This window comes from Cervus canadensis, chromosome 20 (genome assembly GCF_019320065.1).
Source record: "Cervus canadensis isolate Bull #8, Minnesota chromosome 20, ASM1932006v1, whole genome shotgun sequence".
Classification (NCBI taxonomy): Eukaryota; Metazoa; Chordata; class Mammalia; order Artiodactyla; family Cervidae; genus Cervus; species Cervus canadensis.
This window is the reverse complement of record NC_057405.1, coordinates 4,145,881-4,290,059: the sequence shown is the minus strand read 5'-3', so window position 1 is coordinate 4,290,059 and position 144,179 is coordinate 4,145,881. Positions and strand designations below refer to the sequence as shown.

At 40.8% G+C, this 144,179-nt stretch overlaps 1 protein-coding gene across 4 annotated transcripts; it reads left to right on the top strand.

Moving 5' to 3' along the window:
* Window positions 1-28,847: 28,847 nt before the first annotated feature.
* On the top strand, window positions 28,848-89,077 carry MAP3K7 (mitogen-activated protein kinase kinase kinase 7). Of its 4 annotated transcripts, XM_043439024.1 has the most exons (18): window positions 28,848-28,978; window positions 42,675-42,785; window positions 45,538-45,603; window positions 46,105-46,150; window positions 47,229-47,367; window positions 51,017-51,141; window positions 54,983-55,111; window positions 56,777-56,907; window positions 58,514-58,595; window positions 61,062-61,192; window positions 61,856-61,985; window positions 64,547-64,627; window positions 67,341-67,493; window positions 72,264-72,328; window positions 79,988-80,093; window positions 84,482-84,543; window positions 85,225-85,340; window positions 87,368-89,077. In XM_043439024.1, exons 1-18 carry the CDS (start codon window positions 28,859-28,861, stop codon window positions 87,546-87,548), a joined length of 1,974 nt encoding a protein of 657 aa, XP_043294959.1. In that variant the 5' UTR covers window positions 28,848-28,858; the 3' UTR covers window positions 87,549-89,077. The 4 variants fall into 4 exon arrangements, with proteins under 4 accessions (XP_043294959.1, XP_043294960.1, XP_043294961.1 ...); XM_043439025.1 differs by lacking the exon at window positions 67,341-67,493; XM_043439026.1 differs by lacking the exons at window positions 64,547-64,627; window positions 67,341-67,493.
* The last annotated feature ends 55,102 nt before the right edge of the window (window positions 89,078-144,179 follow it).

Here is a 144,179-nt window from a genome sequence, read left to right as displayed (position 1 = left end):
AGCTGAGGGAGGTGGGGTATGAAAATTTTTACTGAAGGGGAGCCTAAGCAGACCTGTGCTTTAGGATGAACACAAAACACACAAAAAATCCTCTAACAGCAGGGTGAAGGGTGGACTATTAATACAAGGAGACCAGACTGAATGTACCACTCTGGAAGCTACTTTAGTAATTCAGACAAGAGATGGTGTCATTTCAAAATTGGACCATGGCAAAGAGGATACAGACGAGAGGAAGGATTCAAGAGCATTATGAAAGCAGAATATAAAATGAAGTAGAGTCAATTCAGAAAAGCAAAGAATCACAAACTTTGATACAGGGAAAAGGAAAGTCTAACCTGAACCCAAGGCTGGTGCTAAGGGATGCATCAGACATGGGAAAATAATACACTGAAGGAAGGGAGGGTGGGCCAAGGAGAGTCACTTTGCATCCTTTCCGATCTATCCTTAGAGTTGCCTTTCCTATGATCTCTGAACATCTTAATCCACATAAATAAAGGCAGACTCCAAATCTTGAGGATGTGAGCACAGGGGCATCAAAATAATCAGTAATCAAACATTAATCAAAGCCATATTTGAGTTACCCTGTCATTTTATTAAAATATCTGTCGATTTGAGTCTATTACATAAAGGGGGAAGAATGCATTCCTGGGGAAGACTTAACTCGCCAGTGCCAGGCCTTGTTTCATTATGTATTCAATTAGAAGTTTTCATGGTGTTGTTTTCCTTTCAGTCCCAAGAATAAAAAGTGAAAAATGAGAAATGTGAACTTCTCAGAAGATCCTGTGACTTTGAAGCCACATATCTGAGTAAATGATCTCTTGCTTTTGCATTTAGAAGCCCTAGGGAGCAACATTATCAGACTGATTATGAATGCGTATATTTTCATAAGAATATGCAATCTTAGCCAGCTCAGCACAGGACACTGAAGTGACTAAGTATCAAATTAAAGATTATTCTTTTTTGTGCAGAATTCACTCCAGCAAGAAATTGAACAAGGGGATTTAAAATCCAAAAACAGTGGGACCACCTCCTGAGACATTATTAATTATTAGTGGGCCCCAGTTTTCCAGTTTCTTATCTCCCTATACACCCAATGCTCCCATTGCTTTAAATTATTATCATTATTTGTTAAATGCTTTCAATGTGCTCGGTACCCTGGCAGGCACAGAAAAAAGTTACCGTACCTGCCCAGGGGCTTTCTACCTAAATTGCACAGATATAAATTAAGTTTGAAAATGGGTTGTAGTTGTCAGTTACAGTCTTTCTAAGGCTTAGAAGCAATAGAACAAGACTAACAGTATGTAAGTCTGAACACCTCCTTTCTCTGCCGACTTGAGTCTTCTTTATATTCCACAGCCTGGTCTACTAACCCAGAAAACAGTATCACAGAAACATGCCAAAGGTCAGTAACGAGAGGCCATCAAGCACTCAGAGAAGATTATCAACACTTAGAAACAATCCCGCATGTCTGACTCCTCACCCTGCTCCCTGCTGTCCTGGGAGGGGGGCCTGTGGTTCAGAAGCAATAGCAAGTCACGAGTGTTGAGTGGAGGGAAAAGCCTCCGAGCTGACTTCTTCCCTTCGACTTCCCACCTAGTCAAAGCTGTAATGTCACCAGCAGTGCCCACACACTTATTCTAATCCTTACTCTACTCTCAGAAGCCCATTCTTCCCAGACACCCACCCCAACTCGTGTGACAAATATCTAGAAGAGTTGAGTCGGAAATTTAGTCTGACTAAGGTCCTTTTGTGTGTGTGTGTGTGTGTGTGTGTGTGTGTGTGTGTATTTGTGTTCTAATAAAAATGTAAGAGTATAAATGAAAAGAAAATGGGAGTACCCTTTCACCTCTATATGTGCCCTCCACTCCCATGACTAACAAAAACAATCCTTTTAAAAAAATCAAAAAATGCTTTGTTTTCCTCAAGGTCTGATGGGAGACAGGGCAAAAGCAATGAATAAGGGCTCTATTTCCCCAGCAGATGAAGAAAACCCAGACAAAAACCACTTGAGACAGCTATGGAAGAGAAAAGCAGGGAGACCCGCCCTTGAGTCAGAGAAGACAATAACTGCAGGGGAGAGGAGGGAAGAGGAGGGTATCGGAAGTGGCCTGAGCCTCCAGAGCATGACGGCGGTTTACTCTACCAGAACCCCAGAAGGCTCCCCACATTGTAACCCCACTGCCACGGCAGCCACCACCAAACCAACAAGCACCCCCAGATCCGAGCCCAGCTTCCAGCAGTGGCCTTGGGGTCCACCACCAGTGGTTCTTCATCGGGGCATCCCCCGCTCCACCCGTCCAGCAGAGAGGAAACGAGGAGCTCTTCCAGACCTCGCAGAGGGAACCAGGAGGTACACCCAGATGTTCAATCACTGAAAGTTATTTTCTGACCCAATATTGTTACACATAATGAATGATCTAACTTTGGACGTATATAGTTTTCCTTTGAAACACACGTTCCTTGAAGACAAAGCTCCTATCTGAGCATGAATACAATGAAAAGTGCCCAAGAATACATTTCCAAGGGAGAAGTACTCCTATACGTCATTCTTGTCTACTGGCTTGACGCTCTGCCTTGAGCCCCACAGAGCCAGCGCCTCAGTCACCCGCGTGCATGCCTGCAAAGTCGCTTCAGTTGTGTCTGAACCTTTGCAACCCTAAGGACTGTAGCCCACCAGGCTCTTCTGTGCATGGGGTTCTCCAGGCAGGAACACTGGGATGGGTTGCCATGCCCTCCTCCAGGGGGTCCTCCTGACCCAGGGATGAAGCCCTGTCTCCAGCATCTGCCTGCATTGGCAGGAGGCTTCTTTACCTCTAGCACACCCTCACTGCAACCCAGCAGAGCACCAACTGTGACCACCTCTACAGCTCACAAAGTCTGACTCTGTCACCTCCGGCCTTCCCTTCTGCTTCCTATCTGTACCCATCCAGTCCTGCATCTCCTCCGCCAAGCAGGTTTACCCGCACACTCACTGCTGATGTCAAGATTATGTCGTGAGTGCCTACTGTATACAAAACACCACACTGAGTACACAGCATTGTGAGGTCTGGAGTCCTGGGAGTTTCAGCACTCTGCTCACGTCTGCTCCAACCCACCGATTTATAAAGTGTCAGCTAGGTCTTAGTCCACTGATGCAACAGGAACCCAGGTTCTTACTCCTTACTCTCCTGGCATTTGTCTGGAGATTCTTGACTGCATGCAGAGTTCTTTTTTCTTACTGATCCTTTGCCATCTTATTGTTTGGACCACCAAAAAAAAATCCTGACCTATTTTCTCCGAATGAATCTCAGTTGTTCATTCAAATAAATGAAATTGCCTTCAATAAGAAGCTCAGTGAAAATGTGTATTACAGGGATAATATGAAAGTAACTTTAAAATGTTTATGTTCAGAGATAACTCTGAAGACATGAAGGAAGCAAAAGGAAATAAAAATTGTAATAAAAGTAAAAGAAAATAAAAGTAACTAAAATCCTGAGAGTAAGAGGTACAACTGTGCCACATTTACTTGAAAACATAGATTTTCAAAAAAAAAAAAAAAAAATTGAGGCAGAGGTAATTTTTCACCTGACAAAAAGATTTACAGTATCACTTTGCAATATGAAAAAAAGTATGATTCAATTAGTAAAAACAGGATAAACATAATTCTTTTCTGGTATATAAGGATCTGTAGTATTTGTACACTAATCACTCAATATAAGTTTGTTAAATAACGGATGGGATGCCCATTTCTCAATTTTCAGCTCCCATTGCATCTTAAAAACCTTGCCAAATCTCTAAGAGCATAAGAATAACCAGGTGGGAAGTGTATTTTAAGAACAGGTTAAATGATTTAAGATTGGATCAATCCACTGCTTTCTCTTAGCCGCCCAGACAAAGGCTAATATATGATTGTCAGATCTGGAATCCATGAATGTCACAAGCACAGAGCTGGAAAATCCGTATCAATGTGCGGGTAGGAGGTTGGTGGATACGGAAGACAAGGGAGAGAGGCAGAGAGAATACATTTAAAGAAAACACTTTATAGTCATAGTTTCTAAATGTTGGTTAATGGAGTGCTTTAATCTTAATGTATTTTTTCCTAGTTTTCATACTGCCTAAATTCTTTCTATCCAAATTACTACTTAGATGTTATTCTTTCTTGCCAGTAAAGTCCCTTTTTTCCATCCATCTCTTCTATAGATCTTTATAAGGTTTTCTCATCCTTGCCTCTTCTCCCTTTATTAGTCTATGTAATGTACTCTTTTTTCAACCATTCTTTTTTGTTTTTTTATCTTAAATCTGACTTGAAAACAAACCCTCCCCCCAAAAAAATCTGGTTTGTATACAATCAGGTATACAATGGTAGAAGCTAATATAGGATGCTAAAAGCAAGTATATGAATAATCATCACCCTACTTTTATTTTAAAATATATATATATTTAAAAATCAGCTTTTTGTTTTACTCAGAGATGCTAAAAGCAAGTATATGAATAATCATCACCCTACTATATATTTTAAAAATATATATATTTTTAAAAATCAGCTTTTGGTTTTACTCAGAGAGGATTCTGTCTTGCATTCTTTTTATTGTTATAACCATCTTCACTGAGTTTAAGGTAAAAATGTGAGTCGGTACTTCCAACAAGAGCCCAAATCCTAAGCTAGGAGCCCAGAGAATTCAGGGTCTGTGAAAACTTGTGAGGTGCCTCCACTTTTGATGAGAATAGATATGGGTCTGGATGAAGTCACCGATGTGCCTCTGAAGAAACAAATGTCAGCGCGACCTATTAAAGTCAACCCCGAGCTAGGTAGCAACAATGAGCTGGGGATTAGCATTGACAGCTCGCTTAATGTGATTCTTTTGGACAGGGATTAATTTAATGTGTTGCTGTCAAATGAAACAAAAAACGAGATGGATTTACTAATGACTCTATTCTATACCACACACTTTTCCACCCCTGATCTATGTCAGAATGAATCTGACAGCAAAAGAAAATAATTTTTAAAATGAAAAGGAAGAAGACATCGCCTTCTGGAGAAGAAACTCAAGAAGGGAGTTTTTTAACTGGGCTCCCAGGAAGGAGGATGGGCGCAGGGAGCCGGGCCAAATTAAGTGAGACAACCGAGAGGTCAGGCCACCACCCCAGCCAAAACGGGTAACGCCAGGGCGGGACCTGGTGTCCGGCCCCAAGCTATGGCACAGATTTACAAGATGCCCTCATTTCTCCAAGGCCTCACCTACCTTCCGTGTGAAAGGAAAAGGTTGTATTACGAGGCTTCTAAGTATCGACTTTAAATTAATTGCTAATCTCTGAAAAGGGTGGGGTGGGGAGGGGGGCCAAACCTGCCTGCCAGAGCATTAGCCTTGTTGCAAAGACAACTTACAGTGAGGCTGTGACAGAGAGGGGGCGAGTCAAAGAGCGAAGGTTGATCTTCAGCGAAACGGTTTGCCAAGTCAAATGCTAAAGCCTCCTTAAAATAATTTGGATTCTTCTTTGTTCTCTCTAACAAAGAAACTTTAATTCGCAGTTCTCTGCGAGGAAAGACAATGCAGACAAGCCATTTTTAGGTGAAAGGTGTCTCGTCAATTAATAATCATTGAATAATCACTAAGGATTGGCAGGAGCTTTTCATCGAAAACGGTGCTCAGAACACGAAAATGTACCGATTTACAATGCAGACCTTTTGCATGTTATTCTTCTTTGTGGTTGTTTCGCTTTTACCTCCTATGAAGTACATACGTCCCTAGTCTTGTTTCTGTGTATATTCTTGTTAAGTTACCGCTAGGTTGGTAAATACCCGCGATTTCTTAGGGTCTGAGTCAGGTCTCGTTGACAGGGACGCTCCACGGCGGAGCTTGCTCCCGGGCTCTGGGAACCGTCGTCCCCGCCAGGTTCCTGAGTCCTGAAGTGAGCGGTTAACTCAGCAGGAACCCCGGGCATCCTCAGCCCGCAGCCCTCTGTGTTGCGCGTCCCGCCAGGGGGCACCCCGCCACGGCGTGGCCAGGGGACCTTGAATGCGAAGCGGGAAGAGCCTTTGCGCAACGGGGAGCCTAGGGATGGGGCGCTTCTGCCCTCGCCGGAGCCCAGGGCCGCTCGGTTCTCGTTTCTACGCCCAGTCTCGGGCTGGGAAAGACCTCGGGCCGCGCCCCCTAAGAAGCGCTCCTGTTTAGGGAGGTAATGATCGCTTCCGCCCCGCCGCCTCCACGGCGCGCTCCAGCCCCGGGCCGCGCCTCCACCCGCCCTGCTCGTCCTTGTTCCCCAGCGGCTGGCGCGATCCCGCCAAAGCCCAGATCCCGGTTGAGGAGCGATGAGAATCCTGACTCTGACATTTAGCTCGGTGACCTTGGGCAGTTTCCCAACCTTTTAAGGTCGATGTTTTCCCACCTATTAAGCGGAACCGAAGATGCTGTTTCCGCGGGCTCCCCGTGGGATGAAATGAAAGGCTGGATGCCCAGCCTCGAGCTCCTAGCGCCCTGCCCCGTCTTCGTTTATTCCGCTTCTTTTTTGCGTTCTGCCTTTTTTTCTTTGCCTTTTGCTATCATTTTTGCCTCGTGTGTTTTCCCTTGGTTTTGTCTCCCCAATTTCCCGAAGAATTCGTTTTCTTCTCTTCTTTGAATTCTCCCTTTCCTCCCAAGCTCATTATTGTAGCCAACGAATTCATCAAAGATTTGTTTCCACTTTCTATTGGACCCTAGACTCCCCAAGATAATAAATGCCCATAATCTCCATTCGCCCTCTCCGTGGGTCACCCAAATAATCGGGCAGTTAAGGAAGAACTCTGATTATTGTGTAAATACGGTCTCAAGACACAAGTCCCTTCGCCCTACTTCCAACCATTAAATTTCTGATCTCTGGGACCCCTAAAACCACCAACGTGCCTTGTCAGAATGTCCTCGACGCCGCCAGGCCCAGAAATCTATGCACGAGTTCATCAAACGTCCCCAAGCGCCCGCGAACTGAGAAGCTGAAACCGGAGCCCCGTCTTGAATTACCAGTCTTGGTTTCTTACTAAGAGAAAAAGCAAATTCATATATGATGGCCCATACTTACACAAAAACATATTTTTTAATCTTCAAATAAGCTCAAAGGTACAGCTTAAAAAAAGCACAAGATACACTCGTGCTTTTTAAGCATGTTCTGTGACTTTTACCTATGAAACCGCGATTTAGATCAAGTTCTTGTTTATTGGGAGTGGTTAGAGAAAACCGGACTGCCTAAAACTTGAATTGCCTAAAAATGAGCTGCCTTTATATTCATTTATTGAAACATTTTAAAGATATCTGAAAATATATTATTTCTTTGTAACAAAATTCAACTCTTTAGAGTATAAGCATCATAAACTATAACCAAAGTTTGTATTTACAAAAGAATCAAAAAGCTAAGGACAAATAGAGAATTTTTTAATTACTTGTCAGTTACCTCAAACCTAAAAGTATCAAGTTTCTTTTGAAATTATTTCTCATTTTTATTAGACTCTAATTGAAGATCACCTGTAAAATGTTGGGTGGGGGAAGAAAGACAAGTGGAGAAATACCAGTTCTATGCTTAGATTTTTGAAAGAGTAAAAGAACCACAGTACCACCTTGTGGGGAAGACAGATTTTTTTTTTTTCATCTTCTCCATTATGGTTGTTTTATTTCCTTCCACTGTATAGTCACACACACATTTTTAAAATAAAAATAGCCATTAACAAAAACTTGGGTCTATGTGAATAAAATGTGATAATAAACTTTCACTATTATTTTAAACACTAGCATGCTTATATCAAGATAACATAACATTTACATTAAATATATGTATAATATTAAGAAATTATGCTTCTAGTAGTATAAATAATTTCAGAAATCAAATGTTAGGCATGCAATGGTAAATATAAAATTATGTATACATTCTAAAAGAAGAATAATTCTTTTAAAAATTGGTTTACATTTCACTATAAAATACTATTCATGGGTTTTTAACATGTAGTTAGCTCTTTGTTCAGTTGTTTGGACCTGGAAAAGCCACATTCTCAGATAAATACAAAGTAATGTTTTATTTTTTTTAAGTTTTTTGTCTCATTACATTTAAGATTGGCAGAACAGTCAGATATTTTTAGAACCTGTATCAGTTGGTTTAACAAAGCTGTTTTAGTCACTTTGAGAATATAAAAAGGGCATAGATCATAAAACTTGGAATTTAAGATTATAAGACTCCAAAGCCGAGAAATGCAAAATAAAAACTGTTTCTCTTCTACAGTACATCTGGAAATATCTTACATGACACAAATGTTCCCTGCTCTAAACGTGTTTTCTGTAAAGCAAGAGAGAATTCTGGGGTTACCTGTAGGCATTCTTTATTCTCTATGCTTTAGAATCACAGAGCTGGTATATCCCTCTGACCTTCAGGAAGGACTAAATCAAAAGCATCCTGGGAAGAGACCAGTGTATTTCAAACTGTGTTCAGCAGAGCCCTAGGGGCTGTCAAAAGATTGTAAGGGGAGGGGAACACTGAGAGAAGCCCCTCACTCTCAGCTTCTACCAGCTGACTCTGCTTTCATCGCTTTCACATTCAGGAATTCTGCCTAGGATTGAGGTTAAACAACAGGCTCCACGTCTCTAGAAATGTTAGAAAACCACTAATCTAATCTATTTTGTCTAAGTCTAGTAAAGAATTGCTGTGAGAAATGTTCTGATGCTTCTTGCACATTTGTTAAAAAATGCACCTTAAGAGCAGCCCACTGTGATTACACATACCATATTTTCTTTCTTTAGAAAAATAGTTCATTACAAAATACATACAGAATTGACTTTAAAAAAATTAAAATTGAAATATATTAAATTAAAAATCTCTATAGCTCAATCCTAAACCACTCACTTCCCAGGAGTAACACAGCTATCATTTTGGTGTGCACACACATCCAATTTTTCCCTGTGGGCACAGGTACAAGCGTGAGTGGGCTAACACACACCCATACTGAGGGTTTCAAGAACACAAGATCATATCACCTGCATTTTGTCCCTCAATAATATATCTGTGTCAGTAGCCACAGAACCACCCTCATTCACTCTTCAAAGAATGGATGTATACAGGTTATCTAATCTCTATTGTCGAATGTTCGGATTTTTGCTCTTACATTGTGTATCCGCACTTGCTCTTCCTTCTATCTCAAATGCATTTCCTACTCTCCACCTGGCCAACATCTAGACCCCAGAGTAACAACACTACCAACCTGGAAGAAGCCACAATTTCAAAATTTTAAAACATAATTTCTCAATACAACGTAATTCTTTACCCCAACATTTTAAACACAATAAAATGGGGCTTTTTTTTAAACCTATTAATTCACAAGAAAAAAAATCTATATCCCTTTTAGATTTTCCCAATTCCTGAAGAATGGGATTTATGCTTTTTGGAGAGCAATTTGGTTGTATCTATCAATATTTAAAATGCACATATCCTTCAATCCAGCACCAGAGTAGCTTTCTAAAGGCATATTCACACAAATTCACTAATTCATTCAATACAATTACTGAACCTATCTAAGTGTTAGTCATTTTACTAGGTTCTTCTGGAAGTATGGTTAAAAGAAGAAAAACTCAGAGAGATTACAGTGTACTGGGAGAAATCCCCATTGGATAAATAATCGCATAGTATGTTTATCATTTATAAATTGTGATAAATAGTAGCAGGAATATTACATTATAGTAAACTACTTTAACATTTGAATTTTCTTCTTAAAGAGCTACAAAAATGTTATAAAATCTCTATTACACTTACCTTTTTTGACCCAATCTTTGATGGTGTATTTCTAAGCATCCCAATATGTTCTTTCTTTTTGAAAAAATACACCTCAACCTACAGACAAGCAACTGAAGTCTAATGAGCCTCTGATATTGACAAATCACTGCTTTCAACTCATTTAATAATTTTAATCTTTATCCCAAATTTATTATTAAGATACATAGGCCTTTGTTTCTTATCAGCTCTTTCATTTTTCTATTGTGAATTCATTTTTCAAATAAGAATAAAATAGAATATTCAAATAGTAAATAAATACTGCTGCTTGGATAAGGTCAAGAAAATAGGTGAAATTAAATTTTTGGCTGACAGTCAGTGCCAACCCCATACTATTTCAAAACCATTGCAGATAAGGTGGCTTAGAAGAGTCCAAATTCAGTGCACAGAAGGTAGATCTGGGTGTGTCAATGTTTAAGGTATGAAAGTCTGCACTTCGTGAAAAGGAATGTATGAAAGCTAAACGCCAACATACAAAATAAAGTGCTTCCCATTGCACTGGAGGAGTAATGGCTAGAAAGGAGGTATGGCCCGTAGCTGTGGTTTGGTTCTGAAGGATGTCATTTGTGATCATAGTAACAGCTACCAAGATGAAGCTGAGCCCGTGAATCCACAGGAAATTCAGACATGTGTGAGTATATCTAGAGGACAAATGAGATTTGGCCATCAAGGTTCTCTTTCTGAAAGAGACCAAGAATGCTTCTGGAAAATAATCCACCTTTAGGTTAGCACAGACTTTAGGAGTATCAGTTTGACCCAAGTAAATGTGGTAAGTTAGTGTCAACAGAAAAAGGGATGATTTGGGTCATGTTAGGAAACTTATGTGACACATGTGGGGACTGCTTGAAAGCACTGGTAAGAATTTAAGAGGCCAGAATGACCTCGGAATTGACTGGGGAGAATGGAGAGGAGGTGATAAACAGAGAAATACTGCATTGTTTCTGCAAGTGTGACCTTTGACCCTATTTTTATTTATATTTATTTTTTTCTTTTTTTTTGACCCTATTTTCATTCTGCATCTCCTCACCCCGAGGAAAGATGAGTTAAATCACATAACACTAAGGCCTAACTGGAGAAAATCATTACAAAGCTGACGCTGTGTCGAGTTCTCTTTCCTTTTTCCCTCGTTTCGGTTGATTTCAAATTTTGGAAGCAGAGTTCTTTTCTATTTGAATCACGAGAACAGGAAACAGCTGAAGAAAGATTATTTGAGGGCTCATTAATGATATTAACTGGTACGAATCAACATTTTGAAGCTATTATTTTAAAAAACAAAACAGAACAGCCCTGGCCTCTATGGGTTGGGCAGACATCAACTGGGAAAGGGCTTGATGGGACTTACTGGGATGCGGTAATGGTTCATATCGTGATAGGGTTTAGATTATATAGATGTATTCATTTATCAAAACTCAACAAATGTACACTAAAGACGTATGCATTTATCACATGTAACATTCACCTCAAGAGAAAGAAATGTAAAAAATACTGAGCTCATTAATGATATGAATGCTGAAGTATTTACAAGAAAACGTACCAAAGTCTGCAATTTACTTTCATCAATGAATATATCAAAAATTAAGATATGCAAATGGATGGATAAAGTACTAAATGCATGGACAGAGATGTGATAAAACAATAAAAGTAAAATGTTGATAAAACCTAGGTGGTAAATTACAGGTATTCACAATAAAATTATTTCAAGTTTGCTGTATGTTTGAAACTTTTCATAATAAAATGTTGGAGGGAAAAGTTACTTCCTTGCATCCAAGAAGGCTTAAAGTCTAAAAGGGGCCAGAGTAGAGTAAGATACTATCTATCTATACTGCATTTAAAAACCAACAGAGAACCTGAGTGAGATAGGAACAGGCAAGATCAGTCTGTCAGCTCATATTTTCCCTGCCTCTGACTCCCCAAGCACCCCCCTCCCCCAGCACCTCAGGCTATATTGATTCTCCAACCTTTTGCTGGTGATCCAGACATTCTATGCATTAGGCAGTCAGTATGAAAATGGAAACAGCTGCCCATTATATAACACTCCCCGCCCCAAACCGTACATACATCTTACTCCAAACAACGAGCTTAGAAGCTGACACGCTTGCCCGTATTCCCAGCCTCAACACTGGCTTCCATGTTGCTGCCCGAGCCTCTCCTGCCCAGCCAGGCTTACGATTCAGTGCCCCCGTGACGACCCATGGGCTTCTGGGATTACCCTACCCCTTTCGATTTCAACTCTGGGAAGCTCTAGTAGTAAGGGCGGGGTTGCTGTTTTGGTCTCTGTTATCTCATCAGCTTTCTGGGATCACTCTCCCAGTTTGGCTCCTGAGGCCCAGCCTATCACATAAATAGATGATGACTGCTGCACCAGTGACCCCGAGAATAGTCAGCTAAAGGCAAGGGCGACAAAGGGCCTTCGCTGGGGAGGCATGAGGCTCAGAGAAGGGGTGAGACAGTAGGAGCTGCATCGCAAAAACCTCGGTCAGGCCAGTTATGCAACAAATTCATTTAAGTCCCTACTATGTGCTAGGCAATATGCCAGGCGCTGAGTAATTTGGTGGTGAACAAAACAAATACAGCCTCTGACCTCACAAAGCTTACACTAGGGGGACAAAATGTAAATAAAGGCTAAAAATCAAATACCTATACACATATTCTTTAGAGACTACTACCCATACTACGCAAAGTAGGGCTCTCTGATGGACTATTCAGGAGACCTACTTTAGACTAAGCGGGGAGAAAACACTCTCTGAGGAAATGTCATTTACGTTGTGACCACATGAAATACCAGAAAGCAGACAGTCAAGGTAGAAAGGAGAAGATGTGAAAGGCTGTGAGACAGAGCGACCTTAGAGGAAAGGGAAGAAGGCCCGTGTAAACTAGAGCAGCATGAGGAAGGGGTAAGCTCTTGGACAAGGTTTCAGACAGTGAGCATGGACCAAATCCGAGCAGTCCCGATAAACGTGCCAAGGCTTTAGATTTTACTGAAGTACAAAGGGACACCCTGGGTTCAAGCCAGAGATTCAAAGGAAGTCTTCCTGAGTGCCACCTACCCCAGAAATCGCTCCAGTTCTGCGGACCAATATTCCGGGATCATACAAGAATGTCAGCTCCAAGAGGTCAGGGATTTTTATCTGTGTTGCTCACTGCGCTATTCCATGCCTAAAATAGCAGGAACTTGGGAAACATGTGTTGAATCAACAGGGTGTCTCTAAGAACAACAGGCCTTCCTTCTGACTGTAGATTTTGTTTCAATGGCTCTGCTCTCTTTAAGCAACTATCATTTCAACATCATAGCCACTCTTTACTGCTTCACATCAAAGAAAAGCCTAACTCTCGAGCACAGACTCCAAGAGCCAAAATGTTCTTAAAACAGAAGTCTGTTTATTTGGTGTTTTGATCACAAAAGACTTGTTGAGGGAGGGAGAAGAATGGTTTCATATGGTCCATATAGCAAATATTAGGAAACTTACCATGGAAAGTGAGGGGGGGAAAAAAAGCAAACTGTGAAGGAGTGGCGGGAAAGCGGTGGTGGGACAGTTGGAATGTAATGGTTCACAAAAGCAACGGTTCAGGGTAGACCCCCAGGTACCGCTGAACCCAAATGCTCCGGCATTGTTCTCAGGAGTCTCTTTCCACCCACACTCCAATTTCTGTTCACAGGCTTTGTTCTTAAACAAACTTGTCCCACAAAGATACCTACTAGGAGCTTCAGGTATACTGACTAAAAGTCTAGCAACACAAGCGGAAAGAGAATGCCTCTTTCCCATGGTTTTAGCCAAAGTCTATTGGCTCTTACTGGTCTGACTTGGTTTACACACCTTTCTTGAACCAATCACCATGGCTATAGGGATATACAACTCTTCATGGCCATACCAAGACGGTGTTCTTACCACTGGAAGGGGGAATGAGCAATCAACCTCACCTTAAACCCAAGTACAGAAAGTGGTCATTCTCCAAAGAAAAACAAAGATGCTAATGCCAGAAGTTTAGGGAAGTGACTGTTTGGGGGACAAATAAAAGACAACTAAAGAGTGTTAATAATTATTTCTATGTACAAAGAAAATTAAAGGCAGAGAATGGCTAGAAATTGCTTTTTTTTTTTTAAGGAATGCACAGATTATATTACAAACCTTCAAATAACACACTCTACACATAAACTCTCTGTAATGTTTTCTCAAGTTTTGGCTGAGTGCAAGTTTCAGATGAACAATCCAATCAATGCATGCACATAAAAAAAAACCAAACAGACCTTTTAATTTATATATGTTTACCCAGACATGTGACAGGAAGGCAATAACCATTTACAAGAATTTTATGCACGTCAGACAAGGATTTAACTTGATTTATTTTTAAGTTAAGCTGAAAACTGCCACAATGTGGAAAGCTAAATGTGACAATTATTTCAAACTGATAATACACTACTCATTATAGTATTACTTGTGTTTTGGACCACTTATTTACTTAATCAAAAATGTATACAATTTTGAGCTTTTTTATACTTAATCAACAACTTCAAAAATCTTAAGTACAAAAGGTGGCTGAACTTGGAGTTCCTGGGTGGTCATGTGGTTGGGATTCTGGACTTTCACTGCCATGGCCCAGGTTCAATCCCTGGTCCAGGAACTGAGATCCCATAAGCCATGTAGTGCAGGGAAAAAAAAAAAAAAAAGGCTAAACCAAATACGAGAATACTGAAAAATGAAAACCTCAATGAGATTAATGAAATAATAATATATTCCTTAGAACAAACAAAATTCTACAATAATGAAAAGTCACTCCTGAGAGTTCTTGAAAGGGAATGAGAAACTGAAAAGGGAAAAGGAAAGAATAAGGAGATGGACGAGATGCAGAATCAGTAAGCTGTGACCGACACAGAAACGCACTACAGAGGAAACGTATTACAACTCTGAGCCTTGCAGTGTAAGCACTAGGAGAAAAATTAAACACACTGAGCAAAACCAATAATCTTCTGTTAAAGACTATCAAAATGTGCAAGAACCACACACGTTTGCAATAACAGCATATAAATATACCTGGAAAAACAACATAAGCTTCACTTTAAGCTTTTGTGAGGACAGAGAGGTAAGACGAAGTAATCATTCATCTTATTCACTGCTGTATCTTTAAATGGGCTTCCCTTGTGGCTCAGCTGGTAAAGAATGCACCTACAATGCGGGGGACCTGGGTTCGATCCCTGGGTTGGGAAGATCCCTTGGAGAAGGGAAAGGCTACTCACTCCAGTATTCTGGCCTGGAGAATTCCGTGTACTGTATAATCCATGGGCCTGCAAAGAGTCAGACACAGTGAGTAACTTTCACTTTCACTTTCATCTGGCACATAGTGGATGCTCAACAAACTGTGCTCAGCTGAAGAAGGACACACATAATCACGCTATCTGGTCATTTCCGTTATTTCAAGTGAGCAGTCTGGTGGGCCATTTTGTGACCTCAAAATGAAACCAGTTACTCCAATACAGCATTATGTGAATGTGAATCTATAACCAAACAAACCCAGAAAGACTCGACCAGTCATATGCTGGGGTGTGTAAGTTTCAGGTTGGAAAAAGATACAAAAATTCTATCCATTATTTGTGTCTTGTAGACTTGCACTGCCACAACCCAGATTCTACCTGGATTGGTTGCAGAACAAGCTCTTAGCTTGGCTTCCCCCAGAAGCAAATCCTGAGACAAAAACTGAACGCACATAGCTTTAGAACAGTGACTCTGACAAGGAAATACGAAAATGACACAGAAAAGGAAAGGCAGCCTACAGAGGGTGTGTGATTAAGCCAACTAACCCAGTGGACATCACAGGGAAACTTTAGAATTATTCCAGCAAAGGGGTGGAGAGCCTGGGAATTTATACCTCTACATCACAGTTCCACTGGGTTAAGGGCCATCACCCGAGGGACATTAGTTCTTATTCATTTTCAGCCTACCCAAGCATGTGCACAAAGGGGGTTTTGGCAACCCAAGGCTAGTCCAACAAAGATGTAGTTGCTGGCCCCTGGAAGTCAGGCTGGCACGCATGGGAGAGTAACAGAATCTGAGGGGATATGGGTGGAGCACTCAGAGAGTCTGCTACACCAGGCAAGTAAGGGCAATAGGTATATAAATGGGAAGAGGTCCTAGAATAAAGAGAGGATATGAAAGTGAAATATAATTGTAATTTCTTAGTATTAGGTTAAATAGCCTTTAAAGGCACTAGAGTACAGTGGCTACCACTATCTGTGTTCAATAAACCACTGTTGTTGATGAGGGAGTGAATCAATGATTTAGGACTGAACTATTTAGAAACAGATGTACCAGAATTCCAGTCATAGCAGCTCACCTACACTGAGCTTTGAGTATTTATTTTTTAAATTTCACTTTTGACAACCTAGCTAAGAGGGGACAGCTTTCCTGTAGAACTTTTTATTCTATACAAGTCACACACTCTGTTTTAGTCATCAAGTATCAAAAATAAAAACAACAGATTAAACCCTAACCATTTACCCTATATGAACATGATTATACTATCAAAAATCTAAAGTCAAAAAGCATCTTGAAAGAAATAAAGTCATTTAACTTCTTGTTCTCTATATATCCTAAACCTTATAAATCCTGAGCTTACATTCTCAAGCTCTAATGACTTTTAAAGGCGAATTTTTTAATCCAGATTTTACATCTTAGTTCTACAGCTAAAATTTGTTGCTTTCAGAAATCATTTGTATGTATGCCAGTTCAATAAGCTTCAATCAGAGGTGAATTATCAATTCTGATTATACCCTTTTTTAATAAATTAAGCTAGAGACACAGAAAATAATGTATTCTTTGTTTCCCAAAGGGAATCAATCTGAGATTTATTAAAGTTGATAATGAGTCCCTTAGAAAAAGGTAGAAATCAATTCTGAGCAGGAAAGTTAAGGTAAGCAATATTACATGAAACGGAAACCAAAGATGGCTCCACTTTTGTTAGTTTAATACCCACCATATGTCAATTCAAATATGCTATTGTTTTTCTTCTAATGAAGATGGCTTATATTGATTAATAAATTCTTGAATTGCCTGCATACATGAGGAGGTGTAAAACTTGTTCTCATTTAGATTGATCAAGAATTGCTTAATTTGATCTCAGAATAAAATTCCCCTTCAGGCAGTGAGTTGCTTCCAGTTTGGATTAGGATAATGACATAATTAAGCAATTGCCATTTATCAAGGATTCTGTAAGTAATTACTAGAAAACTTATAGAAAATTTAGAGATTTAAAACCTTAACATAAACTGAATGACAATATTTGCTATTTTTCATCCTCCCCAAAATTATCAATTTCTATTTAAAGGCATATAGTATAACAATAATACATTTGATACATTTATTATAATATGACCACATTCCTAAACATCCTTGAAGATTCATTCCTAAGGACTAAGTGACCTTTCATTCTTTAAAATATTTCACTCTGCTTAAATTTCAACTTCAATTTCCTCTCCCTGAAACCACAGAATCTCACCACACCAGCCTCAAGTTTAAGCATGTGAATACGTGCTAAGTCACTTCAGTTGTGTCCAACTCTTTGCAGCCCTATGGACTGTAGCCTACCAAGCTCTTCTGTCCATGGGATTCTCCAGGCAAGAATACGGGAGTGGGTTGTCATGCCCTCCTCCAGGGGATCCTCTCGACCCAGGGATCGAACCCACATCTCCTACACTGCCGGCAGATTCTGAGCCACCAGGGAAGCCCAGGTTTAAGCCAGCCTTAACTGACTAGCAAATGATCAGATAAGAAAAGAGAATACTATTAGGAAAATCATAGGGATGTAATCCTAAGGTATAATTATCTATCAAATAAATGAGTAGCAAAGGCCCCATATTATTTTTCAGGGAAGGTCCATATTCTCCAAACAAATAAGATTATAATTAATCATCTGTCTTAAGGAAACCCAATATACTACAAAGTAATTTAATCATCTGATAGCTCAACAGAAGCCTAGAACTAGTAATCTAGCTCCACACTTTCAGGCAAAGAGGCTTTCGTGACTTTACAAGGAACCTCTGAAGTGAAGTCACTCAGTTGTGTCTGACTCTTTGCAATCCCATGGATTGTAGCCTACTAGGTTCCTCTGCCCATGGGATTTTCCAGGCAAGAATACTGGAGTGGGTTGCCATTTCCTTCTCCAGGAGATCTTCCCAATCCAGGGATTGAACCCGGGTCTCCAGCATTGTAGGCAGACGCTTTATCGTCTGGGCCACCAGGGAAGTCAACCTCTAGAATCCATTAAAAAAGATGTTTTCTTAGGGTTACAAGCTAGTTGTTGTCTTTTCAAGCAGTGCTCTGGTTGATAAAATAAGACACTAGTAAGTTCATTACAACTGTAGCAACCTCTTTAAATACACCACCCCTCAAGCCTCCTTTTGTTAATCTACTGTATTATAATTGTCCCTGCTTAACTCTACTCCTTTCCTCCAGCCCTATCCTTAAAAGGACTAGCATACCGTATTGGCTTTTTAGTTCACAAGGCCACTAGTGGTTTTGGAAAGGAGGAATCAAAAACCTAATTGTTCTTAAAGTGAACCACTAAAACTGAGTTACTGAATTTACAAAACCAGAGATTACACCCAAGATCAAGATCTCTTCTCACCAAGGTGACTTGCTGTTCCAAGCACCCTACTGGAAAGTCTTGAACTTTAGTTAAAAGAAATGTATTACAAAACAAGAACAGAATCACTAACATCAACTTTATTTTTTAAAACAACAGGAAAATGGGCCCAAGATTAAAATGTTATCAATAATATTCAGTTCTTCAAAAATGCATTATTAAATTTATTTCTTAAAATATATGCTGCTGCCTGTATGTGACCTTAATGGTTCTCAACTCCACAACTGGGCTGTGAAATAGAAACTCAGGCTGCCTCAGGCACAGCTGATACCTGCTGGATCAGGATCTCCAGAAGTAAAACTCATTGACTAATCTGCAGGCTGCGGCTAACTTTTATGGACACATCATGCCATGTGTCTTTATGCCTTTATACAGCATTTCACTCATATTAACATCTTTGGACACCACATAGTTTCTAGGCACTGTACTATATACTTTCACATACCTCTTGGAATACATTAAGATTTAGAGATGGAATGATATTTTAATATGTAACATTGATATGATTCACATCCCTATTAACAGAAACAAAATATTTTAATATTGATAGGACTACAGCATATTCATTTAGCTCAATATTGACAGCATGGCTAATCAAGCTTCAAATATTAAAGACTTACCAGATTACTTCTTTATTTAACAATTCAAGCTAACACTTCTAACATGGGTTTAATAATCCATGCAAAAATATCTGTACTTCAGGTAGAGATTCCATTAAGGAATAGTTGTTAAAATTCCACTTCTTGAATGTCTTCTAATACTTCTAATATTTCTTCAAATATCTGAGCACTAAATACTGATTTCCCAAACCTATCAAATGTGATAGAACAAGTAAATATTGAACATCAAACTACTTGATTTAACACAATCACATTTAGGGGGGGATTTTCTGTCTACACTATTTCCCTTAACTTTCTGAATGCCTCTGGGCATAGCTGAAAGACCGTTACTTTTCCCGTACCATATGTTAAAGCTTAAGTGTGTTACATAACTGATTAACAATTTTCAGAAGATTAATTAGCATCCCAACAGAAATTTAACAGAACTTTTCATTAATACCTTAATCTTGATAGTATCAATTTCCCCCTCAGAACACTCTGAATTCCCAGAGATGGCTTCCAAATACGGAGCCTCTATTTACTTAATGGAGCTTTGAGCCCCTGAGATGAGCTCTGTGGGGTGCTGGGGAACTAGAGGAAAATGTTAAAGGGGCAGCTTACAAATAGGAATGCAGAGTAGGCCTGCTCAGCCTAGCAGGTTTCAAGTACTATCTATCCCTTACCCTGATTGCAACTTCAGCAGAGAAGAGTGGTTTGTTTGCTGAAATAATGAATAGTAGATGACATCCATTTTAGTGGAAAGTTTTAATTTGTGATTCCCTGAGGCTGTGTGAAATGAAACACCCTTATTCATTCCCATAAATGAAGCCAAATTGTTTCCGGAATTTCTTCTGAAAAAGGCCATCTAGGAACACTGATCTGACATATTGGTCTGTGACAGAAAACATTTAATGAACGCCCTTTTGTAGTGAAAAGCACTATTTCTATGAAGATCATTTTTATTTCTGAAGTATGTTGTTATCTGATTAAATTTCTGCTTTTAAAAACTGATGCTGAGGGACAAGAGAATGTTTAAGCTTGCCTCAGACATTCAGAAAATAAAAATGTCTATCCTGTCTGATTTTGCATCTGTTTTAGCTAAAATACAAGTTACATCTGAAAGCAATCATCAGTTCCACAATAACACCTTATTACTAAATTTCAATAAACACACAATTCAAATGGATTAAATGGCAGTGAATATTGGGGAGGAAGAAGAACTAAAGTTTACCCTTGCAAAATACACAAGGTGAATTATCTAAACATTAGTCATTTTAACACTGAAGAGAGGTACAAACTGACCGACAGAACAAAGCACCTTCAAAATTCTCAAATACTTAAGGAATCTCTGTGATAAATAATTAGATATGCTACTTGTATGCCAATTTAGCTATCTATTAAATCTTCCCTCAGTGGTATTATAGGAAATATTTGGTTAATCTATTTCTTATACCTGAAATAAACAGCGTTTACTTAGAAATGTGGATACTCATTTAAGTTGAGAAGATTATTAAGTGTCTACATTTCAGGTGCTGTCTAAACCTGAGACAACAGTGGTGAAGACAATGCTTAGGACCAACCCCTGTCCCAGTGGAACTGACATCCCATGGGGTGGGGAGAGAGTGGGAGGACAGAAAATAAACAAGGCAATAAAAGTAAATAAGATAATGTCAAATAGGTAAAGGGAGAGAAATCAAACTGAGTAATGGGTAAAAAGTGAAGTGGTAGGAAGCTGAAGTGGAGGTAACTGAGCCAAGATCTAAGTGATAAGATAAAGACATCAGTGGGAAATTAGAGAAACTGCAAATCGGAGCTGGAAACTGCAAATCTACCTACCTGTAGACCTGTATCCATGCAATTAAAAGATGCCTTCCCCTTCGAAGAAAAATTATGACAAACCTAGACAGCATATTAAAAAGCAGAGACATCACTTTGCCTACAAAGGTCCCTACAGTCAAAGCTATGATTTTTCCAGTACTGGATGTGAGAGTTGGATCATAAAGAAGGCTGAGCATTGAAGAACTGATGCTTTTGGACTATGGTGTTGGAGAAGAATCTGAACAGTGAAGTTCAACAGAAGGATATTAAGAAATGATACTTCAAACAATGTCCTATAAAACACAAAAAGAAACTGAAGGATGCAGTCAGAATTCTGGGGGATTTGGCTGAATATTCACTGGAAGGACTGATGCTGAAGCTGAAGTTCCAATACCCTGGCCATCTTACACAAAGAGCCAACTCCTTGGAAAAGACCCTGATGCTGGGAAATATTGATGGCAGAAAGGGACGACAGAGGATAAGACGGTTGGGTGGCATCACTAACTCAATGAAGATGAGTTTGAGCAGACTCCAGGAGATGATGAAGTACAGGGAAGCCTGGTATGCTGTAGTCCATGGGGTTGCAGAGAGTCGGACACGACCTAGCAACTGAACAACAAAAACAAAGTGTAGACCACTAGTACATGAGAAAAGAAATCTAACTCATGTAAAAGCAGGCCTTCTCCTAACATTTGTAGGGCCCAGAGCAAGAGACAAACAGAGGCTCACATACGTATGTCTATAACTTCTAACTCAAAATAACGGTAAAGGGAACAAATTCCATCTTGCACCAGAATGCAAGTTGTATGAGCTCCTGACCTATCCCCACTCCTCCTATGCTAGACCTAATTTTACACTGCAAGGAACCTTACACCACCCACATGTGGACAATCCAACCTACCCACTGGAGCCCATTCCCACACCTCCCTACACAGAGATTTGCCTTGGCTAACCTTCAAGAGGCAAGACCCAAATCCAACGGACACCCCGAGTTCTTCTCATGTTTAGCTTCTTGAAAAGTATTCAACACTGAAATATCCTTTTATACTGATTTCCACAACATCATAGTTTTTAGTTTTCCACAAATTTCTTTGGCAGTTCCTCTGCCTCTACCCCTACTTTAAAGATTTTATCCCATAAGGTTCTGTTTTAATTCCTCTTCTTTCTCATTTTATACATCTTCCCTAGGTAATCTTGTTTATTTCCATGACTGAAATTATCAATAGGCCAGTATCTGTTTCTCCAGCACTGCCTTTTTCCCCAAGATTAGTTGCCTACTTGATAATTACACTTGGAACTCTCTCAGGCATCTCGAGCTCAGGGTCTTGAACTGCTCTTTATTCTCCTCTCCCCCAATCTTGTTCCAGTCTTCCCTGCTTCTGAAAATAGGACCCTTCCCAACTGAGTTGCACAAGTGAGAAATCTGGGAATCATCCTTTATACCTTTTGCCCTTTCCTTTGTCTCCTTCCCCAACATCCCACCAATTCTGTTTCCTCAGTATCTCTCAAATCCATTTATCCAGAACCCCTGTGGCCACGATCTATACTGTTCAAATCACTAACACTTCTATTACTACTGCAACACCCTCCTAGCATCTCATGTCATGGTACAGGTTAAAGATGATAATATTGTAAAATATTCTGGGATAAACTGGAAAAGATTGTACAGAATCTATTTGGGCTTAATTTAACAAAAGAAAAAAAAAACTGCTTTTCCCTCATTGGGTTATTTTAAAAAAAAATAAAGCATTACAACATCAAAAGAATCCTTGTAAACATCAAACACATTTTTTCAAAATCTTAAAAGGAGTTTTTATAAGCTTTCCTTCATAAATGTAACTTTTTAATATAAGATTTTATATTGTACTTGAAATACCTACTAACAATCCTAATCAAGACTTTTTAAAAATGAACTCTTCAAATTCTTGATAGTCATTATCAAAGACAACATATATTCATGCAAGAAAATGAAACTGTTTAAATATTTTCACAAACATTTAAAAATCTACAACAGCTGAAAGAGTAATTTAAAACTCTCTAAACAATTCTTCCTCTTATTTAAATGGCAAATATAATGTTCAAACTCCTTGGGATAACATGAATGGATTTTGAAACCAGCTACATTGTTTCATATCAAGAATTTCAAAAACAATGATGGAAATTTTATCTGCAGGACACACGGGCACCATCAAAGCAGTTGCATCACCACTAACACAATTGATGGGGAATAAAAAGAACATCAGCTGCAAACAGAAATGCTAGCTTTGTATGATGTCAGAGAACATCTTGGAGCTGCACCTTTACTCCACTTTTGCAGGCCCACTCTGACCAGTCACGTTGTGGACACTTGGAACACAAACCCTCCCAGAAGCCCATGGACTGTGAAAGACCTAGAATGAAGACGTGGGGAGTACATGGAATAAGGAAACCCAAATATCAAAGAAATGCATGAATCTGGGGAGCCACTCTCCAGCACTTTCACAGAATTGCTAAGGGATTGGCTCTCTTCTGGGAGAAAACTGCAATTCAAAACTGCAGTTTTGAATACAGTGGAAAACTACTTCTGAACTTTCTATAAAGAATATTTGATTGGTGGGCTACTTTGGTCTGGGACACAGTAAAGACACATTTTCTAAGTATAGAGCACAACCTGAATAGACATATAAATAATGAATATTTGTTGGCTGCATTCCCAGCAACCATTCCCTGCTTTGCTCTCTTATAAGTCTCTAGATCTTTCTTCTGGTTAGCAGCTCCTCCTTCTCAAAGCTCACAACTCGGTGAGTCCTAGATCTAAGATAAAGACATTCATAACTTCAAACCCCATCTCCATTCTTCAGTCAAGGGTATAGTTGCCAAAGCTGAAAGTTCACTGTTCTTCAGAAGCAGCTATCAAAAGAGATGCTGTCATTGTACTAGACAATACAATATGTTACATGAAAAATCAAACTGCTAGAGCATGCATTCTTAATGGAGGTGATATCATCTCCCAGTGGGTGAAACTGGAGAGGAAAAAAAATTTACTCTCTTTACGTATAAAGCAAAAATATGCATACAGTACATAAACAGATTATACAGTATATATGTAGTAGTAAAAACTCTGGAGGCTATTAAAAGTTTTAAAAGGTTCCTTAAGGGATTAGTAATGGGAAAAAAAAGATTGAGAAACTCTGCTCTAGAATAATGGCAAGTATCACAAAAAGTAGATGACAATAATGGAAATTCAATTATTGATGTTACCATTAACTTTATGAATCAAATGACACTATAAGTCTTCAACTATAGCTTTCACTATAGCTTTCAACTTAACTAATAAATCCCCTTTATTGTTTAAGCAATGTCTTGATTTTTTTGTCACTCATAACAAAGTCACACTAACAGGTAAACTACAGAACTTGTTCTGTTACGTATTGACACTAAGGATGGGAGGTACAGAGTGCTCACACTGGGAGGGGCTTCAAGTCCAGTTCAACTGCTTGATATTCAGTTCAGTTCAGTCACACAGTCCTGTCCAACTCTTCGCAACCCCACGGACTGCAGCACGCCAGACCTCCCGGTCCATCACCAACTCCCGGAGTTTACTTAAACTCATGTCCATTGAGTCGGTGATGCCATCCAACCATCTCATCCTCTGTCATCCCCTTCTCCTCTCGCCTTCCATCTTTCCCACCATCAGGGTCTTTTCAAATGAGTCAGCTCTTCCCATCAGGTGGCCAAAGTATTGGAGTTTCAGCTTCAACATCAGTCCTTCCAATGAATGCTCAGGACTGATCTCCTTTAGGATGGACTGGTTGGATCTCCTTGCAGTCCAAGGGACTCTCAAGAGTCTTCTCCAACACCACAGTTCAAAAGCATCAATTCTCCGGCACTCAGCTTTCTTTATAGTCCAACTCTCACATCCATACATGACTACTGGAAAAACCATAGCCTTGACTAGACAGACCTTTGTTGGCAAAGGAATGTCTCTGCTTTTTAATATGCTGTCTAGGTTGGTCATAACTTTTCTCCCAAGGAGTAAGCGTCTTTTGATTTCCTGGCTGCGATCACCATCTGCAGTGATTTTGGAGCCCCAAAAAATAAAGTCTGTCACTATTTCCACTGTTTCCCCATCTATTTGCCATGAAGTGATGGGACCGAATGCCATGATCTTAGTTTTCTGAATGTTGAGTTTCAAGTCAACTTTTTCACCCTCCTCTTTCACTTTCATCAAAAGGCTCTTTAGTTCGTCTTCACCTTCTGCCATGCAGGTGGTGTCATCTGCATATCTGAGGTTATTGATATTTCTCCTGGCAATCTTGATTCCAGCTTGTGCTTCCTCCAGACCAGCATTTCTCATGATGTACTCTGCATATAAGTTAAATAAGCAGGATGAAAATATACAGCCTTGATATACCTCTTTCCCGATTTGGAACCAGTCTGTTGTTCCATGTCCAGTTCTAACTGTTACTTCCTGACCTGTATACAGATTTCTCAAGAGGCAAGTCAGGTGGTCTAGTATTCTCATCTCTTCAAGAATTTTCCAGTTTATTGTGATCCACAGTCAAAGGCTTTGACATAGTCAAAAAAGCAGAAATAGATGTTTTTCTGGAACTCTCTTGCTTTTTTGATGATCCAGCAGATGTTGGCAATTTGATCTCTGGTTCCTCTCTCTTTTCTAAAACCAGATTGAACATCTGGAAGTTCATGGTTCACATATTGCTGAAGCCTGGCTTGGAGAATTTTGAGCATTATTTTACTAGTGTGTGAGATGAGTGCAATTGTGCGGTAGTTTGAGCATTTTTTGGCATTGCCTTTCTTAGGAATTGGAATGAAAACTGACCTTTTCCAGTCCTGTGGCCACTGCTGAGTTTTCCAAATTTGCTGGCATATTGAGTGCAGCACTTTCATAGCATCATCTTTTAAGATTTGAAATAGCTCAACTGGAATTCCATCACCTCCACCAGCTTTGTTCATAGTGATGATTCCTAACGCCCTTTTGACTTCACATTCCTGGATGTCTGGCTCTAGGTGAGTGATCACACCATCGTGATTATCTGGATCTCTGGAAATTTGTGGAGACACTATAAACGAGTGACTGAAGTTCACATGAAATTGTGAGCTCTAAGCTTCCATCCTTAACTCAAGAAAGTTAAAGAAGTTAAAAGGAATACAAAGTCAAAATTCAGGTGAACTGAGACAAATTACACTCCCTCAATTCTCCACATTCAAACTATATCATTTATGATTCTTTGATTGCAAATAACAAAAATACAACTTGAATCAGCTTAAATGAAAAATGGGAATGTATCAGCTCATAAAATCAAATCACAGAATGGGAGAGGTACACTGGACCTTGAGGATGATAAGATCCAGAGTAATAAGCACAGCTGACAGCTGGACTTAAAAAAAAAAAAAAAAAGGAAAACTGCAAGCAAATAGGAAAAGGATTGGCTTTAGATTACTATCAACATCAGAAGTCCAAATCAGTGCATAAAATATAGAAGCCGAAGTATTAAGGTAGATGTTCAAGATCATGTGGGAGATTCACTTTGAAATGCATCCAAAAAAACAAGAAAGATGTACACATGAGAGGATGCATAGACAGATATATGATAAAACAAGTATAGTAACATTTTAATGATAGCATACTACCAGTAAGTATATAGTAGTTTACTGTAAAATTCTTTCAACTTTTCTGTATTTTGATATTTTTTTATAACAAAATTTTTGGGGGGAAAAAAAAAACAAGCAGAAGACCATCATGACTATGGTGACTAATCCCTTGTCTGCCGTATTCTAGTTCTAAACTAAAGGTACAGAAAACAGATCATGCACTCCATGAAAGTTAGGACTGGCAAAACTATTCATTCAGCCAAAACATAAAAGAATTATCTCTTGAATTCCCACTTGGTAGCATCCACTTCTTTAAGATCAAGGTGTTAAAGAAAAAGTAAATATGACCTGTGAGTGAAAGGACAAGGTTAAAAGGTGACCATCCTAGCTTGGGAATTTGAGTAAAGAAATGACAGGTAAAAATGGTTAGCCCATTAATTTAATATACTTTCATTTGGTGGTTGTTTTTTGTTCCGTTCCTCAGTCATGTCCGACTGGAGAAGGAAATGGCAACCCACTCCAGTACTCTTGCCTGGGAAATCCCATGGGTTGTAGCCTTCCAGACTTCTCTGCCCATGGCATTTCCCAGGCAAGAACACTGGAGTGGGTTGCCATTTCCTTCTCCATTCTTTCTAGTTATTAGTGCACTAATTAAGCATCATTTTATTGTAATACACATAGAAATAAAGCTCTGATTTCTCACTTGGACAACTGAGTAGATAATGAGATCCTTCATGGAGACAGAAAATGCACACAAAGAATATATACGTAGTGGGTGATAACTTCTGAATTTGTTTTTGGAATCTTAAAGTTCATGTGCTAAGTTACGTCTAAACAGAGATGTCCAATAGGTCCAGAATTCAGGAAAAATTTGAAAACTGGGGGAGACTGTGAGTTACCATCATAAAAGTGGTCAATACCCTGGGTAAGATCACCCAGAGATTTCTCTGTGAAAGAAATTCTTCTTTCCTCCATTCTCTTACCATTCAACAAATTATCATTGTTATTAAAACTACAAATAAAAAAGTGACATATGGTCTTCCAGGAGTTCATAACTTCTTAACTGCCAAATTCAACGACCTATTCGCAATCCCAATGTGTTAAACTTACTTCTGCACAGCATTTATTTGGTTAGCTATTTCTTACTTGAAAAACTCTCCTCCACTGATATTCCCATCACCATTCCCCTCACTTTCTCCTTTCTGAGTGTTCCCTTTTTGGTCTCCTACTGAGACAGAACTTGACCTTCATAACGTTTCATTCTTAAACCTTCATCTCTAACTCCAATTTTCCCAATTAGGCTTTAGATCAAACTGACTGATGTTTAACAGATAGTTTAAAATTAAAAATTGTGTTGATAGTACAACACAGGAAATACTTTTCACCTTGGAAATATACTGAGCTAGGTGCTTGTGAGAATCATAATTGATTTACTCCCGAGCCTGTTTACTCCTGTCCTGAAAATGGCAACAAAAATACTTAATTTGCAAGGCTACTGTTAATGATAAAATATGGATACATAAATGCAAAGTATCCAGCACAAAGCACTGCACTCCGACATGTACCATTAATACATCCTATAAGTTCAAATGAACGACAAATTATGCCAAATTATAAATATCTACCTTACCTAAAATTAACTTCTGTTCGTGAGCCTATATAGTGTTATTCAGGTTACATACGCTGGCTCGCTGTGTATTATTTTCTTCAGAATCTCTGACAGCATCAGGGACTGGCTCAAAGTAACAGTAGCAATCGCTTCCTTCCAAACACCAAAACACATTTTCCTAGGCTTTTTAGGAAATAGTGCAGTTTAGCTTCGGAGTGAAGCTGAATAGTAAGCTTCCTCACAAAAACGCAATCCAATACTACCCCGTCCATTGGCAGGTCTCTGAGAGAAAAGGGAGCGGGGTCAAAACACACTTCACCAAGGAAGGTTGAAACTGTAGCTTTTATCTTTCCCGCTGTTTCCTAGAGGACCAACCGTACAGAGATTCCACCGTGCTCTGCGCCACTTCCGTTCGCGCGTTTTAATTACGTCACACGTCAGCTCTCGCGGTATTATCACTTTGCTGAAGCCCTTTAATAAAGGTCTCGCGAAATTTGTCCCACAGGTCCAAACAAGCCTCTCACCCTCCCCCACCCCACCCCTCCCCCACCCCACCCCCAACCTGTCCTCCTTTCTCTCACCGAATTCTCCCCTCCCGTCCCGTGATCTCAAGGCCCTCCTCTTGTTTCCGATCTCTGGCCGGAACCGGAAGTTTGGTGGGCGGGGCCGGGCGGCGGAAAACGCAGCGGAGCCGGAGCCGGGACTCGGCTGTGGCCGCTGTCCCTGTCCCCGCCACGGATCGCCGTGGCTCCAGGTTGAAGGTCGGTCCGGAGGCGGGTGGGCGCGGGTCTCCCCCGGACTGTCCGGGCGGCAGCCTTCCCGGGCCCCCCGGGCTCCGCGAGGGATCATGTCTACAGCGTCCGCTGCTTCTTCCTCCTCCTCGTCTTCCGCGGGTGAGATGATCGAAGCCCCCTCCCAAGTCCTCAACTTTGAAGAGATAGACTACAAGGAGATCGAGGTGGAAGAGGTGAGCGAGGCCCGGCTCGGAGGCTCGGGCCCTGGCCTGTCCCGGTCTCTGCCTGGTCCTGACTCTAAAGGCGCCTCCCCGTTTCCTCTATTTCTCGGGACCCACCCTGGAGTCCCCACACCCCACCGAGACCGGGTGTAAAGTGGCTCTCCGCGTCCAGCTGCTCCGGGGTAGCTCTCTTTTTTCTCACTTTAGCACTCTTGAGTTTGAATTTAATACTCCCGTGCTTGGAGTTTGAGTCATCTCAAACGGAAAAGGATAAACTGGTGCGATCGTCTGGTCCACCAGTTCTAGAATCTGTAAGTAGTAAAATTTATCAAAGACCATGGCCGTTTTGGAGTTTTAGTTCTCCAGAATTTGGTGTTCTTAAGGGTCAATGATTGTTTTATGTTCGACTTCTGGCTCAGCATCTGGCACGCAGTGGGTGCTCAATGGATGCTTCGTAAATTAATACATCCACAAGTCTAATAGTTTTTCCTCAAGTACCGAATAGCTCTGTTTCGCCAGTTCCATAGAGCAGTAGTCATGTTATGTGTTATTTAATAGCCTTCAATTAGACTAATTTAGGTTAATTTCACCATTAGTAATGTAGACAGGTTTAGGATGAAAAAATGTTTCAGGTAGCATATTCTGAAGAAATAACGAGTGATTTCAGTGACAACTAGAATGTGAGGTCAGACCAGAAGTCGCTGTTACTAAACCTGAATACATCCTTTATTCTGCAATATTTAAATTATTTTGGAGCAAGGTAATGTGCCTTTAGCACATTGCTTCTTTTCAATGCACAGAGGTTGGTTGTATAGACCATAAAAATTAGAAAACTTAAAGCTATATATATTTTAAAGACACTTTAGAAAGTGTTAAAACTTTCGTTGTAAATGGTATTTATTATTTACCATTTGTTTATCATTTAAGAAATTTACTAAGCACCCTGCATTACATACACCCACGAGAATCCTGCATGTTCTATATTACAGATCTCAAAGAATTATCTCTACTTCAAAAATTTTTAATTACTTTTAGACAGTGGTAAGCTAAAAGTAGTGAGATAATTATCTTTCAAGAAATGGTTTTATTTTTTCCTATGCATGTTTTGGAATAATGGATTACTTTATTTTTACTTGCTTAAAATAATCTTAAAGATGGCTGAAAACAGCCTCATTTTACAAGATAATGTAAGTGGGAAGAGCAAAACCTTTGGAGTTAGATGAAGGTTCAGTGTATCAGCTGCGCCATTTGTTAGCTGTGTGATCTGGAGCAAGTTTCCTGACCAACCTTTTTGAGCTTTAGTTTCCTTAACTGTAAAATGATTATAATTTCGCCCTCATTTTATTTGTATGAGACTTTATTAGGCAGTACATGCAAAATACCCAACACAGTGCCTGACACACATTACCAGGAAACTGAGTTCCGGAGAGGAACTGTGACCTGCTTTAAGGTCATATGGCTAAAAGAAGGACCCGTATTTTGGCAGAGGGGGAGGTTTTGTGTGTGTCTGTGTGTGTTTTTTTCTATCGAGACTATGATAAATTCTTTTTTCAGAATTGGATAGTTGATCTCGCTTTCATGGCTAACATTCTTTCTTTTTTAAGAATAAAAATTCGGTGAGTCAGTATAAAAGAATTGCAGTTTTTAAATAAGCATTTACGTCTACTCTGTGGCGAATTGCTATGCTTGTAGACTACAAATTGTTATATAATAATAACTTGTACTTCGTGGTCTACCAAATGTTTTCAGAAACTTACATCATCTGATTTTTACAAGGTTAGTTTTTCCACACTGCTTTCTGAAGCATTTTACATTCTTGGTTATTCGTAAGGTGTCATTTATCCTTTTACTACTCTTCCCCCAAAGCTATTTAACCTCCTATTTGGGTTCTGTTTCCAAAGACCCTTCCTTTAGTTTAGATGATGTTTCAACTATTCTTTAGTAGATTTAGGACATTGCTGAGGAGTATATTTTTGTTCCTAGATGAAGTTTTCTTATGTTAGGCAGTCTTTTCATTTTGTTCTTTTCAGTTTTTATTACTCAGTTTATTTTCATGTTAAAGATTTGAACTTAGATTTTTCTAATGTTAAAACCATTACATAATTTTCATCATATTCTTTGTGTTCACATTAAAGCAGTGTTACTGTATAATCTAGGCAGCACCATGGGCGCTCATTATTTCTCAACTTAGATTCTGCTCTCAGCTTGAAATCATGAATAAGAGAAACGGAGAAAGATGACTAGGAACAAAAAGTATTTTACATTGCTTTCATTATTATATATGGTACCAGTATATTGCCTACAAATGAAGAAAATCATATTCTGTTTCTCAAATAACAGTGTAATTGAATCAGCATTATACTGATTCAGTTAGAAACTGTGTATAAAGAAAAATACTCTGACCATAGGCCAAATATGCACTCATTTCACAGATGTATATTTTTAAGGCATCGGCTGATTTTAATCCTTACATTTCTTATACCATGACTCAGTAGTAATCAGTGTGAAACTTTCTAAATTCAGTTTTGGTATCAAATTATGTCAGGTCTCAGCATTTGAAACCTATGTAGGTATTTTTTAAATTTTTTAAGTCATTATAGCTTTTATCATTCTGGATCTGACTGTTAGAATGAACTGTGAGTTATGTATCAGTACACTGGGGACTAGGTTGCAAGAAGTGATAGAGGCAATGTGGTGTGGTTAAAATAAAAGTGTACTGGGCTGGGTATTTAGAAAATGTAGATGCCATACTGATTCTGCCATCATGTATTTCAGTAACTTTGAGCAAATCACCTCATTTTTCTGAGCTTCTTGATTTCTCACGTAAAAAGAGAGATTGAACGAGATAATTTAAGGTTTCTTCCCGTTCTAAAATGAAATCACACTTACTGTTTCACACTTTTTCTGGCATTTATGCTCTGTTTCCACAGTCAGCTTTAAGAACAGTGATCATGATGAAATGTAGTTTGTGACTGACTAATCCTGATTAAATAGGGCAAATGATGCTCCCGTTTTACAGATATTGACAACCAGTCATAGAGTTTGATTTGCCAGAAGCCTCATATCTAAGTGCATGGTAGAGCAGGGAGCTGAGTTTGAGATTGCACACTCCTGAGTCATTTGCTCTCTCCTCTTGGATTTTTAAGGTCCCTTCGGTTCTTTCTGAAGTTACTTTGTAGCCAAACCTTATTGTAAGAATGGGAAACAAAATACCGATTTCATTTATAATAGCTGGTCTGGAGCACTTAATGAACATTCTTTTCTGTGCTAAGATTATAAAAGATGAGTGAAGGATCCTAGGGTTCTCTCCTTAAAAACTTTGACTTACCCTGAGACTAGATTTTCAGAACCACAAATTAAAACTATGAATGTAAGGTAAATTGCACGCTTAAGCCATAATTGGAAAGTAGAGTTTATCACAGAAGGCTCCATTTAGCAGGAAAAATTTTGCAACTAGATTTTGAATAAAGTAAGCATCATAGATTGGGAAAGATACTAAAATGAATTCTTTGTAGTTGTTCCTCTGCCTCAAATGCTCTTTTCCCTAGAATTTCATTGACCTGTTCTCACCACTCAAGTCCCATTCAAGTGGTGGTGGTGGTGTAGTCGCTAAGTCGTGTCCGGCTCTTGCGACCCCAGAGACTGTAGCCCGCCAGGCTCCTCTGTCCCTGGGATTCTCCAGGCAAGAATACTGGAGTGGGTTGCCATTTCCTTCTCAGTGTTACTTCCTTGAAAAAAGCTTTCCCTGAGCAACCTAGATCTTTGTCAGTTCTAATATCCTTCATGGCACTTAGCTGTCACTGAAAGTAGGTATCCCTCAGCGCAGTTTAACCTTATTCACACTTTTAACTCCAATGCCTAGCATCTAAAGGTTTTCTGTAAGTAGTTGCTGAATGAGTAAATGAAGTTACTGCAGCATAATCATGAGAATTCTAGTGTCCATCTGGTTCTGTTTATGTGAGCTGGTCCTTTTATGTGATTAAACCAGAGGTTAAGATAAATTAGTGATTTGGCTAACACAGCATTTACACGAAAAATAAAATCTGATTCTCTATGCAAATGTTGATTTCATTGCAATTAATTATACCTAGCAAATAGTTTGGTTTAACCAGGGGTAAAAGATTCTGCAGAGGGTCAGGTGCTATAACAATACAAGCCATGTATTAGTGCGCCTTTACTAAAATGCTAAAAAGACCCTGTTTGGCATGGTAGCTCTTTAAAGGGGAGATCCACAGTGTTGACATCAAGAATATCATATGTGCAATGCATATATAATAATTGCAGCATTTATATGTTCTTAGAGACATGCAGAGGTTCTGTTTTAAATTGAAATACAGAAAGAGCTTTGACAGTATTGTACATTTTGTGATTTTTTTATGTAAAATGTGTGGGCAACTGAGAATAGAGAAAACTTAACTTATAGTGGCCTGAATAAACTGTGTATAGATTTGTTATTATTATTAATATTAAGAATATTCAGAATTATTAATAAGCACTTCCATGTGAAACTTGATTGTTGGTTTCAGGAGAAACCTGTAATTGTTATCACAGTGAAGAGGTAGCCACAGTGATAATGTTTATTGTGTGCCTGTGTAACTTAAAAGATGACATGAGCATATTATTTGAAAGAAAGGCCTGTTTAGAGGGTCAGATAGCTGTCTTATGGCCGATTTCTAAAAGTCTGAATAATCAAAGCTTTACTTTGGTGTTATAAAGTCTGTCTTGTCAGCGGGTGGCAGTTCTACTCTGCCACGGTTAATTCATAGATACTGGAGTTCTGAAATAGTCGGAGGCTCCCGGTTCCAACTAAAGCTGTTCAGATCTGTGCTTGTTCTGCCATGTCCCAGATTTCTAGCCAGAGCGATGGCTGCATGGCCGGGGTCCGTTCACACAGACCACAGGTCAGGGCTAAAGCAAGCTGTCAGCCACAGTCCACTGGGCTGGGAATACCGGGAATGGACACAATTAAGGGTTATCTCATAGTAAACTAAGAGGCCAAGGGTGCACACCCTTTTCCATTTAGTTTTCGTTTAGATGGTTTTTTGCTTTTAAAAACCTGACTTGACAAGGGAATGGAGTGTTTGTATGTCTTAAAGAAATTAGTTTTTAAAGGAGTTGCTTTCTTTGAACACATACACCAAATTTTGATTTTGGTGTTTTTGCCTTTTAATATTAACTGCGTGGAAATATTTTTTTCTGTCATCTCATATTCTTCTGCTGTACTTTTTTCATATTCAGAAATTAAATTTAAATCTGCTTTACTACATGAGACTAAAATTGTGGATCCCAAACCATGAGAGCTAAACCACAGGGGGAGAAGTACATATAATAAGAGAATTAATCTGAAAACATTTTAATTTAGAAAACAGTCATATGTTCAGAAGGAAATATTTCTAATTTGTCTTCCCTTTTAAAACCAAACTTCTCATTGCATTCCTTTGTTTTTCTATTTTTATAGATGAGGGATTGTGAAAAATATCTAAAATATTTATTTCTGGGTTCACCATTTTGGATGGATGTGTGCATTGGGGGAGATATTGTAATTTGGACATGTTCCATTTTTTACACTCTTGGTGAAAACTGATCTTGGGGGAGAGCTGTCCATTCACAGTAATTGTTAATAATAATATGTCAGAGAAGCTTACTCAGATATGAGTACAATCCAAAAAGCATATTTGATTGTGAACTTGAGTTAGAAATTTGGTAGTAAGTAAAAAGTGACTTTCTTTCATTGTTTTGTAGTTTGAATATTAGGGTTTTTTTTTTATTATTTACCTCAGTTGCCATTGTGTCTCAGTTTGCCATCTGTGCCTCTTCTGATCTACCATGTGTCAAGAACAACAATGTGGTGTTCTCAAGAATTCTTCTTTTCCTTTCTTCCTGCTGAAGATATCATGTCAGTGGTCTGGAAGACTTCCATAGACAGTATCAGCAGTAAGAGAAGGGTCTTTGGTCGGTGTGATGGTTTCCAATGAGGTGTTTTGTCTCACTGTTAATGATGGTTCTAATATAACCTGATACAGTCATTCTCAAATATCAGAATCATCTGAAGGGTGTGTTAAAACACTGATTGCTGGACCTGACCCTCAGACTCAGTCATTCTGGGTGGGAACCTGAGAATTCCATTTTCACAAATTTCCAGGTGATGCAAGTGCCTCTGACCCAGAGATTACACTTAGAGAGCCACTGACTAAGCTCTTGCTGTTTTTATATTTGCTTGCTTTTTGCCGGTTTCTTCTTCCCATGTGTTGTAAACGTTGACGTGCTTCAAAGCTCGGTTCTGGGACCCCGGTGGTCACTTGTTATTTTTTGCTCACCACATCCAGGGGGTTGGTTTGAAGTACTAACTAAATGCTAATGACTCTCCCAGGTTCTTAATGCTCTGCCTGACCTCTTGACCCACGTTTCCACTTTCTTTCTTGGTATCTCTACTCGGATGTCTAAATAGGCATCTTAGGCTTTACATGAGTAAATCAGAACTCTGTGCTATTAAAAAAAAAGAAAGAAAATCTGCTTGCTTCATCCTTTCTTATCCTTTCTTAAACTGTTTCTGAATCTAGACGTTATGATTGACTCTTCCTGTCCTCCTGTCCTGCCTGCATACAAATCCTCAGCAAGCTCTTTTGACTTTACCTCTAAAACATATGGTTTATGAGATGGTTGGATGGCATCACCGACTCCGTGGACATAAGTTTGAACAGGTTCCAGGAGATAGTGAAGGACGGGAAAGCCTGGCGTGCTGCAGTCCATGGGGTTGCAAAGAGTTGGACACGACTTAGCTACAGAACAACAACTAAAGCATATTCCCCGGCTTCCCTGATGACTCAGCAGGTAAAGAGTCTGCCTGCAATTCAGGAGTGGCAGGAGACTCAGGTTAGATCCCTGGGTAGGAAAGATCCCCTGGAGTAGCAAATGGCAACCCACTCCAGTGTTCTTGCCTGGGAAATCTCTTGGACAGAGGATCCTGGTGGACTCCAGCCCGTGGAGTCACGGAGTCGGACGTGACTGGGCACATGAGCACAGAAACAAGCTAAAACGTATCCCAGTTCTGCTCATTTTTCTGTTCGACCGCCAGCCTTGTTCTCAAAGCACTTCTCTCTTGCTTGGGCTGCTTTTACAGCCTTCTGCCTGATCTCTCTCTATATATAAGCTAACTTCCTTACAATTCATTCTTCACATAGAGCCAGAATGATTTTTTTTTTAATGTAAAATCATATCACATTCCTCCTTAAATTCCTCTAATTGCTTCCCCATCACAGTTAGTTTGAGATTCAGACTCCTTTTCATTGAGCCAAGAACCCTCCAGGACCCAGACTTTGTCTCTCTGGCTTTATCCTGCATCACTCTTCCCTTTTCCCACTGTGTCCTGCTCACACCAAACCCTCCCAGTATTTCTCTAGGTCATCATTAAAATGTCACCTTTCTCATTAAGGCCTAGTTTAAAACTGGAGTGGGATGAGTGCAGGCATGTGTACACACACACAGTTATGTTTCTTTTCTTCTTAGTGCATTTATCATTTTCTTAAAACATTATGTCTTTTATATATATATATACACGTACACCTGTGTATACACACATCTTGCTTCCTCTTTGTCTCCCTGCACACAGAGAATATAAGTAGTTAGAACAAGGATTTTGGTTTAACTTGTTTGCTTCTGTATCTGGAATATGTAGGATAATGCCTAAACTACAGATGGGGTTCAAATGTTGTTGAATAGGGATTATAGGTTTTTTTCCCCCCTTTAGGGTCCTTATACTAGTAGTTTCTTCTTTGGTTCATTCCTTGTGTCATTCAAATATGAAATTAGTAACCTCCTCAGATGCCTTTTATACTCTCCAGCCATAAATTTCCACATAAGTTTGTCCCATTATTTAACTTTTTCTTTTTCTCCATGGCAGTTTTTTATAAGCTGTTATTTATCTCATTCATCTTTTTGTCTCACATGCTTGCATGCTCAGTCATGTCTGACTCTTTGCAACCCAAAGAGTAGGCTGTAGCCCGCCAGGCTCCTCTGTCCATGGGATTCTGCAGGCAAGAATACCAGAGTGGGTTGCCATTGCCTCCTCTAGGGGACCTTCCTGACCCAGGGATCAAACCTGCATCTCCTGCAGCCCCTTCATTGGCAGGCAGATTCTTTGCCACTGAGCCACATGGAAGCCCCATCTTTTTTGTCCGCTGGTTGTCTTTTCTTTCCTCTCCCTGCCCCCCCCCCCCCCCCCCCCCCGCTTAAATTGAAAGTACATTTCATGTGGATCTAGGCCTTTGTCTTGTTTACGGCTATATCTCTTGTATCCCAGATGGTAGCTGGATATAGTAGACATTCTAGAGATACTGGCTTAAGGAATAAACGCAGTTCATCGTTCTCTCGGCATTAGCCTCACTTCACCCCTTGAAAGCAGGAGACTGTACCCATTTCTCCCCACCTGCTAACTGGGTGCTCCTCCTTGGCTTTCATTGATCCTCTGAGATTCAGCTGAGCTCTGCATTTAGCTCCCTGTATTTTGAGCTGTCTGCCATCCAGCAGCCTCCTTCCTGCAGTCAGAAGACTTCAGTTATCCTGTTTTTCTCTTGGCAGGAGTTTTTCTGTATCATTGCCACGTTCTGTCAAGGCTGAAAGAATGTGGGGCCTCCCTCTGACTGTCTCCTTTACCACACTTAACTCATCTGCAGCTTCCCATGTTGGCAGAGCCTGTCCTGTGAGGCTGCTTTCTCCTGGAGATCTCAGTGAGAAGTTGAGGGGGAGGGGGCATGAAAATAAGTCTTCTCTACTCTCGAATCCCTAAGTCTGTCCTGAAAGCCGCCAACGTAGAGTCTCTTCGCTAGCCCTCTTCAGCTGGGAAGTGTGTGTGTGTGTGTGTATTGTTTTGTCTTGAATTTCTTCTCTACCTCACTTTCAACCCTTGAAGGCAGGGAACAATTCTTCATATATTTTTTTCTTTTACCCCTAATATTTATGCCATTTGAAAAGATGGGAAGTCACATTTTGATTCTGTGATATGGTGATTTACAAGAAATATGAAAAGAATCCACCTGCAATGCAGGAAACCCTGGTTTGATTCCTGGGTTGGGAAATTCCCCTGGAGAAGGGATAGGTTACCCACTGCAGTATTCTTGGCCTTTCCTGGTGGCTCAGACGGTAAAGAACCCATCTGCAATGCGGCAGCCCTGGGTTCAATCCCTGGGTTGGGAAGATCCCCTGGAGGAGGGTATGGGAACCCACTCCAGTATTCCTGCCTAGAGAATCCCCGTGGACAGAGGAGCCTGGCAGGCTGCAGGCCATGGAGTGGCAAAGAGTTGGACATGACTGAGCGACTAAACACACATGTACTTAGTCAATCAGATGACCAAAATATTTCTTAAATATATTTGGTCTTTGCAGTTTCTGGCTCACAGCTCCCAAGACCCTCTGAATTTTGTAAGTGATGAGAGATAAAGATGTCCTGAGGTTAGTTTTGGACCACGCCTAAGAACGGGGCTGCTAGCCAGGAGAACCGACAATATGTTTAGAGGGTTAGAGCTTTCAGCCCCGGCCCTCTGACCTCTGGGGAGGGGAGAAGGGCTGGAGGTTGAATCAATCAGCAGTGGCCAGCAGCTGAATCATTCACGTCCATTTAATGAAGCTCCACGTAAACCCGGAAGGACGGGTTTCAGAGAGCTCCCGGCTGAACACACTGAGATTGGGGGCGGGGGGCACAGAGAGGGTGTGAAGACTTTGCGGGGGAGAGGGCGGGTGCAGCACAGTCTCGAAGGACTGAGCCCTTAACCTGTGGGATCCGATGCTCTCTCCAGGTGGGTGGTGTCAGAATTGAGCTCAGTGGTAGGCTGTCCAGCTGGCATGAGGATTGCTTGGAAGTGTGGGTAAATCCCCCTCCATACACTGCAGTTTAGTAATCAGAATCATTACATACACAGAAATGTAATTCATTAAGCACTGATTCTATGCTTCTGACCTTTGAATTCACAACAGTTATTTTTTTCTATCAGGTATTTCAGTTTACCTGTACAACCTCAGGCATCTTGGACTTTATTTAATCATTTCAGATCTGTTGTTTCACCATACACATGAAAATGAAATATCATGTGGCCCTGATGCATGCAGAGGCTTCTTAATTAGTTCGTGGATTCTTATCTTACATGAAATGCCTGTTTTATATTTCAGAGTGTTTCCAAAAAATTGCTTTTGTAAACGAGAGGGAGAAATTTTATCATGTCGTTGCTGCTGTTAAGTCGCTTTAGTCATGTCTGACTCTGTGCAACCCCATAGACGGCACCCCACCAGGCTCCCCCATCCCTGGGATTCTCCAGGCAAGAACACTGGAGTGGAAAAAAAAAAAAAAAAAGAATACTGGAGTGGGTTGCCATTTCCTTCTCCAATGCATGAAAGTAAAAAGTGAAAGTGAAGTCGCTCAGTCATGTCCAGCTCTTCGCGACCCCATGGACTGCAGCCCAGCAGGCTCCTCCGTCCACGGGAGTCTCCGGGCAAGAGTCCTGGAGCGGGTGCCGTTGCCTTCTCCGTGTCACGCCCTCAGTGGCCGCGTTTGTCCTCGTGGGTTCAGGGTGCAGGTCAGGTCGGCCGTCCTCTCAGCACTAGGAGGCACTCGTGCGTCTCAGTCATCATCACACCTCACACAGTGTTTGCAACAGACGCGTGATACGCGAGTGTAGTGTTTGACATCCCCGTGTGGGCATTCTTCAGAATAGCGAAGTGAAACAGGAGACCTGCTGAGCGCCAGTTGCTCTGGTGTATCTGTAACTACATGAGAAGTGAATTACTGTCCACTAAGTCCTGTTGGACTCTTTTGTGACCCCATGGACTGTTGCCTGCCAGGCTCCTCTGTCCCTGGAGTTCTCCAGGCAAGAAGCCGTTCCCTTCTGAAGCCGCTCCTTCGGGAGTTCCGCTGGCCCAGGGACTGAACCCACGTCTCCTGCAGCAGGTGCAGACGCTTTACTGGCTGAGCCTCCAGTGTTCGGTTGCTCAGTCGTGGCCGACTCTCTGCGAGTCGGACCTGAGCCACCAGGGAAGCCATTTATGAACACATAGTTGGAAAATATATTAAATTACTTCCCAGTCGTTACTCATAGTACTGTTGACAGATAGACTGGTCTCTCCATCCTTTCTTTCTTCACCTGATATTGTCATAATGTTGAAATTCATTTTAGGGCCTGTGTGCTGTTCATTGTGATTAATTTGAAAGAAATAAGGAGTATAACTCCTCAAACTGATTCATACCCAGCTCCAAGCACTTATTATTCTTTTGTGGTATGTAAGAAAATGTCTGATTTTGACTTGTGAACCATATAGATAATATGCTGAAGAAAAAGTAAACATCTCCCCTTTACTGTTGAGAAAACAGAATCTCAAAGACATTACCTTGCCCAGTATTGGTAGCTAGCAGGCAGACAGAATCTATATTTAAACTCAAGTCTGTTGGGTTTCAGATCCTAGGTGTGCTCTTTCCATTATTCCAATGGTACGAGGTTTAGCCAATCGCTGTTCATGTTAAAGTAACTGGATGCAAAGTTCAAATAAGTGACATTGCCTCCTTTGCCTTATGAGAGGTACAGAGGAGGGCTAGATAAGATAGAGCCTTATCGTCAGGAGGCCCCTAAGCACCAAGGGCCAGGAATGGAAAAAGAAAAGTCACCAGAATCAAGACAACTCAGTTTCCTTTAGGCTGATGACATACAGGCTTCCCAGGTGCTCGGTGGTAAAGAATCCACCTGCCAAGCAGGAACGCAGGTTTGATCCCTGGGTCGAGAAGATCCCCTGGAGGAGGGCATGGCAACCCACTCCAGGCTTGCCAGGAAAATCCCATGAACAGAGGAGCCTGGTGGGTACCAGTCCACAGGGTCACAGACGAGTCAGACACGACTTAGGGCCTAAACAACAATGACATCAGAGGCTGAATATAAAGTGAATTGTTTATTATATCCTCTGTGTTTCAAATCCTGGCTTCTCTGACCCTGTGATCTTGGGCAGCTTGGCAACTGTGTGACCCAGTTTACTCACCTTTAAAATGGAGGAGGATTAAATATGTTAATGCACTAAAGCACGTCACCTAGTTGGAGAAGGAAATGGCAGCCCACTCCAGTGTTCCTGCCTGGAGAATCCCAGGGATGGGGGAGCCTGGTGGGCTGCCGTCTCTGGGGTCGCACAGAGCCGGACACGGCTGAAGTGACCTCGCAGCAGACATGAAGCAACATGAGAAATGTCCATGCTGCTCTGTGCAGTGTTTAAAGTGGAATTTGAGTTACAGCTGGAGCGGCCATCCATCTCAGCTTACAACTAACGATCCTGCTATTTATTAGCACCTATTTCTTACTCTGGAAAGAGTACCTGTTCATGTAAGTTTGCCTAAAGTGAAGACTTCCTCCAAGAGAAGATGTAACTTCTCCTTTCTGATACATGATAAAGATTTGCGTGCATGCATGCGAAGTCGATTCAGTTTTAGCTTACTGTTTGTGACCTCATGACCCACCTGGCTTCTCTGTCCATGGTTTTCTCCAGGCAAGAATACTGGGTGGGTTGCCATTTCCTTCTCAGCTCAGTGCTTACTACATAGAAAGTACATCATTGGTGAGAACTGTAGATTTTCGCTTAAGGAAGTACTTACTTAGATCCTTTGGAATTTGAAAGATTGGAGCAAATGGCACAAAACTAAGGCCATTTTCAGTGACAAAATAGACTGGTTTTGTTCCAACAAGTATCAAAAGCTGTTCTTTAGTTGTTTTAATATAATGACGAATTTCAAGCATCAGTAGAGTAGCATGAGAGAGGAATGAACTCGAGAGCTACTTGTCAGCTTCAACAATAATACAACACGTGGTCAGTTTTTATTTTGTGACTTAAAAAAGTAACTTTAATGAGATATATTTTACATATCTTAAAATTTAACCATTTAAAGTGTACAGTAATTTGTACAATTTACTAGGTTGTGCAAACATCACCAGAAATCTGTTTTCAAACATTTTGATCACCTTGGTAGGATTCCTCCTACCCATTTTACAGTTACTCCCAGTTTCCACTCTCAGCCCCAGACAACAACTGATCTACTTTTCATCCCTAAAGATTTGCCTTTTACAGACATTTCATAAAACTGGAGTCTTGTGTGGTCTCTTGTGTCTGTCATTGAGCCTGGTGTTTTAAGGTTCATCCACGTTGTAGCAGGATCAGCAGTTGGTTCCTTTTTCCTGAAGAATGACATTCCAGTGTACAGTGTGCCGTGTTTTATCTGTCCTTCGCAATGGCCAGTCTTTTAGCATCTGTTTTTATCCTTTCCCCTCTACTGCCTACCCCACTGAACTATTGAAAAGCTATTTTTAATTTCATAAATATAAAAGCTTAAAACATTGATTATGTTTCTGCTTTCTATTTTTTGTTTTTCCAAACTGTCTTCTCTGTATCCTCTTATTCATCTTCCCTGTCTTAATTTGTTTTCTGTCTCTAAGAGTCTTTTTTTTTTTTCGTTTTGGTTTTGAGAGTAAGAGGTGTCTAGACCATAAACTTTCAAAGATAGAGACAGTGCCTTTTATTGTGTCCTTGTTTTAACGAAAATTCATACTGGCTCTGTGGCAAATCCAGATCGTGATGGTTTCTAAACTCTTCTGTAACCTTTCAGGTTTGCTTCAGCATTAATGGTGGGCTGGATCTATTTGTTTCTGATTCTCATGGGGTTTTTTTTTTTGCTTGTTTGCTTTTAACTCAGGTTGTTGGAAGAGGAGCTTTTGGAGTAGTATGCAAAGCCAAGTGGAGAGCAAAAGATGTTGCCATTAAACAGATAGAAAGTGAATCTGAGAGGAAAGCTTTTATCGTAGAGGTAAGTTGAAATGTCATTTCTGTTGTGTAGTTCTTACCTGAGATACTCTGTGAATTTGATGTTTGTGAAAAACAAAGTGTCTCTCAGTTGTCATTTCTCTGGGTTCCTAAGCATCAGCAATTGAGTTGAACTACAGGGAATGCCATAGAAACATTTTTTCATTCATACTCTTAGTTCTGATGAAAAATTAGAAGAGAGATGTAGCTGCATAAATGAATTCATCCCTGAATTAAAATACAGTCTCTTCCCTGTAATTCAGATCTATTTCAAGGCATAGAATTTAAATTTTAAAATAGAAAAGAAATGGTAATCTCTCCCATTATCTAAAGTTAAGAAGGGAAATTTTATGCATTCATTTTTGACTGAACACTTTAAGAAATTTGAATGAGATTATTTTAAGGAAAAATTATGTCAAATTGGCTTGTCTCATTTAGCATAAAATTTATAGCTCTTCTCTTATAGATTTGATGATGGAGAATTCAATAATCATGAGATTTTTGTATTATCAGGTTCATTCTTTTATGCTCTTTTGTATATTAGATTACAGTATTCAAATAAATCAGTGATTTTGTGACTTTTTAAACTTCATTGGCCAACAGAAGTGATCTTTACTTTATAAACTTTTCTGAATTTATATCTGTGATTTTATTTAATTATAATGTCAAAATATGCTTCCTGATATTTTTAAATGCATAACATGAGGAAATGAGAAATCCGTTATAATAGGATAAAGGAGATTTTTGTAATTAATTGAATGAACTGAGAGATGCTGGTGAATGGTTTGATGTCATCATGAGGAAAAATGATCTGTAGTCCAACAGTCTGGCTTTACCTTGCCTTATTCACAGTTTTTGTTTATGGTCTAAATGAGGTTATTGATCAGATACAGTTGTATTGGCAGTTTCCTAAAACTAGATAAAATCATATGTATTAAAGTCTAGGAATCCAGTCAAAAAGATGATAATAGCTTGGAGAAAAAATTTTTCATCAAAGTTATAGATACACGTAACTTAAACTGTTGAATGGTTCTCCATGTATTTTTATTAAAAATCCCTTGTATCTTCTCCCATCAAGTTTTCTGCTTCTCAGAGGCAGCTGCTTTGAGCTCATCCTTAGTTTTGTTTGATGTCCCCCAATCCAGAGATTCACACCTTCTCTAAAGAAGGTATTTTTATATTTCTATCTCTGTGTTTATCTCTGCATTAACTATATATTTAGAGAAGATATTATTACACCTTCTCTAAAGAGTCAACCTCTGATCTTTGGGACAATGAAGAGGCATTCACTAGCTGTTTGAGGCAGGGAAGGAGGGAATCTGCGGCCCAATTTTAGGCGCTCTCTCTCACGCCCTCTGTCAGTAAGAGCTCATGTGAATAGACGCCTGGTACCGTTACCGCTTCCCAGACTTTTGGAGGTTTTATGAGTTAGATCTGGATGCTTCTCACCTTTTCTCATTTCCTTTTAGATCTGCAGTGTAAGTTATTGCTACTCATTTGGTTTCCAACTTCCAAAAATGTGTGCTGTTTTCTCATATCACCTTTTCTTCATCTTTCTGAGTTTGTCTTGAAAAAAAGTACCTTTCCTCTTTTGGTAGTATTTGATGGGGGAGCAAGAGTAAATGCTTGAACAATCTGCTATGTAAAGCTCAGTACTTCAGAATCTTAACAAGGTGAAATATAATAAATGGTGATATTAAGTCTCTTAGGACTAAAAATCTAGAAATGTTGGCTATAGAAAAGTACAGCTTTCTAGTAGCATGTGGCAAAAAGGGTTACCTTTGGGCTTCATATGAGCCAGCAGTATTATGTAGATAATAGAGAAGGAGAGGAAGAAGAAAGAGGAAGAAGCAGAAAAGGAGGAGAAGAAAGAGCAGGGAGCAGTTTAGGGGGATATGTTAATATTAATTTGAGATATAGAGCAAGAGAAATAAGTACAGCCAAACTACTCACGGATCTCACTATGAATCATTGGATTGGATTCAGTTGGATAAAACTGGAAGTACCGAGACCAGTTAGAAGGAGGCTGTAGTAATTACTTCATTGGTTCAGATTGGAACTGCTAAGGCAAAGGCAGTTGTAATGGGAACTGAGAAGAGGAAATTAACTCAGGAGATAGGAGGTGGACGGAAGAGAAGGCAAGAGTGCAGATTTTAAGTCAGACAGACCAAAATTCAAACTCTGGTTCTACTACTTCCTAGCTCTAGGGTATTTAGCAACTCATTTAACCTACTCTGAGCCTTATCTTCAGGGCACCTTATCTTTAAAATGAAAGTGCTCATACCTGCCTTGCAAAGTTGTGAGGGTTACGCAGTATCTGTCAGGGGCCCCCAGTGCCCAGCACAGAGCGCTCCTTCAGCCGCAGCTCTGAAGATGAAGGTGGTGATGATGTGGCTTCCCCTGGTTTGGATACCTGAGCCCGGTGCCCTCTCAGGGGTGGCATCCTAACATTTCTTGGCAGACTTAATTGCTCCTGATTTGTAGTCAAGCCTTGTTCATAACTCCTGTTGTAGCCCTTTGCATGTTGCTTTAATTATTTATGTATGTATCTCTCCCACGACTAAACTGAGGACTCCAGGGTGGGGCTTCTGTACCATTGTGGGCAGGTGCTTATGATCACAGTGCCTGCTACCTAGGAAACTGTGATTGTTGAATGATTAAGCTAATGTTTTGTACAACCTTAAGATTTGAATGATGCTGTAAGATCACATCCTCAAAAGTTAGCACTTTTCAGAAGAAACCTTTTTTTGTTACAGCTTCGACAGTTATCCCGTGTGAACCATCCTAACATCGTAAAGCTCTATGGAGCCTGCTTGAACCCAGTAAGTCTGTCATTCTTTCATTTTACTCTGTCTGTGAAGAAAAAACATGGCAGATACACGCAGCGGTGTAGTTGATGAAGCTGTTTTGATCTGTCATATTATTTCTAAAGAAAATAATCATCATACTGTGTGTGCTTCTAATCTATTAGCAACACAGTGTAAGGGAAGAGTTGTCTTGGGTGGTCTTATCCAGTAACCTCATCTTCTTTGGAGATTCACAATAACCTGTGATAGCCTCTGTTCATTTGCACTGGAAAAAAATCCCCAAACATCTGGGATTATGTTTTTATATACATCTTCACTCTTAGACAGTGGGCCCCTAGAAGACAAGGTCTTAGATCATAGATACCTTTTTTTTTCCTCTAGTGCTGTTCAGATACTGGGGACCAAAAGAATGGTTTTTAAATGCATTTATAAAATCAAAGCTTGATCTAAGTTGTCTCTCAAGTTCCCTAGGATGCTGTAGCTCTGTGGTTAATTATTCTGACATGTTTCCTTCAGGTGTGTCTTGTAATGGAATATGCTGAAGGGGGCTCCTTGTATAATGGTGAGTGTCATTAGACCTGTCTTTATCTATTAGAGTAAAATAATTGAAAAGCTTTTAATACAAACTGTAAGTTACTTAATGTTCTTCACAATTTATCCTCAGAGTCCCAAAAGGAGATAGTTAAGAAATCTGCCAAAGCTTAAAAATCTGCTAAAGACAAGAGGCTACAACATTAGTATGTGAAATTTAGACATCTAGTATAGTAATCTTTTAAATTGATGGTGTTCTTCATAACATTAAAAGCATTTACTTGCTTTTTAAATAGATTTTAAAGTATCTTCATACTTGGAACCTTTTCTTTTTGCCTTGTCTTAGCTTTCAGTCTCCTCATTTTAGAACTTTTTAACTACACATCCTTATTCTGCTTTATTTTGCCTGCCCCCCCCCAAAGTAAATTTGTGAAAATGTTCACTTTATGGAACATTTTAGTAACAATGAAAGGAGACTGTATTATTTAGTTCCCTTTACAGAACAGAGCTAATCCATTTAGTTACCTCTGTAGAACAGAGCTGTTTCACTCTAAGAAACACCAACCATATATATAGTCTCTTGTCACAGCATTTTTATAACATGTAGCATTTTATTTAGCTATGTCTACTGCTCATGTGTTTGTCATTGTTAATGGCTATCTAATGCTTCTGTGTTTTATTTTAAATTACTTCTAGTTTTTAGCTATTATAGAAAGCATAGTTGTAAACATTTCATGCACATTATTTTGTTTTCTTCTATACTGTTTCTTTGTATCTCTTTAAAAGTACAGTATGCTGTCAGTTGCTTATAATTTATATTATTGTGTGCACTGCATCTGTTGAGATTTTAAAAAGTGGTAATATATATTAATTGTATTTGAATGTATGTATAATAGACGTCCTATTAAGTGTTAGGTACTTACGTGGTAGTTATCCATTTGAAATCATTAGCTATTTTTATCCTTTTATTTAGAAGAGAAGGAAGAGCAGGCCCGACGGGAGCATGTGCAGGAGAACACCTGGTCGAGTGTTCTGACGGGGCCTGTGTCCACCTTGTGTCTTTTGTTATGTGCAATAAAGTTCTTTTTAGTTTCTGCCTCTCTTTGCAGTGCTACACGGCGCTGAACCCCTGCCATACTACACCGCTGCCCACGCGATGAGCTGGTCTTTGCAGTGCTCCCAAGGAGTGGCCTATCTTCACAGCATGCAGCCCAAAGCTCTGATCCACAGGGACCTGAAGCCCCCGAAGTAAGTTCGAATAATGTGGGCTCTCTCTCCGCGCTCCCTACCCACTCCCGAATTGAAGCTGGTCATTGCACATCAGTGTTTCTTTTCTCTTCCCTTTTAGCTTGCTGAAGAATGTTTATTTTTAACACACCTCCATCATTTAGCCATCTAAACTTGTATTTTAGAACGTTGTCTTCAGTGGCATTTTTATTTTTAATAACTTCTACCTTAGATTATCATACTTCTAGATATGCTTCTGTTAGTCTGCGTCCTGTTTTGTGCCCACAGTATATTTTGGTTTCCCTGAACGGTTTCGTGAGAGCAGAGACAAGCCTGTCTCATTCCCTGTTGTATCCCTAACGAGCACAATGTCCACACATAGTCAACATTCCACCAGACTACACAGGGTGGTTATTATTTGCATTTTCAGAGAAAGGCAAAGGGCATTGCTGGCACGTCCGAGTAGAAACTGAAAATATTCTGGATTTCTTTATATTGTGGATTCTGGGACTCTGAAAGAACTTCAAAATTCCCTAAGTAAATATGTTTAAAGGCTGTAACTTCAGAGATTTTTTCCCCCCCAGGGGTACTCAAGTTAAAGAAAACATATATATTTTTGTCCCCATTTCTCTCTAATTTTTCTCTTTTCTATCCACTTGTGACAAAAAATCCCCCTGTGCCCCTTCTCCTCTACTGCTGGCCATCACATGGGTTCTCAGATAAGAGGTTTCCCCTCGGAAATCAGTCACAAGTATTCCATTCTCTTGACAGTGATTTAAAGCATCAAAGTATCCCTTCCAGGTAGAACTTCTCACTCTCCTTTCTAATCTGACGCACTCTACATAGGTTTCAACTCTTGGGATCTCCATTATCTCTGGTGTACCTTATTTCCATCTCCAGGCTTACACTGATTTCTCTTTCCCTGGGTCCTTGGTCAAATAATGTTTAAGTCCCAGGTTCATGATACTTCTTTTTAACTTGACTCCCGAGATTGTTGTTGTAGCTACCTATCTTGGGTAGTAAAGAAGAAAGCAGTTTTTTTGGTCCCTGTTTTGGGAGATTGTGTTCTCCTTTCCCCACTCCCCAGATTAACACAGAGTTGAATTATCAGAGCAAATTTGTGAAAGTCATAGCTCTTATCCAGGAACAAACTGGCTGATTAAAAGGATGAGGCATGAAGGTGTTATGCCTTCATGATACAAGTATGAGGCATGAAGCATCCTTTTCCTGGAGGATCCAGAACCCATTAGATGCAAGACCCATCTGCACTGGGGCATGTTTGGCTTTGAAATGACAAATGATTTATTTAACAATATACTTTAAAGTAATCTCACAAAAGGCAGTTTTTTAGTTTTTAACATCTTTTGGATTCCATAGTTATACAGCTTAAACACCTACTTCTATTCTTCAACCACACCCTGTAAGTCCATAAATTTTAGGGTTATTTAACCAACCTATTTAGACAGACCAGATACGTCTTACCAAAGTCATCTGCAGCTAGGGACTCTGGTTTTGCTAATAAATACCATTAACATATTTACAAGAGATACGGTCTAGGTCATTCCTTCCTCTCAGGCATTCTTACAGTTGGACTCATGGTGTAGTATGGGAAATTGGGGCACCCAGTATAGAAATTGGGCTTTGTCATTAGAATTTATTTTTTAGAAGGTACTGGGGGAAAGGAAACCCTTTGGAATGGCTGTGCTTTCATATATAACTGCGTATACAGACACATGTGCCCTGTCTTAGTGTCCCTGGAAAACCTGAGGAGCCTGCAGCCAGGAGGAGTGTTTAGAAGGCGCAGAGAGAAGGCTCCTGACGACAGAGTCGGGCGTTTCATACAGTCTCCACCTGTGCTCGTGCCCCCACCGTAGTCACCTCCTTGCTGGTTCATTCAGAATCTTACGAGTAAAGGGGTATTCACTGTAAATAGGAATAGTGTAAAAGTGATTCGAAAAATTGCTGTGATATTTTGAATATCCCAGGATGAAACCAAGAAGTCAGTTACAGAATTCTTCTCTTGGGTAAAGAGTAGTAAGAACGTAGCAATGTTGAAACAAGGAAAAATTTTTTGTTTGTTGAAGTGTATATAAAGGTAATTTGCACTTAGCATTCTTTCCACTTAAATTATCACAGAGGTATTTGTGGCATTATGGAGACATGAATAGTAGTTTATCTGGCTTACTTTAGTCATGATGGACTAAAAAAAACTAATGTTCTAAATCTGTCCAATTAGAATTTTGGAACAGAATTATATGCAAAGAATTTATAACTTCATGTAAATATCTGTATATAATGATATGAAAAAGATACCCAGGTAAGGGAATAAAGCAACATTATGTGTAGTGTAACCTAGACATGCTTAAAGCCCCATATGCTGCTCTTGACAGTGCTCTCAGGGGTCGTATAGTAATGTGGCTTTGACTCTTAAACTCACATGAGAAGAGTCTTGGTCCTCCAGCAGTATGGCAAACTGGATAAACTGCAAAAATACCCAGCAGCAAACCCAGAGGTGCCACATCTTACAGCGAGCATCCTTTACGTGCGTAGGTGATCTTGGGAGAAGACAAGGGAGTCATTGAGCCAAAAGAGAGAGAGAACTGAGCCCTGAGTGGGTTCGGTGGTTCGTGGGTTTTGCTCCTGAAGTTCAAAGTGAACATTCCTGATTCATGTTCCAGACTCCGTCTGTCTTTTAGGTCAGAATCCTCTGCATTCAGTGACACATAGGGAAAGGAAAAGGAGTATACATGTATACACGTAGGAGATTTTTATGGATCAGGCTTGAAGGTGAAGTACGTCACATTCTACTGGCTAGAATAGTCATGATAACCATACCTAATTGCTCAGAAGGCTGAGAAATGTACCCAAAAAGGAAAGGAAATAGGGTCAGTGAACAGCTAAGCAGCCTTGCTACATTGGGCTGACTAAAGATTCACTTCTGTTCACAGTAAGGTTAATAGGAGCAAAAAAGGTTTGGAAACTTTTGGCACCATGATCCACAGTAAGAACTACTTCACAGTCTGTCGTGTGTACGTAATAATGTGTGTAGACCTGAAACTGAACTTTCCTGAAACAATATTTAGTCTTAGTAATTGTGATACACTTTGATATTTTCTATTTTTTTTTGTTTGTTTGTTTTGATGCTGTCATAATCTTCTGGGTTGTTTTGCAGTCTAGGTCCGCAGATATGTGATGTAGAATTTTTATGATTTAGATTTTATGACTAGGTTTCTACTTGCACCTTAAAAAACACTGGGGTAGGCAGATAAAGTCTAGGAGCCAACAGTTTATGAAGGTATTGCTGTCCATCCACTCCCATTTCAGAACACCATAATGTTCACTTACTAGATGTTTTTTAAAACCCCATTATTTTGGCCTAGAGAGAAGCATAGTCAAGAAAGATTATGGAGATAGAGTTGGAGACATTAAAATTTGAGTCTAGCAGTCACCCTAAGAACTGGCTTAAAGTCAACTTTTGCTGATATTCCTCTGCATTATTAAGCTATTACAGGTGACTGGTTCACATTTTACAGAAGTTGAATGGTGACATTTTGCTTATTAGCCTTTTCTATTTCCTCAAATGTCTTTTTTATTATAGAATCAAATACTGGTCTTATAACCTTTAATTCATTTCTTGGTTTATTTTTTGTCTTGTTTGTTTTTTAAACAGCTTGCTGCTGGTTGCAGGGGGGACAGTTTTAAAAATCTGTGATTTTGGTACAGCCTGTGACATTCAGACGCACATGACCAACAATAAGGGGAGTGCTGCTTGGATGGCACCTGAAGTTTTTGAAGGTAAAATAGCAAAAGCATGATGTGACATGATCTGCCTTATTACCCCATGTAAATCCAGTGTGTTTATGGCTTTCCCCTATTTACCTGATTTTATTTCTGCAAGGCGTTTACACAAGATACTTCCTAAAGTCTAAGGAAGTACTGCATAAATACAGCTTTAGATCTTGAATCTCATAGCAAGATTTCAGTTGTCTGTGAAGTTCAGGCATATGTACAGTTGACCCTCATGCTCAGATTCCACAACTGGAAAATTGCCTGCGTGTACCCTAAAATCAGTACTCATAATTCTTTTCATAAGTTATTCACAGGTATGCACAGAGCAAGAAAAGATTTTGCGTCGCCCAGCACACACGCTCCCGGCTGAGGTCAAAAGGGCGATGCTCTGCACTCCGTCAGTTCTCATCTGTATCACTTCTGTGACCTATTGAGGGCCTCATTTTTTCCCTTTTTTTGTACTTTGTGCTGATGATTTCACAGTTTAAAACAGCCTCTACGAGTAATATTGAAGTGCTTGCTAGTGTTCCTAAGTATCAGAAGGCTGTGATGTGTCTTACAGAGAAAATGTGCATGCTAGCTGGTCTGCATTCAGGCATGAGTTACAGTGCTTTTGGCCATGAGTTTAACATTAATGAATCAATGATTTATATTAAAAAAGATGTTTTAAACAGAAACACATGAAACAAGGTTAATATATTGATCAGTTGACAAAAATGTTTTGAAGAGGCTCACAGGAACCCAATCCTGTATTTCCTCTGGGAGGAAATGATTCACTGTTTACAAATTCACAGTTCAGTTCAGTTCAGTTCAGTTGCTCAGTCGTGTCCGACTCTTTGCGACCCCACGGACTGCAGCACACCAGGCCTACCTGTCCGTTGCCAACTCCTAGAGCTTACTCAACTCATGTCCATTGAGTCGATGATGGCATCCAACCATCTCATCCTCTGTCGTCCCCTTCTCCTCCTGCCTTCAATCTTTCCCAGCATCAGGGTCTTTGCAGATGAGTCAGTTCTTCGCATTTGGTGGCCAAAGTATTCGAGTTTCAGCTTCAGCATCAGTCCTTGCAGTGAATATTCAGGACTGGTCTCCTTCAGGGTGGGCTGGTTGGAGCTCCTCGCAGTCCACGGGGCTCTCTCAAGAGTCAAGAGGACGCTCTCAAGAGTCTTTTCCAACGCTACAGTTCAAAAGCATCAATTCTTCAGCGCTCAGCTTTCTGTATAGTCCAACTCTCACATCCATACATGACTACTGGAAAAACTATAGCTTTGACTAGACAGACCTTTGTTGGCAAAGTCATGTCTCTGCTTTTTAATAAGCTGTCTAGGTTGGTCATAACTTTTCTTCCAAGGAGCAAACGTCTTTTAATTTCATGGCTGCAGTCACTATCTGCAGTGATTTTGGAGCCCAGAAAAATAAAGTCTGACACTGTTTCCACTGTTTCCCCATTTATTTGCCATGAAGTGATGGGACCAGATGCCATGATCTTAGTTTTCTAAATGTTGAGCTTTAAGCCAACTTTTTCACTCTCCTCTTTCACTTTCATCAAGAGGCTCTTTAGTTCTTCTTTGCTTTCTGCCATGCAGGTGGTGTCATTTGCATATCTGAGGTTTTTGATTTTCTCCCAGCAATCTTGATTCCAGCTTGTGCTTCTTCCAGCCCAGCATTTCTCATGATGTCCTCTGCATGTAAATTAAATAAGCAGGGTGACAGTATTCAGCCTTGACGTACTCCTTTGCCTATTTGGAACCGGTCTGTTGTTCATGCCCAGTTCTAACTGTTGCTTCCTGACCTGCATACAGATTTCTCAGGAGGCAGGTCAGGTGGTCTGTTAGTCTCATCTCTTTAAGAATTTTCCAGAGTTTATCATGGTCCACACAGTCAAAAGTTTGGCATAGTCAATAAAGCAGAAGTAGATGTTTTTCTGGAACTCTCTTACTTTTTCGATGATCCAGTGGATGTTGGCAATTTGATCTCTGGTTTCTCTGCATTTTCTAAATCCAGCTTGAACATCTGGAAGTTCACAGTTCATGTACTGTTGAAGCCTGGCTTGGAGAATTTTTAGCATTATTTTACTAGTGTGTGAGATGAGTGCAGTTGTGCGGTAGTTTGAGCGTTCTTTGGCATTGCCTTTCCTGGGATTGGGATGAAAGCTGACCTTCTCCAGCCCCGCTCACTGCAGACTCTGTAGGAGAATGCAGGGAGGGACGGGGACCCAGTGCGCTTTCTGTTGGTGAAACGTCAGCATTCAGAGCTCCGGAACATGCCTTAGAAAGAATGCAGGTAACTTAAGCTCTAAGAGAGTGGTCCATAAGTTGCATATGAGGTTTCTGTATAAAAACATCAATTATCTTTTAAATAATTGAGAAAAGTTGAACTGAAGACGTGTGATTCATACATTAGAAGGTATGAAAGCCCATGAAATTCAGACACATTGAATAATTGGATCCCAATTTTCAGTTTTATTTTTGATGAATTTAAAGTTTTTTGTTCTTTGTTTTTAGCCACCAAGAGAAAGACATTTGCTCTGCAGCTGGTCCCTTGAGTGGAGCTATTTTGCCAGAAAGTTCAGTTAAAATGTTTGTGGACAAGCACATGTTAAATTATAAAAGGTTAAATCATGCCACTTGTTTTAAGTTCATATGTAGAATGCACATAATTGGCATTGTTTTGAAATTATGTATTTAATGTGACTTTCTTTGAGTTAAAATAGCACAGTTATTACTGTAGTGTGGAGAACAGAAAGATTTGTTTTTACAGAAGAACCCGGAAGTAAAAGATAGTGTTAATTGTTTAGAGCAAGAAAACGCAGACTATTAGGCTGTGTAGATTTCTTCATTTCTGAAAGGTGTCAGCACCTGTGGTTCAAGTCAGACTGTGGTGTCACCGTCCCGGTCATAGTGCCCACTGCGTGGGGCACACGCGTGGCGCGTCCGTAGATGCTGTCGTCATAACTGGTCATTCTCACAGTGGGCTGTTGATGGGTTTTAGGGTTTTGTTTGTTTGTTTATCAGCTGATTGACAGCTGACTTACAGTTATGTACATTCTGCTGCATAAATCTGCTTACTGTAAATTTGGTATTTGTAGTTTTCCTGCTTACAACTTACTTTTAAGTTTGCAAGTTAATAATTTATCTCACCAGATATTTTGGAAAAAAAAAATCTTCACACTAGATTAGAAATTTCTTCTGCTTTGATAGTGTTTTCCATCCAGAGAAAGTGAGAAGAAAATTTTATGATTAAGCAATTACAGAAAGGAATAAGAAATTACAGAAAGGAATGTACAAGTTGTTTTAATTCTCTGCCCCAGAGAAAATATGTTTAAAAAAAGATAAGGTCTACATTTCTTGACAAGAAGGTAGAAAATGACTAACTTTCTAAAGTGGGTTTGTGTTTTTTTTCCTCTTTATTGGATGATAATTGTTTCACAGCATGGTGGTCTCTGCTGTACATCCGTGCAGATCAGTCATAACTAGACGTGTGTGTGTGTCTGTGTCTGTGTGTGTGTGTGTGTGTGCCCCCCTTCCTTCTGAGCCTCCCTGCCCACCCCGACCCCAAGTCCAGGTCATCGCAGAGCGCCAGGCTGGGGTCCCTGTGTACACAGCAGCTTCCTGCTAGTTGTCTGTTTTATGCATGGTAGAGTACATTTCTGAGTGCGTTATTCATACTTACCTCATTCTAAAGTGTAGTTTTTGCAGAGACTTGGGGTCTTCAGAAAGTTTCTCAGCCATACCTGTGGCAGTCTCTTGTTTTTGTACATGATGCTTATTCTTAAAATTTATGAAAGCCGTTCCTTCTGTAAGTCATGTGGGGAAAAGTCTTGAAATTTTACTACCTTTTTTTCTAGGTAGCAATTACAGTGAAAAATGTGATGTCTTCAGCTGGGGTATTATCCTTTGGGAAGTGATAACACGTCGGAAACCCTTTGATGAAATTGGTGGCCCAGCGTTCCGTATCATGTGGGCTGTTCATAACGGTTTGTGACGTTTTTCTTCAGTATGTTTTGTATATTTCTTATTTGGAAATTGTTTCTCCCCCAAAGAAGACCATTTATCCCCAGTATTAAAGTGTACGATGTCTTGTAACCAGCCTCCAGCCCCCACTGCCCTGACAGCAAGGTCGAGCAGAACGGGGGCAGTCCTGGCTCTGGACAGAGGTGAGAAGGTCCGCTCACTGTGCCCACGCGGAAGAGGCCATCAGTGGACGGCCAGAGCCAGCTGCCCCGTCGCCTCTCCCCAGCAGACAGGGACACGTTGGACTGGGCGCTGTGGGGAAAAAAAAACTTTCTCTCATGGTTAAGATAATTAGGGAGCTATTGCTTTTTTTTGTTGAAGAAGCAGTGTCTCACTGAGGAGAGAAAGCAAAGCATTTTAAGTACGAGTTGTTACTTAAGCTATTCATAAAGGCAAAACGTGAAGTGCATCACATAGTCTAGCTTTTTAGCTTCTCATTCGTCCTTATGATGTGAGTGCTATTATTGCCCCATTTTACAGCTTTCCACATTAGGAAGCTGAGACCTAGAGCAGCTAGTAATTTGCCTAGGGTCACAGGTTTAGTAAGTGGTGCTGCTAAGGTTAGATCTGGGTGTTTCTGACTCAAATGTCCATGTTTTTAAGTTATATTCATTTATGGACACAAGGTCCTTGCATCCCTTCTGTTCCCTTCATACCTCTAATTACAGCGTTTCTAACCACTCCTGATACTAGAACACATCTCCTTCATTAATCAAGTTACTTTGCAGTTGCTTTGGGAAAATAAAGTTCTTGAAAGGGAATTGCCGAATCTTTTAACTTTTGCTCTCCCTCTCTGTTGTTAATTTGTATCTCTTGATTATAATTATTCTGATTAATGGCATTTTTGACACACTGTTCCACATGTGACAGAACAAGTGTCTGCCCCACTGTTTTGGTCATTCGTAGACATGTCAAGGAGGTGGCGGCGTGATCCTGAGTTTCCGGTCCCTTGTAGTACCTTTTTTGTTGTTATGGAGGATGCTGGAGCGCTGACCTGGGCAGTTTGTTTTCATTTTCTGTCACGTGACAGTAAAACTGAATGTCAGTGAAGTAAGAAATAAAAGAACTAACTGATTAACTGATAAATTTACAAAGATTTCATTATAATCGGGCCCTTCTTTTAAGTTAGGGGCCTTGCTTGTTAATTACACAAAAGTTGGCAGTTTTCGGCTTGTGAAATGACTGACTCACAGCTACCGTGAGGCCTGCCTCCCACAGAAGAACCGTTTAGAAGTCAGCGAGTGTAATACCATAGTTGATGACTTTTGATATGTGGAAGATGGTTTTTCAAACAGATTTGAAATTTTTATGATAAATCTGAAAATACAGGTCAGATATTACCTCGAGTCACCATTCACACATTAAGCTGTTGACTATTTGTTAAAAGAGTGTTTATAATAAATATTATTAACTCTCAATCATAATGCATGTGAAAATTTTAATTTGGCTTCTCAAAAGGTGTAGATTCCCCTTTATGAAAATGTAATGTTAACCTACAGGAAAACATAAATGTGCTTTTATTCCTCCTAAAAAAATCTTGGTTTAGAAAATAAATACCATGTTAGAAACCTACACTATTCTTTGAGTAAATACATTCTTTTCTCCCCTCCTCTGATTTTTAATTGTAGGTACTCGACCACCACTGATCAAAAATTTACCTAAGCCCATTGAGAGCCTGATGACTCGCTGTTGGTCTAAAGATCCTTCTCAGCGCCCTTCAATGGAGGAAATTGTGAAAATAATGACTCACTTGATGCGGGTATAATCCTTCTTTTGAGGGGCTTTGGGATTAAGGGGCTTTTATATATACTGAGTTTTAATGGGATTTTAAAGTAAGGGGATATCATTTTTGTTTGTTTGTTTCATACTTTTTTGTATTTTCCACTTTAGAATGGGTATTCATTACTCATATAATCAGAGGAGAAAGCATTATTTTAGAAAAAAAAATCTAGTTCTTGATAACGGAAAGATGGCTAGACTAGGTCTCTGAACGTGCTTTTTTCCTTCTCCTTAACTCAGTGGATGTATCTGTTACTGGGCCTGTTGCCTTATCTGTAACGTGAGAGAAGTTGAATTAGATGATCTCTAAAGCCTTTACAGAACTTGGGTATTTTATGACTCTAATTGTTGCTGAGTTATAAACTTTCTTTAGTTCAAATCTTTATCAAGTGGTCATTTATGTAGCACACTAGAGAAGCTACATTCCCAGACACTTTTATTTAAGTGATTTTTACCTTTTGGTTTTTCATTGTATATTTTCAGCTTTTCGCTTGCCATTAAAAAGTTAGACTTTTTTCTAGGATCTGTAGAATTTTAGAATTTAGAAGAATTATTTTAAATGATTATTAGAATTTCCCAGTCTATAAATCAAACACTTTTGTTAGAATTATTTGAATCATTCTAGGCCTCTGGTTTTTGATGCACTAAGAAATCTATCAAGTAGTACCTTGACTTGGAAATGTTTATGCACTTGCAAGAGTGCCTGAATTTCAGAACAATTTGCTAAGTAGAAGAATCTTTCAGTCTCTTTAAATATAGATTAAGTGATTTCCTAAATGGACACATAATTAATTTGTTCATTCTATTGAAAATAAGTTAAGCACAGCAACTTGAACTCATCTTCTTACAGCTTAATTTAATATTTGGAGAACAGCTATGCGTAGAATCCTGGGACCTAAAGATACATTCATAAGAAAACAACTCAGTGAAAATTAAAATTAAAAAGTAAAGAAAACAGCTTGGTCTCCATAATCAAGATACCTTAAAACTTTGGGTTATATAAGTTACTCAGATTTTGATTGTGCTTATAGGTGCTTTGTCTAATTTGAGAAGAAAACGTTTCTCTTTTTTATCCCTAAATTCTAATTTTTATCCAGCAGATATATCCAATATTTTATCTCTGATTCATAGAGCAACTTTTGTAATCTGTCCTTGATATTTAAAATACTGATTCTAACATTATTCTATGGCATACCATCTCAGTTGTCAGACTAAGTCATTTCAACACTTTAGAGATTTGCATCGCTGCTATGAGAACATGAATAATGTTTCATGTAGTTATGAGGAATGATACCGCTGTATTTCATATGTCCCTCTGGAGGAATATTGGCTGTTTTCTTCAGGATTATCTGGGCTCTGTGTAGGTGGATACACAGCATTGATAACAGTTGAAATTCAGAAGAGTTAGCACATTGTTGTCTCTGTCTACAAATTTCCACATATGCCTTAGTGAAAATAAAGCAGCATCTTTGCTGCATTCAGATCTCAGCAAGGAAGTAATTCAAACATACTTACTAAGTTAATTTTCACATGATTTAATTTGTACTAAAGAAAGTTTACATTGTTATTTACCTTTTTATATATAGTACTTCCCAGGAGCAGACGAGCCGTTACAATACCCTTGTCAATATTCAGATGAAGGACAGAGCAACTCCGCTGCCAGCACAGGTGAGTGGATAGATTGGAACGGTGATAGCCTAAGATTTTTGCGTCTCTGTTCCCATGAAACGATAATCAAGAAGCAATGAATGATGTCCCTTTTTGCATTTTAATTTATTCATTTAATATGATTGCAATTTGAATTTCCAGGTGTATCATTCTTCATGCAGGTACCCAGGTTAAAGAGTTAATTGAAAACCCACTTCCAAGTTTTGAAATTCTTACACAGTTATATCTAAAAAGACTGGATATTATATTTTTGTGAATGCCATTCTTTACTTGAAAAAGAATTCTTACACAGATACAGCTAGATCAAATAGTATCAAAAATTATTATAAATATGTATATATAAAACAGCATATTTTCTGTATCATGAGCACCCTACTTGTAGAAGAATCCATAAAGACATTCATTTAAGAAGCTGTGTTTTAGTTCAGAGTTCCTCAGTTCCATAGTTTGTGGTCATCAAAAGAAACAGTAGAAGTAATACTCTAATTTAGAAAAATTTTACTTCTCAAAATATATGGTATTATGAACATTTCATTATTCAGTTCAGTTCAGTCTCTCAGTCATGTATGACTCTTTGCGACCCCATGAACTGCAGCACGCCAGGCCTTCCTGTCCGTTTGCTTAAAGTTAAAAGGTGTGTATGTACACATAGGTGTGTATGTACACATATACTTAATGCATTCTTAAAATTTTATTTTTACTGGTCTATTTCCCCTACCTCCAAAAAAATTATATGTAAACTGGTTCCAGTTTTACTGAAAGTCTTTCTGAGATGGTCTGAATTCTAAAGTGAATTTCTCTAAAAACATTTGCTTGCCACTCCTTACCCTCAGCTGACCTTCTTGACCGTTTCCCTGTGATCAGAAGACAGATGCCAGATTCCCCCTCCACGCGCCCACCTGCCCGTGTCTGCCCGTCTGCTCTGCACCCGCTTCTGTTCCCACGCTGAACTGTCTGTGCTCACAGCCAGAGGCACGCCTGTCCCCTTGTGCATCAGATCCCGTCTGCTCTCCTAGCAGTTCTTCCTGTCTCTTGCATCATCAGTTTTAGCCTCTGTACTGGGATCATTCCCTGAGTATATATATAGTAGTCCCCCCCTTGTCCACAGTTTGTCCAGAAATACTGAATGAAAAGTTCCAGAATGAAATAATTCATAAGTTTTAGGTTGCAGCTGTCTTGAGCCGCACGATGAAGTCGTGCGTCCTCTGCATCATCCTTTTATCCAGTGCATCCTGTCCGTTTGTCACTTAGTAGCCCTCTTGGCTGTCACCTCACCTGTCGAGGTGTCATAGTGCTTGTGTTCATGGGACCCTAGTTTTATTTAATAGTGGCCCCAAAGCACACGTGTGATGATGCTGGCAATTCTGATATGCCAAAGAGAAGCTGGAAAGTGCTTCCTCTAACGGAAAAGGTGAAAATTCTCAACTTTAATTAGAAAAAAAAAAATCCTATGCTGGCTGAGGTTGCTAAGATCTGCATTAAGAACTTCTGTCCATGAAATCATGAAGACGGAAAAAGAAATTTGTGCCTGTTATGCTGTCATGCTTCAAACTGCAAAAGTTAACAGCCACAGTGCAGGATAACTGCTTAGTTAGAAAAAGGTATTAAATTTGTACAGTAAGGTATTTTGAGAGAGAGACCACATTCATGTAACTTTTATTACCGTATATTGTTATAATTGTTCCATTTTATTTTTGTTACTCTTGTTAATCTCTTACTGCGCCTAATTTATAAATTAAAGTGTATCCTAGGTATATGTGTATAAGAAAAAACACAGGATGTGAGGGCTCAGTACCACTGGAGGTCTTGGAATGTATCCCCTGTGGATGGGGCGGGGACTGCTGAAGTCTGTATTTGCATTTCTCTAGCTTCTCTCTTGCCATTCTCTTGTGCTCACTCTGTTCAAGCTTTTATTATACCACTACTCTAGAACTGCTCTTGTCAAGGTCACCATCTTCCCAACCTATAAACGTCAGAGTGCCCAGGGCGTGGTCATTTGACCTCTTTGTCTAAACTCATTTCCTTAGTAATCTCATCCAGTATACACGTATATCATGTGTTTGCCAATATTTTTGCTCCATCCCGAACTTGAACTCCATACTCACACATCCAGCTACTTGACTGATACCTGCCGTGAGCTCTAAATTACCATTTTCCTAAGAGCTCCCTTCAGACTCAGTCGTTCCACACTCTTTCCATCTTGATTAATAGCCATTTCTTTCTCTCAGGCTGAGAATCTTAAAGTCTTTCTTGACTATTAGAAAACTCTTTAGGCACTTTGGTTCCCTTTTTGTGCTATCCTGAAATATCATTTAAAATGGGTTTGTTTGGGTATCTTCATTAGCTTAAAAAGTCTTATCTCTTTTCATATCTTGCTAGTTTAGAAAAGAATTTAAGTTGCATTTTATTGAATGAAGCGTGTGTGTTATTCGCAGCCTATTGTCATAAATATTTTTGCTTTCCTAGGCTCCTTCATGGACATCGCGTCTACAAACACCAGTAATAAAAGCGACACTAACATGGAACAGGTTCCCGCCACAAACGATACAATTAAACGCTTAGAGTCAAAATTGCTGAAAAACCAGGCAAAACAACAGGTTTGTTTTGTTATTAAAAGTGAAACCTTTTGGTAACCTTACCGGTAGTCATGAAGTCCTAAGCATTATACTAGCAAGTATTGTTTGCCTTCTTCACTATACAAGTCCTGAATCTTGTTCCTAAAGCAGACAGATAGGCTCAAGAGTAGAGATGTGTAATGAGATTCCCCTGAAATTCTTTACAATTAATCGTTCTCCCATCTGATGATTGCTGCCTTTGGCATTTGTGCATATCTTCCTTATGATGATCCCTAACTTGAACAGTTGAGGGTTACAAGTGTAAAATGGAGATTTCTTGGCTATACTACCTGGTTAAAGGGGTTCTTCTAGATCCATCATTTCATGTTTCCAGATTTATTATATTTTTGCTGTTCCTGGTTTTGAAATATTTTAAGGAGTGATTTTATTCATCTTCCTTGAGGCATTTCGGATAACTAATAATTGGGACATTTAACTCCCAGCTCTAGTGATCACCTTTTCCTAAAGGCCAATGTCTGCAGATTATTCTTCATCACTCCTACAGCTCCCTCTCCCTGAAAATTTTCCATTTCTTTCAGAGCAGAACCCCTAAAAATCCAAGTTGGTATCTCCCTTCTTCTAGCTGCCCAGGATTTTTACATATAAAGAGTTTCAGTAATTCAAATTGACCTATGTTTTTAACAGAGTGAATCTGGGCGTTTGAGCTTGGGAGCTTCTCGTGGGAGCAGCGTGGAGAGCTTGCCCCCAACCTCTGAAGGCAAGAGGATGAGTGCCGATATGTCTGAAATAGAAGCCAGGATTGCTGCAACCACAGGTAAAAAGGAAGTAAAAGTCTGAAGAGGAACGAAAATGGTAGTTTCAGTTGTTTCAGTCATGGGAATGTCAGGGGCTTTTCTTGTGTGTTTCCTAAATTTTTTTAAAGCAGGAAGTTGATTTATAATATACTTCCTATGCTTCTAGCAGAAAGCATCTCAAATTCCGGATAAAGCAAGCATGATTTGTAAAATTATTTGCATTATAAAGTTTCATTTCTTATTACAGATTTTTATCAAATAAAATTCAGCTCAATATGAGCTAAAAGTCTAAATGAGAAATTGAAATTTAGCCAAAACCAGGATGTTTTGGCAGGATTCTCAGTGATTCTACTAGAGTTTTGTGCTGAACTCAAGTAATAGCAAATGTTTTGTTTTGAATTTAGCAGGAAGATGTGCTCCAGGTCAAAATATGATTTGGCCTTACTCTCTGCTGGTGCTCCCTTCAGTGGCACAAGTAGCTGACTTTGTGATTAATTCTTTTAATTGTAAAATAAAAGATCGTAGTAATTTGATCTGGATAAAGCTCGCATTTCTCTTCCATTTTGTCAGTACTTAAAATGATTAATTGTGGAAAGACTGGTCAGCACAAAATTAATAACATGTTTTGTTACCTTAGTGGACTTGTAACCTTCTTGTCTAACCAGGTTCATTTAGTAATGATGGGTTAAATTGTTTTCTTTCTGATTTCCCTAGGGGTGGAGAGGGACTGATTATAAATACATTTCTATCGTGGAAAATGTAGAAATATAAATTTTAAAAACCCACTCTTCCATAATTGTCCCGCTAAAAAATAAACACAACATTTTTGTGTATTTACCTCTAGTCTTTTAGACTACATATGTATATATAAGTGTATTCCCTAGTGTATTAGCATTTTTTTTTTTTAACTCAGCTAACCAGGTTTTGTGGGATTATGTTTTGTTTTAAGATCGTTTTGGTTTCTTTCTAAAAAGAATATTTTCATTTTGTGTGAAGTTCTTTTAAGAAAGAAGTTGTCCAGAGGACCATCCTAACTCTTCTTGTTTTCAACTAATCTTGGTCACTTATTTATCAGTTAGCATTAGAATCAGTTAGATCTTATAGAATTTCCAAAATAACAGTGTCTTTAACACAAACTTTTTTTTCACACACAAACAAATCTGGAGGTAGGCTCCTCGATCTTTGGTGGCTGGGTTTCTTCTGTCTGTCTGTGTTACAATCCCTATTGTGTGGCTTTCATCCTGAAGGTGACCTTGTGCTCCATAATGGCTCTTAGAGTTCCAGTCATCACATCCACAATCCCAGCATCAGGAAGCAGGAGTTAGGGCAAGGGCTACTTTTTCAAAAGGCTTTCACAGAAGTCCCTCCTAACAACTCTCACGTTTATGTCATTGGCCATAGTAATAGGGTCAGACGGCTCCCTGTGGATCCAAGGGAAAAGGGGATCTGCAGTCTTTCATCTGGGAACATTGCTGCCCTGAGTACAGTTGAGGTTCTGTTGCTAAGAAAAAAGGGAAAAGTAGAGATTAGCTGGTCTCTGCCACGCAGATGGAATCTTCAGAAACAAGCAAGTTGCGTGGAGGTCACTTGAGTCACAAGTGTTTCTGTGAGCAGTGGGAGTGTCACAGGACCATGTCTGATGAACAGTGTCCACAGAAATGCAGCCTAACACTTTGGGAGTCCTTTTCATTTCAGGAATATCATTCAAGTCAGAGCTGCCAAATAGTGATTGCTACCTAAAACAGGAAGTGTTCTGTAATGTAGTAATAATTTTATATCTGCTAGTGTCAATTTTTTAGTCAGGTACTGGTTTATAGTTAATCTTTACAGAAGTGATGTATCACCAGATTAAAGGTAACCACATATACTTAAATAACCCTAACCTTTCTCTGCCTAAATGTGAATAAAACAGATGGGCTGAACATTTGTTGGTGAATTGTCTTACTTTGACAGGTTCATATTTTCCAGCCTTTCAGAACTATTCCGGTTTAGCAGGAATAGACCCTAAACTTTGGAAACTACAGTAAATACTCAGTTTATCAGAAGTATGTTTAAATATTTATCATTATAAGAGTGTATACATTTCACACTTTGATTCAATAATTATCATATAATCCCTGAATTGTACTTTGTAGCACACTTCAAGAAACACCTCATTGAACACATATTCCTGTGTGTGTTTAACTAAAACAAATATGGCAGCTTATTTCTTTTTAATTCCTCTTTTCTTCCCACTTTGATCATAGACCCTCACTGCACCTCAGTGGTTGCATGTAGACTATTTCCACGAACGTGTTGGAAATCTAGCTTTCTCATCACCCTGCAGCCTTGTTTGTCTCTGTCCCTTTTTCTTTTTTCCTGCTAATTAAAGCCAGTATGTGAAACATCTTGTATTGATAGTTGTTTGCTCCTTCATCACGCCTTGTGTAAGCATGGACAAAGGGTTTGATAGTTCTGCATGCCATCCTGCATGAAGTGTTATTAACATAACTATTTGAAAAGTATTCTGTTTTTGTTCACCGTTTTCTGTGTTACTGTTTGTGGTTGTTTGCATGTATACTGTATGTGTGTATTTTTGCAGCCTTTTCCAAGCCTAAACGGGGCCACCGTAAAACCGCTTCATTTGGCAACATTCTGGATGTCCCTGAGACCGTCATAGCAGGTATCATGGACCACCTGGGATGGTCTAATAGCTGTAAAACCGGAATAATGATCCCTGGTACTTATAAAATGCTTCTTGCTCCAATTTGATAGAATGTGAAAATATATACCTTGCATGCAGTCCTTAGGGAGACAGATTAAAAACTGTATACATTTATCTGCACTGAAGCCAGCTTGGCCAGAAACCTCACATCTCCAAAACTGAAGAAGAACTAGAAGATAAAGTAATAAGCCTTTTCATGGAAGGAGGCATACCAGCCCAGAATTCTGCCAACTTCCTCTCACCTTTTAAATGAGCAGAATAGCTGAACCCAGACCTTTCTTGCACCTAGCAGAAAGAGAAAACAACCCTTTAAAAATACTTGTCCTTGGCTCCTTTCCTTTCTTCGTTAGAACTTGGGGGTCCCTCTTGGCATTGTGTCCCAGCCTCTTTCTGTTGGTAGCAAGTGAAATAGGAAGTTGAGAAAAGAGTAGCTGAATAACATTTTACCTTAACCTAGAAAACAGAAACAAAATAAAAACTCAATGAGATTTGCTGTTTTGCATGGTATGTTGCCAAATAATTCTGGTCACTTCTGATTCCTGTGTATTATTAGGAGGATCTTCTTGCAAATTACATGTTTTTATACCTAACTCCCACATGTCTTGTCTGGTTAAATCGCTGTTATTCTTACGGTGATTATCTCATAGATGAATCTAAATCCCCATGCCTAGTAGTTCTTGGCTCCTCCAGTAAGCTGGAACCTGAGGGTAGAGACTGTGTCTTTGTTATTTATTGTTGATGGCATCAGCCTTGTCTGGCTCAAGACCTCACATAGAGTATTTAATAAAATGTGCCAGTTATGGGAATGACCCATTATTGAGCTCCCAGCGGGTCAGAACTAGGATACATGTACAATCTGTAAATTACAGATGTGTATAAAATATTTTAAACAGTTCTTAGGGCCCATTCTATCTATACAAAACCATTTTATTTCTAGAGTACTTCTTTGTTATTCTGGTTGTTCAAGTGGTTTATTTTACATTTTCATTGTTGCCCTTCAGAGAATACAGTTAATTTATTCCTCGCATACTTTTATTGAGTCATGGGCTGCTTTCAAAATTAGTAAAGTACTTAGGATCATTTTACCTCTGCCCTGAAAGATACCAAGTTTAAGGGAATAGTACTCTAACTGAAGAAGCAGCAACGTTTAAACATTCATACTGCTGAGCTGTGATGATCTTAAATGTTTGAGAGTATCAGGAAAATTCAGCTGAGTGGCACACTAATCTTAATCTGGGTCTTATGGGTAACCAAACATTAAGAGCAGATACAGCCACACACAGCGCAATAGCCGGTGGTGCGTGTGGCAGTGAGTGGGGGAGGAGAGGAGGCGGTCTCCGGCTCTGAACCAGCGTGAACGCGTGCACCACCCACTCCCCGCCAGGGGACGCTTGGCGCTGTCTGGGAACGTTCTGACGGTCAGAGCTAATGGGGGCTACCGACGGGGCAGGCAGGAGCCGCGTGGCTGCTAACAGCCTGGAGAGTCTCCGGCAGCCTCCCGCAGCCGAGAATTACCATCCTGAAGGGTCGGCAGGGCCAGGACCGAAAAACCCGAGTTAGGTGTGCTGTGTGACCTGTAAGGTAGTTTAAGGCACATCAGCTTAATAGCCATTTTACAGATGAAAAGATTCGGTGATGGTGAATGGTTTTCCCAGAGTTACACAGCCAGGATCCCATCCTAGATCTTCTGACACCAGATGGCACCCATATTTTTTTGTTTTGTTTGAGTCACAGAAGTTAGAATAATTCTGTGCTGCTCCTGCTTAGGGTTCGTATTAAATTTAACTGAGCTCTTCATCCAGGAGATACTTTTGAATGACATTGGATCCTTCTGGGGTCGGGAAAGCTTAATTCTGCTGATAATTGCCAGAGTACCAATGCTTGTCAAGTGGAAACAGTATTCAGTAATACATTTCTTAAATATTCTTGTTGGGTTTTTCCCCAGATGTTCAGACATTAACCTAGTAGTTTCCATTTTTTTAATAAAGGATGCAACCACCGGAATTGAAATAATTAAAAGTCAAACATTAATTTATTCTTAGGTTATATTTTTAAATTAAGCATAAAAGATATAACCTGTGCTTTGGGAATATCTCAACTATCTTACATGGCCATTTTAATTGTAAAGAAGGATGAAATTTAATTCCCTAAATTTCTTAATACCTTTTAGAACTTTTTTACTTGAAGTTGATTCCCTACAAATTCTGTGGTTATATTATCAGATACTTCTTGATATATCCAAACCAGCATTAATTAGCATTGAATCCCAGTTGTAAGCATTTTTAAAATATAAGCTATATTTTTCATCTGTTATGGATAAGTATTTTCAATAATACCTTCCTTTGGCCAATTGCCGTATACTGAGTTTAATGTACCTCTTGGAATAAACTGCCTCTTTTTATTAGGAGTGCTCCTTTAAGCATCAAGTAAGTTTTTATATGTATTTATTAGCAGTGTACAAATGTATCATTTTTGAAGTGTTGCTTCTTGCATTTTTAAAAAATTTTACCAAGTTTTAAAAGTTTTTAAATAGGCACTGTTACTCTAAAAAAATTTTTAATACAATCTTTATAATGACTAAAATGCCTAACCTGGTCATGGGTGAACAAATTTAAATCTTGTTTTTTGCTTGCTCTTCAACACTGTTAAATATCCTGCCACCAACAATGAGGAAGAACAAGCAACCTGTGGCTAATGCCAGCATTCATCAATCTGACCGTCTCTCGGGTCATGCGAAAATGGACCTTTAATACCTCAGGACTTCTGTGGATCAGACTGCACAATTTTTTGTACCCTTGCTACCTTGGGCCTGGCTCTCAAAGAGGTATTGGCAAACTTTGTTAAGTTTGTTAAGTCTTCTTTCTACTTTCCCCTGCCCACAGAGTGGCTGTAAATCGATCTGGCTTCTTTTTAGCAAGCAGGACACATAATAAGAGCAATTGCCAGTACAGTATGACATTCTGCTACCTCTTCATTGGTAGAGAATGTCCTGCCAAATAACTGTGCAACCTAAGCAAAGTTAATGTAAACGCAGACATCTCTTGCCCATAATTGAAACTATCTGATCTATAGTTTTCTAATCCGTTTTATGTTACTTTTATTTGAAGAAAAGAGAGTGGGTGGCAGATTATTGGATTGCTTTAAATTTTTCTAAAGTTTTTTCCTTTAAGATTTTGATAAAAACATGGATTTTTGTTTATTTGGTCCTTTTACTTGAATTTTCTTGACTTTCCCACATTTTGCTTTTGTCATTATCCAAGCTTCCAAGGGTCTATTTTCCTTCCATCTTCATCTCAAATACTCAAATGGGATAGGGGTTATGAATTGGGAAACTAGAATACATTTGATAGTAACATTTGATCTGATGTTAGAAGAATGCCTAAATTTTACATTTCTTTTAAAATTCCACATGTCAAAGTTAAACAAGTAAAATGTCAAAAAGTTACACAACAAGATCAACAACCTTTTCCAGTTTCGTAGAGTAAGAGACTGAGTCAGCTTCCCTGATAGCTTAGTGGTAAGGAGCCCACCTGCCAAAGTAGGAGATGTGGATTCAATTCCTGGATTGGGAAGGGTCCCCTGGAGAAGGAAGTGGTAACTCACTCCAGTATCTTGCCTGGGAAATCCATGGACAGAGAGGGGCCTGGCGGGCTGCAGTCCATGGAGCTGCAGAAGCATCCAACTTAACTTAGCAACTAAACAACAAGAGACTGAACAGTTAAAAAGTATTTTGTTCATGGCTCTGGTGTCTGTCATCAAGGGAGATCAGCAGTCCTGCTCTGGAGTCCTTGTGTGAAGAGTTGTAGTACTTAAGGAAGTCATCTGTGATTAGAATATATTTTGAAATCCACCGGATGAAAGTACTGTCAAATACATGTACACATACCACCTGCAAAAGGTTTAATTGAAACATAAGTTTTCTGTACGTTCTCCCTTTCTGTTAAAAAATCCTCAGGTATAGTTTATACCAGATTGATTGCTATTATGAAATGAATTTCCAGCATATGATTTGCAAAAGTTAATTTTTCCAAATACTGATATTGAATAACTGTTGTAATTATATTATAAAAGATAACTTTTTAAAATGAGCTAAATTGTAAGGTTTTATAGAATATATTTAAACAGTTTTTGTTACTACTACTATAATATCATACTCACTGGTTCTGAATTTCTTTTTTAAGTTCAGACTAAATTATAATACTTGGCTTCATTTAAACACTTAAAATGTTTCTCCTCTATTCTACAGATAGGCATTGCCTTCATGTACTTCTGTTTGAGGACCTTGAACAGTGAGACTCTAGTGTACCTTTTGTTATTCAGCCCGGGATAAGATGGCATAACATTTTAAACTGATAGAACACTTTGAGCAAAAAGCATTCCATACTATCTTAAGGATTTGCTAGAGAAGGATGAATATGCAAGTGTTTTGTTGAGTCAGTCTTAATACACATAAAATATTTTTCTCCAAGTCTCTGAATTTAATTGACATTTGTTGTTTGTAATATTCTTGAAGCTGAAAAGAAACTTTAGGAGTCCTTAATGGTTTCAGCTGCATTTAGATCTCTTAACTGAGAAAAATTTAGACTATTCATTCACTTTAAAGTTCAGTCAGGTACACTGAGCTCTGTTGTATATTGGTTATTTACCAAAAGTGTGATAAGTAGTTAGGTAGAATGTGAAAAGTGCAAACGATCAACAGTGCAGCACCGCTGTGAGGAGACCGTGAGGTAGAAAGAAGCGAGCTTTTCTGGAACTCAAGTTCGTACCTGGCGCAGATAGTGTGATTAACACCTGCCTTTGTGTAGGGACGTGGAGGCCCAAGGAGAGCTCTTCTGAGATACACTACATCTGCTTCTGCCAAGTACAGACACTGCTCCTTCAATAAAATTCTGTATTTGTGACTAATTGAATAGCAAAGTGCATCTAACCTTACAGGAAATATTTCAGTAGTCTCTTTCCACCTTATTGTAGTCTACCAAGATCACTTTTTAAAATCTAAAAAGGATAAGTGTCCCATAATTTTTAATATTCAAAGCTTAACAAATATCAAAATTTCCAACATTTTGATTAAGAGATGTCTCCAAGAAAATGTATTGATTTTTACATGAATAGTGTCTTCAGAAAGTTGGAACCTAGAAAAATGTAAGTAGTTTAGGTAAGGAAACTGATAAGAAAAGCCACAGGAATGACTCTCTGGGACCTGAGCCAGCGGTCTCTGGAAGGACTCTGATGACTTTCAAATACCAGCTCAGGAAATCAGTTGTACTTAAAAAGAGCAGCTTTTTGGAGAGATGGATTTTGTTTCAGTGTTGTAAAAGCAATTACCCTATAAGCTGCTGTTCCAACCACCCTTTTAGAGGTGAGGAAGAAGGTGCACTTAGGGATATAGTATATTCCTTTTGTTGCTCTTAGAAAAGTTATTTTTAAAAATATTCTTTGTTCCCTATCAGAAGTCCTGAACGTTCCAAAATTCATTACAGATTAAAAAACTCAAGATATCATTTATAAATTCCATATTCTTTGATTAAGCATCTGTTGATATCATATTCTCCCTTATTTCTACTTCTTTTTTCCTTTATACTGCTGTGTTTAATACAGGTATGCACACATTAAAGAACCATAAAAAATGTAAAGTAAATGAGTTTCTAAATTAGTGTTTAGTTACCAAAAAATTCAGAGTCAGTCTAAATTTACTGAGCACACACTCAGTAATTTTCATTTGTGATGATAAGAGCTTGATGTTTTTTACATTCATATTTCTAAATTATGGCTTGAAACTTAATATTGGAGCAACAAGTATTTGTTGATTGCAATCCTTTTTTGCTTCCTCTGAACTGTATGCCAGATGGTTTCTGCCATGGTTATGCTAATGAAAATGCATTGCCTAGTATTGCTTGCTTTTGACTCATGCTGTAGCTTAAAGATTTCTCATCTTATGGCATCTGTTAACTGTCAGCTCTCCTTTCCCCTACTTATAACTTTTTATTCCTCTTTCCTCCCCTTCTCCCCTCCCCGCCCCTCCCCACCATCCCCCCCCCACCCCCCACTTAGAGCTTGTCTTTGTTGTTATTGCAATGGTGATGTAATGATTTTCAGACACATGTGCTGGGTGGTTCCCCAGATTCACAAATGTTGCTAATCTGAAAAGAGAATTCCAGACACTTTTACAAGCCTGTCTCATCCCAGCTAATTTTAGAATGATTGTGTTGAATGAAATGTGCCTGAAATTGCTCATTAGTCATGGTAGTGGGGATCCTTTTTGTCCTCAGGAAAATGGGGATAATTAAAAGTTTTCAGAGAAATAGCTTAGTGTGCCTGATTCCATAAATGTGCAGTTTGTTGTTACGTCAATTTGTAATTGAAAGTTGGAGCTTGGAATAAAATGAAATGTGAAGTAACTTTAAGATTATGCAAAGAATTCTAAAACATAGCTTTAAATACAAAAGAGTTATACTTTCTAGGATAACTATAAATTTGAGTTTTTATATTCACTGCACGTACTATTGCATTAAACATTATTCTTCTGTTTTAAAGTCCTTTTAGTGTATGTACAAAATAGTAAGGTCACCTTGATTAAGATGCTGGGATTTATTGCTGATTGGTTTAAAATAAGATAATGAAAGTTATGGAGATAAAAAATTTTAAGAATGAATTCTGTCGGCTGATCAGGCCACAACTATTAGAGACGTGGTCTGAGCGCTGCCCACTATTACATAATATAGTCTTCAGAGTCAAAAGAATTTTGACTATTGTGTCAGCTGTTACTCATAGTATTTTGGTGTTTCCTTTTAGACAGCTGATTGCTCATCTTAGAAATAACTGTGTAAACAGCCCTATTCCCAAATAGAAGTGCTGAGTGAAGCTATTGTTCACTTCACCGCCCACTCCCTCCCCATGTTGCTGAAGACTTAGATTTGTCTAGTTCTTTCATAAACTGATTTTTAATTCAGTTATGTTTGGCATGGAAGTTCCTGAAGCAGGGTTAACACACTAGCCCATTTCAACAAGCTGTATATTTGAGAATGAGAGTCATCCGTCTCCACTAGGAATTAAGAGTTGTTGTTCACAAATAATAAATTACTAGATTCTGACAAAGACTAATGGGATTAGGTAAGTGTGACTCAGTGCAATAAATTCAAGCCTAAGCATCCTTTTAAGCTCTGAAACGAACAAGGTACTGCTGTTGGTTAAAGCCAGTCATGGCTCGCAACTTGCTAGCTGTCTTGCTGAAGAAACTAACGTAAGGCCCTTGAAATAGATGCCGTCATCAGCCCCAGCCCCCAAGCGTTCATCTATTTAAACACATGACAGAAGATGGTGGAAGAGAATTCAGCAGCTCTTGTGTGGTAGGAGTGGTTATTGTATTAGGACACACTTCATTGTAAGCCAGCAGCTTTTGAGTTAAAATACTGTAGCTGTTTCTCTTTCTTTCCTTACATCTTTCTTTCTCTTTTTTTAACAATAAACACTTGTTTTTCTCACATTCTGTGTAGATCCAAGGAGCAACAAATTCCAACTTCCTACTGTAGCTGTTAAACCCTTCTTGTCTCTGAACAGATTTCAGTATTTTAATTTTTTGATTTTTTTTAAAAAGGCAACGGGCAGCCAAGACGTAGATCCATCCAAGACCTGACTGTTACTGGGACAGATCCTGGTCAGGTAAGACTTAATCTCCGGATTCTCTGTCTTTGAAGATTAGTGATGGGCACAAATCAAAAACTAACTGGAATATGTATCCTCTGCAAAATAAGTTTTATAAGTTGACCTAAAATAATAGTGGAGAAATTCATTATCATCAACTTAAATATGTAAGGGGGAAAACGTATAGATGCCATTATTAACTTGAATCTAAGAAGAGACTGGTTAATTCAATAGTGCTGTGTGTGTGTTAACTGGTTTTCATATGTGCTTTAATAAGGAAGTATTCGATTTTGTACTTGGAACAATTTGTCATTAACATTGTCCTCCAAAATGTATCGTTAGTCTTAACCTCCTCTTTACTGAAGAGATTAAGTATCCCCCCAGTAAAGATGTCACTTCTCTGGGGTCACAGCCACCCACACACCTTGTGACTGTAACTAATCTTTTAATTTGTCGCATCCGCTAGGTTTGCATTTTTGTGAAACATCCTGAACACAGTATTTAAGCAGATGGATGAACTCTAGCAGGCCGTCTATCCCAGTTGTTAAGGGTTTTATTCATCTTTGTATTTCTGGATGTTCTTCTAAACTCGCCTTACCTCTTTGAAGATGTCCCAGACAGTGCTGCAGTTTAAGCCGTTACTGAACGGGTGCAGAGTTTTAACCAACCAAGTATATAAAAGTAGCAGTCATTGCCTTGTTTATTATTTACATCAATACTTTAACATATGTAGTTTATATCATATTCATAAAATGAAGTGAGAACTATTTATAAGGTTTTGTTGTTGATTAGCTTTCAGTTGTGCCAAAATAAATTTTAGTACTGTAGCATGCATCTAAAGTGGTAAAAATACCACATAAAAAATTACAGGATTATATGTTATAACCAGTGTGATTTAATTTCTGGTAAAATGTGTTAGTACTTTTCATCTTAAAAGATGTTTTATTATTACTTCTTTTTTATAACATGCTTGAAATTTTAGAGATTCTTTGTAGTTGTTAATAAAAATTTGAAAGTCTTTTCTAGCCATCAACTAACTTAACTAACAAAAACTACTTGAGATATTTAAATAATAATAGTCTTTGATCTTCATTTATATCTGGAAATATTTCTCATAATGCCCACACACACCTTCAAATTCATATATGCACACCTATATGCATATGCACACATATATAAGCATATACACATATATAAGCATATACACATATATGCATAAAATATATATGTATAGACTCATTTAAAATAATATATATTATGATATTAAGTGGTCCTAAATCTTAATTTTATTAATTTAATAGCATCTTTTTCAATATATCTGCTTTTGTGCAATCTCAGAACTTTTGAATGAAATTTCCCACTCTCTCCCCCTCAAATACTTCAAGCATTAATCAGGGCATTTAGTAATAGATAGCTTGACATCTGGTATTTGCTTTGATTCCTTAAAAGTTTGATGAACTCAGCTTTTTTAATGCTGTTTACTATTGCCATTGACATTCCAGTTATGAAAAACTCTAGCCAAGTATTCTCCCTTTGATTAGGAATGAGAGGCTTGCTCTAAGGCAGCTCAGGAGCACCTGAGTACTTCTCCTCTGTGTTCTAGGATGAAGGCATCGCCGAATCTTAGGGCTGACCTCACTGCACCAAACCTTACTTATTTGCTCACAAATTCTGTGTGACCTGAGACTGATCATTACCATGTGCGTGTATACTGACATGCACATGAGACAGTGCGGCCCTGGGACTAAGGCACACTTGCGTGAATTGTCACTGACTACTCCAGAGGTTTAGAATAAGGGGGAGTTTGATACAGTGGTAAAATTTGTTGTGAAACAGGTTCTGTACAACCGTTGCCTAGCCAGTGTTAAAATTGTTCCACTCATTCAGAATTACTTACATATGACAACCTTAAAATGCCTAATATCCAGTTAGGGACGAGAATGACAAATAGTAATCCTAATATACTGTGAAAACGTTTTCCCCTGAAAATGTTATTTATGATAAATAACCATTAAATCTTTCTAATCACTCATGAAAATAACATTATTTGAAGAGGAAAAGTATACAAATCTGGATTTTCAAAATTGAAGGTATAGTTCTTTTTAAAGTCTGGCTAAGCAGTGATTAAACAGATGCATAGGGATTTTTTTGGTTTGTTTTGGCCATGGAAGGTGATAAAGAACATAAAAGTATTTGCCCAGCCAGTACAGTCGTCAGAGGAAAAGAGAGTTTCCTGATGAAGTTCAATATTATATCTCACAGAGGAAAGTGATGGAATAGGCGTTTCTACTTTTGACTCTTGATTCAATATTGACCTTAATAAAATCACATAAAGTTTTCATCTGTCAACTAAAATTGATGATTTTTGTACTGCCATTTCTATGGAGAAGGGGGAATGGTGAACATCGCAAGCTTCTTAATTAAAAGTGCTTGTGTCATGTTCATGTGAAAGATTGCATCCACACAGCATCCATCTCACTTTTAAATTAACTGAGGTTTTTATTAATTTAGGAAGCTCATTAAGCATATGTAATGGATCTGGCCTCCATTTGAGAAAAAAGCCACCCCTTATGTTGAGGAACTGATCTCATACTAAAGCCTTGGTGTTGTTAGAAGCTGGAAATAAACAGTGTCTATCTCAGAACACCAATAGACAAAATGACTCAGACCATGAAAAATGAGACAAACAGGGCCGTTTTACAATGTGGTCTAAGCACAGATGGAAAGCAAGGTCGCTGTGCCCGCGCAGAAAACCAAACGCTGCCCTCTTGCGGCGGATGTGAGTGCCTGCCGCTGCTCTGCTAGGGAACAGCTGGACCCTTGCTCTGCCCTGCCCTCCCCGTGGACTGGCCACTGCTTTCTGACATTTAGCCAAGCCGGAGTGAACCCCTCCTTCCTTGTGGCCTCCTTCAGGTCACTCGCCGAAAGCCTAAATCCTCTCGTGAGCTCTTGCTAAAACCTTAGGGAAACACCCCCACCGTGCCCTGGGGAGAGTGCATTGCTTTACCGCAACAGATCCTGAAGCCAGCTCACTGCAGCAGAGGTAGGTGCGTCCGTGGTAGGCGCTGGCCAGGGTACACTGGCAGACCGAGGAAGCCCAGTCTCCCAGGAGCTCAAGACTTCGCCCAGATCAACGGGAGAACTTCAGTGATGACAGCTGCCTTTTATTTATTGTGCGCCCATTTTGTGCCTTTATTGTCAGGCCTTTAATGTATGTTACTGACATTTTAACCTGAAAGTTTGGTACTTTTTATTTTCCCCATTTTGAAGGTAGATAGACTGAGGCTTAGAGAAACTTACCTAAGTCTTACTTCCCTTGGCACTGGCTAGTATTTGCTATAATCAAGTTTTGAATCCAGATCTGATTCCAAAAGCACACAAACTCTACACTCTCTCGTTCTGTCTTGCATATAAAACTGAATGCAGTGCATGGTGAAGTAATCCTAGACCCCTTCAGTTTCAAGTGTTGTGGCTTCGTTTGGTCTGCATCATCACTAACTATTTAAATACTGTTTATTGACAGTTTTTACTGTACTACAGTTCTGAGCAAGGCTAATCCTCCTTGATAATAAATTTGTAGATCTGTTTTCAAGATTTCTCTTGGAGGGTGCTGCAGTCAGTGACAGATTACGATTGTGATTATTTAGAGAACCAGACATTCTAATTTTTATGTGGACTCAAGAATCTACCTTTACTGACCTGATAGGTGGCTTTGAGTAAGTCCTTCGTTTCCCTGAGCTTCAACGTTATCTCCCAGTGGGGGCCATGATGTCCGGCCCCCAGGTTCCTGTAGCCCTGAAAGTACCAGACACCCAGTAGATGCTTGGTTCATGCTTGGATGCTGCTGCCTCCCAGGTCTCTTACCACTTATTCTCACGATATTACTACAGAAAAATAAAGCAAAACTACCACTAGAAAAGATGTAAAATCCATTGGCATTCTGTTCTTTCTGTATCATAAGGGAAGCTTCTCTACAGAGACTATAGAAAGCATCTGCTTTAAAGGCCTTCTATCACATGTCAAGAGATGTATTATCATACATTGTCATTATTTAGTTAAGGAATACAATTTTTCATACTATTTCTTCTGTCTGTAATAATAATTTTCTGTTCAAGCTCTAAATCAGAAGCCTACATAATTATATTTCCTAAATAATTCCTGATTCATAGTATACCTTCCTATTGGAGAATTTAAAGACCATATAAGAAAAATAAAATTCTAAAATTTGTCTTGTAATAAACTGTGGTGAAGCCAGAATTAGAGTGAGCCCATAATTTTGGATTAAAAAGAATATTTTTAGTACATCCTTTCATGTATAGATTTAATTAATTTGTGATTATCATGATGGGGTAAGTACCCTTGTAAATCCACATTACCTACTGATACCCATTTCTTTTGAATATTTATGCGCTTCAGATGTTACTTCACAAAAATATCATATAAATCAACATTTAATCTCTGTGTTTTGTGCTCCTATAATTTTAGCAACTAAGATGATTCCTGAGGGTTTTAAATAGCTTTCAGATGTCAGTCTAATAGTAACCCTGGCCGTAGATTCTTGACTTATGAAAGTACTTTCCCAGTCTTTCAGGTGAGACATAAAAAGCAAAGCTTTATTTTTGTTTGTAAATAACTCCCAATTCCTTTTTATAAAGTTTTGGTCCGAGTCCAATTTGGGTTCATGTCTACTGATGGTCATTCGCCCTGCAGTTTAAATTTGGCTTAGTATTCTTTTGCTGCCTTAAATTGCTGTGTGGCATTTCTGAACCCTCATAACTACTTTCATAGCCAGTCCTTGTGGTAAGTCAGGTTTCTCTATATCTCTTACTGAACTTTTCCGTTTCTTTGAGAATAAAGTAATTATAAATGTCTTGAAGGAAATTGTAAATGTCTTGAAGGAAGGAGCAACCTAAATGAGTTTTAGTAGTTTCAGAGCATTTATGGCCATCAGTGATTTTTTTTTTTAAACAACTACTATAAAAATAAGACTTCCTTGATACTCAATTGCCAGCAGTTTGATACTTTTTTTAAATTATCCAAGTATTACCTGTCCTGATTTATGCCTTGGATTTTTTCAGGTATTCAAAAAATAGTTATGGTTTGCTTTTAAATATTTCTTTAGTTTTTTTTTTTAATACAAACGTTAGCATATTGTGTTATTTGTTGAGATACTCATTCCTTGAAATAATAAAGACTGATTTAGTTAATTTATGGATTTAAATTTAAGTCATAGCTTTTCTTATAGCCTTGAAGAAAGACCAGTTTTGAGATGACCTAAAAATATTAGCCTTATTTCTTAGTTTTGTAACTCCTGGGAAATCTGAAGTAGAACAAATGAGTGTACACATGAGATGAGATGAAAGAAATAAAGTAGCAAAGAATTCTCTTGGAAAAGATTTAAGTTTAAGGAGTATAATGATTCATACTAGTTTCAAGTGGTATTATTTGTTTTAATACCACATATTCAGTGACCCTTTTTTTTAGTGTACAGAATTTATTCTTATACTTTGTAAACCTAATCTTGTATTTTATCTTGTTTAATTTCTCACAACTGATACTGGTTCTCATATGTCACAAATATTTATATTTAAAATACTGACATAAAATTAGGCTGACTGAAACCCTCTTCTAGCACTCTGAAGAAAAATTGCTCTGTATTTGTAACAGAAATTATAACTGTGGTCATATCACTGTACTCTTATTAAATCAAGTCTTGGCTTTCAGACAAAGAAGGTTAAAGGACTGAGGAATAATGTCATATCTATTTGTTTACAGAGGTTAACAGCATTCTAAAAATAAGAGTTGATTATTTCATCACCATTCTCTATCGTGTATATTTTCATTCTTATATATCAGTGGTAAATAAGCCTAAACACCAGTCCTACATCTGAATACCAAAAGCTTGTGTTATTATTTAATGAGTCTTTATTATATGGTTCTTTGCCATGTATGTGGTTTTTATTCATTATATGATGTATTTGGCAATCTCCTTAATCCTGGAGTGACCAGTAGAAAAGTACACATGATCAGTGCCCTCAGGAGATTTTAGTGTTTTTGAGGAATCACAGACTTCAAGAGTAATATAAAGCATTTCAGGCCCAAGTTGGAGTTCATGTCTGAAGAGACTGTAAATACACCCAAAGAGAAAAACACCTTTGTGACCAGACTTGGTCACTGTGTATGTTTCGTAAAAGAACTGTAATTTTGAACTAGGAAAGGAATTGCTAGGTGCTACAAGTCTACTCGTGTATCCCATCTTACGGTTACAACAGCCTAGTTACCTGCCACTTGGTGAGCATTTTTATCATTTTGCAAAAGTGTTCCATGGGTGCTTGAAAAGAATGCATAATCCCTTTCGTGTGTGTGTGTGCGCGTGCTAAATCGCTTTAGTTGTGTCCAACTCTTTGCAGCCCTATGGGCTATAGCCTGCCAGGCTCCTCTGTCTGTGGGATTCTCCAGGCAAGAATACTGGAGTGGGTTGCCATACCCTCCTCCAGGGGATCTTCCCGACCCAGGGATCAAACCTGCATCTCTTACGTCTCCTGCATTGATAGGCAGATTCCTTACCACTGTGCCACCTGGCAATCCCTTTTTAAGCATAGGGTTCATAAATATGTTTAGACTAAACTTGCTTTTTATGAAGGTCAGGTTTTACTGTGATATGCATGGTTTGGTTTTTGGACCCTTTTATATATCATAGGAGTATCAGAATATCTCACCATGATGGTAAATTCTTTTGGTAAGAGTCTGTGGGTGGTAACCTCAGTTTTTGTTCATCTGAGAATGTTATTTTGACCTCATTTTTCCCATTTTTGATGACTGAACAAATCCAGGCTGACAATTGTTTTCTCTCAGCAGTTTGAACATATTCTACTTCTGTCTTCTGTGTTGCTGTTGAGGATCTAACTGGTACTCCTTCGTGGATGATCTTTTCACTCTGACTACATTTTACTGTCTTCTATTTGTCTTTGTTTTTTAGAATTTGACTGTAATATGGCCTGTGTTTAACTCTGTAATGTAGGTTTTCTCCTCATTTTTTTCTGCTTGGGCTTTGTTATGGTTGGAATTTGTTATATCTTCCATCAAGTTTGGAAATTTTTTATTGATTGATGGCAGATACATTTTCTACCCTGTACCCAGAGCTGCTACTTAAGAGATAGATTTATTTGTTACCGCTTTTGTAGGGTAGGTTTTGTTGTTCTGTTTTGTTTTCTAGTTTACTGAGAATGAAGCCTGCTTGGGTTTTAGCTTTAAGCAAGAGGTTCTCCAGTCCTACTACCTTTGTACAAAGCCCCCAGACTTTATGCCTGTTCCTCTGAGTATAGCAGGCAGTCAGAACAGAAGCTCCAGGCCATTGGGTTTCAGTGGAAGTGCCCAGGGCTAGCAGCTTAAGCAGTAAAGCTTAAGACTTTATTTCTGGTCTCAGAGCGTTGCCCTTACTTTCTTGCAAGCTTATTGGTTTCTAAGAGGTATTATGTGTGCATGTATATAAAATTTTAGCATACATATATTAATATAATATTCCCAGAGGATCTATTTGATTTCTTGCAAGTGTTTTAGAACCTCTTCTGATAAAAATGGAAGTCTTTCCTTTGCCTTAGAATGGAAATTTTCTCTTGTTATTTTTGTTTTTATATCAAAATCACACTTTGTTCCTCCTGTCATTTCTTCCTGCAGGTGAGCAGTAGGTCATCCAGTCCTAGCGTCAGAATGATCACTACCTCAGGACCAACCTCAGAAAAGCCAGCTCGCAGTCATCCATGGACCCCTGATGATTCCACAGGTGACCAGTTTATTTCCTCATTATAAAGTTGAATTTTATGTTGATTTAATCATGTGATTACTCTAATGTTTATAAAGACTGGTGTTATACTGTAGTTTAGATTTTCCTATTAATGAAATCGAATATTTAGCAATAAGTTTTAAAATATCTTTTTGAATACTAAGACGGAAACTACTTTTCCTCATGTGGTTCCCCCCCACCCCCCCATACTAAACCTATATTTTGAAGATGGTTTGTTTGGGGATTTTTTAAGTAGGAAGATACTCCATTCTTGGTATTTCGGTATGATTTTTCTATTACAATCTATCCTTCTGGTAGTAATGATAGTAGTAAACTCTCATCTTTTGAATAACTAAAAACAGGGTGGTAAAGTAATCATCTTCATCTCAGTGTTTTGTTTTAAAAATGCAAGATTTTGTGTACCTTGGTAAGAAAAAAAAAATCTTCTGACCTTTGACCTTTTGAATCATTTTTAACTGAGAGGGAGACCTCATTTCAGTTACATAAATAGTCTGTTAAATAGATTTTTAAAGGCCTGTAAGAGTTATTAAAACTTCCCAACATGAATAACTTAACTGATCAAAATCAGAATATACGTATTAAAATCTGCCTGTCTGAAGGTAGTAATGAAATAGTTTCATTATGCGTAACCAGGAAATTATGTGTCACAATAAAATTAACTTTAGCATTAAGAGGATACTTTGATAAATATGCAGCAATATTCTTCTCTGAAAATTATTTATATGTTATTGTGTCAGAGAAGGAAGATGATCTCTTAGACCTCGAGAAACTAAACCATTTGGGATTTTATATCAGATCAACAATGGTGTTAATAATGGCAATTAAGTTGAAATTAAAAAGTCAGCTTTCTGTCTTTACAAACTGAAATTCTGCTTATAAGTATTTATAGATATCTGACATAGTATAGTCAAGTTCATAATGTAATTTAAAAAAATTAACTTGGTGGCTTTTCTCTGTGTCATGTAAGATAGAACTATATTTAGCCTTGGATGTACTCCCTAGTTTTAGAAAGTTTAAATTTAGTGGTGGCAAAAACTCCTAAATTTCACCCCCATCGCAGCCCAGCCTCTGATCGTCCAGAACATTCACCACTACTCAGCACATGTTTATCATGATCTGCTTCTCCTCCGAAAAGGGACAGGGAAATGATCCTGAGAGATTTGACTGTTAGCGTTCAGGTGGTATTAGCTCTTTTTGATTCACACATCCTTCAGTGAGGGTGGACTTGCCCTGGCATTCCAGCATTTGCTGGGTCTCCTCATCTCAGCCAGGACTAACCTAGACATCCCAGTCAAAGTGGGGCAGATAGCGAGCTCACGAGTGTAAAATCAGAGTTCTCCTACATCCCTCTCATTTAACTGCTGTGATTCCATTTCATGTGTTCTACTTCCAACTCCCATCTCTGTTTGTTCCTTTTCTGGAACCTAAAATACCACAAAATACCAATAGCTAGACATCATAGATAAGTCCAGGTTGCAATATCAACTAAGTTTCATCTCTGCTGTAAAATATACTATAAATGTGTGGTTATCATTTTTAAATAATTTTGAATATAATTTTAGACATTGAGAATCTGATTTAAGTTTATAAAAAAGTTCAGCTTTGCAGTGTTTCTAAGAAAAATATTGATACTGAAGCTAACAGAATAAATTATATGGAAGAGACAGGTAAAACCTTTTTCTTTCAAGGCCCACTGACCAAGAAAAAAACGTAGAAGTGCATACGTTAAGTTAAAACAACCTAATTAATTGGGTTTTTTAATTTAAAAGAGCAGCAGTTTTTTGTGTTTTTCAGAGAAAAAGAACAAAATAATTAATAATTGTAATGCATAGTGCTCTTGTAATAGTGGGTTTCTGCTTGTGATACATTGCGGGTAAAGAAAGACATGCCCAAGAGCAGCTAGGAAGAGAGATACCTGGATCCAGTAGAGGGTGCCACAGGGGCGGCGGGGACACTCACTCAAGAGATGGTCCTGTTCCTAGTACTTTGCAAAGATTGAAGCATGAATCATGCCCCATTTGTTTGTATTCTGATTGGAGTCATGGTACTGACACATTAAAAGTAAACTCATCATGCTGTATAGCAAACGGCTACGTTTACAGTGTAAGCTGAGTGTTTTAATAGTTACAGATAAGACCTGGCATAGTCTGTGACTTTTTTTTAAAAAATGAGGTTTATTATTTAGTCATAAAGAGAAAGGAGAGGACAGCATTCCAGTTGAAGGGAGCATATAGTTAGAGAATATGAGATAGTTATAAGTTTTATGTTTAAGAGACAAGAAGGGAGGTTTTACCTAACTTAACCAGCGTATTGTGAGTTCTGATATTCAGGAAAAGAGGTTAGATTTGATCAGCAATTAAAACATTATAAGACAGACTTTCATGGAATAACCTTGCTGTCTTAAAACCAGAAAGTGAAAGTCGCTCAGTCATGTCCAACTCTTTAGGACCCCATGGACTGTAGTCCGTGGTATTCTCTAGGCCAGAATACTGGAGTGGGTAGCGTTTCCCTTCTCCAGCAGATCTTCCCAACCCCAGGATTAAACCCAGGTCTCCCGCATTGCGGGCAGATTCTTTACCAGCTGAGCCACAAGGGAAGCCTTGTAACCAGAAACTGAAAGCTAAATTTCAATTTAAGTGAGAAGGTGAAATCTCACTTCTTGGTTTCAGAGAACAGATGAAATGCAGTAAAGGACCTTAGTTCTCACCATCAGAGGGCTTTAAAATTGTTTGAAAGTAGCACAATCCTTGACTTTTTTTTTTTAACCCCCAGAAAACTGTGAAACATTGATACGTTTAATTCTGAAATACATATTGGGGATAGGGGACTGATTAAATATGATATATGAAGTATCAAAGATTTAAGAAAGAGTGATGAGTGGAAATACTAAATTGAAGAAATTTTGAGACACAATTTTTCCAGTAAGTTCAGAGGAAATCACTTTTAATAAGTTTAATTTTGTGAAAAGCAGTATTCAGTGGAGGCATTATTTGAAACTATAGTAGGGGGTGGGGAGAGGTTTCATCAGAGAAATAAATGTATTTCTTGTTTAGCTATTTCAAAGAAAGCCTTTGCATTAGTATATGATTTTAGGGTAAAGGCTCTAAGGCAATATTCTGTTATTCCTTCTTTATTGCACTCCAGCACACAACTTAGCAACTCAACAACAGCAACAGTTGAACATGACTTTTTAAATCTGAAATATAAACTTGAATATCTTAAATTGCCCTTCTTTCCCAATTCTTCACCTGGTGTCAAAGGCAATGGTTAAAAAAGAAGAACCAGCGCCATGTGTTAAGTGCTCCCCAGAGACTAGCTAGCACTGAGTATTATCTTAAATACATTATCTCATCTGCTCTGAATTAGCTTAGCTTTTGGAATTATTTGGAATACCAGTCAGCAGTAACTTAGGAGGTCATTGAACCATCTGACTCTCTTAGTTTTTTATTGTATTTGAGGAAGTGCCTGCTGTTATCCTGACCTTGCCTTCGTTTACACCACTCTTTCCTAGAGTCTCTTTAGCAGAGAAAGTGTGAAGAGCTCCCTTGCTTAACTCATTTATTCTCTGTTAGTACTGGGGAAGCAGCTGCTTCTGAAATAGGAAAGTCTATATTGCCTCCCAGTTATCCTTCCTGCTCCTGGAAATGTGCATACACGTTCATATTGGGAAGACAGTGTCCCATGCTTCTCTAGCAATTTTACCTCTTTTTGAAATACAAACAAAACTTGTGTGTTGAGATATTTTGGTAAGTCGGCTGGTTGGTTTCTGGAGTTAGCCCTGTAACCGCTTTCTGACGTGACGGTGAGTCACACCTCCTGCTGTCCGCGTGTGTAGTGCGCTCCCGTCAGTAACCCCCTCGTTCTCTGCAGTGACCCACTGCGAGGAGCGGGACGGGCGGCTGGAGGTAGAATCTTTGCTGATTGAGGATGACCCTCTGGAAAAGAATGTGCCTTTTGCTCTCCCCCTTTCCCTGGGAAGGAACACGGATAATTGCTAGAGTTGACACAGCCTTATAGTAAGCTTAACATGATCAAGGAGAGAAGGACTGTGAGGCTTGATTAGGTAGAGTCCATAAGACTGAATTTAAAATATAAAGGTCCCATATGACTGTTTTTGATTTTAATTAAACAAGGGCTTACATGCTTTAATATATTGTGTTCAGTTCATAGCCAGCTTAAATTGTAGGCATGAGAGTATGGTTGTACTCCAGTTATCTGTAATTGGATGTCCTCTGTTTACCTTTAGAAATCAAAAATTACCAGTAGCAATAACTTTTTTCTCTAGGAAAAACAATCATCTGCTTTCTTGCTTTTTGTTTTTAATTATTTATGACAGAAAATAAATAAAACCCATGCTGTAATTCCAGATACCAATGGATCAGATAATTCCATCCCAATGGCTTACCTTACACTGGATCACCAACTACAGGTAAAGGAGCACCTTCTCAGCAGTCTCCTTTCTCCTTTTTAGAGAAGCTTGTCTTTAAAGCTAGTGGTTGTGTTCTCATTTGTCATTGTGTATGCATTTATTTATGCTTTCAGTTGGCCTCCTTAAACTTTTAAAAATCAGATTGAAATAATTGATTCTCAATTAAGTCAGTGAGATTGCCCAAATCCTATGTTTCTAATCCAACAATCACTTTAAAGTACTCATATCTTTGTTCAGCTGCCAAGAATAGGTCTTGGCTCTTCATTGTTAGTGTATTAAAATTTAAAACTCATATAAGCTCATCTCTCCTTAAGAGATTTTGTGATACGTTGGCATGTTCACGGTGACTGAAATATAAGTAATACACTTCTCTGCCTGAGTATGAGAACTGTAAACATCTTTCAGTATAATAAAGTTTGGCAACTGAAATGTAAAACCAGAGGTCAGGAGTACTGTAGTCATAGTTCAAAAAGTTTGAAAACAGCAAGTGTAAATTTAAGATCTGAGTTAACACTGACAAAAGAACACTGAGGTTTTCTAGGCCTGGTTTATTTAACGCTTGTTTTTAAAACGTCATTGCTTTAGTGCTATAAAAGCCGTATTACAGTCTCTGTCTTAACGCTAAGCTAGATACTGATATTTGATTTAATTATGTTTTTAACATTTGTGATTTATTTCCAGCCTCTAGCACCATGCCCAAACTCCAAAGAATCTATGGCAGTGTTTGAACAGCATTGTAAGATGGCACAGGAATACATGAAAGTCCAGACGGAAATCGCGTTGTTATTACAGAGAAAGTAAGTTCTCATTTATGAGTAAATGTAAATCATGAGTATTTGGAGTTTAAAATGTGCTAAGGTGCAATATTGTTTAAAGACATGAAAACCATCATTCTTAGAATTAATCATGAAGTATATTTCTCATGTGGAGCTTTTCTCTATGTTTATGTTTTTATTTTTTATTTTTTTTATTGATGGATAATCACTTTACGGAATTTGGCTGTTTACTGTCAGACCTCACCATGAGTCAGCCTTAAGTACACACACATCCCCTCCCTCCTGCCCCTCCCTCCGTCTCCCTGCCCGTCCCACCCTCGAGGTTGGAACACAGCCCCTGTCTGAGTGTCCTGAGCCACACAGCAGACTCCTGTTGGCTCTCCATTTTACACGTGGTCATGTGAGTTTCTGCATTACTCTCTGCATACATCTCCCCTCTCCTCCCTTCTCCCCATGTCCATAAGTCTGTTCACTGTGTGTTTCTCCATTGCTGCCCTGTAAATAAATTCTTCAGTACCATTTTTCTAGATTCCATATATATACGCATTAGAATACCATATTTATCTTTCTCTTTCTGACTCACTTCACTCTGTATGATAGGTTCTAGGTTCATCCACCTCATCAGAACTGACTCAAACGTGTTCCTTTTTATGACTGAGTAATATTCCATTGTGTATATGTACCACAACTTCTTTATCCATTCATCTGTCAATGGACATCTAGGTTGCTTCCATGTTCTAGCTATTGTAAATAGTGCTGCAGTGAATGGGATACATGTGTCTTTTTCAGTTTTGGTTTCCTCAGGGTATATGCCTAGGAGTGGGATTGCTGGGTCATATGGTGGTTTTATTCCTAGTTTTTTAAGGAATCTTCTATGTTTATGTTTTTTAAGCACCCCTGGCTAATTTTCCATGTACAACTGAACTCTTGACTGAATTTTATTACATTAACAAGACATAAGGGAAATAAATAGATGCTCTTAACCATGTATTTTATGTCCTCAGAATTTTAAAGTTAAAAGCTGTTTAGATTCATTGGTAAGTGGATTTACTGTTTCCTTAGACAGAGGTAAAATGATCTGATTTACTAGTGTTTAGTTGTGCTTTATCTTAGAAACATTTTTGTAGATACAGTCTCTCCAGGTGTATGTTTCTGAGAGTAGAATGACTCATTAGAGGGCTTTATTTCACCTCTGAGTGTTTTTCTGAGGAGTTCTATACTCACACGTTGCTCTGGGAAATAGACTTCTTTTCTCCCCTTTTAAAGAAATACAGTCCCGTTACTGTTCTTCTCTACTTAAGATTCTTAAGAAACAATATTTCCATTTTCTTGAACATGACCTTCATGAAATTTTACTCCTTTGACACTGATTTATGATGGTACTTTCAAGGAGGGAGAAAAAAAGTTTTTTTCACAGTTTTCTAATACAATGATTTTGATGAATTCAGTTTAACATTTTAAAGGTAAAGCTAAATAGGTTAAATATTAGACTTTATGAACTGTAGAACTATGGAATTTTGTCACACTTTATGTTAAGGAAAAAATATTTCTTATGTCACATGTTTAAGCTGTACTGTTTCCATACTTTAATCATTTGAAAGAAGAATTCTATGCTGGAGAAAAACACAGGATGAATTGAGGGACACTGTAAAAAATATGACAGTTTTAATCTGTTTTAAGTACTTTAAGAAATGTTACTAGTAAATTTTTGTTTGAGAGCCTTTCATTAGTTATTCAGTTGTTTCTAGTAGGGCCCCTTTAGGAACTAATATATAATATCGTCTAAATAAAAGGCACTTAAAGAAGTTTATCAAGCTGTAAAAGACTGGTTTTTCTCAAAAGTAATTGCAAGGGTGGTACTTTGTATTCATTCCATGGGATTCTCCAGGCAAGCGTGCTGGAGTGGGGGCCATTGCCTTCTCCGTCAGTAGCAGCGGCATGTATAATGACAGACCCGGAGTCAGAGTTCTGATTAATTAGAGCTTTCATCACCAGCTGTTAAGGTAGGGATATTTCCATCCTATGTAATGTGTGGTATTTGTTTTTAGGCAGGAACTAGTTGCAGAACTGGACCAGGATGAAAAGGACCAGCAAAATACGTCTCGTCTGGTACAGGAACATAAAAAGCTTTTGGATGAAAACAAAAGCCTTTCAACTTACTACCAGCAGTGCAAGAAGCAACTAGAGGTCATCAGGAGTCAGCAGCAGAAACGGCAAGGCACTTCATGATTCTCTGGGACCTCAAATTTCAAAATATGCAAAGAAAGACTTTCTTTTTTTTTTTTAGGAAAGAAAAACCCTTATAATGACAATTCATGAGTGTTAGCTTTTTGGCGTGTTCTGAATGCCAGCTGCCTATATTTGCTGCATTTGTTTCATCGTTTATTTTCCTTTTCTCATGGTGGACATGCAATTCAACTGTCTCCTTACATCACATGGGGGCATCTGTACTTGAATCAGCAGCAGTTCTCAACTTGAGAACAGATGCAGTGACCGTGGCTGTATATGCATGCTCGTGTGTGAAAGCTGGCCTAAGGAAAACAGGGGTGTCAGACTAGCTGCTATGAGCGAACATCGTCTTTTTTTCGAGGTGGAACCTCAAGAATGATTTTGTTCTTGTATCTCATCTCAAACAACCAATAATCTTTTTATCCAAAAGATGGTATATACCAAGTTAAAGACAGGGTATTATAAATCTAGAATAATTGGTGGTACATTATAGAAATGCAGAAACTTTAGGGATAGTTGAGAGGGAGGGCTTTGATGCCAGCATCCTTGGATCAGTACTGAACTTTATCCATAAACCTTAAGGTAAGTGACAGCCGCTGTGTTTAACAGAAGTGTATTTCTTTAGACTTAAATTTGGCTATGATACATTGAACAAAGGGGAACCGTTTTTCTAAAAGGTATAAAGATGTTAAATCCTGTGACTGCGTGTACATGTGCTGAAACTGTAAAGCTTATAATTATGACTCTAATATTAATACCCCTTAAATGAAATTAAAAGGTAAACGAACATGATCCAGCTTAACTGAGCATTCCTTCCTGCAGTGATTATTGTATTGTTTTACTGTATATTTGAAAAACTGAAGAGAAATAATGAAAAATGGAAATAATTGCTCCAGCTCAAAGGCTCAGGCCTAAACTACTTTTACGATACCAAATGAGTAAAAAACCTGACAAATCAGGACAAGTTAGTGAAGAAGTTAAAGGAATAAACCTCAATTCATCAAGTATCCTACTTATCAATATTGGAATGATTGATTTTCCTTGCAAGCCCATCCTAGAATGCCTTTCAACACTTTTAAAGGAATTTCACTTATAAAGAAAAAATTTATATTGTTAACAGTAACTTTGCTACCAACTTTGAAAATAAAAGTAATAATAAAACTTCATTGAAATAATAGACTATATAAGCTCTATTTTTTCAGTTGGTATTAAAATAAACTACATTTTGATACCAGTACAATGTGTGTTTTAAATAGGGATGTCATCAACCTCATTTTTATAGCATTAATGTTTTATGAAGAGAAAATTAAAAATGAAAGCATAATTGCTGTGATTATTAGAATTATATTGTGATTGTATTGTAGTTTTGCTCTGTTTCAGATAAGCAAGTTGATCTAAGAAGTTATCAAAATTATTCTTAAAAATACTAAAGCAGGTAACTTTTTCTTCCATTATTTTTTCCTCTTCCCACTGAGTTTTATAATGTATTCCTTGTGTATACAAGCAATAAAGGTAAAGGACAGTTTGTACTTAACTGTGTCGTTTTTAGCTTCTTCAGGATCTATTTAAAAGTTTCTGGTAAATATCAATAAATATTGACTATCACTTCATTTAAATAAACAGAAGATTTTCATTCCTGAATAATTTAATTACCTAGCCGAAGGTGATGTTAGGCTCAATGTTAGTAGTCGATAAGCTTGACGTGGAGAATAAGGAAAAGCTTCACTCTTTCACAGCATCGCGCTTGTTTGTACATCTGTCACGCCACCAAAAGGGACCTCGCCAGTGTTTAGAGACTTTTCTAATCATCTCAGAGCATGAGAAGCCAAGCGTGGATGCTAAGACGGAACTTTTCCGTTAGGACTTAGCAGATGGCAGACTTTATTTCTGGTCATTAATGTGTTTTTGTTATACATTACATGCTTAAAGGGAAAGTTTTTTATCATTATTATTATTATTATTATTATATGCAGTCACTTCATAAAAATATCCCAAATAGGTAAATGGAAGAAAATAGTAGTTTAAGTCACGGTGCCAAATGCAGAAAAGGCTGTTAAACCCTCCCGTGTCTGTTTACGGTCTCTTCCTGGGGTTTCCGGTACTGCAGTCGTCCTGCACGCTGAGTACAATTCAGCCTGACTTCGTTTCTACGTTCTTGCATTGCCAAGCTCATGCCTTTAAGTCCTTATTCTTGATGAAGGGAAAAAAGGATAGCAGGGTTAATTAAATCTGTAGCCATTTTCATCAGTGTTCTTACCCGTCAACCCTTCAGAGATGTTAACAAGAAGCCAAATTTGTTATTAATTCTGGTTTTACCATTTTTTGTAACTCATGTATTTTGGAGGGATGGAAATAGCTAACAGACATGGAAGTATCCAAAAGGTCCTAGTCTGAAAAATTCACAAGCAGTCCTTGAATAAGCGCTAATTACATTTTATTTTTGCCTCCAGGGAAAGAAAACAAAGCTTTTATCTAACTTACAGGGAAATGCTCCTCAGCAGTTAAAATAGACTTTTTGAGGCAAATAAAAATCAATTAAGTATATTTACCTTATAGCCACATAGTATATTGAAGAGATCTGTTTAAAAGTTGTTTACAAATGTTTGACTATTTTCGCTGAAGTGTTTTAGAGCATTGAATGTCTTTTCCTTTTCTCCAAGTTTCTTTGTGTTCCTGGTTTCATCTCCTGCCTGTAGCCAGACCACAGGCCTTCCCTGTGAAGCTCTTGCTTCTTCCTGTGAGTGTGTGTGGTTTTCAGCAGTCAGCTCCTCTCTTCAAATGGTAGGAAGTTCTACTTCCGTCATTCTGAACATTTTATGTAAAATGATGTAATGCAGAAATCCTTGTGCATACTATGTAATTGAAGGAAGCTTTTTAGATTTATTTTTGTTTGTAATAAAATTCAGATTGTTACTCTAAACTTGGTCATAAAACTGGTGCATGATTTATATCAGCAGAAGAGCTATGAGGTGTCAGCGCCCGCAGCCCGTTTGGCTTACACAAAACAGAGTGAAAACTGGAAAGTCAGGCTCCTCATACTTAATGCCATCGTAAAATTTTTAAATGACTTTTGAGAAGCTTTCCTCAAATTCAGATTTTTGGTTAAATGGATTCTCTTCACAGTTTCGATGAACCGTGATTTGCATGAGGTATAATACAGTGTACACGACTACACTTATGCTCATTAGCAACCTGATTTCTTGTAGTCTATCTAAATTACATTATTTCATTTCTTTACCAGCCTGTTAGCCTTCTAACCTACACATCTGTGCATACATACAGACTCTGCCTTCACTTTAGTAAATACATCTGCTTATTCACCATTCCTCAGCAAATATTTATTGGGCACCTGTGATAAGCCACGCTGCTGTGGCTGCTGCCAAGTGACGTGTCCGTTTCAGTCCCGTGGTAGTCGGGTGACAGTCCCATTTCACAGATGGAACAGTCGGCGCCTGAAGGTTAAGACTGGTGCCTGCGTCTGCTTTTCCATCGTCATCTGTTTTCAGCAGAATCGCAAGCCTGGAGGCTCTGGCCACTGCCAGCCCCCGTGAAGGAAATTGAATGGCAGACAAAGGAAGGGACAGTGAGGTAACTTGGAGCTTGCATTCCCAGGGACTCGGTGACCACTCTCCCGAGAGCAGCAGTGCCAACACCGAGACCCACGTGTATCTCTCTAAGCCCGAGTCTGTGCCCTAAACCACTTCGCCGTGCTGTAGTTTAGAGTGCTCCCTGAGTACCGAGGTGCTTCAGCTTTTTCATTCACCTATTTGATGGGTAGGGCGTCTTCAGCCTTCTGCCCCACCCTCAACCCCCACACCTGAAGAGCGTGCTGAAAATGGAAAAACAGGTCATGGGCTTGTAAGACCTGGTCTTTAGACTCCTCTGTTCTTCAGAAAAACGAGACTTTACCCAGGTTTTTTCCATTTTTGGTTTGTTCTTGTTTTGTTTTTTGCCCTTTTTGGTGTGTGCGAAGTCACTTCAGTTGTGGCGGGGACAGGGGTTCCTATTAAAGAATAATTGGAGTGTAATTTTTAATACAATAAACTGTATCCATTTAAAGCACGCAGTTTATTGAGTTTTGACACGTGTGCACACTTGTAAGGGACTATCTCGGGTGGCTCAATGGTAAAGAATCCACCTGCAATGCAGGAGACGCAGGTTCGATCCCTGGGTCGAGAAGATCCCCTGGAGAAGGAAATGGCAGCCCACTGCAATATTCTTGCCTGGGAAATCGCATGGACGGAGGAACCTGGCAGGCTACAGTCCCTGGGGTCGTAAAAGAGTCCAACCTGACTTAGCAACTAAATACACTTGTAAAACCATCCCAGCGACCAAGATCCCAAACATTTCCATCCCCTGAAAGCTTCTCTCATCTCTTACAATCTATCCCTCCCTTCTCTCCAAGCCCCAGTGTTCTCCTCTCTAGCAGTATAAAATAGTTAACATTTTCTAGAATTTTACATACATGAAATGATTCAATATGTACTCTTTTTATGCTTTTTTCCTCCTCTTGAGTTGTTTTAACTCCTTTGAGAGGAATTTTTTATTTTAATCGATTTTAGTGATGCTTGTCAGTTTTTGAGGGAAAATGTAGGTTTTAAGAGGTTGTAGATATGTCCAGTATGGCCTATTCGATTGTACAGTGTTACCATCTTCTGAAACATTTAGGATCACTTTATGTTTTTATAGAACTTTAATACTTCACTCACAAAATCCCTTGCATTTGTTTGTTTTAAGCTTATTTGTATCTGTATTCCTTCAGGTGTTAGAAATGTGAATGGTCATGGTGAGTAACATTAGTAAATATTCAGTCCTTGGTGATTTTCAGGAAATATGGTTGATAAATGTAATTTCTTTTCAGTTTTTTGTGGTTTTTTTTTTACGTTGTAGCTGCTTTTTTCTTGATCAAAAAAGGAAAGATTAGGTTGGTTACGCTGCAGAATAATATGAAGAACAACATTTTAAATAACAAAACAATCTTCTTTAAAAATGGTTGGGTGTGATCTCTCACACAGGTGCTATCAGGGTCCTGTCTACTGAGTTGGCAGAGTGTAAACTGCTTGCCAGCAGGACCTGTGCTCTTTGTCCATCAATGGCTAATCCTCATTTTACGCCCCTGCCATGGGGTCCCACTGAAACTCACGCTTCTATTTACGTGAGCTGCCCTTCATGCCAGGTTTTTTTGTTGTTGTTGTTAATTATTTATTTGACTGTGCCAAATGTCGGTTGCAGCACATGAGACCTTTAGCTGCGGCCTGTGGGATCTAGTTCCCACACCAGGGACAGAACCCAGGCGCCCTGCATTGGGAGCGTAGAGTCTTGGCCGCTGGTCCACCAGGGAAGTCCCCTCAGGTCAGTTTTCTCAGTGAAACTTTTCTGAGAAGCAGTTAATGTTATCTGAGTTTCGTGGTGCTTTTACACTTCCACACAGTGAAAAGCATTCTTCATCCTGTAATTTAATGGTCAGCAATATCTTATAGATGCCATAAGGCAGCAGGATAATTGCCTTGGAAGCACCAGAAATTACTGAGCAAATGCTGACTGTTTATCTTCTGGAAGTCAAAAGCAGTTCACAGAATGAAATTACATTTACTGCTTATTTTCTCTCTGTGGATACCTGCCTCTTCTTTAGTTATAGGAATGGCTATATTAATCATTGATTGATACAGTGACCAAATTAGAGACTAAAGAAACCTGAAAATGGACGTAACTTAATGGTTGAAGAGAAAATGGTGATATTTCTTCATCACACACACACTAGACCCCTTCTGACTTTCAGTGTTTCCTACAAAAATACTTTAAAATATGATGAGCCTGAGAGATCCCTTAGTTTTAATGATCCTTCAGCATAGTCTCCCCATTTCCAAGGCTTCAGATGAGTCTGCATTTTCCAATATCGGCCATGCCAGCTATCACAGTTAAAACTACACAAAACTAACTTTCGTGACTATATAAAAATCCAAGAGGCCATGTGCCAGGGATGTTCCAAGTTCCCCAGTAGATGCCTGAGGCTGCAGATAGTACTGGACCCTTCCGCAAAGTTTGCTTTGTCTATTATACACAGAATATTGGCACTAATAATAAAATAGTACAGTTATTACAACATACTATAATAATAATAAAAGTTCATTGAATGTGGTTTCTCTCAAAATACCTTATTTTACAAATTTATTGCTCTTCCATCTTAACTCTGCACTTTACCATGCTAGTTCAGATTTTTTTCCTCCTTTATGGTTTCACAGGTAGAAGATTTATTTCTTCCATAGATCTTAGCCATCTCAGCATTTGATACTTTTTTCCTTACTAAGTCAAGAGCTTTCACCGTTTCACTTGAAGGAAGCAGTTTACAGTTTCTCTTTGGCGTACCCGAATCACCAGCCTCACTACTCTTGCATTTGGGGGCCATTATCAAGTAAAATAAAGGCTCCTTGAACACAGGCACTCCGACACCGCGGCTGTCAGTCCGGCGAAGGCGGTGACTGTCAAGGGACCAGTGTCACCATGGGAACACCAGAAGGACGGATGCTCAAGTCCCTGGCAGGACAAAACAGCATTTCATCACAGTGCGCAGAACAGCTCGAAGTGTAAAACGAATGAATTGTTGCTGCTGCTACTGCTGCTAAGTCACTTCAGTCGCGTCCGACTGTGCGACCCCATAGACGGCAGCCCACCAGGCTCCCCCGTCCCTGGGATTCTCCAGGCAGGAACACTGGAGTGGGTTGCCATTTCCTTCTCCAGGGCAGGAAAGTGAAAAGTGAAAGTGAAGTCGCTCAGTCAAGTCCGACTCTTTGCGACCCCATGGGCTGCAGCCCACCAGGCTCCTCCATCCATGGGATTTTCCAGGCAAGAGTACTGGAGTAATGAATTGTTTCTAAAATTTCCTATTTAATTACTTGGGGCCGTGGTTGACTTTGGGTAACCAGAAAGCAAAACTGTGGCTAAGCGGGGAATGCTGCAGTCTTTGGGCAGGTCTGTAAATCAAGAAGTACAAGAAATCGGCATTTATTTTCCATTCTTGCTAGACAGACTATTAATAGTACCTGAACCAGTTTTGCTACATGAAATGTTTAAACATTCCTGTAGCTGTCCCCGGAACTTCATTTTAGGATCCAGAAAACCTGCCTTTCCCTTAAATACCATCCTGGGACAGATGTGGAGACGGTTGGTCTACAGTGTGAGCAGGCTGTATCTCAGCAAACTGTCCCACATGAGAGCAAGCGGCGCAGTCACCAACACGAACAGGCAAATGTGCCCGCTCCCCCGCACACAGTGCTTCGGCTCTTTAAGGAAGAAACGGTCTTGTTTTACACTTAAAAATAGCCAGACTGCTCCTTGTTACTTAAAAGCTTTCCTTAACCACTCTTGTCCCACATTCTCTTATTCTGCTGGCTGTTAGGGAAGAGACATTTTATTATCCTCTAAAACATAACATTTCATCCCGTAGGACTGCCCTCTACAAACTGACTTCAAACACACGTGGATATGCTGCTTTTTACTTTTCCTTGGTGAATAGCCATCTGTTTGCTTTTTGTTTTGTTGTTTTTAATGTTTTGGCTGTGCTGCATGACGTGTGGGATCTTAGTTACCCAACCAGGGATCGAACTGGTGTTCCCTGCATTGGAAGCAGAGAGTCTAAACCTCTGGACCTCCAGGGAAGGCCCAAACCATCTATTTTTTTAAGTGATTTTTTTTCTTTTTTTTTTTTTTAGTGTAAAGGAAAGGAGGAAGTAACGGGGACAAGGTCAGACTATTGACATAACAATCTCCAGTTTATGTTATTCATAATTCCAAGATAGGCATGCCAGCTATAAATGGAGCGATATATAAGTGCGTTTCTGCTTTCTCTTACATCAGCATTCATCCGATTGCCCCTGGATTCAGGGAAAGGCACTGTAGTCATCAAATGAGCTTTGCCTTGGAGTCTGAAAATGGGAGGGGTGTAGCTGACTGTGGGAGGGGATGACAGAGACCTGGGAGGCAGACTGGCTCTGGTCCTGGCCAGATGCCACCCGGCTGTTGGGAGACTCTCTTGGGAGAGAGGAGACTGAGCCCGAAGTTTCTTCATTAATTAACACGGGAATGGCCTGGATCCGATTCTAAATGCCTGTCATCTCCGTGTCTAGTATTACCTTTCCCATTCTCTGCTAGGGCTAAATTCATAGCGTCCATCACATCATATACTCAGGTGCTGATAAGAGAATGATCTCAAATGTTACGGGGAAAACAGAATTGAATGTGTGTTCGTGGATTCCTTCTTTCAGAACATATTCTAAATTCTTTCATTTACAGTTGCACCGGTGTTTCCATAAATTCTCCACAGTCCTTTAAAAAAATGTCACCTTGATAAGGAATCAGCAAATATCCTGGGAGGGCTTCCCTGGTGGCTCAGTGGAAAAGAACCCACCTGCAACGCAGGAGATGCTGGTTTGATCCCTGGGTCGGGAAGATCCCTTGGAGAAGGAAATGGCAACCCACTCCAGTATTCTTGCCTGGGAAGTTCCGTGGACAGAGGAGCCTGGTGGGATACAGTCCATGGGGTCACAAAGAGTCGGACACAACTAAGCTATGACTGACTGAACGACTAAGCAGCAATAACACATCCTGGGAACGGAAGTAAAAGTCGGGTTCCACGTGGAAGATCTCTAGGACTGTAGGGAGAACCTGGATGGAGGGCAGGTTACTGCCGCTCTGCTCTCTTGATGTGTTTGCAAGCCCAGCACAATGGGAGGAGTCTCAGATCAAACGGCAAGGCAGAGTTGCCACATAACGACATGCAACCAATTATAGGTCTCTCTGTATTAAACCCGAGGGAGGCTGAGGGAAAAAAAACTGCCTCCAAACATAAGTGGAAATTGAACTTAATACTCTAATCACCATAAATTGTGGTGATTATTTGTGTAAAACCATAAACGTACACTATGACTAAATGAGTCATTTACGGAATATCCTTTCAGTTACTAACTTGGCGTAAACACTAATCCCTAAAGATGAAGTTGAACAGTAATCACTAGGAGCATTCGAGGACCTTTTGTAATCCGAGGATCGTATTTACATAGGGTAATTTCCCCCGTGGTAGCGAGTAGGGCGGCTCACTGCTTTGTAAGTAGTAACATATGACAAGGATGCTATAACAAGGAATGGATTTTCGTCTCTTCTCCCAACCCCTCCCCTTCTTTCCCAATTTGAGCTTAATTAAAATTCCTCAGAACTTGGCTCTGCCTAACAAGCGGGCAAAGCCAGGCCTTTAAACGCTGACACCACCTCTGCTTCTACCCATTAAGCGTCATTGAGGAGAGCACGTCCATAGTGTCAGGGCCACAGGTCAGAGGGCAGGAATCCTCAGAGCGAAGAAGCAGAACACACCGCAGCAAGTAAATCTACCATTTGCCTGACTTTTAAAATGCATTTTACAAGACGAATTGTTAATTTTTCGAGGTAGTCCTTAAAAGTCCGCATAGCTTTACATCAGATTTACCTTCTGCAAAGTGAGCAGTGGCAGCCCCACCCCTGCTCTCCACCCTCTCCCTGCCCCACATTTGTGAGTAATATACTACTATTTCTTGATTTATCAAATTTGCATTCCAAAATTCTGGCTTCATCTCACGGTAGCCGGGATTTAGCTAGCACAGGCACATCTTTCAATCTCCCCTACTTCTTCCAAAAATAGTCGCTCTCAATTTTAAATCAGCCAATATTACATTATTGTGACTATGTAACTAGAATTCACTGTTGAGCCAAGTAAAGTATGACTATAACTATATTGCCTTTCTCTGAAAACCATGTTTCTCCTAGTACTATTTTTCGTTTGCCTTATAGATGTATCCCCTTTAAATACTTGGAACAGGTGTACCACCCACAGCCATCGATTATCTTTCATATTCTCAAGCACAGTGGACAGGTCCGTGGACTTTCTCCCTCTGAGTTCAGCACCAGCTCCTGACTGGCTTGGTGCTCTCCAAGCCACTGCTCAGCTGTCGTCCTGTGACCCCTCCATCGCTGCTTTCCTGGGCTGGATCTCTGTTTCCTGGACTTCATGTCTGTCTGTTTCATGGTTTACGCCCTCATTTTGCTAAAGTATGTTATCCAATAGCTTCTTCAGAAAGGGCACAAACAAAGTAAACTTTTTGATTCATTATGTGGTTGAAGGATGGGCTTCCCTGGTGGCTCAGATGGTAAAAAATAAAAAAATAAAAAATCTCCCTGCAATGTAGGAGACTGGGTTTGATCCCTGGGTCTGAAAGATCCCCTGGAGAAGAGAATGGCAACCCACTCCAGTATTCTTGACTTGAGAATTCCATGGATAGAGGAGACTGGCTGGCTATAGCCCGTGGGGTCACAAAGAGTCAGACACAACTGAACGACTAACACACAGCGCGTGTGGCTGAAAGTGCCCAATGGCCCCTGTGTTTTTACCCCAGGTGCACACCGGTCTATATTTCTGCATCCCCTGAAGGCTGAGGACCTCCAGGTCAGAGGACTGAAATGTCCCTCTGTCTCAGCTGTTTTCTGGACCATTTTAGACTGTGTTGTGTTAGTTGCTCAGTTGTGTCTGGCTCTTTGCTACCCCACGGACTGTAGCCCACCAGGCTCCTCTGTCCAAGTATTCTCCAGGTCAGAATACTGGAGTGGGTTGCCATTCCCTTCTCCAGGGGGCCGTCCTGATGCGGGGATCAAACCCAGGTCTCCTGCGTTGCAGGTGGATTCTTTACCGTCTGAGCCGCCAGGAAGCCCTATTTTAGAGTAGGAGGGAGAGCTTATCTTTTTAGCATTCCAGGCTCCTCCTCCTTAGCATATAAGAAAATTCTTCCTGCCATATAGTTACATACTTCTGTTTTTATTGTATCCTTGGACTTTTTTCTGTCCAAGAACATGGATTGGGGGGAGGAGGGAGAAGGCCTAAGTAAAGAACTCAGCTGCCTGAAATTGACTCTCCTTGGCCTCTGAGGACTTGACAGTTTTCCAAGACAAGGGGAGTGGCATGTAGGTTAGTATTTTCTCAGGCTGCCACTTGTCCATCCATGAATGGGCCCCGGGTTGTGATGCTGCTCATGTGCAAAACGCCTGACCTTAAAAGAGCCAAGATTAGCCAATCTCAAAGGAGTGAGCTGTAGACCTATGAGAACGTCAATACCGTTTTTTCTCCTAAAAGAGCCAAAGCAATTTAAGTTACACCTGAGAAGGAAGAGGGAAAGGGCTTCTAGGATGTTGCTCAAATTAAGGGGAAAGCAAAGGGAGAAAAGGTTTATATAAAAAAGAAATACTTGTAAAAAAGATGTGCAGCGACCACTGTCTCCACAGTGCTTCTGCCTTGCCTGTCTCCTTGCAGAAAAGCTGGAGACACGAGACTCCCATTTCAAGCCCCACTCACCGCTGGGAGTGGCTGAGTGACCCACAGAAGACCACGGGCCAATGGCAGGGAGACTGCCGAGCAGCTTCTGAAAAGGCTTTCTCTTTTCCAGACGGAGGCTTGGAAGGAAGAAGCCTTTGTTCCTTCTGTCCTTCCTGCCTAGGACCCTGTGTGAGGACCTAACATGTGGAAGCATCATGTGAAAATGGTGATAGAGGGCCCATCAGGATGATGGAGATGAGGATGGAAAGGACCTGGATGATTTACCCCACCAAGTCTCCGGACAGAAGCAATGAATGTCCCGGACTTCCTTGGCAAATCCTTGATCTCAGTCTAAAACAGGCTCCTTGGCTGTGCTTTTTTTTTTGAAGTGAGATTCACATAAGGAAAATTAACCATCTTAGCTTTATAATTCAGCGGCATTCACACTGTTGTGCAATCCCCATCTCTAATTCCAACATTTCCCTCTTCACCCCAGAAGAGAGCCCTGCGCCCATGAGGCAGTTGCTTCCTATTCTTCCCTGCGCCCAGCCCCTGGCAACCACGATTGTTTTCTGTCTCTATGGATTTACATATCTGTATGTTTCATATAAAAGGAGTCACAGTACGTAACCTTTTGTATCTCACTTTGCGTGTTTTTGAGTTTCACCCAGGTTGCAGCTTCTATCAACACTTCGTTCTTTTACACGACTCGATATAATAATGTGATGTCATAGATATACTGTATTTGGTTTCTCCATTCATCTATTAGGGACTTACCTGTAGCTCAGAGGGTAAAGAATCTACCTGTAATGCAGGAGACCCAAGTTCAATCCCTGTGTCGGGAAGACCCCCCGGAGAAGGGAATGGCAAACCACTTGAGTCTTCTTGCCTGGAGAATCCCATGGACAGGGAGCCTGGCGGGCTACAATCTGTGGGGTCACAAAGAGTCAGACATGACTGAGCGGCTAACAGTACTGTTCATGGATTGGTGGGCACTGGAGTTTCTGCCTCTTGACTGTTGCAGATAATGCTGCTATGGACTTTCATGTATAAGTGTTGGACTGCCTATTTTCAGCTTTTGGGGGTGTATGCCTAGGATTGGAATTGCTGGCTCATCTGGGAATTAACCTGCTTAGCTTTTTGAGGAACCATCAAAGTATTTTCCATGGCAGTCGCATGTTTTTTTAAAAATCATCCTATGCATCTCCTTGTATCTGTTTCTTCCCTATCATGCAAGCTCTGTAAACGTCCTGATCACATCACTACACACTGTGTCCCCAAATACTAATGAAGTAGGCCCTCAAACATACTTGTTGACTTAACAAAGAAATGAGTGAGTGTGACAAAACCGATTCACCGTTTAAACAGACCACTGTGAATGCAGGCGGTGGATGGATCAGAGGGGCCAGGGATGTGGCAGAGACCAATAGGAGCTGTGTTCATCTCAGGCCCTGGATCAGGCGAGAGACTTCGCTGCATGCTGACATCACCCTGGGAGCCCACGCAGCTCTCACACAGCCCAGCAGCTGCGTTGGACCTGTCTGTTTATCTGCCCCCACCGGGCTGAGTTCTGTAAGGACAGCCAGCAGGTTTTTTTCATATTGCCAGTTGCACAGTAGATTCTTAACCAGTGTTTGATGAATGAATGAATATGAATGAGTGGCTCTGAATGGAGAAACAGATAATAGCTGTATGATCTTAGGCAAGATACTTAACCTTTTAAGTCTTAGATCCTTCAGTGGTAAAGTGGTTCCTGCCTCAAAGGATTCCTTTGATGGGTAAAAGAAACAAAGCTTCCAGGGATCTTAGCACCAGGCTGCCCATGGCAGTCACCCAGTAAATGATGCCAGAACACTCCTTGTGACCCTGCAGACATAGCTGGAACAAATGGGCCCAAGCTGAGGGGACAGGTTTCAGCCTCAAAGACAGAAGAGCATTCTACCGTAAGCGAGAGCAGGGCCACGTCCGTGCCGTTGCCTTTGGTAAACGCAGTGCCCGGCACAGAGAGAACACTGCTGCCCGATCGTGTAGTACGTGAGACTGGCAAATGCAGAGTGGGCAGCCGGGGGTCGGACGCCCTCATCACGGGGGGTGATCAGGCCAACACTGAATGTCCACTTGCCTGAGATGGAGGGATAGGCAAGCCTGCTGTGGCAGGACAGATGTGTTGACCGCAGAGATCCCTTATCATTCTGGGTGGTTCATGTTCTTTGATGAGCCTGGTGAGATAGCAGATTCTTCCAGGGCAAGAATTGGCAACAAAGAAATTGAAAAATAGCTCTAGAGATAAGGGCTACCAAACATAGTAGTTTTATTATCTTTCATGAGAAAGGGAAAGTATTCAAAATGCCTCAAAACTGAAGATGATAAAGTGAAATTTGGGATTTTCTCAGGAACCTAAAGATGAAATCTTCATAGAAAGTGAGAAGCCTGAATGCCAAGAAGATACTTAGACTCACAAGTTCACGGCAGCATTATTCACAGTATCCAAAACACAGAAGCAAGCAAGTGTGCGCCAATTGACAAATGGATAAGCGTGTGTGTGTGTGTGTGTGTGTGTGTGTGTGTGTGTAATGGAATATTATTCAGCCCTGGTAAAAAAGGAAATTCTGCCACTTGCAACAACATAGGTGAACCCAAAGGACATTATACTAAGCAACTGTCCATGAATTCTCCAGGCAAGAACACTGGAGTGGGTAGCCATTCCCTTCTCCAGGGGATCTTCCAACCCAGGAATCAAACCTGTGTCTCCTGCATTACGGGTGGATTCTTTACATCTGAGCCACCAGAGAAGCCCATAAATAAGCCAGACACAGGCAAATGCCACAAATACTCTCTTATATGTGGAATACAAAATAGTCAAACTCACAGAAGCAAGGGTAGGATGGTGGTTGCCAGGGCCTTGGGGTAAGCTGGGAGGGGAATCAGGAGATATTGGTCAAAGGATACAAACTTTCAGGTTAAGGTGAGTAAGATATGGAGATGGAATGTATAGAATGGTGACTATAAATAATATTGTATTGTGTACTTGAAATTCACTAAGAGGATAGATCTTGAGTTCTCACCACAAAAAAAGAAAAAATGGTAGCTATGTGAGGTGGCGAATATGTTGGCTTTATTATAATCATCATTTCACAGTATACTTACAGTAAGACATCAAGTTCAGTTCAGTTCAATTACTCAGTCGTGTCCCACTCTTTGCGACCCCATGGACTGCAGCACGCCAGGCCTTCCTGTCCATCACCAACTCCCGAAGTTTACTCAAACTCATGTCCATTGAGTCAGTGATGCCATCCAGCCATCTCATCCTCTGTCATTCCCTTCTCTTGCCTTCTCTGTCGTCCCCTTCTCCTCCTGCCCCCAATCCCTCCCAGCATCAGGGTCTTTTCCAATGAGTCAATTCTTCACATAAGGTGGCCGTAAGTATTGGAGTTTCAACCTCAACATCAGTCCTTCCAATGAACACCCAGGACTGATTTCCTTTAGGATGGACTGGTTGGATCTCCTTGCAGTCCAAGGGACTCTCAAGAGTCTTCTCCAACACCACAGTTCAAAAGCATCAATTTTTCGGCACTCAGCTTTCTTTATAGTCCAGTTTTCACATCCATACATGATTGCCTTGGCTAAGGAAAAACCATAGCCTTGACTAGATGGACATTTGTTGGGAAAGTAATGTCTCTGCTTTTTAATATGCTGTCTAGGTTGGTCATAACTTTTCTTCCAAGGAGTAAACGTCATTTTATTTCATGGCTGAAGTCACCATCTGCAGTGATTTTGGAGCCCAAAAAAATAAAGTCTCTCACTGTTTCCACTGTTTCTCCATCTATTTGTCAGAGATTGGGATGATGAAAACTCTTTGGAGATGGGTAGTGGTGAGGTTGCATAATAATGTGAACAGACTGAAAGCTACTGAACTATACACTTAGAAATGGTTAAAAATGAAAAAAATAAAAATTAAAAAAATTAAAAAATTAAAAAAAAAATGGTAAGCTTTGTAATGTATGTTTTACCACAATGAACATAATATTGAAAATTTCCAATTTTCAAAATTGGAAAATTATGCAATTGGAAATATCTCTGCAATTGCTAAAGAAGTGCACATTAAGCAAAACAATCAAACCTCAGAATCCTAGCTTTTCCCCCTCTGCCCAACTTACTTAAAAAAAAAAACTAAACTAATATTTGTATACATTTAAGGTATACCACTTGATGCCTTTTCCTATTTTCCCATTTCCTTTTCCTATTTTCCTATAGGAAAAGACATCAAGTGGTATACCTTAAATGTATACAAGTTTTGGTGTTTTTTTTAAGTAAGTTGGGAGGAAAAAAGCTAGGATCCTGAGGTATGATTGTTTTGCTTAATTAATGTGCACTTCTTTAGCAATTGCAGAGATATTTCCAACTGGAAAATTTTCCAATTTTGAAAATTAGAAATTTTCAATATTATTTTCATTGTGGTAAAACATACATTACAAAATTTACCATTTGTAACCATTTCTAAGTGTATAGTTCAGTAGCTTTCAGTCCTTTCACATTATTATACAACCTCATCATTACCCATCTCCAAAGAGTTTTCATCATCCCAATCTAAATATTATTTTTAAATATTAATATTTTATCTAACAAATGTGTTCAAAAGCTGGAGCTAAACTTTTAATCAGCAATTCACTTTTTTAACAAAGGAAAACCAATAGAATGTTATTTTTCCTATAATCAAATGAAATTGCTTTCAAAAGGAGGAAAATAGCTGGATTTCCTGAGAAGGAAAAGAGCTTTAGAAATATTTTCTATACTTGTAAACTGTTTTAAATGTCATTTATTTGAGTAGCTAAAGAGATTAAAAACCATATAGATTTCATGTATATCAATCACTGGTCAACAAAACCCAAACACCTTCTATTCCCAGAGTCAATAAATGAAGCTTTATAAGCATAGATGCTACTGGAAAAATTTAAATCGTCAGCCTCAGGTAATTTGGTTACTTGCTTTATTGCACCTATTTGAACTGCAGCTGCTTTCACGGAAGGGGTATAATCAACTCCATGTGCCCACATCAGAATCTCAGATACAAGGCTTGAAATTAACAATCAAAGTCATTTTTGGTAACAGAGCTGGTTTCCGTTTCTCCAGCTGACCTCACGGGGCCTCTTCCAGCACCTCTTCTCATGTGCTGGGCTCCGATGCCGGACCCCAGTGCAGAGGTCTGCCTGGGTCACCCCGGCCCCAGACACCTAGGCAGCCCCACAGGACAGCCCATGGCGGGCCCTGACGAGGGGCACAGCGGGCCGGTCACTCCGATTATAACCAGCTTCATATTGTTTCATTCTGCTTCCTCCATTTGATAGAATCACCAAATTCAAAAATTACTGGGCAGCAAAGGTGAATGAAGCAAACAGCTAATATCAGACACCATTTCAAAAGCAACTGCCTGGATAAGCCTTTAATAGAATTTCCCAGTTTACAGCTCTGAAAATGAAGACGGCAAGTTACCATGGAAACAAATAGTCTCTTTAAAGAGAGACAGCCTCCTCTCCTGATCTAAGCATGTTCCAGAAGGGAGGAGGTGGGAGGGGAGGAAAAAGGCGGGCCAAGCATTTGCGACTGGAACAATGAAGGGAAGTTTTCTTCTCATTAAAATCATCCCAATGAAATAAGCTTGGAGGGTCAGCTCAGGACTAGTTTGTTTACTTGGCTGTACTATTGAAAAAAAACCTCAAGTCAGAGATTTTGAGACATTTGGGCAAAATGACGTTTTATTGGTAGTTTCTTTCATTTTTCTCCTTTATTCAAATAGTGACACATGCTATGACAAGTGAAACCCTCAGTACCTGACATAAAAGGCAAAGAGGACTCACTTTTCCTGGTCTTCTGTCAGCAACAAATACCCGAGGTAACATGCCATCGATTGCTTTTCTCTGCCTTTAGCCTCTTCATATGTTTGTATATAAACATATACATATATATGCAAGCAATACATACAAACAAAAAAAAGCTAATTTAAAAATTGGGCCAAGGACTTAAATAGCTATTTCTCCAAAAAAATGTATACAAATGACCAATAAGCACATGAAACGATGCTCACCTTCAATAATCATTAGGGAAACTGAGGTCAAGGATAGCTATTATTCAAAGAAAAGAAATCAGTATTACTGAAGAGGTGAAGAAATCGGGAACTTTAAACGCTGACGGTGCAGCCACCATGAAAATGATAGTATGATACTTCCTCAAACAGAATTACCACGTAATCCAACAATTCCACCTCTGAGCATATCCCCAACACAGCTGGAAACAGACCTGAAAAGATGTTTGCATGCCCGTGTTCATAGCAACAGTCTTTACAGCAGCTAAAAGATGGAAGCAACAGAAATGCCCATCGATGGATGAATGGATAAACCAGTGTGGTATATACATACAATGGAATATTATTCAGGGTTAAGAAGGAAGGAAATTGTGACACAATTAAGACATTATGCTAAGTGATCGAAGCCAGCCATAATAATGTATAAGCCCACTTCTTTGAGGCACCTAGAGTACCTCATGAAAAGAGAAGGTATTAAAGCGGGGTAGTTGAGAGGAGGTAGGTGTAGGAAGCTGTTAGTGTTAACTGGGTACAAAATTTCAGTTTGGGAAGAGAAGAAAGGTCCAGAGATGTATGGTGGCGATGATTATACAACAAGGTGAACACACGTAAAGCCATGAAAAGGTACCTGTTCAAGTGGTTTTTTTTCTGGCATGTTTATGCAAATATTATGCATATTTGAGCACAATAAAAATTTTAGTTCAATATGTATTTATGTACAGGAGTATTTTGTATATATGGATATTTTGTATGTATAAATGTATAGAGATTTTGTTTTTGCTCTTGACTGCTTGCTTTTACTAAAAGAATTATACTACACACTTACCCCTTATGAAACAAACCCCAAACCTTACTGGTATAAAGTAATAGTGTAATTATGCTTAGATGGGACTTCCCTGGCAGTCCAGTGCATGCGGATTTGATCCCTGGTCGGGGAACTGAGATCCCCCTTGCCATGTGCAGTATGGCCCCCAAAAAAATTCTTTTAAAAAAAAAGCTATGCTTAGAAGTAGGAAATCTATGAGTCAGGACTTTACCTAGGCAGAGAAGGCGCAGTTGACTCATCTCCATGGTGTCTGAGGCCTCGTCTGGAAGACTCGAAGCCTGGAGCAGGAATCATCTGGATGGAAGCTTCTTCACTTAACTGTCTGGCAGTTGATGTTGGATCCCCACTTGGGCTGTTGACCAGAATGTCTATATGTGGGCTCGCCACATGGGCTGCGCCTTCGAGCTTCCTCACAGCATGGCAGCTGAGTTCCATGGGCAGCGTTGCAAGAGAGGAGAGCAGAGCATGTGGCACATTTACGACGGCACGCCAAAAGCCACATTGCGTCCTTGGCTGTGTGCAACTGGTTTTCAGAGGGGCGATGCCAATATAACCCTCTTTGGAAAATACAACCTGCTATAGCACATTGATTACTTTGCTACTTGCTTTTAGGACATTTCATTGACATCCCTTTAAGTCAGTAACGACGTAATTCTTTAGTTTTTCTCATTTCTTTATAATTACAAAATTACTTTAAATTCTAAAAGTGATACAAGTACAATAACAAAATTTAGAAAACATAAAAAAATCTATCTGCAATTCCACTTCTTCAACCAATCACAGCAATCATTTTTAGACTTTTTATTCCATAATTTTCTCATAATGCACGTAGAGTTTATGTTTGTTTTTAAAAATTTCCGCTTAGCACATAACCCCCCAGATTCACTTCTTAGCATTAAGTTATCATCTTTATTTTTCTTTATTTTATCTTTCTTTTCTATATAAGAGGAGGGTACACCATGGGATAAAGTCCACAGGTAGGTTCTTACTTATCTAATCCTACCGACAACTACCAGGGAAAATCACTTCAGGGCTTTCAGGTTTTCCATCTTCATTCCCAGGAGCATAAGGCAGAGACACAGCACGCTGGCTCCAGAAAAGTGGTGTCCTGCGTGAGGTGCGCCGTCTGTCACACTCATCTAAGGAGCAGATGACTGACCCGGGTGTGGAACGCCAGCTGCTGACCTTTCTCTCAGTTTTCCGTTACCCTGACTTGGCATTGGGGTTTCAAGAAAATGTGTGCATCTAGCAAATAAAGTTTGGCAGAGCCCGTGTCTCCCAAACAACTCCAAACTTACTGGTCTTCATTGGTCTGCTGTGAAATGAGAAAAATGACCATGGGGTGGGCGTTTCATGAAGCTGAATGGATTCAATTTTTTAAAAGCTAGGCTTTATTCAGAGGTCATTAAAATGTCAGTATCGGGAGTTCCTTGGTGGTCCCGTGGTTAGGACTCCACGCCATGACTCAGGTTCAGTCCCTGATTGGGGAACTATGATCCCACAAGCCAAAAAATAAATAAAAGTAATAAAACTAAAAATGTCAAAATGTATTTTATAACATTATTCAGATCATAGATTTTCTTAGCATTCCTAAGCAGCAAAGTAGAAAGCTGACAAGTCTCAACTTAGTTTCAGTCATTCGTCTGATCTGTGTTGCTTAGTCGCCGAGCTGTGTCCAACTCTTGCGACCCCGTGGACTGAAGCCCGCCAGGCTCCTCTGTCCATGTGATTTTCCAGGCAAGAATACTGGAGTAGGTTGCTATTTCCTCCTCCAGGGGACCTTCCTGACCCAGGGATTGAACCTGTGTTCCCTGCATTGGCAGGCGGATTCTTTACTGCTGAGCCACCGAGACAAATGGAAACCCTGATCCAGTCACCTTATGAAGAGTCTTTGAGTTTGAGGTAGGATATTTGTCAAAAGGGATTACACTCTGAGGTTGGGGGAAGAAACTGCTTGACATGGGAGAAGGATGCAGAACTCGACTCTGCTCATGATGGTCAAGCTGTGTGGCCTTGGCCATGTCACTTATACTCAGAGTCTCCTCAACCATCAATCGAGTAGGGGCGAAAAGCTTAACTGTGGGAAGTGCAGAGAACTGGGTAAGTGCCGAGGGCCCTGGGGCTGCACCCTCGAAGCTTTCCCTCACCAAGGCAGCTGAGCGGGTCCTGTAATAGCTGTGAAGAACTCAAGAAGGGACTTTCTACCATCCCAAGTATTTCCCTGGGAGTTTCCTAATTTCAATGAGAAAGAATATTCTTTAATTAAAACGCCGCCACAGAAATTTTTTTTAAGAACAAATTGCCATCTAATTTCCCTTTGATCTGTTTTTTCCACTTGGGTTGCAAGGTTTTACAGAATTTTCCCCGCACGCTTGGAGTCTGCAGTAATTTTATTTCATTCTGATTAGACTTCAAAGGAGACAGCACCAAGCCCCCAGAACAAGCGAAGCTTTTTTTCCACTTCATTTATCCGGTAGGCATTTCGGGGGCGTCCACCACGTGCCTGACATTGTGCTGAGTGCTGGAGACGCAAAAATAAATAAATACAATTTGGCCCTTGCCCTCACTGCGTTCAGTGTTTCCAGGACCTGATCAAGCCACAAACAGGGGTGGTGACGGCAGAAACGGTAGAAACGGTAGAAACAGCATCACGTAGTCATCTTCTGCAGGGCCTTGTAGGTGCCAAATGGTGGGCCTGGCTGAGTTGACACTTTCAGTGAAACTTGAAGGATGACTAAAATGAAATCAAAAGAGGGCATGAAGGGTAACTGAGGCAGAAGAGATAGCAGAAGCCCAGGTCCAGGGGTGGAAAATCACATGGCCTCTGGTGTGTGTGCACGTATGTACATGATAATGTGATATATGTCCATGTATATGTAGATGTATGCATCTCTGTATGTGTGCATGCGTCTCTGCGTGTATGTGTGATTGTGTCGCCATAATAGGAAAGACCTAGAGTAAGTGTCATCGAGACCCCACTGATGGCGTGCGCAAGGGCAAGGTAACTGCAGCAAGTTGCCAGGATCTTCTATTATCTGTGGCGTTTCCCTGGTGACTCAGACAGTGAAGAATCTGCCTGCAAGGCAGGTGACCTGGGTTTAATCCCTAGGTTAAGAAAATTCCCTGGAGAAGGGAATGGCGACCCAATCAAGTATTCTTGCCTGGAGAATTCCATGGATCGGGGAGCCTGGCAGGCTACAGCTGTGGGTCCCAAAGGAGTCAGACATGACTGAGTGACTAACACTACATTATCTGTGGGTGTCGGGGAAGGAGAGTCAAAAATTTGCTTCAGAGAAGCTGGAAAGAAGAATGAAAATACTCCAGCATGGGTAAATTTGACTTTAATTTTGACTGACCCTGGAAAGAAGAACCCAAGTTCCCCTGTAGAGGTGACGTGGGGATCCAATCCAGGGCTTCTCAAGCCTGGATGTCCATTTGCATCCCTGGAGATCTTGTCAAGATGCAGATTCTGACTCAGTGGCCCAGGATTCTGCATTTCCAACCAGCTCTCCGGTGATGTCAGTGATGCGGGTCCGCGGAGCACACTCTGAGGATCGAGGTCAAATGCGCGTGTTGCCCAGTCTTGATGCCAGCCTAGACTGGTCACTGGGGAGCCACTGACCTCAGCTCAGGGCGGAGGTCCCCAGAGGACGGCGTTCAGTCCCTCACTGCAACCAGGCACAGGGCCCATCTGGCGGGAGTCCGGGCCCTCTGGTCTGAAAGGGCTGCTGGCTCCACAGACCTAGAATCAAAAAGTGGAAGTTGGGAGGGAGGGGGCAGAGATGGAGGGCTGGAACTGGCACTTGCTCAGAAATGGGCCCAGAGAGCTCCTAACAAGAGCTAAGTAAGACACTCGGGGCCCGAGAAGAAGCAGGAGCTTAGGCAAGGGCCCAGGCAGCGCCTCAGACACTGCACACAGGCCGTTTGCTCGGTGACTGTCTTTGCTTTACGCAGATATCACAATCATCTTCACCCGAAGCCCCTTGCAAAGCCGACAGTAAAGCCCTGCTAACAGGTGAGGCTGGGAAAGCGCAGAGCAGTTCAGGGGATCACTCGACCTCCCAGTGGATACCCAGGGGAGCCCCAGTTCACACCCCACTGTGCAGGATCTGAAAGCCCAAGTCTGTGGGGGACCACACCCTGTCCGCTGTCCTTTTAATGATGGATGAGGCCAGGCTCTGTGCCCTGGGGTATGGTCTTTCGATTATCTGAATCCAAAACCAGTGATGTCAGCCATGAATGTCAGGACAGGAGGAAGCCAGTCAATAGAAGCCAGCATCTGAAGAAGAGCTGGTATCAGGAACTGGGCTGCTCTTGGACAAAGTGGCCCAGCCTTCTTGGTCCTAAAGGAGATCCGCCTCCATGTGGGCCAGCCAGGGGTCCAACATGGCCCTCGCAATCTCGGTAGGTGCAGAGGTGGACAAACTGGTTAGTGGACATCTTAAAGCCATCTTGAACAGAAATCTTGGCAGAACTGGAATAGGTACCTGAGAAAAAAGAAAACAGCGCGAAATGGGAAGAACCACCATCTGACAAAGTGAGCAGAGCATGCAGTCAGGAATTGGGAGCTGCTGTTACTATTATTATCATTGTTTTGTGGGGTGTTGTTTCTGCGCATTGCTCTGGAACCAGCGAGTGATATACTAGGAACATTCTCGGGCGTAATTAGATATTTCATTTTCAGGAAACCAAAGTCTACAGGAGTCCAGCCATGTCGCTAAATGAACGAGCTGAAGCTTCATACAGCGTGATGGAGGAGCATTCACCTCCATCCAACATTTTACAGTCACAAATATTCAGCTATCAGAATGCTGCTTGCCCATGGTCACTGCTTACAGCCACTGGTTCCTCCTGGTTGGGCTATCATGGTTCAAAAATTGTATTTCTAAATGCCAGGAGCCTTCCTATAAAAACAGCCTCAGACTGGAGCTGAAAGAACCACTCTGCTCCCCACTGACACTCCATCTCCGCACCTCGGCAAGGCAGACAAGGGCGCCTATGCTGCCTGCCTCGGGACCAAGCGAGGTGCAGCAAGTGGAAGGAGGCAAAGACTGCCGTCCTCCATGCAGAGAAGCCCTGATGTTACCCTGCCCGAGTCTAGCCATTCTTTTCTATTCTCTTTATTAATGTTATTATTATTCTTATATCCTCTCTGTTGTCTCTAAACTGCCCCCATCCTTTGAAGAACCAGATGGCATTTACTTACATACATAGATCCATAAAATAAAAGTCTACATGGAACCTAAAAGCAAAAGTCCATGTATAGATCTAAATACACCTGACATGTATATAGACTTGTATGCATACATACTGGGATTTCCTGTCGGCTCAGCAGTGAAGAATCTGCCTGCAGTGCAGGAGATGCAGGTCTGATCCCTGGATTGGGAAGATCCCCAGGAGGAGGTAATGGCAATCAGCTGCAAAAATTCCGTGGACGGAGGACACCGGCAGGCTACAGTCCCTGGGGTCGCGAAAGAGTCGGACACAAATTAGTGACTAAGCAACAATGTATGTATACAGACATATGTGTGTGTGTACACCAATATATACACACACAGACGCATACATACATATATACATATATATATATGATTTTTCCTGTGTACAAAACTCAAAGGACTACTCGTTAAAGCAGGTGAGACATTTCCACAGTTCGTTTAAAAGATTATTATTTAAAAATGGAAATAGCTTGGAGCAGATGACTGGAAATCATTGCTCACTGCAACTCACATGGAGGAAGCTGTCTAATTCTTGGAAATTTAGACATTCTTCTCGTAATTTAGCACAAAAATGGGCCTGACTCAATCTGCTCTTCACATTTTGGTAATTTAAAAGGACATACGGAATTTTATTTTAATGGTAATTGCAAACTCATGCAGAAAATGTAAATGAACATTTCATGATTAGCTTACAGCATAAACTATGGCTTCTATTAATGTATTCCAATTTGTAATTCTTTTCACAGTATGAGATTTGAAAGCTGTGATTAAAATTAATTAGGTTAAGTAAAGTTTATCCCCCCTGAGCACTGCTGTTGGGAGGGAGGACGAGGAAAACGCGCTCCGCATCTGGCTCCGCAGGAAGCCGTGTCTTCACGAGAAGTCGGCCGGCTCCTCCTCTCCTCACGGAGGCCGCCTGCTGCTTATTTGGCATCTCTCAAGCACCGTGTATCTCCTCAAGGAGCTAATTGAACCACTCAACTCTTCTTTGCTGGATCACAAAACCACGTAGCTGTGACTGCATCATCTTCCAATAAGGACATTAGTTAGATCCATCGATTGTTTATGCAGGAAAAGATTGAAGAAAGGAGAAGGGGACGACAGAGGACAAGATGGTCGGGGGGCATCATCAGCTCAATAGACATGAGTTTAAGCAAACTCCAGGAGATGGTGAAAGGCACGGAAGCCTGGCATGCTGCAGTCCATGGAGCCGCAAAGAGTCGGACACGACTGAGGGACCAAACAACAATGGATTGTTTAAACACAATACATCTTGGAGTGAAATCCATACATCCTGTAAAACTAAGGTAATGTGGCCACCAGAATTCAGTACCATAATCGCTGTGAAAGAGGTGCCAAATGAGGGAACAATAAGAAAGGTAATAACTAATCCCCACCTGTTCAGTTCAGTCACTCAGTCGTGTCCAACTCTTTGCGACCCCATGAACCACAGCACGCCAGGCCTCCCTGTCCATCACCAACTCCCGGAGTTTACTCAAACTCATGCCCATCGAGTCAGTGATGCCATCCAGCCATCTCATCCTCTGTCGTCCTCTTCTCCTCCTTGTCGCCCCCAATCCCTCCCAGCATCAGGGTCTTTTCCAATGAGTCAATTCTTCACATAAGGTGGCCGTAAGTATTGGAGTTTCAGCTTCAGCATCAGTCCTTCCAGTGAACACCCAGGACTGATCTCCTTTAGGATGGACTGGTTGGATCTCCTTGCAGTCCAAGGGACTCTCAAGAGTCTTCTCCAACACCACAGTTCAAAAGCATCAATTCTTCGGCGCTCAGCCTTCTTTATAGTCCAACTCTCACATCCATACATGACCACTGGGAAAACCATAGATACCCCTTGTCCAGGGTAAAGAGCAGCGGCTGCGCTTTTCTGGAGCAGCCGTGAAGAGAGACCCCATGTCCATGGTAAGAGAAACCCAAGTAAGATGGTAGGTGCTGAGAGAGGGCATTGGAGGGCAGACAGACTGAAACCATGATCACAGAAAACTAGCCAATCTGATCACAGGACCACAGTCTTGTCTAACTCAGTGAAACTAATCCCTGCCGTGTGGGGCCACCCAAGACGGTTGGGTCGTCGTAGAGAGGTCTGACAGAATGTAGTCCACTGGAGAAGGGAATGGCAAACCACTTCAGTATTCTTGCCTTGAGAACCCCATGAACAGTAGGAAAAGGCAAAAAGATAGGACACTGAAATAGGGACTCCCCAGGTCGGTAGGTGCCCAATATGCTACTGGAGATCAGTGGAGAAATAACTCCAGAAAGAATGAAGGGATGGAGCCAAAGCAAAAACAACACCCAGCTGTGAATGGGACTGGTGAGAGAAGCAAGGCCCGATGCCGTAAAGAGCAATATTGCATAGGAACCTGGAATGTTAGGTCCATGAATCCCCATCTGCACAATTCTGTTTTTTGCGCAGAATTGTCTTGAATATTGATTACCTCATTTGATTGCCTCAACCATCCTGACACGGTTGTTTGCTGTTGTCCCATTTTGCAGATGAGATTACTGAGGTTAAGTGCTCATTCCAGGATCAAGGAATGATGGAGGTTAACCCAGGGCTTCTGAGTTCCCATCCTACACTCCTTCTATGGCTCAGCTCTGTAGCTACTGAAAACAAAACTGAAGTAAACTTTTAACCTAGAGCTTGCCTGTCTTTACTCAGCGGGTTGAAATTCATTCCCTAGGTTCCTAGGATATGAACTAAGGCAAAGGTTAACAATTTCAGAATGGTGCTGTACATCCTAGGAAGCAGCGCCTCAGTCTGGAGGGCCAGGACAACACTGAGAGCAAAGCTGGCCCAGGGACACCCTCTTCTGATTGGAGATCTTGATTCGAGTTATTCGGCCTTCCCTAATTGTCCTTCTGCTTCCTACCCAGCTACTCAGGCCACCCCCGGCTCCTCTTACTTCCCGTGGCGCATGCAGTCTCTGGTCCTGGCACAGAGATACAGACGTGCATGACCCACGCCCTGAGTCATGAAAGAGCCCCATCGCCTGTGACTCATCCTTCCTGGCTCTGCACACTGCCTGACCTGGCTTCTTCCAAGGAGGACTAGTAGCTTTCGAGTATGGAAAACTGGGTTTCATTCAGCCCTTGAGTGAAGGGTGTAATTTCTTCTTTGTTTTTAAAATCCGTGCTTTTGTCTATCAGCACTGCCTGATGGAAATCCTGTGAGAATGGAAACTTCTACTTCTGAGCTTTAAATACGGTAGCCACTAGCCACGAGTGACCAGTGTGTGCTCCTGTGTTCTGTCACTCAGGCCTGTCCGACTCATTGCAGTCCCATGGACCGTCGACCGCCAGCCTCCTCTGTCCATGCGATTTTCCAGGCAAGAATCCTGGAGCGGGTTGCCATTTCCTTCTCCAGAGGATCTTCCCAACCCAGGGATCAAACCCACATCTCCTGTGTCATCTGTATTGGCAGGCAGTTTCTTTACTTCTAGCACCACTTGGGAAGGCTACCCTGATGCCTCAGCTGGTAAAGAATCCTCTGTGTAATGCAGAAACTATATATAAAATAAAATCTAAAGCTGGCAACCTCTAGCTTGTATGGTAGTAGACTGGTGAGAAAGATGGGGGAGTAGATGGGATCTAGTAATGACCCTTATATCCAGACACATGGAAAACCACAAGCTCCCAGAGATTAAATGCAGAATGAATCTTTGCTTTTAAGGTGGAGGACTGTGTAAGAAGAGACTTTCTCTATTGCCAGTGGAGTTTGGGCCAAGGAATCCAGTTAAACGTCCATACGTAGATAGTTCCTACTACCTAGAGCTGGTGTGATGTGAGCATCTGCTAAGGTACTAACAAGTAACCAGGGACGAGTCTGCAGAGCCCTTTGCTGCAGAGGCTCATGGCACACTTGCTCCCTCCTCCTGCTGCCTGTCAGTAAAGATCTTCTGCCCAGCTATGAGAAACGCGTTACCCGGAAACATGTCTTGGCGCTGCTAGAGAATGACCTTCTACTCATATTAAAGCTGTTTGCACAGACTAAACCTCTTTACTAAAATCCATTCAGCAAACAGGGATGGAACCAGGGCTGCAGAAACACAAAACATGAGACATGTGTGAAATCTAGCCTGTAACCTTCAGGCAGGAACCATCCAGGGAATGAGTGAGAATTCACTGCCCTGGACTACTGGTTAAAGACAACAAGCTATTATGGGAAGTTTACAAACAAGCTTAGATTTTTAAAATATATTTGTAAGTATTCCCTATGAGCACAAAACACTTGAAGATGGTGGGGTGGCATGATCGATTCAACTGACATGAGTTTGAGCTAACTCCGTGAAGGACAGGGAAGTCTGGTGTTCTGCAGTCCGTGGGGTCACAAAGAGTCAGATACAACTAAATGAATGAAGAACAAGCGTGGGCTTTGAGGGCTAGAAGCGGAATTCCAGGGAAGAGGGAACAAGATGCTGTTAATAGAAAGGGAAGAAAACCATACAGTTTATAAAGGGGCATCACACTCAAAACTGAGTCACCTAAACCCTGCATATTGTTAGCTTCCATTTTTCTAAGAGAAAAGGAGAGATTGTAGGCATTTCCCCAAAGTGGAACAGTGAACTAGTGACTCAAGGGAGCCTTTAGACTCCTAGGTTGGGGTTTTTGTCCCTACCGTGAATCTCAAAGTATTTCATTGCTCTGGGGGAGTGATCAAATCAAATCAAACTGAATTATGTAATTAGGTTGCAAGTCTGTGCATAAAACGTTCATATTATAAAATTTCTGTAAGGAGGACGTTGGACCTCGGTTACCACGGCACAGGTGGTCTGTCCGACTGTGAGGTCCCGAATCCTTCCCAGACTGTCCTGCTCTTGATGACCACTAGGTGTCAGTGTGAGCACGGCCTTGCAGCGCCTCTGACCACGGAAGACCCAGGGCGGGGACAAGCGGAGTTTCCTACGCCGGTCTAGGGTGAGTCATTCCACGACTCCGGGGTCGTGGTATCACTCTCAGTGTGTCTGATCATCTGGAGTTTTCTCTGTGCTCTCCAGCCTCGCCAGAGGCTGCTCCATTTGCGTAGAGATAGCTGCTGTGGGACCTTCTACTGAATTAAGTAGAATTACTGAATGAGGGAGATGCTTAACGGGGCTGTCCGCCCTTTGAATGCCAAGTAATTGTCATGCTTCTTAGTAAGCAGGGCTGCCGAGCATCCTAGAAGGAAAATTCCAGGTCTCCTGCTCTATGTCCCGAAACCAATTCTCAGGCTATGTAGCATCTTGGTCGCTTTCAATTGCGACTAGTTACAAAGTAAGTGCCATTAATAAGAAGAAATTGGAGACTCAGAGGTGCTGAGCTTATTTCTCCCAAAATACAGTTAACATTCTCATTGCAAAGAAAGGCATCTTTGGGGGGGTGACCCAGCCTGCCTGCTTCGAGAAAGGAGCATCCCGTGCAAAAATTAATTATGCTATTAATATTAGTTAGTGCAGGGACTTCCCTGGTGCTCCAATGGTTAAGACTTTGCCTTCCAAGGAAAGGGGTTTGGGTTCAATTCCTGGTTGGGGAGCTAAGATCCCACATGCCCGGTGTCCAAGAAACCAAAACATAAAACAAAAGCAGCCTTGTGACAAATTCAGTAAAGACTTTAAAAGTGGTCCACATCAAAACAAATCTAAAAACAAAAAAATTAGTTACTGCATTTTGAACTCCCAGAAAGTGCTGTGTATACACTTACACGGAGTGTAACTTATAGGTTATCTCCTTTGCTCTGACCATGGCTAACAGAGGCAAATGCTAACATGATCCCGACCTTCCAATGAAGAGACTGAGGAATTATTTACCCAAGCCATGGAATTCGAGTGAGGGTCTCTGAAAAAACCTAACATTTGTGTCCATCTCTGAGTAGTTCATAGGTTTCCCTGGTAGCTCAGAGGTAAAGAATCTACCTGCAATGCAGGAGATATGGGTTTGATCCCTGGGTCAGGAAGATCCCCTGGAGAAGGAAATGACAACCCACTCTAGTATTCTTGCCTGGAGAATCCCATGGACAAAGGAGCCTGATGGGCTACAGTCCATGGAGTTGCAAAACAGTCAGACACAACTTAGTGATTAAACAATCAACAATAAAGAGATGTAAGTGCTTATCACGTTCTTGAACTACGTACAGGGTCTCACTCCACATCCGTCACACAAGGGGACTCACAGATGAACCCTCATGTTCTAGTGCAGATTCCTTGGAGGTAAAGCAAGATGCCAAGACGCCCACCGGCTGGGATGGGCAGGAAGTCCCCACAGGCCCGGCTTAGCTGATGTTCAGCTGGACAGGCCCACCCCTAAGGTGAGATTGGCCTGGTACAGGCAAAGACGGAGGTGGTCTAGACTAGGAGGCCGATGGCTCAGTAGCGATGCAGCCAGCACCGGTGCAGGGACACGAGCTTCCTAGCGTGCCCGTCTGGAGATAAGACAGCGCAAAGATCTTGAATTCACTCAGAAATGGCACGTTTTCCTCTAGGTTTATTTCCTCAAGTCTTGATCATGATGACTCTTCCACTGGTTTGCATGAAAAGGAGCATCCAAGGACAATGTGGCAAGTTTTTTTTTTTTTTTAAAAACCAACATTTATTACAGGGAAGATAATCCCTAATTTTGAGATTCTGCCCTTCCTGTTTATGGTTAAAATGTTTCTCTTAGGAAGACATGGAAGTTGATTTATATCTTAATAATGTTCCCTGGAAAAATAAAAACTTGACATGCCTACAGAGTGCTCCTCTTTTCTTCTTCTTTATAAAAAAAGTTAGATTAAAATCTAGAAACCCCATCTCTGGGTGGTCCTCAAACTTTTCCGCCCCTGAGCAAGTAAGGAGTATTTCATATACTGCCATCTAGTGGTCACCCTCTGTCACACATGCTGACTCTAAGAAAATGGTGTGTGGGAACACAAGGGGTGTGTGTGTGTGTGTGTGTGTGTGTGTGTAAACTCAGGTGCCAACAAGCAGAGATGTGTTAGCATGGAAAAATGCAGGTTTTGAAAACTGTGTAGAAAGAATCAGAGTGAACAGACCTCCTACTCTAAATCCATGTGGGCAGAATTGAAAGCAGGTGTGTGGGATTAGCACACTGTATTTTTTCCAACATCCACCACCCAAAGGGCAGCCGCACAGAATCGTTCATGCTCAGGAGCGCAATCAGCTAATGGGACGTGAGACGGCGTAGAGGAGAAGCTTTCAAGACGAAACTTGAACCAAATGTGTTCACGGTGTAACTCATACCTTTTGAATAACAGCGGCATCCCTTCCAACTCCGGGAGGACCCCTCAGCCTTTCCCAAACGGTGAGTGTGGATTTCTGCAAGTGTCTGTGCACTGAGAGCTTGGCAGAGAATGTGGGTTTGCAAACAGCAGGCAGCCGTGACCTCTGAAGAGGGCTCCGCTAGCAGCTGGTACATCCCACCTCTGTCCTTCACCGTTGCGGCAGCCTCTGGGCTTCTCCATCTGCAGCTGCATCCTGCCAATCCCCTCCTCCAGGCTGGCCGCTCCTCTTCATTTCAGACTGCTAGAGAGAATGTAAAAGGGGGCAGGGGGGAATGCAAAGAAACCCTGTCTAGGGTAGACAGGAGACGGCAGTGCTTCCTTAAAAGGCCCGAAACCCCTTCCCAACCCCAGAAGACCTTGTGCAGAAGAGTCTCAAATGACTTGGTGTTCTGTAACTCTCCTGGGGGGCCCTGAACTGAGTAGGGAATTCAGGCTCTGGACACTCGTGCAGAAGCCAATAGTCTGTAACTTGTAACAGACTGTGTTCTGAAAGGTTACATGTATATTGGGCTTCCCCAGTGGCTCACTGGTAAAGAATCCAACCTGCCAAGGCAGAGAACGTGGGTTCAGTCCCCGGGCTGGCAAGATCCCCTGGAGGAGGAAATGGCAACCCACTCCTATATTCTTGCTTGGAAAACCCCAAGGACAGGGGAGCCTGGGTGGGGTCAGAAGGAGTCAGACAGGACTTTGTGACTGAGCACCCAGACACATACACGTGTATTGGTCCCGTTTGAAATTTGAAATACGTTTACACATAAAACCAATAAGCTGCAGTGCTTAGGATCCCAGGCTGGCTTGGGAAATCGTCTTAACCTCGTCTCTGCATCTGAGCTGTGCTGCGACCTTCTTGAGACCACCTGTGCTTTCTCTTGAGTGGGGCACTCTGTGGGGAGGGGGGTGGAGGTTCTGCAGAGCCTTAATCATTGATTCTTATAATAATTCTCAGTAGAAACTCCTTAACACATCAGAAGAGTACCCAAGGGGGTAAAATTAGAAAGAAAGAAAGAAATCTGAATGTAATTAATCACACTTGCCAAGAGGATGTGTTCAAAGAATTCTTAGATAAGATAGCAGCAGCCAGTAATTCCAGGAAGACAGTGCAAGGGTGCACATGGGCGCCCTGCTTCCCTAGGCTCTGGGCACCCAGGTCTCACTTGTGCGCCTTTGAATCTTCTCCTCAGCTGCCTGTGTGTTCCGGGACAGCGCCGCGCCCCTCAGTTCTGGCTCGGAGTAGGTGCTCAATAAGTGTCAGATGAGTGGAGCTGCCAAAAGCAGGCACAATTTCTTGCATTCACTTTATACATAGTAACCAGTTATCTGCTATGATGTGCGCGTGTTCTAAGTACTGGATCAACAGTGGGCTGGGAAGTTGGGTCCCTGCTTTTATATCTTGTGGTAGGTTAAGTAATGGCTCATCAAAGTGCCAGCATGCTAATCCCTGGAACCTTGAGTATGTTATGGACATAACATGGAAAAAGGGATTTTCAGACATGACGAAGCCAAGGATCCTGAGATGGAGAGAGCATCTTGGATTATCCAGGTGGGCCCAGTGGACTCACCGAGGTTCTTATGAGAGGTCACAGTGATGCAGGCCCACAAGCCAAGGAATACAGGCAGCCTTGAGAAGCTGGAAAAGGCAGGAAGCAGAGTCTCCCCTGGATCCTCAAGAAAGACCACAGCCCTGCAGACACCGTTGCAGAGAAGACGCCAATTCTGACTCCATGTTGGAACTGTTTCTTGACTTGCTTTTCATTGTTTTTGTTATTATAATCACACAGAATGGCCCGCCTCAGAGAATCCTGCTCCTCTGTCTGACTGTTAGACGTGCCTTTGTTCAGGACCCTGTCCACCTGTAGATAGCAGGAAGGGAGACACTGACACATCCCTGCCCGAGGCTTGTCATTTTAGGAGATGTTTTCTAGATTAATGGTCTTTTTACTTTGCTTCCTCACCTTCCCCCATCTCTGATCTATAAAAGAACCCAGCATCCAGACCCCGATAAGATGGTTATTTTGAGGTGCTAACCTACCATCTTCTTGGTCAGCAGGCTCCCCAGTTAAAGTCTCTTCTTTGCCTCACCCCTCACCTCTCGGATTCACTGACCCATCAGTGAATCGGTGAGCAGGGTGAGCTTGGACTTGGTAACAGCACCTTGGTTTTAGCTCTGGGAAACTGCTTTCAGGCGTCTGGTCTTCAGATCTGGAACATAAGGAGTTTGTATTGTGTTGAAAGTCACTCAGTTTATGGTAATGTGTTACAGCAGCAGTAGGACATGAATATAAGCTGAATGTAGTTGTAACTTATTAGCTATTTTGTACAAAGTGTAACAGGCTTCCCTGGTGGTTCAGTGGTAAAGAATCTGTGTGCCAATGCAGGAGATGTGGGTTCGATCCCTGGGCCAGGAAGATCCCTTGGAGAAGAAAATGGCTATCCCACGGACAGAGGAGCCTGGTGGGCTACAGCCCATGGGGTCACAAAAGAGTTGGGCCCAACAGAACAACTACAACAACATGAAAGATAACAGACAGTAAAAAATAGCCCCAATACATCATCATAATAGAGAGAGTACAGAAGGATGTTCTCCGCACAGTTGGGCTTCATAATTCATTCTTCTCTTTGCCAGTCAGAGAGCCTTTTTGAGGCTGTACCTTTCTGGGATAGCAGAAATTCACTTTGCAGCTTCCAACATCAGATTCTGAATCTCCAAATGCTTATATATATATATTTTTTTTTAAAGAAGGAAACATTTTGATGATAAATCCTTCCCTAGATAACAACTTTTATTTTAGCATGAATATTGTTCCTTAACTGACAGTCAGGTTCAACTTGGATTTTTTATCAGAGCACCCAAAGAAACAGAAAGGAGATCTTTGCCTCTCATTTCTCCAAGGAGGAACCAGGCGCAGATCTGACCAAGTTGCTTCACCGCCCACGAGCAAGAATATGAACTCAGCTCTTTTGACACCTCAGCCAAGGGCGTTCCCCCAGTCTCAGCGCTAAAAGAAGCTTTAAACATGCGGAGGGCTGGGGTTGACAGCTTGCTACAGGGAGAGGAGAGGAACTCCAGAGAAATGCCAATAGTCAGAACCTCTGGAATAAGACAGCCTCCAGTTTTTACATTAAAACAAGGGGGAAAATGTGACAATTGGATGAGTTTCATTTTGAAACTCATTTAACCCGAAAAGTCAAAACGAAACTCCAGGGGTGCAAACCCACAACAATCAAAATAAAAACAAGTTTTCACAAGCCCCTTGTGAAGCTAAATATAGATTTTTTTTTTTTAGATGGACCCCACTCACCTTCAAATTCATGACTTTTGAGAACGATTTCAAACATTATTTTTTTTTTTAAATGTCAATCAAAAGAAACATAGTTTCGCAGGGGAGGGAGGGTGAGGCTGGGCTTGTATGTGTGATGGGGGAGCATTTCTCTGACTTAGCTCCTCCCCCAAAACCGTCAAGCTGTTTTTAAATACCATTTGTGGTCACCTGCCCTGGTAATATTTTCTAATTGTGGTCAAAAGAAGCTGACTAAATGTTTGTGTGTTCGCTCCAGGGGGAAACTGTCAAAAGCCAGGGCCTTAGTGGACGGCCTTCCGTCATCTTCTCACCAGGTTCTTGGGTGCATCTGTGTGAGACCCCTCTGCGTTCTGCCGTCGTAAAGAGCGTAATCCAAATTGGAACCCAAAGTACTCTGGCTGCAGCAGGGGCCGTGCACACGGCTTTTTCCTTTTCCTGACCCTCTGGCCTCACCGCTGTGCCCAGCGGGAGGCAGACGGCGGGGGCTGGGGTCACCTGGGGCCTGAGGGTGGCCCCGGAAAGATGGCCCCTTGGTTCCTCACCGTGCGGTGAGGGCTTTGAGCCAGGATGTTTGAACTGCTGAGCAATTTCTTATTAAGACGTGAGCACCCAAGTGTCAGCTGGAGCTCTCGGCTTTTATTTGTGGTGGGCTGTTTTCCTGTCACGGCTGTTGTGGTTCACCGTCTACCTGAGTGTTCAAAACTGCTTTGCAGAACCCAGGGGCTGAGCTCCAGATCAGCCCTGCTCCTTCCCCTCCCACCGGTGGCCCCCCGGGACAACAACCCCACGGGGCATCTCCTCCTGGGCCCCAGTGCGTTCCTATCTGGAGAAGAATCGTGAGAAAACAGGCATGAGAAAACACACTGTCAGATCTTCAGTGTCTATTTCCAGGAATGGTACTTTGGGGAAAACTGAGACAGCTCTCCAGACTGCTGTGCCAAAGAATTCAGACTGTGATTTCCCGGAACAGACGATGGAAATCAATTGTAACCCCGTGAAGTCCAAGAATGGAACTGGGACTTCAAAAGCCTTAGAATTTGGGGAACCACGCCTCATTTATGTGAAGGAAATAATCACAAATATGTATAACATTTTCAAAACTAAAGTCACAGGGATGTTTATTAGGAGTTCACCTGTGATAACAAAAAATGGAAAAAAAATCTAAATGGCTAATAAGTTATTGATTGAACACATTATGGTATAATCATATTTTTTTGTCATCATCAGTAACTAGCATTTGTTGAATGGTTACTGTGTCCTGGATGTTACATATTGGCTTTATGGGTGTTATCACACTTAGTCCTTAAAAAAACCCCAAGAACTTATGCTCAGAGAGGTAAAATTCCTTATCCATGAGCACAATACTAATATAGTGAGACAAGTAATAACCACCTACCACCCCACCAAACCCATGGCCACCTCGAACCTAAGAACATGACCTTATTTAGAAACAGGGTCTGTGCAGAGGTAATTGCTAAAAACAAAATCTACCTAGGCCCATCTATGACTGGTAGCCTTAGCTTGCGAAGAGAGAGAGTGATTTGAGCCCCACAGAGACACAGACAGACGTCTACGTGAGGATGGAGGCAGAGACTGAAGCGATGTGTCTCCAAGTCGAGGAGCGCCAAGGGTTGCTGGCAGCCGCCCGGAGCTTGGAGAGACACAGGAGGCAGACTCTCTCGGAGAGCTCCAGGAACAACCAGCCCTGCTGACACTTTGATTTCAGACTTCTCGCCTCCTGAACTATGGTGTCTGTTGTTTTAAGCCGCCCCACTTGTGGTGAATTGTTGCGGCAGCCACAGGAAATGAATACAGATGAAGGAGTAGTACACGCAGGATTTGAACCTAGGCTGACTCCAGAACCAGAACTCGCCCTCTGCGCCATGTAGCCTCCGACAGCCGGGCTTAACGTGGTATATTTAACATCACATTTGGGTAAAAAATTTGAATATATGCATAGAAAAGAACTGGAAGAATATATGGTGAAATGTTTATTTCTGGGTAGCAAGAATCCAGATGGATTTTAATTTCCTTCTTTTTGCTTATCTGCTTTTTCCTTTTTCAGCATCAAATGCGATACTTTTCATAGTAAGATGCACACGGAATGATGTAGGAGGGAAGGGGCATCATGCTACAACTTGCGCTCAAATGGTTCAGACAAAAAAAAAAAAACCTAATAAATATGTATCTGCACAGAGAGAAAGTGATTAAGCAAATGTGGGAAAATGTTAATCATTGAGAATTTGGGTAAAGGGTAGATAGGAATTCTTTGTATTGTTCTTACAGCTTTTCAGAAATTTTGAAATTATTTCAAAATTTAAAAGTTGCCCCTACCCCCAAAAAAGAGTCCTAACATGGAAGACATTCAAACCTGAAACAGAAACAACTTTATAAACATAAATGCCAAGACACAGCCAACTAGCGTACTCTAAGAATCAGAAAAGCTTATTTGTGGATTAAAAGCAAGTATGTGCATTACGGCAAAGATGACTCTCCAAGGGATGGGGGGGGTGGGGAGGCAGAGATAGAGACAGAGCATCTCTAGATAGAGAGATAGAAGAAAGTAGTACCAGGAAGACGTTCCTGCTGAAGGACTGATGAGAGGCTAGCACAGCCCTGCAGCCCGCCGCAGCTCTCAGGGGTCGTTTTTGGCACATCGTTGAGAAGGAGTGATTTCAGGCCAAGCCTGGACAAGGAGTCAGAAGAGGAGACTTTGCCCAACCTTCTGGGGAGGTGTGTGCCTGGGTCTCTTCACAGGCCCTTCAGGCTCTGACGGCAGCTTTGCGTCACTGCTTACTAGTTCCCCAGAGTAGTAGAGTATGTTGTGTGGCCTCAGTCGTGACCGACTCTTTGTGACCCCCTGGACTGTAGCCCACCAGGCTCCTCTGTCCATGGGATTCTCCAGCAAGAATACTGGAATGGGTTGCCATTTCCTTCTCCCAGGGGATCTTCCCGACCCTGGGATCAAACCCACATCTCTTATGTCTCCTGCATCGGCAGGCGGGGTCTTTACCACTAGCACCACCTGGGAAGCCCCCGTTTCCCCAGCGGGTGGTCATCAGTAATAACTATCCAGGTTACATGTTTTGAAGTATTTCCTTTTATTTACATATTTGGCTGTGCTGGATCTTAGCTGCGGCATGTGGGATCTAGTCCCTTGACTGGGGATCAAACCCTGCCCCCCTGCCTTGGGAGCCTGGAGTTTTAGCCACTAAACCACCAGGGAAACCCCCACGTTATATTTTTTAAAATAATACGGATAGACAAACTAGAAAAGGATTTCCTGGTCCCTTGGAAATATAAAATTATTGACAGGGCACTTGATAGTTTTATTTTAGTAGAACAGAAATCCTAATGTGCCAATTTTAAAGCTCACTTCCAACCGACACGTCTAGTTTACCATCTGGGCGAATACAGGAAAGGGTGTGTCCATAATTTGGACTTATCTGGAAGGGAAAAGAGTCACATTACTCAATGGCATTATTTCAGATGGTCTCTTTCTCTATCATTAATTCCTATAAAAATCTGTGCCCATTATGAAAAGTAACAGTGTTATTGGCATCATTTTTGTTCAATATATTGTGTAACTGGGCTAGTTCTCATCCGTTTACAGGAGCCATTATTTCCTGCCATTCCAAGGTGGGTGAGTGGCAGGGCTGATGTGAATGAGTCTCGCTTGGAAGCAGCCCCACCTTCAGCCTCAAACAGCACGGATGAATATATGGTTTGGCAAATGCGTATTGAATGTATTCGTGCCCTTAATTGAGTCAAAGAATAATAGGTCCATTTTTATTCCATTCTCAAGTTGTTTCACGTTCAACATTCCTTCCTCACAAAGGTTAGCTAATTGTTCCAATCTGCAGTGCCAAGTAATTTGTGCCTAGTAATTCCATAAATGTTTGTATTTCTGGTTTCTTACAAAGCAATTCCACTTCACCAGGCTTCTAAATCTTGTTTGGAGGGAAAGGATCCCACAAAGACCCATCCTGCCATCACACTTGCATATTCTGAATGTCCCCAAAACCACAGAGAGTATTGACTGCCCAGGGTGCCTCCCACAGACCATTCACAGAGAATCAGCAGCCAGTGAGAGAGTGTCTGAGTGGGAGGTTTGGTGTATGTGTAGATATTTTTCCCTAATGTATTTAAAATTAGTTTGAAGTTCAAGTGGGAAGAGTCCCTTTCTCGCCTTTCCTTTATGGAAAGAAAAAGCAGCTTCTTGGTAAGATTCCAGACCATCAGCCCCACCACCACATTGACCTCTTTACAACTGGTTTTATTAACATTTTCTGCTTTATGACATTCTCACAGTGTACAAAGAATCTGTCCCTTTGAGTCTTACACCTTCCTTCTCAAGGGAAATATCCTCCCAAAGCCTGGCCATGGACTTTTGGATTTTTGTTCTTATTTTGGGGGTAAAAGCAATGGTGTTTATAAACTTATGCATTAGAGCATGACCTAGTGATGTAGTGAACCCTGAGTTCATGGGCAGTATTTAAGCCCTTTTGGTCAGCCAGCCTTAATAGGCGAGTATCATTGATCAAGACACCTGCATCCATCCTAGACCACCAGACTCACAATCCTGACAGGAAGGATGCAAGCCAACCACTGAGAAGTCTTCAGTTGACCTGATGACTAAGTTAAAGCCTTCTTTTGGGAACTGACATTAAAATAGAGTTATCCTTGTCAAAAACGGCTAAGGTTTTCGTGAACTTGGTGGTGACTGCTGTCATATTTGAACTCTATGCACTTAACCCACATGCGTTCTTGTGGTCTTTCAATCTGCCTTGTAAAGGCAGAACCAGGTGGGAACCAGGTTCTTGCAGTTCCTTGCTTAGTAATGGCACCCAAGGATTATGTTGTGTGTAATGAATTCTAATTTTTCCATTTCCAGCAGAAGAAATCCAGGTTCAGAAAGATGGCTTTCTTACAGGTTTACGCAGAGTTCGTGACGCTTGGGGCCAAGGTCTCGTCCAGGGCTCCTTGTTCCTTGCGGACCTCAGGCAGTGCTGACTCCTGGGCCTGCAGTCCGTGATGGTCACCAGGTGAGCAAAGGTGCCTTGGGTTCAGGGTGGGGGCTCTTAAACTCCAGTGTGCATAAGAATGACCCAGTGTTGGGAATGGGGAATTTAAAAAATATGGGCTCTGGAACCCCTACCCAAGTATCGATTCTGCAGGCTAGGGGGCATGTGCATTTTTAACCAATCCTCTGTGTTCTTCTGATGCAAGTAGTTTGCAGTGAGAAGCACTGTCCTATAAACTGGGATGGAGCATATTCCAACATGTGCCTTAATTCATCAGGTTTTGTTTTGTTTTGTTTTCATATTTTCCACTCAAAATTCTATCATTTCAATGTTTTTTCCTAATGGGCAAACATTTAGGACAAGAAAAGACACTCAGGGTCATTAGTCATTGGTGGTGGTGGTTTAGTTGCTAAGTCATATCTGACTCTGTGTGATCTCATGGACTGTAGCCTGCCAAGCTCCTCTGTCCATGGGATTTCCCAGGCAAGAATGCTGGAGTGAATTTCCATTTCCTTCTCCAGGGGACCTTTCCAACCCAGGGATTGAACTCAGGTCTCCTGTTTTGCAGGGCAAATGCCTTACCTCTGAGTCACCCGGGAAGGCCCATTAATCATTGGGGAAATGCAACTGAAAATCCCAATGAGATACTGTAGCACACCCATTAGAATGGCTACAATCAAAAAGACAGTACCAAATGGAGACAGAGAATATGGAGAAACTGGAAGCCTGACGTACTGCTGATCAGAGCATAAAATGATAACACCACCTGGGAAAGAGTTTGGCAGTTTCTTAAGAGGTTAAACATACATTTACCATATGATCTAATAATTCTTCTCTTAGGTATGTGCCCAAGAGAAATGAAAACATATGTCTACACAAAGACTTGTACATGAATGATCATGGTAGGTTTATTCATAATTGCCCTAAATTAGAAACAACACAAATGTCCACCTACTGATGAACAGATAAACAAAATGTAATACAGTTATACAGTGGAACATTGTTCAGTATTTTAAAAAGAGAATGAGCTGCTTATATATGGCACAACATGGATGAGTCTCAAAAACATCACATGAAATAAGCCAGACACAAAAGACCACAGATCACATAATTCCACTTAGATAAAATTTCTAGAAAAGACAAATCTATAGAGATATAAACCAGATCAGTAGTTGCCTGGTGCTGGGAGTAGGATTGACTTTGAAGAGACAAAAGGGAACTTTATGTCAAGATAGAAATATTCTAAAACTGGATGGGAGGCATGACTACAGAACTCTGTAAAGTTACTAAAAAATCATTAAGCTGCAAAGTTACAGTGGTGGAGTTTTAAGGTATATAATTTATACCTCAAAAAAGGTGTTTAAACAAACAACAGGCTCTCAGAAATGGCAATTGAAGGTTACAGGAGTGAATGAATCAATCAAAAAACATTTCAAACGTTTCAAAGTATTGAGGCGCTGGTGTTCAAAGAAATCTATCTGCATATGATTAAGCTCCTTCCGTTGCACACGGTCATCAGCTCCAGCCTAACGTGAGTCTCATTAGTTGGTGGCTTTTTTCTTTTCAGCTCGCTCTGAGTCATAGTTTCAGCCTCTGCCTTCACCGACTTATCCCCAACTTTCCAGCCGCTCTCAGCTTTTCTCAGCCTTCACCACCACTAGACTCTCTTCCCTTTAAGCTAACAGGCGATTTTAGCCCTTTAGCTTCCTTAACAAGCAGAGAGGACCGTCCACCGTTCCCTCTGACTCATGTGCTTTCTTTTCCGAGCGGCAGGAGAAGAAAAAAAGAGTTTTCAGCCCCACCATGCGTGTCCGTGTCAGCAATTCAATTGTTCCCTTAGCAACCATCGCTGTTGCTGCCGGCTTTCCGATACACACAGCTTTCTCGAAGAGCTTAAAGTCACAGAATATCTGGTTCGTGCCAGAAGCAGTTTTCTAAAAAGACCAGTATCTCTTCTAGAGCCAGCTCTTTTTAAAACAATATTCAAACAAAACACACCGGTTTCAGACAAAGCCAATGAGGCAAACAGTGCTGGGGAGATGATGCCTCCCAGGAACACTCAGCTGAGATGAGAGGCTGAGCAGCGCTGGTCTGCCTGCTCTCCTCCTGGTCCGTGGATGTCATGGGTCACAGGGGAAATCAGAAGTGAAGGAGGGAGGATCGTCCTGGGTGGGAGCAATCCAGTGACTCTGCTTTGCTGATGCAACAATCAAGGCATTATTTTTGCATTAGAAGCTTTCCCGATTTTCCATTTTTCAGTCTGGCTCCTTATGTGAGCATACTGTCTTCAATGTGTTTCTACATCCAGGTAAAAAGTAAGACCCAAGGTTAGCTCAAAAGTGTGGATTCCTTTATTATTCCATCCATTATTTATGTTCCAAGAGGATCTGTAAATTATTTTTCTCTTAAAAAAAAAAAGAGATACGTTTCCTATGTCACGTGAGAAGCAAGGGTGTCTCAGATGCAGGGGGTCATGTGCATACCCTCTCCAACACCATGAGAAGGGTCTGGAGTTTGTGATATTCTATTTCATAGGCCTGTCTATAGGGATAAAAATCCCTCAGTAGCAGTGGTAGTTTCTTCTTTAGTTAACAAGAGTGAAGAGGTATTTTATCACTCTTTGAGAACACTGGCTTTTCAGCATTTCAGAACACCTATACTTCAAACAGCTGATACCAATATCATGGTGAAGCCCTGCTGAATATTAGGTGCGCTGGGAGTTGAGTATATGACTTGCAAGATTTAGGCGTCTGCCTTTGTAAAAAATGTATGGACATGTATATGGTATTCTTTTTTGTTTTGTTGCCCTTTGCTTTATTACAGTTTGCAGATACCATGCTTACAAAGTTTTTTTATTTTTTATTGAGGTAATAACATCAGTTTGTAACATGACATTAAATTTCTTATGTACAGTGCTGTATTTCTACTTTGCACACGCTACAGTGTGAACGAGCCAAACCAAGACAAAAGGGGAGCTACAGAGAACAGAGTAGTGGGGTTTTGTTTTGTTTTTTAAATTCTTTCTATTTCAACTCTTCCTTTCGATTAGTTCTGTTCCTAGTTAAGCTGATTTTCCTTGATATTAGCCCAAATTAAGACGATTTCCATATACATATACGGGTTCCATATTTATATGTATTTCAACTGTTAACACAGAAGCTATTGACCCAGTGGGCTTGTAAAACAGGAAGAAATCCTCTGGTGCATTTTATAACCTTTAAAGATAGATACTCACAGCTGTATACGTATTCCTGCAGGTCCCAGCTCTGTGGCCTGGATGTCCCCACAACCAGTCCTCCAAGCTGTTTTGAGAGCTTGTACTTAAGGCCAATGCACTCCCTCAGCGTTTCCCAAAATAATGCAAAGTCACCAAAAATGAAGCACTCATGTTAAGGTTCTGAGTCCGTCCCCAAGGCCTTAAGGATAAAATTCACAGGCGATTTATCACAAATAGCCTATGGGCAAACACTGCCAACCATTCCCACACAAAGCAAAAGCAGCAGCTTCCCTGGTGTCTCAGTGGGAAAGGATCCACCTGTCAGTGCAGGGGATGCAAGAGACGCAGGTTTGACCCCTGGTGCAGGAAAATCTCCTGGAGGAGGAAATGGCAACCCACTCCAGTATGCTTGCCTGGAAAACCCCATGGATGGAGGAACCTGGCAGGCTATAGTCCATGGGGTTGCAAAGAGTCAGACGTGACTGAACACACACCCACCTTTTCAGTTTAAAAGAGTAAAGAGAGTCCTCCCGATTGGAGTTTGCCTTGGAGGAATCAACAACTATCTGGTTTTTATGACAAAACAGGAATCAAATGCTCCCACCTCTGTGCTGTGCTTAGTCGCTCAGTCGTGTCCAGCTGAGCCCCTAATGCCTTGAAATCTGTCACTTGGAGACTTAGGCAGGTGAATGACCTTGGGTCTGATCTGCTGTCCCTGAATTGCTAAAGAACAAGATTTTTCCTCTTTAATGTTTCTGGGCATTGGTTTCCTCACCTGCTGAGAGAGTGGGGTGGAATGAGTAGCCTCCAGGCTCCACCGTGGCTGTAATCTGTGTTTCTACTTCCTCCGGGCCTGGACTGCGGAAGTCCATGACTTTCTGTATGTCTGCCCCAGCTGCCCTGACCCTCTCTGGGGCCCCGAGAATCCCACGGACAGAGGAGCCTGACAGGCTACAGTCCATAGGGTCACAAAGAGTGGGACTTGACTAAGCGACTTAGCAGGCATGCAAGGTCTTGAAGGTTGTTTTCTGCTTTGAGTGTTTTTTTTTTTTTTTAACCCAGCAGCAAACTGTTTTAAGAGCCAAATATATTGTCTTGTATCAGGCTTCTTTCTAGTATCTCTGGTGGCAGTTATTGCTAAATAGTCTTCGATTCATGCATAGAGTACTGTGTAAATTCCTTCATCAACCCACTTTTGAGAAATAATTGCTGAGCTTCACATTTTAGTATCTGTTGATACCATTTGAGCCCATCCTCATATTGCATTTTTTATTATTTTTAATACTGCCGATAATAATAGTATAACTTTAACGAGCCCTAGTTGTATACGAGACACTGTACCATACTCTTTACACGAAGTATTTTATTTGATCTCACTGCAGCCCAGTGAGGGAGGGTACTGTTGTCATGACCCTTTCACAGGTGGGTAAACTGACTTTTGGGAAGTTAAATTACTTATCCTCTGACAAAGCCTGAAACTCATCAAGCCAAGTTTTGAATCTAGGGAATTCTTTTCCCCAAGTCCACCCCCTTAACCACCATGCTGCGTTAGTGCCGTTTACCATCCACACTTATCAACTGTATTTTTCTTGCGGTCACACTGTGAGCATCTTTGAACAGTTATCCTTTCGTGAGTGATTGTCATCAACTCTGTCAGCCATATTCTGCTACAGCATCATCTATAAAATCTTTGAAAAACAGGTATGGTCGTGGGTCTTGTGCTTGTAAAACTGCTGTGTTTCTGTGTTTTTAAGCCTGTTTTGAGTCACTTCCATAGACGCTGGCGAGATAGAAGAACATGAGTTTTGGAGTCAGATGCTGTTCTTGTGTGGCCCAAGCTGGATATTAATCTCTTTAAGCTACAGTTTGCACATCTTTAAAGGGCAAGTGTTCCTGCTACCTTATCACTCCCCAGGATTGTGTTCTGGCCGAACAAGCTTAGTGGATGTGAGAAACGCTTTGAGAATGATGGAGTGATACAGACACTATTATTATTTAATGAAGTGCAATTGATTTACAACATTGTGTTAGTTTTAGGTACACAGCCGAGTGATTCAGTTTTTTTTTTCCCCCAAATGATGTCCCATTTTGAATTATTAAAAGGTATTAACATCATTATTTTATAACTTTCATTTCTATACAACTTTTCTGATGAGTCTCACTATAATTCATGATCACAAAATCTCCAAGTGGCCTTCAGCCTTGCCCAGTAAGCCCACGACACCCTCCACGTCGGTGAGCTTTCCCGACCGAAATGACGGTTCTACGCTGTCTCTCTTCACGTGATACCCACCCCAGTTTTAGCTGGGGACCTTGGCTCCTTGCACTTCCTCAAGAAAGCTGCAACAACCCAAAGGGCCTGCCTCATCACATCACCACCGTAAGGACCACGCTGTGGCCTCCGGGCTTCCTTCCGGTCACCAGGGATCAAGCCTTCCTCTCTCCAGGGACCATCCGCCCTCCGGCGCCCGCCTCTCCTCCTGCTTCTCAGGGACTCTGTTCCTCCAATGTTTCCTTCTCTTCGGCTCCTTTCATTTCACTTCCTCTACCAGAGTGCGATGCTGTGCCTCCCATATTAAAAAATAAAAAAACAGCTCCCTCTGGACACGTTTTCACACAACCCCTGCCCCGCTTCTCTGCTCTCCCTAGAAAACTGTTAACACACTCTCCTGGTTCTGCTGCCGGTTTTCTGACTGCCTCTTGTCCAAACTTGCTGCTCTTTCATCAAACTCGCTTCATTTTTCCGAACCTCCGAGCACTAGGGTTTGTGCAGTGCCCCCTAGTCTTCCACGTCCTCATACATTCTCTAAGGAGCCTCACACATGTCATCACTGGGGAGAAACCCTGATGCTCTTGTGTTGTACCATTCTTTCTCATTTAACCTTGCTCACCCAGGTCAGGTCTGTGTGTTTTTGAAATATACCAAGCTCATTCTCAGAGCCTGGAAGTTTCTTCTCTACCTGGAATGTTCTTTCCCTCAACTTTGTGTTTATTTCACTTGCTTCTTCCTCAGTGCCAGATATTGACTTCAAGGTCACCTGCTCAAAGACACCTTCCCTGAACAACCCCCAGTCTCTCTCTCCCTCTCACTCCATCCAGTATTTCAGTTCAGTTCAGTTCAGCCGCTCAGTCGTGTCTGACTCTTTGCGACCCCATGAATCGCAGCACGCAGGCCTCCCTGTCCATCACCAACTCCCAGAGTCCACCCAAACCCATGTCCACAGAGTCGGTGATGCCATCCAACCGTCTCATCTCCTGTCATCCCCTTCTCCTCCTGCCCTCAGTCTTTCCCAGCATCAGGGTCTTTTCAAATGAGTCAGCTCTTCCCATCAGGTGGCCAAAGTATTGGAGTTTCAGCTTCAGCATCAGTCCTTCCAATGAACACCCAGGACTGATCTCCTTTAGGATGGACTGGTTGGATCTCCTTGCAGTCCAAGGGACTCTCAGGAGTCTTCTCCAACACCACAGTTCAAAAGCATCAATTCTTCTGCACTCAGCTTTCTTTATAGTCCAACTCTCACATCCATACATGACTCCTGGAAAAACCATAGCCTTGACCAGACGGACCTTTGTTGGCAAAGTAATGGCTCTGCTTTTTAATATGCTATCTAGGTTGGTCATAACTTTCCTTCCAAGGAGCAAGCATCTTTTAATTTCATAGCTGTAATCACCATCCACAGTGATTTTGGAGCCCCCAAAAATAAAGTCTGACACTGTTTCCACTGTTTCCCCATCTATTTGCCATGAAGTGATGGGACCAGATGCCATGATCTTAGTTTTCTGAATGTTGAGCTTTAAGCCAACTTTTTCAGTCTCCTCTTTCACTTTCACCAAGAGGCTCTTTAGTTGCTCTTCACTTTCTGCCATAAGGGTGGTATCATCTGCATATCTGAGGTTATTGATATTTCTCCCAGCAATCTTGATTCCAGCTTGTGCTTCCTCCAGCCCAGCATTTCTCATGATGTACTCTGCATATAAGTTAAATAAGCAGGGTGACAATATACAGCCCTGACATACTGCTTTTCCTATTTGAAACCAGCCTGTTGTTCCATGCCCAGTTCTAACTGTTGCTTCCTGACCTGCATACAGGTTTCTCAAGAGGCAGGTCAGGTGGTCTGGTATTCCCATCTCTTGAAGAATTTTCCACAATTTATTGTGATCCACACAGTCAAAGGCTTTGGTGTAGTCAATAAAGCAGAAATAGATGTTTCTCCTGAACTCTCTTGCTTTTTTGATGATCCAGCGGATGTTGGCAATTTGATCTCTGGTTCCTCTGCCTTTTCTAAAGGCAGCTTGAACATCTGGAAGTTCATGGTTCACATATCGCTGAAGCCTGGCTTGGAGAATTTTGAGCATTACTTTGCTAGCGTGTGAGACGAGTGTAATTGTGCGGTAGTTTGAACAGTCTTTGGTATTACCTTTCTTTGGGATTGGGATGAAAACTGACCTTTTCCAGTCCTGTGGCCACTGCTGAGTTTTCCAAATTTGCTGACCTATTGAGTGCAGCACTTTCACAGCATCATCTTTTAGGATTTGAAATAGCTCAACTGGAATTCCATCACCTGCACTAGCTTTGTTTGTAGTGATGCTTCCTTAGGCCCACCTGACTTTGCATTCCAGAATGTCCAGCTCTTGGTGAGTCCAGTATTTAACTCTTTGCAAATCACCTGCCACCCCATGTGTTTCTTATTTGTGTTATCTTTGTTGTTGTTTAGCTGCTAAGTTGTATTCGACTGTTCCGTGACCCCATGGACCGTAGCCCTGCCAGGCTCCTCTGTCCATGTGATTTCCCAGGCAAGAATACTGCAGTGGATTGCCATTTCCCAGGGGGTTTCCCTGCCCGGGGATCAAACCCACATATCCTGCACTGGCTGGCATATTCTTTACTGCTCAGCCACCTGGGAAGTCCGTGTCATCTTATGCCCCCACTAAACTGTCCGCCTACCAGAGCAGGTATTTCTTCACATTCACAGCTACAGCCTTTGCCCAGAATCGTGCTGGCTCAAAAATAGATGCTGAGTGAAGCTGCGTGTTTGTTATGTATTTGGATAATGCTAGATGTTACTCCCATGTTGAAATAAATCTCCTAGTAATAGAATCTGCCTCTTATCAGTCATGAGTACCCTTTCCTATATAACTCTAGGGCTTTCTGTCTTGGGGATCATTCTGGTTTCATTCAGAACAATGGACATTTTGTTCCATTTCCTATTTTCTGGGAAGCTAAAGCTCATTAAGCCCCTTCCCCATTAAGACCCTTGGGACCAAAGCAATTACTAGGAGGACAATGGGTATTATATGCTCCTACACTTCTCAGAAATGATGCCAGCATCTCATAAATGGCAGAACCAGGGTCTGCAGTGATTATTTTTTTTCTCATTGTTTTGACACTACAGATGAAATAACTTCATATGCCGGTTCCTAAGAACCATACAAGAGCCATGGTTGTCCTAAGTTGGCACCAGGAGAGAAGTTCGATCCTTCTGTCTTCTGCCAGCTCTGAGCGGGGCCTCAGATTTGCCATTTGAATTCTCCCTGGCGGCCGCTTCCCTTTGAATTTAGAGAGTGGTGCTTTCAACTTTGTGAATGAAACATGGGGCCAGCAGAGTCAGAAGCCCGGGCCTCCTTCCCGCTGGCAACCAGTCTTCACGGTTTCCTGTGTTAGTTGCCTTCATGAGCAGCAGAAACTCGAAGGACAATGCCATGTAAAAGAGACACTTGATCTGTTCCATGAAACTCAGACCTGTCGTCATCTTTCATGCACGCCAGGAGGCCTGTCAATAGGACTGCCCTTCAAAACTGTCCCCAGATGCTCAGGAATACAGCATCACCCTGTTAACCTACATAAAGGGAGGATGGGATAAATGTGTGCTGACATTAAAAAAAAAAAAAACAAGTGTCTCTCAGTGTTTGCGATCTCAGAGAGGTCGGTGTTGCTGCAGATTTGCAGGAACAGATGTGCACGGTGAGAGGGTGCTGCCTGGAGGCTCCACTGGGCAGATGGATTCATCACACCACCTAATGAAAAGCAGTGACTCAACTGTGGCCTGAGGGAAGGAAGGTTGGAGTCATACAGAAGATCCAGGCACTTGGGACATGAGATATGCAGATGGGGAAATGACAGGATGGGCCAGGTGAGAGATGCTTGTGATCCTCTGAGGATGGCCAGAGAGTTCTGCCTGAATCCAGTTTATGTCCAGACCTGCTGCTGCATGGGAGCTGGTGTAGCAAGGTCTCACGACCAGCAATAGTCATTACACATTATACAAACCCATGAAGAAACAATAGATGGGAAAAGGCCGAAATGGATGTAGACAGGTACCGCCTGGTGGCCTCCCGCATCCTGATAATTGCCAGCTGGCCGCCTTGGGCATTTTAATTAATGACCTAAGCCTCAGCTTGCATGCTCCTGCTTAGTTGCTAAGCTGTGCCTGACTCTTTGCAACCCTATGTCCTGTAGCCCGCCAGGCTCCTCTGTCCATGGGATTTTTCCAGGTAAGAATACTGGAGTGGGTTGCCATTTCCTCCTCCAGAGCATCTTCCTGACCCAGGGATCGAACCCACATCTCCTGCATATCCTGCTTGACAGGCAAATTCTTTACCACTGAGCCACCTGGGAAGCCCAAGGTGGAGCGTGGGAGGTAGTGGAGGTAGTAATAGTATCCGTCTCATAGGGTTAATGTGAGGGCTAAAGGTCAGGATATACAAAAACCTTAAGGCTTGAGAAACAGTGAGTTTGCCCATTTCTGAACAAAGCCTCCACCAGTTCCAAAGGTAATAAATGAATCCCACTGTATCTGTCACCCTGACTTCCCAGCCCCTGCACTGTCTGAACATCTGCCTCCAAAAACCTCTATCAACGTTGTTAGCAGTTCCTCCACAAGCTGCTGTTTCCTCCACAAGCCCAGTCTTTCAACCTGAAGGCAGTTCACTGGATTTTATGAACAAGAGCAAAACAGAGATGAGAGACCATCCTCTCTAACACTCAGGAGTGTTATTCATATGTCAACTGACCCGAGTCTCAATCACAGCGCTGTCATTGCTGAATAATGTTGTAGACGGATAGGAATTCAGCATCCTGCCCTGGGGTAGGGAGTATGGTGATCTCCAGAAAACAAAAGCAAGGAGCTAGATCATACGCTTCTGCTGCCTCATTCTGAAGTTTTTTTGCTAATGATGCTTAAATTGTTCGGCCTGTAAGTTCAATGGCCAGTAAAATATTTTAAAATAAAGTTTTAAATGACTTGTATTTGTTGCATACAGACATTTCCAGAAAGGTTAAATGTATTGTTTGGGACTGCAACGAGTTCACAAGTTTCTTAAATCCTGAACCTACACATAGTTTAGAAGTAGTATTAGTAATAATAATCACTGTAATTGTAAGAGCAATTATCAGGATTGAAGTCACCATCTCTTTGCAAATATTACTGCCAGATATTAAGAGTCCGATACTATTTCCATTTTTACCTTTCAGAGAACTGAGATCTGGCTCCTGATATGGTGACCATGATTAAACCTCAGTAACAGCTCAACCTGTCAAACCACCCAACATACACAGACATGCACTGATATTAAATTTGGGTTCACTGCTAAATAGGCTAAAAATAAGAATAACTTCAGTCAAATGCAACCACATCAGAGAGTTCACACTAAAAAAGTCACTCTCAGAAAAGGAATGCTCTGAAAGGTCAGATGGAAATTTCCCCTTCCCACCCCCAAGTGCTCAAAGAGTGAATAAATACACACCTCTCTATTAGGCCAAGGATCTTCAAGGAGGTGGCTGTGGGCAAGAATCATGGCTCCTTTGATCTGCAGAAACTGTTTTAAAAAGAAACATGAAAATAAGTGCAAGGATTCAGTGAGGTGGGAGTGAGGTGATTTTCCACCATCTGAGGTCAAGGGTAGAGCATGTCATTTATTTCCTATATAAACCTCAAAGTCAACTTTCCAAAATAGAAAAAAAAAAAAGAATTAAAAGTGGAGTTGCTTGAATTGACTCTCTGGCCCTATATGATTTTTCTGTTCTCTTTGTTGGCATTATCCATCCAAGTTAACTTACCTCTCAGAAAAAGTGATGAGAAACATTAGACAATGTCTTCAGAAAGCCCACATTGTTCTAATGGTCGTTCACTTTTCCTCGATAATTTTGACTTTGTTAATAAAGCTTAGGCGAGAGTATTGTACTGGAGGAGGAAATGGGAACTCACTCGTGTTCTTGCCTGGGAAATCCCGTGGACAGAAGAGCCCGGCGGGCTACAGGCCATGGGATCACAAGGGTTGGACACTCTTGGCAACTAAACCACCACCAGCTATAAGCATTGTGCTTTGAAGTAAATGTTAAACTAGACCAACCCACCTGTGGGCAGCCACTCTTTTCTAGGAAGTGAAGTGAATAATTAGAAAAATGGAGAAACATTTTCCACAGCCTTCGCTGCTGCGTTCCCTTCATTCTTTCTGTGTAATTTCCTCACACAAAGTACTTTCTTTGATGTGTGTACTTAATGAGGAGCCTCATCTCTTGCCCTGAAATAATCGGCCAGGTGAAGGGAGTTCTCTGTTTTAATTTTATCTCTCAGAGCACACTGCTTTGGCTTTTTCCCTTTTTCTATTCTCTCTTTCAAAAGAGTTGGTGGAACATTTCAAAAGTGTTATGTTAATACAGGGCCATAAAAATACGTGTTCCAATTGTTTCATTCTGCCATCTTGAATGAAAATCGGATCTGATAAATGCTTTCAAATGGCCGTTTATCTATAATGTAACACTAAAATCATTAAATATAAGATGAACCCAAATGAGTTCTATGGGGAAAAACAGCACCAGCTTATCCAGAGAGTTTTATCTATTTCTTATTTCAGCTAAACATTTGTTGCCTTGCTCCCCTTCCTCCTCAAATGTTCCATCTCCACGGGATGGACATTACCTTTCAATGTTTGAGGAAACCCTCTTAGGTACAGTGCAATTTCATCTTATCCAAAGTTTTTTTTTTTTTTTTTTTTTCAGTTTTTGGGTGTGCTACGTGGCATGTGGGATCTTCGTTTCCCAATCAGGGATCGAACCAGCATCCCCTGCACTGGAAGCTCAGAGTCTTCACCACCAGACCACCGTGGAAGACCCTGTCTGCAGCTCTGCTTTCTGAGGTCTCAGTTACTCACAGTCAACCATGGTCCAAAATGTTAAGTGGAAAATTCCAGAAATAAAGAACAAGCCTTTTTTTCCCCTTCAGATTTCTTTTAACTTTTTATTTTATATCGAAGTAGTGTTGATTTACACCATCGTGTTAGTTTCGTGTGTAAATTGCATGCTGCTCAGACAGGCGTGAAGAAACCTCGTGCCCAGTCGTGGTAAATCACCTCTTTGTTCAGTGAATCCCCATGCCGTATTCTCTACCCACCCATCAGTCACTAAGCGGCCATCCGGGTTGTCAGATCAGCTGTCATGGCATTGCGATGCTTGTGTTCCAGGGACCCTTAGGACTTTTGTTACCGCTAGTGTAGTGTCATAATTGTTCTGCTTTACTAGTAGTTATTGTTAACCCCTTACTGTCCCTAATTTAGCATTTTTTAGTTGATTTTTGGCTGTACTGGGTGTTCGCTGCTGCTCAGGCTTTTCTCTAGTTGCGGTGAGCAGGGGCCGCTCTCCAGCTGCATGCCCAGCTTTCCCACTGCAGCGGCTCCCCTGTCGTGGAACACGAGCTCCAGGGCGAGCGGGTTTCAGCCGCTGTGGTTCCCAGGCTCGAGAGTGCAGGCTGTTATCCCCGGGATGTGGAATCTCCGCAGATCAAGGACCGAACCCACGTCTCCTGCACTAGCAGGGTTATTCTTTACCACAGAGCCACCAGGAAAGCACCCCTAATCTAACTTTATCATAGTTATGTAAGAACAGGAAAAAACAGGACATCTATAGATAGGGTTGAGTACTATCCGAGGTTTCAGGCATCCACTGGGAGTCCTGGAATGTATTTCTTGAGGATAAAGAGGGGCTACTGTATTTTATTTTTGTAACTTTACAGTAACTCAATAATGCAATTTATAGCATCTACAAGGAAGCCTCCGTGTTCTAATCAATTGCAGCTCTTCCGCTCTGAGTACCCGCACCAGACGTTATGTTTCCCACGAGCCTTTGACTAACACAGCACCAGTGCCCCAGACAGAAACTGAAAAGGCAGCGAAGACATAAGCTTTTTTTTTTTTTCCAGCACCGATTCAATGTTAGTCTAGCAGAAAGAAACTGCATGGAGAAGTTGACTATCATCACATGGCTGGCTCTTTGAGACTGATCTGAGTTTTCCACTTGAAGAATTCTAAGCACTCAGAATGTCATTTGTAACCTCAAAACATCCTATGCAGTGGCCTGGTTCTCAGAGACTGGTTCAAGGAGTTCTATCTCTCAAAATCAAGCTGGAGCTGGAGGCCTGGGAAGGGCTGTGACGGTGCTCTCAAAGAACCTTGTCCAAAGTATGTCAGCAAAGAAACTTCACATGGCCTAGAGAACATCAGGAACTTCTCGTGCTATCTCAGAGTAAGAAAACATAGAAACCCCGCTGCCATATGACTTGTGTGCTAGAACCTTCTGGCCACAGACACAAACCCTTGTACAAAGTAATCTGGCCATTCAAGACAAGATTTTGGTGAATTCAGACTTGAGCACTGCATTTAGCATAATTTAACCCGAAATTGTTTTTCATTTGATTCCACTTTTCAAAGAAGAGGAGCCTGGGATTTAAAAAATGTAACCTTCAAGCTCTACACTGAAACAAAGTCACGTATTTTACTAAATAAATATAATCAAGACCATGCAAAACTCAAAATTGTTTCCAGGTTGTAACTACTATTGCTTGTCTACCTGTTTTGGCTGAGTACCAGAGCACTGATGCTTTCAAACTGTGGTGCTGGAGAAGTCTCTTGAGAGTCCCCTGGACTGCAAGGAGATCCAACCAGTCAATCCTAAAGGAAATCAACCCTAAATATTCATCGGAAGGAATGATACTGAAGCTCCAGTACCTTGGTCACCTGATATGAAGAGCCGACCCATTGGAAAAGACCCTGATGCTGGGAAAGACTGCGGGCAAAAGGAGAAGGGGGCAACAGAGGATGAGATGGTTAGATAGCATCACCAACTCAATGAACATGAATTGGAGCAAACTCCAGGAGATAGTGAAGGACAGAGGAGACTGGTGTGCTTTAGTTCATTCATGCAGTCACAAAGAATCAGACACAACTTATTGACTGAGCAACAAAACCGGTTTCTGGCTCAAGCCCTTAATGCCTGTTAAGGGATGCTCATCTACGGATAGGGAGGACCACAGCCCAAGGCCAGGAAACCTTAAGGTGTTAGGAAAGACAGATGCCCAATCTTAAAGCATATGGTCAGACTCTTTGTTTGTGCAGCCCTGACTCTTAGCACAAGACTATAAAGTAATAATTATATATGTATTTGTTGTAGTGGTTATTTAGCCACCAAGTCGTGTCCGACTCTTTGGCAACCCCACGGACTGTAAATCAATAACAGCCACTCCATCTGTACTTTGTTGTTCAGGCACTAAGTCGTGTCCGACTCTGGATCCTCCGTGTGGAATTATCTTCATGAACTCATCACCACTGACTGCTCGCTCTCCCACCTCCCTCAAGTCTTGCCACTTCTTCTTCTTTTTTTTTTTTTTTTTTTTTTTTTTTTTTTTTTTTTTTTTTTTTTTTTAAAATTTGTTTATTAGTTGGAGGCTATTACTTCACAACATTTCAGTGGGTTTTGTCATACATTGACATGAATCAGCAATAGATTTACACTATTCCCCATCCCGATCCCCCCTCCCACCTCCCTCTCCACCCGATTCCTCTGGGTCTTCCCAGTGCACCAGGCCCGAGCACTTGTCTCATGCATCCCACCTGGGCTGGTGATCTGTTTCACCATAGATAGTATACATGCTGTTCTTTTGAAACATCCCACCCTCACCTTCTCCCACAGAGTTCAAAAGTCTGTTCTGTATTTCTGTGTCTCTTTTTCTGGTTTGCATATAGGGTTATCGTTACCATCTTTCTAAATTCCATATATATGTGTTAGTATGCTGTAATGTTCTTTATCTTTCTGGCTTACTTCACTCTGTATAAGAGGCTCCAGTTTCATCCATCTCATTAGGACTGGTTCAAATGAATTCTTTTTGACGGCTGAGTATATTCCATGGTGTATATGTACCACAGCTTCCTTATCCATTCATCTGCTGATGGGCATCTAGGTTGCTTCCATGTCCTGGCTATTATAAACAGTGCTGCGATGAACATTGGGGTGCACGTGTCTCTTTCAGATCTGGTTTCCTCAGTGTGTATGCCCAGAAGTGGGATTGCTGGGTCATATGGCAGTTCTATTTCCAGTTTTTTAAGGAATCTCCACACTGTTTTCCATAGTGGCTGTACTAGTTTGCATTCCCACCAACAGTGTAAGAGGGTTCCCTTTTCTCCACACCCTCTCCAGCATTTATTGCTTGTAGACTTTTGGATAGCAGCCATCCTGACTGGCGTGTAATGGTACCTCATTGTGGTTTTGATTTGCATTTCTCTGATAATGAGTGATGTTGAGCATCTTTTCATGTGTTTGTTAGCCATCTGTATGTCTTCTTTGGAGAAATGTCTGTTTAGTTCTTTGGCCCATTTTTTGATTGGGTCATTTATTTTTCTGGAATTGAGCTGCAGGAGTTGCTTGTATATTTTTGAGATTAATCCTTTGTCTGTTTCTTCATTTGCTATTATTTTCTCCCAATCTGAGGGCTGTCTTTTCACCTTACTTATAGTTTCCTTTGTAGTGCAAAAGCTTTTAAGTTTCATTAGGTCCCATTTGTTTAGTTTTGCTTTTATTTCCAATATTCTGGGAGGTGGGTCATAGAGGATCTTGCTGTGATTTATGTCGGAGAGTGTTTTGCCTATGTTCTCCTCTAGGAGTTTTATAGTTTCTGGTCTTACATTTAGATCTTTAATCCATTTTGAGTTTATTTTTGTGTATGGTGTTAGAAAGTGTTCTAGTTTCATTCTTTTACAAGTGGTTGACCAGTTTTCCCAGCACCACTTGTTAAAGAGGTTGTCTTTTTCCATTGTATATCCTTGCCTCCTTTGTCAAAGATAAGGTGTCCATAGGTTCGTGGATTTATCTCTGGGCTTTCTTTCTGTTCCATTGATCTATATTTCTGTCTTTGTGCCAGTACCATACTGTCTTGATGACTGTGGCTTTGTAGTAGAGTCTGAAGTCAGGCAGGTTGATTCCTCCAGTTCCATTCTTCTTTCTCAAGATTACTTTGGCTATTCGAGGTTTTTTGTATTTCCATACAAATTGTGAAATTCTTTGGTCTAGTTCTGTGAAAAATACCGTTGGTAGCTTGATAGGGATTGCATTGAATCTATAGATTGCTTTGGGTAGAATAGCCATTTTGACAATATTGATTCTTCCAATCCATGAACACGGTATGTTTCTCCATCTGTTTGTGTCCTCTTTGATTTCTTTCATCAGTGTTTTATAGTTTTCTATGTATAGGTCTTTTGTTTCTTTAGGTAGATATACTCCTAAGTATTTTATTCTTTTTGTTGCAATGGTGAATGGTATTGTTTCCTTAATTTCTCTTTCTGTTTTTTCATTGTTAGTATATAGGAATGCAAGGGATTTCTGTGTGTTAATTTTATATCCTGCAACTTTACTATATTCATTGATTAGCTCTAGTAATTTTCTGGTAGAGTCTTTAGGGTTTTCTATGTAGAGGATCATGTCATCTGCAAACAGTGAGAGTTTCACTTCTTCTTTTCCTATCTGGATTCCTTTTACTTCTTTTTCTGCTCTGATTGCTGTGGCCAAACTTCCAACACTATGTTGAATAGTAGTGGTGAGAGTGGGCACCCTTGTCTTGTTCCTGATTTCAGGGGAAATGCTTTCAATTTTTCACCATTGAGGGTGATGCTTGCTGTGGGTTTGTCATATATAGCTTTTATTATGTTGAGGTATGTTCCTTCTATTCCTGCTTTTTTGAGAGTTTTAATCATAAATTGGTGTTGAATTTTGTCAAAAAGGCTTTCCCCTCTGCAATCTATGAGATATCAATATGGTTTTTTATCTTTCAATTTGTTAATGTGGTGTATTACATTGATTGAATTTGCGGATATTGAAGAATCCTTTTGCAATTCCTGGGATAAAGCCCACTTGTCCGTTGGTGTATGATTTTTTTAATGTGTGTTGGATTCTGTTTTTTGCTAGAATTTTGTTAAGGATTTTTGCAATCTAATGTTTCATTCAGTGGATATTGGCCTGCTGTAGTTTTCTTTTTTTGTGGCATCTTTGTCTGATTATTGGAAATTAGGGTGATGGCGGCCTCATAGAATGAGTTTGGAAGCTTACCTT

Bases quoted from the DNA above. Each gene is read 5' to 3' on its own strand.
- MAP3K7 (XM_043439024.1), top strand. From the start codon at position 28,859: ATGTCTACAGCGTCCGCTGCTTCTTCCTCCTCCTCGTCTTCCGCGGGT. The intron at 56,908-58,513 runs GTATAATCCTTC...TTTTATATATAG, and splicing joins TAATGACTCACTTGATGCGG to TACTTCCCAGGAGCAGACGA. The intron at 64,628-67,340 runs GTATCATGGACC...ACCAACAATGAG, and splicing joins CCCTGAGACCGTCATAGCAG to GAAGAACAAGCAACCTGTGG.